Source organism: Manacus candei, unplaced genomic scaffold, assembly GCF_025592945.1.
Source record: "Manacus candei isolate 608988 ecotype Guabito, Panama unplaced genomic scaffold, ASM2559294v1 h1tg000067l, whole genome shotgun sequence".
NCBI lineage: Eukaryota > Metazoa > Chordata > Aves > Passeriformes > Pipridae > Manacus > Manacus candei.
In genome coordinates this window covers 3,423,962-3,568,140 of record NW_026138115.1, presented here as the reverse complement: position 1 = coordinate 3,568,140, position 144,179 = coordinate 3,423,962, and the positions used below count along the sequence as shown (strand labels likewise).

The following is a 144,179-nucleotide window of genomic DNA, read 5'->3' as shown; positions in this document are numbered from 1 at the left end:
CTTCACTTTGTGCAAATATTCCAGTGAACAAAGTTTTCAGGAGGTATGCTGATGGAGGCTGCAGCTTTGCATAACTCCAGCCCGAATTCTCCCTCTGATCCTTTGCATCAGAAACCTGATCCCACCACTTGTGCACACTTACTGAATCATGCCAACTTCCATGTTAAAAATCAAGAGGTTCAGAGGTTGAATCAATGTTTGCACATTGATTCAGAGGACACTGAAAGCTTTCAAACGCGAAAGTGGAAAACATAATTGCATAGTAGTTCTTGCCTGGTTTACGAAGGCTTACATGAAATGAAGCAGTTGGTGATTGCAAACGCCCAGCTCTTCTGAGAATCCTTCAGAGCAAGCAAGCATCTAGCACTACTGCTTATGAAATATTTTAGTTTCAGAAACTAATATCAAGTGATGTACTTATGATGAGAGTTAAAATCCAGTATATATTGCAATAGCCAAGTGATTAGGTCAGCTGTCAGGACCCAAAAGCCAGGGCGTTATCAAGATAAGTCCAGCACACAGCCTACAACGTCTCATAGCCAAACTCCATGTGTAGCTGCTCAATTAAGTTTTCTAAGGCAGAGGCTTTGTGAGAAAAAAAAGGATTTTTCAACTTAGATTTCAGTGAAATAGCAGAGTACTTTTCGGCTGAAGTCTTTAAGCGGTTAATACACCTTCATTACAAACAACTTCTGCAGCCAAAGGATTTTACTACTATTAAAGTTTTTGCAGCAGAAATCTTTATCCCTTGAGGTTTTGCTGGGAGAAACATGAAACTGTTTCCTCATCCTCCCTGTCCTACTCTCAGCTGGAGCCTGTTTTTTTCCATTCCCTTCATAACCTTTGGGTTTAGCTGACACCTTCCCTCCTCTGCCACAGATGCTGGGTGGGGTTCACACACTTCATTACAGAAAGCTGCTATAATTCAGTTCATGACTATTTATTTTTTCCTTTTATCAAATGAATGGTTAACATCACACTGTCTTGACATAATCTATTGTAATTCTGTCCACCATCTGAGACTGCAGCTAGTTGCCTCTTCCCACAGAACTGCAGGAGGACAGCTTTATTGCACAATGTCCAGCACTGTTTGAAAATGTTGCTACAATGCCTAGAAGAGCAATTGTATGGAGATACTTTGCTGTTCAAATTAGACCTTCTCTTTATCTCATTCAGATTTGATGTAGTGTGAATTTGAAAACAGATTTGCTGGCTTGTTATGTCTTGCCATATGCTCTTAAGTAGATTTTCTCTGTACACACACGTTGTTAATACATTCTGATAATAAATCCAAGGAGGGCTCATCCTTCATTCACCAGAACACTTTGGTCCTGTCTCTCCACAACTAGCCCCACATCTGTTTGAGCTGCACAGTTGCTTCTAAGCTACATAGTGGTTTTCAACCTCATAAATGCCTGCCAGCCCAAAACTAACTGAAGACAAGGAGAGGGTCCAGGGTGGCACTGAGGCACAAGGGTGCTGTTCTGGGCAGGCCATCGGCTTCAGCCTGGAGTGACGAACAGGAGGGACTGTGGGTACATATTCTGTTTCATCCTCAGGAGGCATTTCTTGCTGCTGCTAGTGTCTGGGAATCCAATAAATTCAGGAGGAATTATAAACCCTTAGGTACTGTTGACAAAAGGATGAAACAGAGCCAAGGCATGCTGTCCAGTGTTTTCCAATTGCATCCTTTTCTCACCTGGCTTCATTAAGAGCCAGATGCTCTTAATCCGGCACAGGTTTGGGAAGACATTGTCACATCTGCTGGAAAAAGGTAAGGTTAGATGTTATCAACATGTTGACACCTTCAGATATTTTCTAGAGCCCTTATACCTGCAAGATTGTGAGTACCTGGTGCTACCTCAGCTTTAAAATGAGCTTACTCCATGCAAAAGTCAGTTGGCACATCAAATGTGTCATTTGGATCCAAACAATTCCAGTAGTTTCCTCTTTGTTCCAGTGCTGTAAGTGGTATGTATTTAGTGTTTGTCTGGATCCATACAGTCTGCAGTTCGAAAATTGCATTTTCAGGGTAAAGGATAAGAGAAAGGTAAAACTTTATCTGTTGCTGATTTCAAGAAAGATTCGAAAGATGAGTTTTCTTTAGAGTTCCTGTCTACCTTTCAGTGTAATAGTTGGACTCAGTTCAATAACAATGTTTCAAGTTGTTCCCAAACCTTCATTGTTAGGGGAAAAAAACCCACAACAAAACAGGAAAGACCTGTTTCAGGAAAGGCTGTTGCATCACTGAAAAAGGGCCCATGGAGCACCTGACTCTGAAATGTGCTTATTTGTTATAAATAATTTCCATGGCGTCACATTAACAAACATAAAAGGTCACGAACTCCTGTATTTGAAGCAAATGTGTTTGACATCTGGGATCTGGCAAAAGCTCCTCCTGTGGGATAGATTGTTTGCGCAGAGCTTTATTGAAGAATAATATTAAGAAGGAATTACGAAATATTAGTGTAACCCAGTAAGAAATTATTATATTTTACAAGCTAGAGACATAATAGATCTCACAGAATTATTTCAGTTCATCTGATTCAAAAGCACATCAAGGAATGCTGTGACCGGCTACCAATGAAAATCTGTGGGGTTTAAGCACTGCAGCTAGAAATGGGCTGGAAGGAGAGGTCCAAATGCAGGCAATGGCTTAAACATAGGTCTGTATTTTCGCTACGCCCCCGCTCTATGAAGTGAGTGAGGAGGGAATTGGCAGGGAGCATTGGTAGTTGGGAAAGCCGAGAGCTGAGTGGGAAGCCAGGCCACCCCTGTGCACCCCCAGCCAAGGAGCTGGGCCCCAGCCCTGGGCATCAGACACCTTCATGGGGCTGGGAATGGGCTGGGGCCAGGCAGGACACCATGGTTGTGGGGAGCTGGAGACTGACACTCCTACGGTCATCCTTTCTCCTCACTTGTGCAAGTGAAAACCTCATAGGCGCAGCCATTTCCCTACGTGGGGGATTCTCTCTGAGTGGTTTGTGAAGTCCAGTCTCCCCAGGATATGCTCTCCCACCAGACTGGGATGGTGCCACCTCCTGGGGTGCCTGTGGGATGTCTCCTCAAACACCATTACAGTCTCACTTGCCTGTGACACTGCCCAGAAATGCCTCTTTCGGTGTGGAAGAGGGGATGAGAGGAAGCTCTCCATGTCCTCCCAGTCTCCTCAGGGCCTGGGTACTTGCCTGTGCAAGAAAAGGGCAGAGCAGGCAACCAACTCATGGACAGGACATGTCCAAACACCTGCCTGGCCCCTTTCCTCCCCTCTCTTTTTTGGGACCACAGGACCAGGTACTGCTGCCCTGCCCTGGGTTTTCACACCATCTTCTCTCTGGAGTCTGCTCAGGGCCTCAGAGCTGGCCCTGAAAGCAGACACGGGCCTGCTCGAGGATGAGCAGATGTTCCTCTCCCTGGGAAGCAGGGGCCAGCCAGGTGTCACCCGTGCACAGAGCAAGGTCAGCACACAAAAGGTCCTTCCTGAAAGGGACTGAGTCAAGAAACAGGGCCAACTTTTAAAGCAAAAATAATTTATTGTTTCCAGTTGTAAAAATTCTTTCTTCCTGTCTTCTATTTTCAGGTAAAGCAAACTTCATTTACCTTGCTGAAAGGGGGTGATGGCAAAAAGCCATTCCAAAAATCACTGCACTTTAAAGCTGGCTGGACCGATGGAGGTGAAGGAGCTGGGAAGAAGATCCATGGAGGCCAGTGACTGATCACCCAGAGAAGCTGGAATCCTGGGTTCAAAAGGAGAACACACACTGACCTCCAAGCCAGAGCTTTGAGCACATCCCTCAAGGAAAGGCAAGGTACTTAAAGCCGTTTAAGAAATGACATAACTAGAAACAGAGGTTACTAACCCACTCTACTCTAATTTTAACACTTTAACCCAGCTGCAGATTGTTTTGATGTTCCCAGACAAACATGCCAGTATACAGCACTCTTAAGATACACGAAATAAAGGAAAGCCAACCTGCTGCCCACCCTCCCGGCCTTCACTGTGCAGACCTGCCAGCAGCACTGGCTGCTCCTCATCCTTGCACCCAGAATCACTGGGAGGTAAATGTGCTGTAGCCACGACCCTTGCCGATATCACTAGGTATTTTAGGGCAGAAATAAAGATGCAGTCTCACCCCAAAGCAGAGGATTATGCATATTTAACTCATGTTTGGTTATACACAAAAATATTCAGATGGGAGAGAACATAAAGCCCTTCAGACACTGCTCTGCCAAACAGACTGAAGTGGGTTACATCTTGGTACAACTCAATCGTACAACCAAGTTGATGGGTGCAGGTGTCACAAATCAGTGTTCTACCAGGAAGTTTAACAGCTGCAAACTGCAGGTTATTTATTCTCCACAGTAGTTTCTTGAGAGATTATTTTCAAGAATCCTGAGTCAGCACTAATAACTGTAGGTACAAATATTTATTTGCAGGACGCAGTATCTTTGCTGTGTTATTTGCCTGTACTCCCCAAACCAAGAAGTTTATGTATGTATGACTAAGGCTGGCCTTCCATGGTGAGCAAATACCCACTTGCCTCAAGTATTTTCAGTTGTCACTATTGCTTTACCTCTTAGCTCCATAAAAACTAGATCATATGGTAGTAAGGAATTTAAGAGTGAAGGGTTAATCATGTCACTGTCGCTCGGAAATTAACTTCACATTAAACCCACATGCATTTGTATCAAAGTGACATAATGAAAAATGTGGTGGGAGATGGATGATACAGTCATTCAAGCAAGTAAGGATTTATTAAATTAGTTCTTCAAGATCTTAGAAAACCTAACTGAACATTTCTCAGTCAAAGCTGTGGCTCTTCTCTCTCTTAAACTGATGTAGTGATGCCATGATTTTCATTAGGAAGCAGATGGAGAATGTGTTCCAGTACTGGATTTTAGGCAACCTTGATGGTAATTTTGGAATGGTATGGTGACTGAACTAGGCAAGAGCCTAAGAAAGGAAAATAAAAGAGGCTAAAAAGAGAAAAGCTGGGAATGCAGAAGTGCTGTTAAAGATCAGTAATGGGCTGCCATTCAGGGCAGTCCTTACAAACAGTGGCACAGACTATAAACATTGTTGTGAAAGAGCTTAGGTCACATTTGTCGTCCTAATGAGTTACTGGTGTGTGAAAGTGTTCACCTGTATGAAACGGGGAACTGCTGTCTGGCTTCCTGGAACAAACACGTAGGGCTCAGTTTTTCCATCCCTTATTTCTCTGTGTGCAGGCTGACATCAAGGACAGTTTAACAACATTCAGCAGCACCCACAGGCCTGAGAAGGAAGCAGTACCACCAAAAACAGAGAGGGAGGAGAAATCAGGAGTTCTGGTACACAGAATACAGCCCATGGAACTTCTCAAGGAAATATGATTCATAGCTTATCCTTAAGGAAGTGCAGCAGGAGGCTAAATCCCTGCAGGGTATCAGTTTTACAGCCCAGCCAAACCCCATCTCTCCAGCAGCGCAGTGTCCTTTACCAGCTGGCTGGACAGAAGAGAAAGTACAATGTACTTCAGCTTTGTCCAGTCTTGTGAGTCTTCTTCGGAGACACCGTGGCCTTATCCACAGAGCTCTTGAGGAAGGGAGAGTCCCTTGGCTGGGAGGATGCTGTCAGAGCAGATTGGTCCTGCATTGTGAAAAGAGCAGTAAAAGTGGAGGGGGTCACAGTATTCAGTCCTATGTGCAACCCCATCTAAGACTAACATGGCAGCATGAATAATAAACCTAAAAAGCAGACTGTTAGGAGATAAAGAAGGATAAAGTGGCTCAGGTCTGGAATCTCAGATTAGGCTACTTGAGCTGTATGCCAACAGCAAAGTCAGAGCATCTTTGTTTCCTAAAGTGTCCATTCTCTACCACATTGAGTGAAAAGCCCAGCCCTTCAGTACCTTCACTGATCAGGCCACTTCTACGAGGGCTCCTCAGTCTGGACTGTAGAACCAGAAGTCTTTAATCGTGGGTCACAGACCTACTTTCTCATTTTCTTTGAGCAGTTCTAGAGAGTTGTTTTCTTCTCCTGAAATTTTGCAGCTCAGCATTCCTGCACTTGGCCTCTCCTCTTTCAGTTTGCCTGTGTGCCCGTTTCAGTGTCATTTTTTTGAGCATGTGATTCAGAATTAATGTGTTTGCAGTGTAGTGAAGGGAAATGACGTGTCCTCGTGATACTGTAAATGAGCAGCAGCAGTTTCTCTGAGTTCTTATCAGCTTTCTGAGTGGCTTTTAAATCATCACAAGGCCAGTCAATGGCGTATTACCTCCCTCACTTCTGCAGAGAGTTGTTTGAGCGATAGGAATGTGAGAGAGCAACAGTGTGACATAAGTTCATTCACTTTCTTCAATGCAAACCAGAACCAGTATTGGCTGTCCTTGCAATTTGATGAAATAAGAACATGCCATGTGCAAAACACAAACCCAACCAACAAATGCTCAAACCCCATTAAGCGTGGGTCATTAAGTATGGTGTGGGTGGAAAAGTCTTTCTTTTACTAAAGTCACAAGATGTGTAGTACAGGTGGGAGTGAGAACTAGCCACTAGTTAATAATTTATATATGAGGAAAACCAGTTCAGTCTAAATTATCTTATATGGAGACAGATTTATTCTGCCAAATGTAAGCCAAATTCTGGCCATGGCCTCATGATCACCATACCAACTCCTGCTTTTACAGGCTCCAAAGACCCAGGACAACTGGAAAAAGAGAGTGGCACCATGTCAGGCTGGGAGGAGAGCTCATCTCCTGGGATCCTCCAGGAACACTTCCAAGGCTGCAGCATGTAGCCTGTACACCCTCCCATACACCCTTCAAATGTATGCTGGATAAAGCATAGCTGGTGGTTGGGGGAACCTGAGCAAGGTAGCCATCCTCACCATCAGAAGCTGTGACCTGCTCCAACCTTCAGTGCATTGCAGGAGAAAGAATTGCCTCAGCTATGTCAAATTCCTGGTACAGATAAAGTAGTATCACACACAAAATGTTAATTTGAACCTTATCACACATAAACCCACCAGGAAATGAAGGTAAAATACACACACGTACCTCCAAGTATGGGCAACTGTACAACATAAAAACTGTGAAAGAAAATTAGCTTCTTGAGAATTAATTGTATTTTGCTTTGAAATTTTCTCTTCTACAGTCTGTATCTTACTAGAATTTATGACCAATAGATGTACCAGTATCATTGGTCCTCATTCAACTTGCTTTGCAAAGAGGTTACATAATTCTGGCATGAATACTTGCAGTGATCCTATATGAACACCACTAAAACTGGCAATGATAAAAATAAACTAGAATTCAATTATAAATTTTGTTAGCAACATATTTATTTTTAAAAAAGCTTTAAAATAGTCCCTACTGGCATATTCAATGTTCACCAGCTGTAAAACAGTGCAACAATTAAAAGCTCATTTTCTGCTACAAATGAAGTAATGCTTATAGGTTAAAGGGGCAGATGAGGGACATTGAAACCATCCATTTTAAGTTACAGTAAAAACAGTACTCTTCCAAAAAAAACCCCAGAGGATTACAAAATATAACATATTTATTAATCCAGACAGCCTGCAAGTAAGAGTTAGGGAAATGACTGTTTAAGCAGAAACAGAAGTTCTGTGGAGCATCCTTTGAGCTGGGCAGTGAGTCCTCCTCCTTGCACCTGTACTGGCTGCAAGATAAAGTATTGGTATAACAACAATTACACCTGTGATACTAAATGTTCTATACCTAAAATTGTATTTATAGGTTTCTGGGTCCAGTGCATCTCATTAGGTAACGGACTGACCAGGGCATAATTTTTTTGAAAACTAATGCTGCATTCAAACACATGAATGCCCTCCTATTTTTATTGAAGTGACTGTTAGCATTTCCTAAGCAAAGCTGAACTACTTCATACAGCAAGAGAGATTTGTCTCAGAGATCCTGCACATGAGAGCATTCCTTAGTATTTTACATTATCTTGGTGTGTCCTCCCCTTGCCCCTGGCCGTGCCTGCCTCTTTTTTGGCTGGACCATCAAACAGCCATTGTCTCTGTATCATAATAAGGATCAACTCTTGATCCTGCCTTGGGAGACAGTGATGCTGGAGGTCAAGGAGTGAATTTTCCCTTTTCCAGATGTTGTGTGGAATGTCTTAATTTCAGAGCTATTAATAGGCTACATAGACACTTTTCTAAGGAGATTATCTCCTTTTTAATATTTTGTGTTTCTGGTTGATTATTTTTGCCCATGGTAATGATATCATAACCAAAGCATTGAAGGTTAACTAATCAGCAAGCTCTTTTTTATTACCTTTCTGGTTCAATTGTAGTTTTATTGCTCTATAATTCTCTCTTTACATCCATACTTTACACTGCTGTGAACTGAATGCTGTCACACCATCGTCAACTCACACCAAATCAGACTGGGCAATTCTAAGTGAGCACAACCCTGGGGAATGGCAGAGGGATACACTAAAGCTTGCTGCAGGTATTATGTGTGTGGTAAGCAGCAGCTTGGTCCTCTTAATTTTGGTTATTTTAAATGTTCCATAGATGTATAAACAGAGTGAGAAATGTCTCTATGGACTTTGTGCCTTCCTCACTGACCTGGGGTGCAGACTTGGGCTAATAGGTATTTCTGGTCACTGCAGGAGCTCAGAGATCTCTATTGAGCAGCTGCTGTTGTTTTGGAAGAAGTCAATTTTTCTGTCCCTCTGCCCTACTTGAATGGCATCACATGTCAGAATCCAAAGAAGTATTTTTAAATTATGAACTAGATCCAAGTTTTCTTGGGGATACTGATTTGAATAACAAATCTATATAATCTTGGTGGGCCTTCTGCCTCTTTGCATTTCACATAATCTACAAAATAAGTTTACTGACCAAAATGTTTCTTAAAACCAGGAATTTCTCATGAATACTGGAGAACTCTGGTCCTGGGTTTTCAAATTGTGTTTGCATTATATGTAGGCAGCCAAGAAACACCACATTTTGAGAATTTTTGGCAAACCTAACCTTTGTAGCTATGATTTCACATGTTGGTTGCAGAACATTTGCACCAAGTTGTGGATGAACCATCTCCAGACTAAGGTCTCAGTCTTGGCAAACACATGCATGTGCATTATGCAGAATACTGCAGAATTCCAAGGAAGTTGACATAATCCCCGATAGGTTACAGAGAGGAAAAATTTCTATGAATGATGCATGAACTGTGACTATGAGAAGGTTTGGGTGTAGCTTCGTGTTTTAACAGAAAATGAAGTGCCTGCGTTGGCCTTTGAAGAACGGGAGTGAGAAATCATTCATGAAAACACATCAGTGAATGTCTTGAAATACCGGAGGAAATATTGAAGTGTAAAAGGTTCTCTCAGGAAATCTCAAAGTACCCAAAGATAGTGCCCAAAGAGAAAGAGATACTGCAATCATACTACTGTTTATTTACTGGAAACAATCTTTCAGCTCTACTGTAAAAATAATACATATCTGTTTACATTTATACCACTGACACTGAGATTTGAGACTTAAGATAAAGCTGGTCTAAATCCAGACCTGATGTGAGGTGTTTAGCGATCACTGACTTCAGCATAGTGACGATCACATTGAATTCTCTCTAACTGGGGCCAAATACTGTTTTTGGAAATTGGAAAAGCCTCATCCAAGTTGTCTAAAGCCTAAGGATGTATTGCATAAGCATGTCCTTATCAGACTTCTTAAAAAGCCTTGAGACTATCAAGCCAACATGATACAGATGCAATTTTGGGATAAAAGTGATTAATCAGGACCTAAAAGAACATCTCTCACTTTCAAAACTGAGGAGTTGTGGGGTTTTTTAAATCCTTTTCATGAAGCTAGGCTCTGCCAGCAGACTGGGCAATCCCTTCAACCATTCACACCCAATACTTTGCTGTAAGGATGCCTACCAACATGGCAGTGCCTGCATCTCCAGTGAAACACATGAAGAGCTTGTACAGGTGGTGAGTGCAGAAGAACCTGACTGGGAAATAATGGATCTGTCTTGGCTGTGAGAAAAGCAACTGGGGTCAGTAGGACTCTAGAAAAGACAAATAGCCTACAACTCATTTCCAAAAAGCAAACTGAAAAATGTTTAGCAGTGCCAGAGAAGTGAAGCTTACTCAGCATGTGGTTGCAGGGCATGACCATAATAAGCTCATTTGTCCAGGACAAACCCCAGAGGGAAAATGAGTGACTTCTGGGTACAGGGAAGGGAATTGAAAGAGGCTGAATATTTCAGGAGTTCTTGGTTGCTGAAGTGTTTTCTAAAGATCCCTTTATTACTCAGATACATTCCTGAATTCGTACATTGAGGTTATTGCATCATTATTTACTTACTGGTGTAAAAGTGTATCTGCCTTGTACCCAAACTCTCCCTCATGTGCTTCACCAGTATTAGCTGAATTACACAGGAGGATCAGTTTGGCCAATGCAAACCACTAGAGGGATCTCAGAAGACAGAGCTAAGAATGGGAATAGGTGAGATTTCCACATCCAGTGTGCACACTTACAAACATCAGTTGTAGTCTGCACTGAAACAGGTGAGGGAAGAGGCTGGGGCCGTGTCACAGACACCCCCACACAAATAACTCTGGACAATTACACTCCATATGACACTGACCCTTCAGCACGTCGCATTTCTGGAGCTTTCTGCAGAATCTCCAAAAGTCTAGTTATGACCATCAGCCTCAGGCCTCATGCATGGCACTTGCTTTGGGGTTGAGCTATTCAAAATTGGTTCAAAGACTTAAACCAACAAAATGTGATGGGTGTAAATCACTTGTCTGCACTCATGTCAGCTAAGAAACAGAATTTGCTTGTGCCATATTGTCTTACAGCTTCCAAATGCAGAGCCACACTACCACTTCTGCAGCTTCTGTAAATTCTCCTTGTGCAGTGCTTTACACAACACACATTGAAGAGTCTAAGGACCCTTGTTATCTTTGCATTGAAGAGCATCAGTCATGCAAATTAACACCAGCTGAGGGGTTTGTCCATCCAGAATGGAGATTTATTTTAACAACAATTCCTGTCAGGCTTGAATAACATTAAGGCATACTTTTATTCCTTCTCTCTCCTTTTTTTTTTTTTTTAATTAACATCTTTGTGCTACAACATTTCCATTGTGTTCTACTACAGCTACATGCTACAGAAGATTTTCAGTAGCATATTCTGTGAATAAGCCAGACTGGAGAACTTGCATGACCACAAACTGTACTGATTATATTGCTCTGCTGGCTCTAGACAGAGAAAAATTAATGTGTAAGTTTTGCTGATGCTGACACCATGTTTATGAGACAAAAAAAAGTTGACTCTTCTAAAAGCTAAGTCAAAAAAAGGTAAATATGAGTACAGGCCCCCAACTGAAAAGGAGAGAACTCTGTGTGAATGGCCCTGGACACTACACTCAGTGGTGGTGGGTGACCAGTCCTCAAAGAAGCTTAGTTGTTTTCAACAAAGGTGTTGTAGTCAGAGAATCACCAGTTGAAAGTGATTCTGTGGGATCCAGCAAACTCTTAGGTGAAATAATGTTTTGTTGTCTGTGTCAAAAAAGTCAATCCCCTAAAAATATCTCAAAGCTAAATAAGCCAGATGATAGGATCCATTCAGCTCTATAACAATGGATCATTCATCTCTTGCCATTTTTCTCCCTCTGGCACCTAACCCGACTAGCATGAATCACTTGGTTCATTTGTCAGAATAGTTTCTCCTTCGAAATCATGGTGATCTATATCAAAGATTACTGCAATGACTGCTTTCTTTTGCCTTTATTTCTATTATTGCACTGACATTAGGTGCTGTACAAACACACAGTGAGGGGCAGTCTTCCTCATGAGGACCTACATTTAAACAGACATGACAGCTGACAGGCAGGAGAGGCAAAGAGCTGTCCCTTCCCTGCTTGGCCAGGGAGAGCAGAGCCAGAAGGAAGCCACACATACCCAGACCAGGGTCTGTGACCTCATCTGTGTGGCCAGAATACTGTCTTTTAACCATATGGTAAAAATCCTTGTGCTAGAAGACCCTCTGTAGTGGGTTAGAATAAAGAATCATTTTCTGAGCAGACCTGGAATTCTATCTACTTTTAGGGAGTCCTGGCCTCAAAGGACGATGGTCTATTGGAAACAGACCCCTGACTAGGAAATGGAGAGTTTAGATGTTATAAACTGCTACTAATTTATTATTTTGAGATTGGCATATATTTTGGCAAAATTTAAGTTGGCTGGAGTGATAGTGAGTGATGAAAGATGTTATGGCAGTTGAGAAGTGGCTGAATTCCTTTGTTTCCAGACTTTCCACCTTTTTTTTTAAGGCACAGACTGTTTATATAGAAAGTGTAATATTGTTTTATGGGTATATGCTGGATCCTGCTAAAACCAAGGATTCAAGCTTTACTCTTTTAACAAAGTGTTTTGTTATGGAATTCCTCTGGGTTTTGATGTTTCTAAATTAGGGTTAAATCAGGTTGGTATGTGGGGGCCATGGGAGAACAGCCCAGAAGTGAGAAACTGTCTGATGTCTAACAGGCTGTGCTTCCTCTCCAGGAGGTGATGTGATGATAGGAAGAAAAGGCCTTCTCAACTGGACATGAAGAAGCCATAACATAGAGGCACAAAGGGGGGCAAAAAGGGGCTTTTAAGCACTAGGAAAATGTAAGAGTTTGACATCTTCAATGCAAGGTCCTGCCTGCCCCTTGTCTGCTCTCTGGTCCACCAGAGCCCGCATGTTTCCCACGTTTTACTTCCATCACCTGGGACACATGAGCACTTTTAGACCAATGGTTATAAACTAGCATTCCTCCTTCCTGATCGTCTCTATTTTTCTCGCCAAGACTGTAGTATTTGATGAGACATGATACACTCAGGAAACAAATTCTTGTTTGTACTATTTCTCTGCCCATTTCCTTTGCATTCATCTCCTCCAAGTCAGCTACTCACAAAACTCATTGGCTTCCTGCCTTCAGCTTGGCCCACTAAACCCTGGAGTCAGACTCCAGCCTTTTTGTTTTTACAATAAAGGACAGCCTTGTGCAGAGCTCTGAGCTGCAGCATCCTGGGATGTCGTAGCAGCACAGAGAAAACCTTTAAACCATTAAGAATCAGAAGCTGCTCAACTCAGCGTTTTCTTGCTGAGAGCATCAGGGCTTCCTTCAAGCTGAGTACAAGGAAAAAGAGGGGACTCTTTACTATAGCTAGGGAAAAACAATTCCAGACTAACTCACAAAGCTTTCTAGGAACAAAAGGCAATTTTTTGATTATGTCATGCAGTCTGTGTTGTGATAACTTTCCAAGTGTGTATTCTCCCATTTAATACTCCACTTTAATGAAGACATAACATAAAGCTGCTACTCTGCTCCTGCCTCCTTGCATTATAATCTTCATAAACTCCTCCCAAGTAGCACTGAGCACTTCCAGTCCTCGAAAAGACAAAGCAAATGTTATCTTTCCGGCCCTAGCAATGCTGGAGAGCAAATAAGCCAGTAAGAAAAAATGAAGCAAAAGAGCTGTGTTAGACAAATTTAAGAACAAGGCATAGGGATCCTCATCCCGACTAAAATAAAAGACCAAAGTGCCAATGGCTTCAACAAGCATTATACCTTCAAACTATACAATTTTTAATTTTTTTTTTCAAACTACTAAACATATATAGAGATTTGGCTTAGCACTGAGAGGCCTCAGCTGGAATACTTTTAACAGTTTTGGGCACTGTGCTTCAAGAAAGATGTGAACCAACTGGAGAGAATCCAAATGAGAGCAAAAAGAATGATCAAAGGTCCAGAAAATGTGATGTATGAGGACAGACCAAAAGAATTGGGTTTGTTTAGACTAGAGAAGAACAATCTGAGGGGAGACATGACAACAGTCTTCAGACACGTTAAAGACTGCTGCAAAGGGGAAGATAAACTGTTCTCTATTTCTAATGGAAGTAGACTAAAAAGCAACAGATTACAGTACTGGAGATTCAGATTGGACTTTAGGAGAAATTTTATATTGGTTACAGCAGTTATACCTGAGAAAACAATGCCTATGCAAACTGTGGGATCCCATTGTTTGAGATGGGGGTATTGCTGCTTTGTGGTAGAAGCATGAATGATAAAGGTCCTAGTCCTTTTCAGCTTGTTTTCCCCAATGTTAGGAATGTAGGAGAGACAGTGCAGGTGAAAAGAACAATTCATTTTTTCTGAAGGAATTTGGACACGTCTGACCTGAGTACTCTTTGAACAGGAGATTAGTTGCAGCCGTAACTACAGAGATGGCATTACTACCTTGTAACCATTAGAAACTGTTTGCAACTGTCACACTTAGGGAAAAATAAAATTCTGATTCTTATCTGCTCCAAAGTCCCTACTTATTCTGGAAATTATTCTGGCAGTGGAAGTCTGTGTCAAAGATCTTGAGTACAAATAAGTATACAATCCTAAATGTTGTGAAACACACCATCCAGTGATAGATTTCTCTAAACTCTGTTATATAGAAAGATTTAATATAGGAAGAAACCCAAACATGTGACACTTTGTAAGAAAGTAAAAGATTACATAGTACAACATGTATTTTGGAATGAATTTACAATGAATTTTAACTATAAAATAGAATCAAAGAAAAAACAGGTGAAACTAAGACAAATGCAGGGTGAATTGAGACAAAGGGCCTGACTGATAATTCCAGAGATAATTGGGAATGCAAGTTAGGACTTTGGAGATCCCTTGTTTTGATAGGTGGGGATTTTGTTTCTGTTTCTGCTTGTTTGTCTGCTTTTCGTTTATAATGAAAAAAAAATTTAAAAAAATGCAAGATTGCAAAAGCCAGCTTTTTCCTCAGTTTCTTTGGTGCTTTTTGCTAAGCAGCCTTGGAGCTACAGAGGTTCACAGTCTTTCACATAGACTTATGCCCTAGAAGTGTTTACAGTGAAAAGAAGAGTCCTTAAAATACATGACCACATAGAGAATCACATGGGATCTGCTGAAAATACATCTTCAGATGTCTGCATCCTGGTAGGGACTGTGCATGAAGAGGCCTCCCTGCTCAGACAGGCATAGATCACCGGGTCTGTAGAAATAGTGATTTGGTTTGGAGCTGCTATGTGTACTGGCTTTTGAGGAGATAGTTCTGCAGAGGAGGAACTGTCTCTTTTGGTTTAATGTTTCCAGGGCACAAACTCAAGGTTTAGAAGGAGTACTGTGATACGAATATCCTCAGCCGGATGACAGAGCTTCCTCTGAAGTTGATGACAGTGTTAACAGTGATCATTTCCAAGTCCAACTCAACAGTACGGGGCCCCTTCACAGGGCGGGTCATCACCAGAGTAGCACTGATCGGTCCCGTTTGCTGTGCACAAAACAAGAGAAAGCAGGTGAGATTGCCAAAGCCAGCTCTTGAAAACTAGTCTCTCACTATGGTCTTCAAGCAGCCAAAATAGGTGTTTTCTGTTGCATTGTTTGTAACCGCTGCAACTGATAGGACAGAGCTTTATTTCAGCATTTGGCTCCTTTTCAGGGTTTTATATGAACTATCACCTTCTACAGTTTGTAAAGCCTTTAAGAGCCCTGCACATAAAAAGAGCTATTGAACATAGACACTTGCTATTGCCCAAATGGAAAAAGATGAAAACATGGATTTAGGGGATAAACAAGTAGTGTCACCTTTTTGTTTGTTTGTCTGTTTTTGTGAGATAGTCTTTAGTTTGATGTAAAGGACAGTGTTACTGTGAAGCAGCGAACACTGAGAAGGGGTTATGTTAACAGAGCTTGGAGAACATTCCCATGTGAACAGGGTCCAGGCTTGTGGTACATTGTGTATGTTAATGGCACAAACCTCACACTCCAAAGAGAGCTTTGAATATGTGATGGTACTTCAGAAAACCAGTCCTTTATTAAATGGAAGCAGACCTTTGCAATGTCTGGCCAGAAAAGTGGATTACATGCATTTAAAAATCAGAACTGCTGACACTAAAATCAGAAACCTTGAAACTGGGTGTTTGTGTTACCTTTGATAAGAGCAGGCCAACATAGCCATCAGGAGGTGCTGGGTGGGCTGCCCGGTGCTGGGCCTGGTCCTGGTGCCTCAGTGTCCCTCCCACCCAGCTCTGCTTGCCCACCCCCCAGGGAATGGCTGTGGGGTAACTCAGAACCAGCAAGCTTGGGCAATGGTGATGGGCTCTGGGGCCTCAGTGCCTGGTGGATTGGCCAGGATGAGGGGAAAATGTCAGTGGAATCAGTAATGACTTTACAACAGGAAAGCTCTTGTGAGATATAATGATTGTAACAGGACCATTTGTCAATTCGTGGTTTTGAAGCCTTTTCCTTTTCTGACAGTGGGAATCTGAGGCTCTTGTGAGAAATGTGTCCTGGAATCTATCCCACTACCGGTGTCCATGAGAGAGGGGAACTGTCAGTAGCCACTGAATGTGACTTTATGCGAATATCAGAGCCAGGTTTTGCCTACAGCTGAAAATTACCCTCCTCAGTGTCACCACCCCTCATGGAGGTGCCCCATTCTGTGCAGACACTCCCATCACCCCTGCACGTCAGTGGCATGGTAAGGATGACTGGAGAAAAGAGAGGTCTTCTGAGGAAAACTCAAATTAAAAAAAACACAGGTAGTTATGTTTTCTCTAACAGGAAAATGTCCTCAGTGAAAAAAATGGATAGCAAATGAAAGCAAGGAACACAGAAAGTCAATTCCTGGCATAATGGGGTGGGGTTTTTGCTTACTTTTGTGTTTTTCACAACTTTCGATTTCCAATGAATAAAATAGACAAGAAACATTGAATCTTTTGGTGACAATTACTGATTGTCCATCAAATAAAAAACAGTTTGGCACAATAATTTCTCTTGATCATGGGAGACCTGAGCTATTCTTAGGCATGAGTACAGCCCTGGGCTTTCCTAAGCCTATTGTCTCATAGGATAAGTGTGTTTGCTTTGGGTAGGTTACTTTCCTGAGAGATCCAACAATTCCTACAGATCAGCACACTGGTCTGCACGTCTGTATGTAAAAATGCCTCATAGTGAAGGTTTAAATGATATTGATTAAAAGATGACTTCTGCTATCAGGCCATTCAGCTGATGAGAAGATATTTCATATTTTCCCTCAGTGAGTGCTAGACTTACCCGCATGTAGAATTCTCTGCCCTCATTCCCTGATTTGATTTGGAAGATGTAATAGGCTCCAGGATAGCGAGTTGTTGCTTGCATCTGAAAAATGTCCGAAGGCACAGACCTCCCAGACACCATGTCCATCACTCTGTACAGGATGGTGAACGGCTGATCTCTGCAACCAGGGTTTTCAGCTGGACACATGCAGCGGCTAATTGTCAGAGATAGAATTGTCATTAGGGGTTACAAATGTCTGTAATATTTGATTCTTTATATGCAAATACAGATGCATAAACAAAGAATATTGTTGACCAGCTAAAAGAATCAATGAAACTTGTAATAAACTTTCTCACTTTTAATATTCTCTTTGTTGCTATTCTGGCCTACTTATATCACTGCTTCCTTTTTCTTGTCTTCTATGCCAAAATACCTTCACATTCTTTGTCTCCTTAGATCACTCAAAAATGTGTACTTTCTGTGGAGCAGCTCTGCAGGTATAGAATACTCAGTACATGTTTGTTCTGATAGTAATTTAAACTGAACTGTCCCCAAATAATGTTAATTAATGGATCATTTTGCTGATAGTGCTACGTAAATGTAGTGCTGTTTGTTTAGAAATATTTTATATAATACATGAGAACATACAGTGAGACATCTTGGATCCAAACAAAGCTATAACATCAAATGTAGAGCTCTAAGGAAGAAGAGGATAATGAGCCAAGTGTACAACACTTCCACCAACAGCCTAAAATTGGTTGTGACTCAGGGAATTCTTGAAGCAAAAATGTCTTCTTTGTATTCATCAGCTCTTAATACATTTCTTATCTATCAGCTTTTCCAGCTTTCCTTTACACACACATAAATGTCTGGCATCCAAAGCCCCCTGCGGTGAGGAGCTTCCACAGTTCCCTTCATCTTTCTCTGCATGGTGCCTTTTCTGGCTTTATCTTATGCTCCCAGCTCTTCTGTTTGAAAGGAGTGCAGTCAGTCAATCCCCGCTCATCCTTTTCATACAATTCAGGACTTCATATTTGATCCTCTTCATAGCTGAAGTGTCCTAACTTAGTAGTTTCTCAAAAAGAAGCTATTCCATACTTTCGATCATCCTCATTGCTCCTTATGAACCTTTGTCCACTTATATTTCTATTGAGAGGAGGGGAAGGAACTGCACAGTCTTAAAGATGTGGTACATAATAGCATATGCCCCAAGGATATTCTCTACCTACCAACACCTCAAATTCAGGTTGCTTTTCTGACCTCTAGTGAGTACTGCAGACCATGGAACTAGAATAGCCCTCAAATGTCCGTTTGGATGGATTATGATCAGATCAGTGCTCTTTACTGAATTTGTGAATTTGGGGTTGTCTTTTTATTTTACATTCATCTACACTGAATTTCATCTGCCACTTTTATTGTAGTCATTGAGGCTTATTCTGCAATTTTTTTCTACTCACTCTTTTATCTACTGTCCTCAGATACCGTTGCTGACTTTGACCATCTCATGGTTTATTCTTTTTCCCAGGTTGCTTTTGATGGGCCAAGTAGGTCCAGCTTAGATCTCTGAAGCAGAACTTCAATGTGTAATTTGACAATTTAATACTGTCCTCTATTTATTTTTTATCTTTCAGTCTCTTATTCTTCTGTTCCAGGGACTACTCTCTGTTACTTATGGCTGCTTAATTTTCATATTAACTACGTAAGAATCTTTTCAGAAGCCTGTGGAAACCCAAACAGGCTGCATCAGTCCATGTGCCCTAGCCACATGCTGCTGATTTCTTCAGGGAACTTTAATAAAGTTGTGAGGCAGGATGTCCCTTTATAAAAGCTATGTTGGGGAATTTACTGGACAAGGGTCTTTTTGACTGTTTTTTCTATAAACTTCCACTACTGACACCAATTTCAGATAATTTGTCTGGCACGGTCCCCATCAAGAGGCTTCTGGCATTGCAAACACCCAATTCCTTCCATAGAAAACGCAGATGCAAGGAATTCACTTGGCTTTTATCCTGACTACTTCTAGACATGCCACGAATTAAATACAGTCCCATCTAGACATGAGCCAAAGCCACCAAACACAAAGCTCATAGATCAAGAGTTCTGCAAGCTGCTCTGAGAGGACTCTATAGTTGGGCTCTAGGGAATTTAGATACAGAGGCTTCAGATATTTCAAATTCCAGTCTAAGACTCTACCACCTCTGAAGGTGGGTCAACCTGGAACTGGACAAACACTATGTGTCCACTCTTCAGCAGGTCTAGTTCAGAAAGCAATGTAAATACATGAATAAATTATAATGGAAAGAAGCTAATTCTTCCTCTCTTGCCTTTCTGTGAAATACGTTTGACTACCAAGCGATCCCAGGTGACTGGGTTTAGTGCAAACACTATGGATGAAATAATAAGGACTGCAATATAGAGAGATCCATTTGGAACTGAAATATTTTGAACCCCAGGCAAATACATTCAAAAATGTAGAAGAAACAGGCAATTTTTAGAAATGTGGGATTTATTTTTTACTTGCTCAAATAATTCCCAGTTGAGACAGTAACAATGCTAACAGCCCCATCCAGACATATCCAATTTCTAGACGAGGGAGATCAGTCTGTGAACTATTTGGAACTTTTAACCTTTAGCAATAGGAAACTACTTGTATCCTGCTGTAATGATCATCTACTGTTTTAAAGTACTTCCCAGGCATAAGCTAGTTACCATTTACAGGAAATACTCATACTAATAAACAGACTGCATTTGAGCATACGTGAAGTTGGTTAGTAATGTAAGTAAATGTCTCTTATTACATCACAAACCTTGCTGTTTTCTCTACTAACCGATAACTTTTTTTCCAGTTAACTTCCCACACATCTGAGCGTGATATCATATCGTATCCCACCTGGTGACTTGGTAAGGAATTGCAATTTATTATTTTTATAAAGCTTACCGGTGGTGAATGCAGCAACAGCATGTATGTACAGCTCTCTAGACAGACTTCACGGCTGTGTCGTAATATTACATCTCATTTGGTTTATTCTAGATATGATTCTCACAGAGAGAAGTTGCTTTTGTGGCTGTGGGTATGTTACTCACTTCTCACTAATCTGGAGATAAGGCTCCTCGCATCGTACTGGGTCTAAACATTTATATTCTCCTGGGATATTGAAACACGTTTGCTGCGCAGTGCAGGTGAAGTTTCTGTTTTCACATTCATTGATATCTAAAACGCAAGGAGCAAGAGAAAGGCTAAAGCAGGGAAATATGTACAAGACATCACTCCAACAAACCCGTTTCCATCTTAAGGAATTGCCCCAAAATTAATAAAACCCTTGCACCATGAGAAGTGGCCTTTTTATAATTGTCTCCTCTTTAAAGATCAGTTTTTACTCCATTCATTTCTGCTTATTGGAGTGTTTCCATATGCCAAGTGATGCAAAAAAAATGGAAAGAAGTTGGCTGCTCAAGCTTTCTGACCTTAGAGAATGGGAAAAATAGAAACGTGCAGCAGAGGAGAGAGCATTTGAGGTCTTTCCAGTGTAGCTGTTTCCTAGTCAATAAAGTCTTACTTAAAACAACACACCAGTTCACCTCATTCACATGATGACATTCTTGCCAGATTTACATAATTGGCCCTTAGGAGTATTTCTCTGCACAATGCCAAGACCAAGCATCTCAGTTCTTGAAAATCTCTTTCTAGACATGGGATCTATTTTCTGGTCCCCTCAGGTTTTAAACAGTGCAGGAATGTTCTTACCTTGGCAGCTTCTACTATCGTCAAGCAAGTTATAGCCCGAAGGACAGATACAGTAGTAAGAACCAGGTCCGTTCACACATTCATGCTGGCAGAGGAACTCTGAGAAGCTGCATTCGTCCATGTCTGCAGTGGTAAAACAAAATTTAGTGTCTTTGGCTTTACTGTCAAAAGAGAGTCCCACAGGCAGGTGGCCATCTAGTCTACCAGCCCATCACCCCAGCTGGCACCCTCCAGCTCCCTAGAGCTCTGCAATAACCTGACAAAATGCTGTACAACAAGTTCTTGCTTAAACAGTTTTTCCTAGGAAAACCAAAGCTGCTGCTGAACACAATGCATGGCTTTTATTTATTTATTTTTCTTTTCTAATACCTGTCACCAGCTGGCCATGTTTTCAGTTCTGTTTTACGTCAGAGATAGAGATACTCCAACAACAAAGCTGCAACTGCAATTTGAAAGGAAAGACTTGGCAGTAGTTTTCTTCTCTTTTTTTTCCTCTTTTATTGGAGAGCAAGCTTCCCTTTCCCAGGGCCACATGGGTCCCAGCAGAACTCCTGCAGCCAGCCCTGTCTGTTTTATGTTTCTTAGCCTCCAGTCAGTTGCTTCCAAGTCATTCCAGCAAGACTTCAGAGCTCATCCCAGCCTGGGTCAGACCTAATGGAAGGCCCAGCCATCTCCCCGATACCCAGGAAACTAAGCAGTCTTTCAAAACTGATTGAAAGCAGAAATTGTGCTCTTTTCCCCTTGCACTCGTGAATTGACCAGTCATTGTGTTCTGCAGAACTGTGCTCAGGTGAGAAAGACAAACTTCAGAGCCGCACGTGGAGGCACGGCTGACTGAGGAGAAAACACATGCGAGGGTGCTAGACTGAGGGAGGCTGCCATTAATCATTTCCTTATTTCCCTGTTCAGGGGAAGAAAGAAACAAAGGCCAGAGCCCCAGCCAGGAACTCCCAAGTTCTTATTCCCAGCTCTGCTCTGACATGTGGACTCTTCCAGGCGAATCACTTTTACTCTTCAGACTGAATTTCCCTTTCTTCTAAATTGGGCTCAGTCCATTTATCCACTTCTGGTGGGTTGTGCAGAGGGATTGGAAAGTATTTGAAGTTCAAATATGTTAAAGTAGCTTTATGGCTGAAATCACATTATCAAAAGGGAGATAAAAGGAACCCTACACATACACAGTCCTTTTATTGTGCAGGTTTCCCCAGTGAGTTTATTGAAATGAACACCTTCCTGACAAAATATGGACTGAAGGCTGACTTCATAAAGTGACTGAGATATCATTCACTCCCTCAAGGCATCCTAGCCCAGACCTCAAGCACATTGGATTTGTATGACCAGTGCCCAGCTGCTGTCAGGTGCTGAGGGGCTTAGAGCCCCAAGGGTCCTGCATTTCTGCTGCTGAGCCCACAGTGTTCCTAAACAATTTTGGCATTCTGCTGACTACATGGAAACAAAAAGATAGCAGGCATTTCAGAGCACATCTAATGTACTTGGAAGACCTCTGTGATTAGAAAATAATGATGTCAGGAAACTAGGTTGAAATCTCTGCCTCTCTCCTTGAACTGGAGCAGGGATGACTCCCATCTTCAAGGTAGGTTGGCTGCTAGGCCATGGGCTAATCCAGTTCCTCTTGAAGTACATCTGAGCCCAGTCTCATGAGTGTTCTAACCAGGCATTCCCTTTGCAAGCCTCAGAGGTGTCTAACGATTGTTTGTGAAGGAAGCTCATCCAGAGAAATTTGACCTGCTTTGACAAACATTTTCTTGCATAGGATTGGCAGAAAAAGATTTTCTGCTCTAAATCTGGGTGGTGGAGAGTCCCTTTTGCTGACTTAACTCTCAGACATAGATGAGGCTCAAGCACCACTTTACGCGGCGTTGGAATAAACTTATCTGGTTCAGGCCCCCAAGTAGCTCAGGAGATGAGCACATAAAAAGGTGCAGGAGATCAACTTAGAAGAAGAAATTCCTTTAGGAAGCAGAAAACTTAGGTTAGGTCTTGCAGTCTAAATGTTAAATGCATAAGACCCTTTAAAGATTTAACCTTTGCTCTTTCCCTTATAATAAAGAGTTTTGCAAGGACAAACATCTTGGGAAACTCTAACCTATACACACACTGCATCTCACACATCCTCTCTCTCTGAAACATCATGTTACACCTGTTTACTGTAACCTAAAATACAAGTATTTTCCAGTGCACTTTTCCTTCCAAGAAATAAGTTTTGCCTTCAATTAAAATAATAAAATAAAAACAAAAACAAGAGAGGAAAAAGTACAGTGACGTAGGCACAATTCTGCTATGTGCTGAACAGATCAGCAATAGCTGTACTAAGAAACCATCTATTGTTTCTGAAGTGTAGCCAGAGCCATACAGGGGAAACTGGGAAAGGTTTCAGGCAGAAGTGAGCAGCCGTAGGAGTGAGAGGAATACATACATTCAACAGACAAATGGAAAAATGCTTTATATAACGTATTTCATTAATCATGGAAGAATGTTCTAGGACTATATCTACTTTCTCTAATAAAGCTTCCTGTTTAGCATTACAAAGTGCTTTCTTATGTTTTGCTGTTACCTTGGAGCTTTTGAATGTTTAGCTTATTTCTTTAAAACCATTTGCAGCCCTCCTCCACTGAGCTTTTCTGGGTATTTGCTGTGTGCTTTAGCTGGAAAGAAGATCATATGAGTTGTAGCTACCCTGCTGCTAACTATGGACGAAGGTAAAAAACTTTTTAAAAAGTATGTACGAAGTAATACCTTGGAAAAAGTAAACTTAATACAATGAAAGAAACCAAAATGATAAATAAAGACAGTTACCACTGCAGTTAACTCCGTCAGCTTCCAGTTCATAGCCAGGTTCACAGCGGCAGAGGAAAGAGCCATAGGTATTGACACAGGTCTGAGTGCAAGGGTTTTCAGTTGTACATTCGTTCACATCTGTGGGAAACCAATGCCAAATGCATCACTGATTCTCCCCAAACTCTATTTTCAATTTTTTTACTGTAAAGCATCTCAAAGAGATTAGCTGTGCAGTCAGAATGCTTTGTTCTGAAAAAACATAACCAAGTCCGTGTTGTTTATTGGGATTCAGGCTGATGCTTGGGAATAGCATGTTGGAAACACAATGAAGCATTTTGGGAATGTCTTCAACCAAAAAAATAACATGGAAGATGGCGATGAAATATTTATTATAATTGTTTCTGGTTTTATCCTACAATTTTAAAACCATTGAACCCATACTGTCATAACAGACCTGAGAAGAAATGCTCAGTGTTTCCTGAGGAAGATAATGCAATGAGGAAGCACCCTCACGGAAACCTTGGGCTAAGGCAAAAGCAATTTTTTTTCCTTTTAGGACATTAGCAGCTTCTGGCCATCATTAGGACAGACCTTTTCCTGCAGCATATGAGAAGATGCTCCGTCCTTCACTAAGAAGTGGCTCTGTGAAGAGTTTGAGTTGACTTTGATTGAGGTAGCACATCACAGCAAAGGTGGTCTAACGCTCAGGACCCCAGTCTGGAACCTGGGAGACTCCAACCTAATTTACTCATCTGACAAAGTCTTTCTGTCTCAGGTGGGTCACACAGGCTCAGATTTTAATAGTAAATTCAGCGCCTAAACTCTTGGCAATTTCAGTGAATTGAGTGAATTGAGGCTTGGGCCTCTGTGCGTATTTCTCAAGATACACCCGTCGTATTGCACCTGTGCCCCTTCAAGGTACAGTGAAATTACAGAATATCTGTCTGACAAACCTATGAACATTTTCAAAAGCAACACTGGGAACATTACTTGTGTTCTTAAAACGAAGCAAATTTTAAGGATGTTGCTGGGCTGGGACCAGAGCCTTCAGTCATGGTTTAGCATACACATACCTTGGCACGATCGTCCGTCATCATTAAGGGTGAAGCCTGGGTTGCAGGTGCAGGAGTAGGAGCCGGGCACGTTGGCACACAGCTGCTGGCAGTAGCCATAGCGACATTCATCTATATCTATAGAGGGGAAGAACGAGAAGTGGAGTGGTCTGTATTTTCACATGCAGACACAAAGCAGCAAAAACACTGAGTTACCAGTACCAATAACACAGAAACAACCCAGCATACTGGTTATGGATGTAAGAGCCAAACTTCCAGGCGTTCAGATACAGAGTTATATTAAGATACATTTCTAGCCAGTATTTTTATTCACATCTGACATCTATCAGTATGCCTGATGAATTGATAGTCATTGCTGTAATCTTCAGCTTAATGTGAATCAGGAAGCCCAGTCCATTCCTTTAAGCAGCTACCTCAAAGCATACCTGATACGCAGCCCACCAGCACAAGCACAGCCAACATTGCAGAGAAATTTTGCCAGAATCAAGATGAAAACCTTTTTTGCTCCACATATACCAAAGCTACTCACTAGAAAAGCAGTGTTTGTTACTAAAGGCTTCTTTTTTTAGTGAGGATATTCTTTTTTCCCCTAATAGTCACATTCACATTTTATATGAATTTTTAACTGACAAATTATAGACTGTGTAAACAGTTAATTTAATGCCAAAATAGCAGCTTGGGCTGAATTGCAGCATTATCAATGCATGCAACTCACTGTTACAAGCACAGGAAAATGCTGTAAGACATGTAAGATGGTGTTAGAATTTTGCCCCATGACTAAGAACTAAAATGAAACACCTGGAGTAGTTGTCCTTTCCAGGGTTTACATTTCCTTTAGTATCAACTGGTGTTTGATTTATGGAGATTTTTTTCTAATGGCTGCTCTCAAAGCTTGGAAGCCAAGTTTGTGCAGTAGAAACCCCAGTGCATTATCTCCAGTCAGTTAGCAACATAACCTAAAGGCCAGGTGAGTGATGGTGAGTACACCAGCAGTAGGCTTGGCCCAAATCCTGCAAAAAAAAGCATGCCTTTTAAATAAATTAATACCTCATTTCACTGACACAATGCATTACTTTAGGTACATGCTTTGTCTTTTGCAGGACTGTTATCTCAAGAGTCCTATATTTTGGAGATAATGACTTCTACTGGGCTTCGTCTTGTGGATGTATCATGTGGATATGGTTGTACTGGCTCATCTTTGTGAACTTTACAGGGATAATTGCAACAGATAGAAGTGTAGGGTTCTGTAATTGTGGTTTACTAACAGTGCACCAAAAAAATCTGTCTCTAAAACCCAACTCGGCCCTCTGATTGCAGTATATTTTCTTTTACTGCTTTATGCTAGCAAAGCAAAAATCACTTCTCCAAAGCCAGTGGAAAGTATTGAAAACTGAGATTTTTTACACTTAGAAAAAAATATAGCAACTCTAAACACATTTTGCTTTTCACTGTTTGCATTGCCTTGTAATAATCCATCCCATGATTGCTCAATTGGGCAATACTGGGATGTTATTGCCTCTTTTAAATAGCTTAACAGATACCCAAATCAATTCAGCAATGCAGTCATTTCAGTTCTCTGGTATATCCATCAAGCAGTAGCATGTCTTAGATCCATGCCCAAATCCTGAATGCCACACAAAACCTTGTCATTTGGCCTGTAACTGGGAGAAGTAACTGGGTAACAGAACAGGTGATGCAGAGCAGAATCCCCCTCTCTACTCTCCTTCATCCCCTCCCATCACATATGCCTGTACAGCCTCCAGCACAAGCTTTTTTTTTTTTCCCCAAAAGAAGTTGATTTATCAGAGATTAAGGAGCAGGGGCCTTGGAGCCTTCATACTCCAGGGGAACTACAAGACAGCGCCCCCTGAAATGGCTATGGCTGCACAGATCCCAGCTTGGACAGGGCTCAGCTCTGCCCCTGCCAGGTGAATTACATAGCAGCTGTTTGCAGTAGTTAGGAAAGCAGTCATGACTGAGTCCTTCACCGAATTGGTTCTTAGGAGGAGAAAGCCAGAAAATAACTGGAGATGGCCCAGGTATGCATGGGCAGGAAAAGCCCATTCTCCTTCCAGTGGAGGTGGTGTGATGGGACAGTTCAGCTCTGCAGAGCTGGAAGCAAACAGCCTGCCAGCTGAAAAACTAATAATGAGGGAAAAACTAATAATAAGTAAACTTTTCTTAGAAAAAGTTGTATCCTAATTACCAGGTCTTATCTGTTTACCTAAAATTAACATCTACATCATCATCCCCTGAGCATATCAAGTGAGGGGAATGGGCTGGCAGAGAGGGGAGAGGGAAGGTTTTCTCGTGCTGTTCGTTGACCATTGTTTTTTTCAATAGGACTGAGATAAAAGAATGAACAAGACATTGCTGCAAGGAAAATAATAAAACTTAAATAAAACTTCTTGGAAGCTACTGAAACAGCAGCCAGTTCAGAGGTAATTTTTTTCAGACCCCCAAGCAAAAGAATTGGTTGACTCTAGGGATTTACTCTCAGTTCTATTTCTTGGTAGGAAAAATATTTTTGTAAACGTGCTTGTGATTGATCTTACTTGAAAGGGAATCCTTCAGACTGGTAATATGAAAATCCCACCTGTTACATGGATGCTAATCATATGGCATTTACATCTACATTTTTGTTCCGAGAGGTAGTCTCTCTGCCAAGCATACCATTGGCACTTACAAAGACAGTTTCCACATACTGAAGGTTTAACTGTGTACTCGACAAAAATGCTTAGTGACATTATTTCAGAGATTCACAGGTACATATGCACAGATGTTAAAATACCATATCACATAAGGATTTACCTAAACACTGGCCTTCTAACAGCCAGTAGCCTTCAGTGCAGGAACAGGTATAGCCCCCCTCAGTATTTATGCAGATCTGGGTGGGGTTACACTGGTGAGAATCTGAAGCGCATTCATCCACATCTGCAACACAGAAATACAGCAAGAAAATATTAAAAATGGCAACGACAACAGATAATTCACAATGTACAGTGTGTACACTGGCTCCATGCAACGAACCAAAGTGTGAAGGAGTAGAGAGAATGACCATTACCTGAAGGAAAATTCACAATAATACATGTCTGAGGGCAGTGAGAACTGAGGGTGCCCATCAAATCTCTCCTTTTTGCAGGTGACTCAGTGTTTCTCAGAGTTCATCAAGGAAGATCTTGCATTATCTCAAGCTTTTTTTTTTTTTTGTTACTTCCACTTTTGCTTTGTTACTGAGCTGGGATTTCCATGCTGCAGGGCAGTGTTCAGCCCTAGGGAGAGGCTCCTGAAAGGGCTGTACAGCCCCACTGAAGACTAAAAGATGAACGGCAGTTCAAAAAATCTACAAACACAACTCAGACATATAAAAAAAATTACTTCCTACTGCCACCAATGCAGACTATCTCACTAACTTTTCAGACAGAAGGTTCAACCAAAATCAACCTTTACCTGACCAAAAAAATGTATGCATCCCTGGAATCAATTTCCTGACAATAAAATTATTTTCTTTTAATTTTCCCCCCCATCTTTATTGGTTTTAATGTATCTGGGTTTTTATTACAACCCCTTAGGGTGTTTTTGTTGTGGGCTTCTTTTTTTCCCAAAGTTTTTTCTTTTTTTTTCCCCCACAAAGGAGGTGAATAGCATTCCTACATTTATATAACCCAGGACCCTGGAACCTAACTGATTAAAAATGCCTTTCAGAGTCAGGAGTTCAGTTTGAATCCCTCTCCTGATGTTTCAGGCGTCAGGTTTGCCTATAGATATCAGAAATAGAAATATCAAAAGATAAATTGTGTCAGTTTTCCAGCCAATTCAGATTTCTATGTTTTATTTATTGATACTTAAACTATTTTTTATTCCAGCATACTGTTCACTGGCCTTGGTGAAGTACTATGTCATCCGAGCAATGCTACTCCCTTGTTCCCCCCCATGATTCTTATTAACCCAGACTTTGTTGGGTCATGACTGGGCTGGAGCAGGCAGCAGAGGGCAGGAATTACATCTCTGTCTCTGCCCCCAAGGCAGCTAGCACAGCCAGTTGGCTGTACAGTCCTAGCAGTGATGAAATAACGGATCCAGTCTACTACAGCAGCATATCTAACATGTTCGGATATATAAATAAATACATACATATTATATATATGGAGAGAGTCTAGAGTTCTTATCTAGCCAACATCTGTACCGGTTATGGTGAGTCAAAGCTGGTAAGATAACGAGAGGGGCACAATTAGAGGCAATTAACTCTGTCAGTTCCCATGTATTTATTGGCTAGATGAAAGCTGGCAAAACGGTGGGGGAAGTGGGAAAGCAGTAAGATAACCAGTCTAGACTACATAGGTCCATAAATATGTTGTTCAGTTCAGCTATTACTTCTGCTATTGGGCTAAAAAATCTGGATCCTCCCTTCATAGCGTATCACATATAATTGGTTGTATCTGAACAGAGATTTTATCTAACCATAAATTTAATAACAATGACATTAATGTTTTCTAAATGAAAAAGTTTTCTATTTGTCATGCTTGCTTATTGTTTTAGGAGTGGGACCTTGGGATCTTGCCAATTCTGCTGTTTCTGGCCTGCACCAGGCTTAAAAAGGAGATTTTAATTTTCCATGTTCCCTGCTTCCAGTAATATTAATAGATGAAGCAAAGTGAAAACAAGATGAGGGTCACAGTCTCACTGCATATGAGAGCAATGCTGTTTGAAAACTATAGATCCTCCACTCTTTTGTGGTGCATCTCTCTTGCAGGGGTACGATGTGTGTCTTTCACCTAAAGCAATGGGTGGCTACAGGATCGGTTTTGTTCCTGAGTCATCTTCGCAGCAGTTGCATGAGCTCCACTCCAGAGAAGTAAGACATCAATCCTCTTTCCTTTGCTATATACCAAGCAGACTTATTTGCTTACTCCCAGTCTTGACCTTTTGTGGTAGTATTGGAAACATATTTCCATTAGAATGAAAAATTTTTTACAATGGAGGCTTCCCGTGGAGTTTCTGCTAGAAAACCTGAAATTGTCTATGCAGAACACCTGGACTCCCCTCATCTTGCCCTGAATAATACTTCACTGACTTCATTAATGAAGTTTTATGCAATCAACAGATATTGCTTGGGCCTGATAGCACACACCCAGTTCTGTATTACAGGTCTCTGGCTTTCTCTAAGATTGCCCCTTACCACAATGCGCCATTAAACTTTGACAGACCCAGCCAATACAATCAAATCAATTATTTTTGACAAGAAGCCTTCACAGTTGAAACAGGTAGTGTAACTCACTAGGTGAGAGCAGATGTTTGCAGACTGGGAATAGTGTCAGTGCAACAATTAGGTATCCTCTTGAAGAATATCAGAGCTGGGAGACAGAGGGTGCCTTGCCCAACTTATTTGCACAGTGCAGCATACAGTGAGAGCAGGTGTGGTTGATAAAACTAGACATTTAACAGGGATAGGAAAAAAACTAAACCAACCCCAAATTGTTTCCACTGGGGAGAAAACTAGCCATACAAGTTCAAGAGATTGCCTATAATGGATGAGCGTAGAAACTGTATCAAAACACTCCGAGGGCATTTTCGTTAGGCTGGAGATTTGCAAGTGGAATTGCAAGTGGAACCTGACAGCTCATCAATAATGCATCAACAATTTCTTATTCTGGTTGCACAGCTTATTTCTGTCCCATTCAAACATAAATCTTAGGTGTGTTTATGCCCTGGGACTTCAAAGCCGGTTCGTACCACCTCTGCTTTTGTGATGGGTCATACACAATACTAGAGCAAAACCCTGGTGCTAATTGTACACGATACTAGATTGCCAATGGTTTTGTAGGTTCAAAGCAGATGTGACAAATTCAGAGAATAAAAAATTACTGTAAGGCCTATTCAATACAAACATGGCACATGTGGCTAGAAGTCCCTGAGATGCATTTTTCTGAAGCCTGGAAGAGTGTGTCTGACCCAGCATAACTTGTGTCACAGTCTTCACAAAAAAAAAAAAAGAAAGAAATGGAAAGAAACACTGCAACGAGTTGTTGTCTGAGCCTCAGAGTAAAGTCTAATCAGCCATAGAGCAGAAGAGTTACTAAAGCGGAGCATGCTGGCACCTAGAAACCCTACTGCCCTCCGTTCAAGATGTTAACAAATTGTGATATTTGATGATCTCAGCATTAGTGCCAGGAAAGTCTCAGATGCTGTCACCCATCACTGGTGATCCAAGGATGGTTTTCATTATACTGAACCTGCTTTTAGTAACTTTCATCACCAAGATCCTTAGAAAACATAATCTACCTCCAAAGAGCAAGTCTACTTTACTAATAGCTACCATTTTTTGATACCTCTGGCAAGATCACTCACTATGTGGCAACAAAGAACAATTGCCATGAGGTGGACTAGGAAGGAAATACAAATTAGATCTATCCTCAATGAAAACAGATTATAGTACCTAGTAGCTAGTACCAAGTACCTGCTGTGCAGGACAAGGAGCCAGCACAGCAACAATGACCACACTGTAACTCATGTGCTGAGAACTTACCCTGTGGGAGCTCATCCTTGCTTTTCATCTTCCAACCCCCTGCTTCCTATTTGAAAAATAGGAATTACAAAATCTCTGTCATACTCCAGCATCCCTCACTCTTTAGCACCTAAAACTCTTCAGGACAGGGCCTGCCCTCTTATATACAAAACCTGTTCACAGTGAGTCCATTTTTATTTGAAGCCTTCCAATCCTAACACAAATCAAACTGGACTACAAAACCCTGCAATGTCCCACTTGATGATAAATATCAGTGCACCTGGATTTTAACAAGGAAATTGAAGATTAAGGAATTAAAGGACTATCCTGTGACCACTTAACAAAACAGAAGCAAGAGGAGGTCACAGGTGTTTCTGACTTGTAGTCCTTCATGTAGCCCAATACAACCTGCCCTTATTATAAGAACACTTAAAGATGCAACTTTTTCAGAAATTTTGTGCAGACTCTACGTTGGCTAATGAAATCTAAAATAAAAGATTAACCATCATTCTGAAAGCATTATGTTCTCCGAGGTGATCTCAGAGGCATCAAAGGCTCTTTCAGCTAAATTCTATGGTACTCACAATGTTGCTTTTCTTCCCTAATGGTGCATGGAACCTCAAAGCTTCTAGTAGAAGAAACATATAGAGAACTATTGACATGGTCAGTGGCAAATGAAAACTCATCTAGCTAGCACACCTCTTCTTATTCACAGGACTGGGAATGTTTCTGTGAAATTATATATGAAAAAAAGTTTAGGATGTTAAAGATTGTCATACCTAATAATTTTGAACATATCCAAAATTTTCCAAGTGATTAGCAACTCTGGGTGACTCCTTTGAGAGAGCAGTTGTTCAGCACTTTAAAACCACACTAGAGAACAAAGGCTAGTAAGATGGATCACTGTTCAAAACTTCTCTCACCGAAGAGTCCTTGGCCAACACTGGCCCCGGTTGTTTCGGCTCTTGATTATCCTCCTGTGTGCTATGAAACTAGTGGTCATCTGTATTCTCTCACCCATCCTTCCACTTGTTGTATTCACTTCTCTTATCCATCTTTCCATGTTGCTGTATTCACATTACTGCTCCCACAGCTAGTTCCAAAGGCAGAAGTTCAGGCAGAAGTCCAGACAAATTAAAATCTGACCTGAAGTGGGAATGATTGAGTTTGTTACTTCCCAGATGAATTCTGAGAGCAACTACATGGCCCATCCAAACCACTTCTCTCCTCCTAAGAAATACCAGCTAGAACAAACACAGAGCTTCATGGCTTGAAGCCATGAGTTTTAAAGATCTTTGGTTTACTGGCAGAATGGGAGAACAGGTAGATGGTATATCTGCATGTATTTTTCAGGAAACCCTTGCTGCAAGAGCCTAAGCTCCAAAATTAACCACATCCCTCTCTCCTAGCTCAGTATGTCTGCCTTAAAAAATTATGGCTGTGTTGGTTTGGTGTAGAAGCCCTGAGGTGCGATGTTCTGCTTACTTGACCTTTTGACAAGAGGTGAGGTGGCTGGGGCTACGGGATTTTATTTGGGTATTGTGAGAGTGGAGAAAGTGTTTTTTCATATTTCTGGCTGACTGGCTGCCTTTTGTGGGATGTGATGTGCTGATGCTTTGTTTTTATTGGTCCAGATTGTAATTTTAAGGATGGGAGGATGCCTGGCAACTGGATAGATAACGTTTACAATGTCAAAATAAATAAACGAACTAATTGAGTCTAGCATGCAAATTATTGGCTTTGTGTTTTATTATCTGTAAAAGCTAGCAGCAATATTAATGGATTCTTTAGAATTTAGCCACATCATAGAACAATGAATGGAATTTTTAATTCATTGCCCATAAATTAAAGAATTAAGAAATAATTTAAAAGCCATGCATACACACAAAAAAAATGGGGCAGCTTATTGATACAGTCAGAAAGGAAACCTAGATGTCATACTGCAGCACAACACTGCAGTACAACTCACAACACATCTCACCAGGGAAGCTAATTCTTATCAGGAGATCTTCTATACTGACTCATGTCCATAAAGAATGCAGGACTGAGACCACACTCATTTGTATCAATAATATTGCAAGAAATTGAAGTATAAAAAGAAAAACAATAGTCTAATCCATTGAATTAAGACCCAATATATTCAATATTGGTCAAACCAAAAAGGCTAAATCTAGGAGGTGAAAAATCTCAAGAGAGAATCTTAAACATGGAATTCTGAGGATCTTGTTTTGGCCCAATGTTCTCTGTATTTCTGATAAAATGCAGAGGATCACAAGCTGGTAGAGTTAAGAACTAAAATTTCAACAGAAGTCTTATATAAAAGTATTTTGCTAGGTATGGTGGGCACATTTGAAAGTGCTTTTCGAGGCAGACAAATGCAAGGTCATATATCAAGAGTGAAAAAAGTTGGTCAAGAAAATAACTCCGGGGTTGTTACAGATAATCACTTGAACATGAACTTTTCCTGACATCATGTTGCTGAAAAGATAAGCATAAACATGAGAACACTGAGTAGACACAGGAAATTGTTCTTAGCACTGTATATTGCATTAGTACAATAATTACTGAAATAAATTTCTGGTGTCAACACTTCAAAAGATGATATTGCAAAGAGATCATAAAATCTCCAAAGAGTTGTTCCAAGCCACAAAAATTTGTCTTAGAGCAAGATAATGCTCCATTTAACAATCTATTAAAGAAAAGTTTCAAGATATATTTGCCTCTGATCTGTAAACATCTTCATGGAAACTTAAGTTTTTACCTGAAGATGGTCACTAAAGCTAAAGTAAAAAAAATGGGATGAAATTCAGTGTTTAGAAGACAAATTCAAAATAAAAATAAGACACAAACTTTAGTAGTACTACTGATTAACCATCTGAAAAACATAATAAAGCACATGGTAGATGTTCCCTTACATTAGGGGCTTATATCTCAACAGTATTTATTCTTTGAAATATGCTGTATTGAAAAACTCTTTGAAACACTAGTTGCTGGGTAAGGTTATGTGGCCTGTGGTACAAAAAATACAGATTATGTGGTCAAAGTGGTGTCATAAATTCTTCATTGAATGATTAAACACCATTCAATGTTTAGTTATTTTTATCTATATCTATAACCATCACATTTGGGATTTCCTGCTTACCTTACATCTTTTTCCATTTCCTAGGCCATCAGTAGATCTACCTGGGCCAGTTAAAATACTGAAAATGAGGATAGGAATTTATAAAGTTGTTCCAAACCATTTCTCCATTGCAAAGATTTAAATGTACACGTATGCTTTTTTTTGTACTTTTATTAATAAAATTGATGATTTGCACCTGCCACTCCAAGAGCAAGAGATATTTGTCTTGTTCAGTCCATCCACTGGTGTTGGAAGTGGTGGGAGCCGTGACTGTGCTTACCCCTCCAGAGACATGGTCAGATTGCTGTGACCATTCCACTCCCTCCAGGACAGCTCCTTTCCCATCTGGATGGCAAGGTGATAATGGCAGTAGTGGAGAGCTGTCGTGGAAGGATGTGGACTTGTCATCTCTGAGCTAGAACCACATTCTTGGAGACATCGACGACTAGAAGTGAAACTTTGCTTGGCCTCTGATATCAAGAGGAAAGCCAATGTGGACAGCAGATTTCCAAGACAATATGCTTTTGGCAATGTGTGCTGTTTCGCAGATGGACTGTTACATTTTGTTCTCTTTGGAACACATTTAGCATGCATGACTTCCTTTCTTAAGTAATGAATTCTGATAATCATGCCACAAATTTCTGTGGGTCACAGTAGTAGCTATGGCTGTGTTTCCTTCTTTTCATCAGCCATTGAAAAAAGTGGGTATGTTTTTGCCATCAAGATTGTTTGAGAGCCATTAGCACCATGGGGTTCAATGCAGTAAGGCTGAAGATTAATTTGACAGTGGTGAGAGTGCAGGTCTTGCAGATTGTAAAAGGTTTGCCACGGAAAATCTTCTTCCCCCTTTTACAAGGAGGTGTGGGTGATTCTGGGGCCCTACTTCTATATTTTATTCTGTCTGTGCTTTAGTCCCACTGTTTTACTGCCACAACCCCAGGAGCTAACCCTGCTCCAGAGATGCAACGTTCTTGCAGAGAGGCTCAAAGCTGAGAGCTCGTTCCAGAATCTCTGTCTGGTCAAACACTGAAGCTCGTTCAGTCATTTATAACCCCCAGGGCTCCATTTTAAAATAATACAAATATTGGATGTCTGTTTTTTATAGGAATAGTTGCAGGCCAGAACTAAACATCCGAGCTCAGTAACATGGGTATCAGTTCCAAGATTACTTGGAACAGAGCACTTTCCCCAAACTTCTCCCCCACTCCTTATTTGGACACTGAGAAATAATTTCCTCAGTAGTAGATTTTTACTCAGTGAAATCACATGTTTTCTCAAAACTTTTTTTTTCTCAAGATAATTACATTTGATAAGAAAAGGGAAGAAATAACAATGCCACATTCCTAAAGTGCAGACTGAAGCCAAATTCAAGCTGCTGCTGTGTGGGGTCAGTGTTTTTTCCAAGGATGACTGACCCTGCTGAGCTTGGACACAATCCAAGATCAGCTCCCTAAACACCTGTTTAATTGCATATTTCAATGTCTGAGGACTGGCTGTTGATTACTGAATTAATTTTCTATCTGCATCCCATATGGATTAGGTTATTGATATTTAGGTATTGCCTAAATAAGGATTAAAGTTTTTCTTCACATCGATGGTCACACTGGTAGTGGAGGCTAAATGGTGTGTGAGGCATGAATTTGTAATTCTGCTCCCTCTGCCTGGTATGAAAATTGCTCAACATGTGTCACAGGTTCTAGTTTTCCTGCCAGCTATCTGAGCCTTTCCTTAGCCAGCACACTTTTCACATTACTCAAAGATGATAAACAACAGCTAAACTGTGAAGGACTTTGCACTTTGGGCAATGTTCTAGTCCTGCTTTTCTGATTGATATTTACAGGATAGCCATGCAGATAAGTGCATAGCAAGGGGAGTAAAGGGGCAGCAGCCTCTCCCCTCTCTGCTCAGAACAGACCTGTGCATGGCTCATACGCTTGCCATCACCTGCATGGCCACAGCTCCTCACCCCTACAAATTCCCAGAGCTCCCTGTTGGTACAAGATCCCACGCGGCTCTGTGGACTATTCCTGTTATCCCACGAAAGCTTTTGCACAAATTCATAGTCTTCATGTTAATTCTGGGATCAGAAATGAGACAAACTACTGATTTCAATTAAGGGATTTGCTTAAACATGGAAACTCCATGGACTGGAACATAACTCTGCTCTGTTCTCTGGATTCATGATTTCCTGTTGCAGGTTCTGTACAACTTATGAAATCCATGGTCAGTGCATGTGATTTAGGAATCTCAGTTATTTCCCTGCTGCACTTATTCTATTCCAAGTAATTGTGGTACAGCTGAAAAAGAGTGACCCAAGTACCCTGATGGAGTGGGGTAGGCACATGTCAGTATCCCACTGATGACAATGAACCTGCTGAATTAGGAGGTACAAAGCAGCTTTTGCTCAACATGGTTTTATCTTCATCATCAGGAAACATATTTTTGAGCTGAATAAACAAAGTGTTATTGTGATCTCTCAAAATTATCTATTTTGTATGACCATATGCTACACTGAGATCTGCTGAGAAGGTGGCGAGAGGAGCCAGTGAGCTTTTATTGAGAATACTCCCAGCTGCTGGGAGGTTATCTAAGTGACACTTTCTATTGCAATGGAAACAAAAAATATGCACTCAGAGCCAGGAATTGCACACTGAGAAATCGAAACATACTTCTAACAAAAGATCCTTACAATCATCCCTTTGTTGCATGATATGAAACAGTCTCATGAAAAAACCTCTCGAGAAGGCTTATAAAATTTTATAAAGAGGTATAGAACCATTAACACTGAAGAAGTGAATTTTCTATGGCTGAATTGTCTATTTTCCCTGCAATTCTATGGGTTAGTTAAAAATACCCTATAAGATGGAATATGTCAAAAATATAGGAGTTTAAAGCATTACTTATCAAGCATTTAAACATGTCTGTGAAATCCTATTGTCTTCCCCTCCAACAGATTCTTTCAAAGACTTTTCAGTTACGGTACATAACATGAGAGAACTAAAAGCAGAGAACTGCCATTCCCACTTTTGCTCCCCGGGGAGCTTTGAGAAATCTCAAGCACAAATAGTCCAGCCAGCTGGTTTAGCCAATCGGTGGTCAGTTTACATTTCCTCTAATAAGTGAACTTCTTGACCGTACATTTTAACTGAGTCATTAAGAGTTCCTTTTCCAAGTGTTTTGGCAGGCTAGGGAGGTCTGGTACTGTGAATAGACTGCAATAACTAGTAAAGAGGAACAGTCTGACTTTTATACGGCAGAAGAAATCGATCCAAATGGATCCAGAAGTTAAAGCCACAGTGAAAACAAAGGGATTCAAATATCCACCTGCAGGTTATAACAGAAACTTTTATTGGAAAGGCTGCTTCTTCCATTAAAATGCAACCACTTTGGACATGTGACAGGACAAAATCTTAAACAATTGCTCAAGCATGTTGTGCAAACAACTGCGAGAGGAGTATTAAAGACCTGAAAATCCAAGAGAGATTCTAAGTGTGCAATGTGTGCATACCCATAGAGATAATTCAGTATGAATGCTCTAGTCACTCTCACAGGATAACTTGAAATCTTCAATATACATTAGAAAAGAGGACAAGGGTTTTCCATTATGGGAAACTGGAATAGTAATATGAGATTTGTCACTAACTAATATCTCTCAAAGCTTCAGCAATAATCACCAGCATCTCATTCAGGAAAAGGACTGGTTTTAAATCTGCTTGGGTTGAGCATGCAAGAAGGCACCAGCTGGAGGTGGTGTGGCTGTAGATTGTCTCATGTCACTTGAAACTGCATGAATCAAACACACAGGCAATGGGGACTATGGTACTTTCTCCAGGAATCTAATACCTTATTCCCTCAAACCTAGCCGTTAAAACCAGGGAAAAGAGCCTGACTGCACCAAGAGTGCTTGCAGAACATGTGTCTGGAAGCTGATATAGTGCAGTAGAAACAATAATCAGAAATGGAGGATTTCATTTTCAGTTTTTCAGTGAAGTGAATCTTCAGTTTCACTTCAGTCAAGACCACTCATATCAACACTTCTGTTTTATACCAGGATCAATACAGGGGAAGAAGATCTGCCCTTATCTCAACTGATTTATTGATTGACAGGTAGAGGCCAGGACTCCTGCAAATGTTACGTAACTTTTATTAGAAATTTTGTTTTGCTGTAGTTTCAACCTTACATCTGCCTCACTCCTGTCTCAGAGTTTCACAGCCATCCAGAACTCGTCATGGTTCTGCTCAAAACTGGCAGTTCTTGGGGCTAAACAAAACACAACTTTCTGCCTCTAAAAGCTTAGCGCATGTGCCTTGAGGTCTGGCTATATCTGAATTTCACAGATGTTGAAATTTTCTGTCCTAATTTATGCATTAAAGGTAAATGAATGCGGTTTAACAGAGAGGAGAGAGAGAGGGAAAAAGTCCTTTGAGATGAAACACCTTTTTGCAGGGAGCCATGAACTGAGAGTAAGGAGAGCAGGAGAACTGCCAGTAGACATCCACATCACACACTAATTGGAACAAAGTAAACCTCCCATATCCACACAGTTTTCATTTATCCAGGAAGGTTTTCAACCCAGTTGGCTGGCAGCAATTTTTGGAACACTGTAAGAAAATGTGGCTCAAGCATTATAAAACAGTGAATGCCAAATCTGAGTTAAAGCCAGTTATTTGAGCAGGGGTTATAGGCATTTTCCAATGATCACCACCACAGAAATAAATAAATAGATGGTTTGCTATGTATACACTCAAAGGGGAATGTTGCCCAACATTCATAGCTCTTTGCTATTAACAGTAATGAGGACACAGCTGTCTGAGCCTGGAAGCCAGTATTTGCAGAGATTTTTCTTCTCCACTGGCTTTCATACACTACCCATTCTTGCTTATAAAAGAGCCCAAAAGTTCCTAACATTTATACAAAAATTACCTTGGTTTTGCAGTGCTTTTGAGATTGTTATAAAGCATGCTGACACATGGACAGATTTGAAACTCAGATGAAATATGAAAAACAATCTTCTCCCCTGATAAGGTCCCCAATACCCTTAGTGCCAAGCATAACACTGCCTTTGTAGTCAATCATGACAGCTCCTAGAGCAGTCAGCAATAGTTGCTGCCACGGGCAGAGATCTGAAGGTCTCTCTTCCTAAGAAGGACTTCTAACTCGCTGCCTGCAGAACTTTGGGCTGTGATGTGAGCTTTGAGTCACGTATAACTGGTCAGCTCTACAGAGCCTCTAAAGCAAATATGAAACCACCCCCCTCCATTCAAAGATCTTATAGCACTTGAAAATCAGTGCTAAAACTCGTAATTTCATTTTGTGGAAGTCTTAGATATATGAAAGGCTAGAACCAGTATCAGATACAGGCTAGTGCACTTCAGGCACTGCAGTTTCAGAACCATTGCACAAGGCATGTTGAAGTTGACTTCTGGAAGTCATCTGGTCCCAGCCTCCACTCAAAGCAGGGACAATTCTCTCAGGCTGCTCAGGAGCTTTTCCAGTTGAGGTTTGAATTTCTCCAAAGATACAGCCTTTGGCCACAAACTTTATGAACCTCTGTTCAAGTGTTTTACCACCTTCACTGTGATAACATTTCTCCTTATAGCTAATAAGAATTTCCCACGTTACAATTTTTGCCCATTCCTGTCCACATGCACCTGTGTGATGAATCTGGCTTCATCTTCTCTACACACCCACATTATACAGTCAAACTCAGTAAACAGTGCAATTCCCTCATCGGCCTCATGTTTTTAAGACAGGGTAACTCCACTTCTCTCAACTGCACCTTGTACGATGTGTGCTGCCACCCTCCAACCACCACAGTGGCCCTTTCCTGGATATCCTTCAATATACCCATGTTTTTTTATGCCAGGAAACCAGAATGACTGGGAGAACCAAGTGCTTGTGAAGACAAAAGAAATCAACAGCACCCTGAATTCTCCCCTGCAGATAGTTAAGAGAAAATATTTACAAAGTGAATCTCTGCTTAATTTAGTAGAAACTGTTGAGCTGGGAGAACTATTTCACTGGATGCTGTACAAACACAGAACCAGGACTGCACTACTCACATATACAGACCTGTACATTTTTGTCCCCAAAGCTTCAAGGTAAGTCTGCCTTTCTTGTACCAAAATTCAGAAATTGCTGACTAGTGCTAAAAGCTGAACACCGGGCTGATCCCATGACCAATGTCACAGGCAGTCCCACCAGCTCTCACAGTATCCATGAAAGCTCAGAAAGACACATGTTCACATTCCCAAACCAAATGGTTCATTTCCAAGTAGCCTGGCCTAAAAAAACCCAAACAAAAACAAAACCAAACCAAATCATAAAAACCCCATGTTCTTTTTAGGTAATTAAAAACCCCAAAAGTAAATAAATAAACAGAAGAGACAATGTTCCCAACCAGCAGGAACATTTAATCTCTGTGGTTATTCCTGGAGCAAACTCCTGCTTTTACTCTCCAGAATGCACATCCCAATGAATTTTCCGTCATGTGGGCCTGCTGTAGTGGAAAGTTAATTTACATTTTTTCCTTTATCATAGTACTTTCCTTTATTAGTCCCTTATTGCCACAAGGTCTCTGGTCATACTCAGTCATGCAAGGGAGCAGGTCCACTTTAGAAGGCACAATCTCCAGCACAGAAGCATGCCTAGCAAATTGGATGGATATACTGCAAATTGTCAGCTGCTGATTACCTTGAGAGGTATTCTCCAGTCTGTGTAGGATACATCTATGCCATAGTTCTCTGGGCTCAAAGCTATATTTGGGGTTATTGCCTGGGGAACATGGAGGTAAAATTTTCACTTTTTTAAATTAAATTCATGGGCAGTGTTGGAAGTCTTATGTATAATGCTGAGAAATGTCTCATTCTCTTATACCATTTTCATCTATGACTACTTAGACCCCTTGAAAATGTCAATGAGAAAAAATTTTGTCCCAAAACGCAATGTACTACCTGAAAAACATAATACAGGTTTTACAGGGCCGTATCTTTAAGTAGCACTGATTTAGTGGGGAAGAACATCTCCCTCCTAAAGCTGCCATGCTACAGTCTTGTGGGCATGAAATCAACCGACAGCTGTCAATGCACAGCTCTGGGCTATTCCATCACAAAGTCAGTTCTGTTTTCAATTAAAATAATTTCAATCTGCTTCTGAAATAAAGCTCCAGATGCAGTGCTTAGTGATTTGCTGGCAATGAGTGTTGTATATATTACTGTAGTATACCTTTAAAAAACATGAGTATGATCCAAGGCTGCTCCAGCCATGCAGGGTTTGGGATTCCCCACAGGGGTTGCAATGGCAGGAAATTAGCAGCATGCTATAGTTTTCGGATCACATCTCCTCTCCTTGGCCTGGTTCCTGCTCCAGGATTAAGGAGTGGCAGTCTGGCAAATGGACTCTGCACTGCTCCAAGATTCCTCCCTCAGAAAGGGGATGTCAGGCTACCCATTTAAGCTATCTCAGCTTTGCGTTGCTCAGCCATAGTGACAATAACTGTTATTTAATGGGTGGAGGCTTTTACCCATGCTATGAACTTTCCTCTGCAGTGTTAGATAAAGCAAACAGTTTTCTTCTGTGCCTCTGTGCACACTGGAAGCTGGAAATACATCAAAGGACTCAAAAGTACAGCAACCTACACCTGACAACATCTATTCCACCCCCAGCTTGTCTGAGACTCTTGCAAAAAATCATACTGCTAGTACATTTTGTTCTATTCCTCTGCTACCTAGTGTATTCCTGTATAACTTGATACACTGTGCTGTCATAAAGGGCTTTACTATGTTCAGTCTAAAAGTAATTTTCCTTCATTTCAGCAAATTATACCCTATTCAGCAATAATCATTCTTTTGTACCACCCACCATATGAACTGCTTCTCTGTCATTTACAGTTCCAATAGCTGACATTTTACCCTAGGCTTTATAATATACTTCACTCTTTTAATCAAAGTCAGCCTCAATAATGCTCCCAATTTACTGCTGCTCTATACTGAGATTTCCATAAACTTACCTACATTTATCTGGTAGTAAAGAACTTACACAATGTCAGTAGGTTGGATCCATCCCCAGCAGAACACTTACAAGTACTATTCTCACTCTGTTCTGGGAAGAGAAGCCTTAGTAACACTGCCAGAAACTCCCTTACGCTACACAGCTCTTGACATCACTGTCTTCTGCTGATCATCCTCCACCAGCTGGCCACGTGTCAGATTATCTTTTCATCTACTGCTGGGTTCCAGTCCCTTGATTTCCTGACTGCAGCTGTAGCTTTCCTACACCTCTGTGTATTATTGTTCATAAAAACTTCCCATTTAGTGTTACCTACAGATATGCTGGGGTTGTACCACAAAAGCAGTTAATGCCTTTGATCCAACCAGCAATTTACCGGCTCACAAGCTAATGCTTCATTTACTCAAGGGGCTGGATGGAAAACAAGAATTTTACTTTACAAGAAAAAAAAAATTAGAAAATAGAAACAAGCTCAAAATATTATAACAAAGAAGACATTAAAATTATTTTTGTGAAAAAAAAAAAAAAAAAAAAAAAGAAAACCCAAAACAAACAGCACAGTCTCAGACCAAGCAGTAGATTGTGGATTCTTTCAGGTCCTGCAAGTTTATGATGCACTCCTCTCCCCCTTCTCCTAGGGTCTCCCTGTTTAGCTGAAGCACTCCTTTTATTCTCAGTATCTGAATGCTTCATGAACACAAACAGATTTATTCTCACTGTAGTGGCATGTTATTGATGTAGAGCTGATCCACAGAAAAAACAAGAAATTTTTCCAGGACTTATGAGTTTGTATGTTCAAACTTGCAGATGCCCAAACGAGGATACCATTCACACCTTGACTATCAGTACATAATGAAGTCCTCTGCCTGAAAACCCAGCTCCCTCAAGGGTTTCCAGCTGATTGCTGGGATACTGAGATTCCTTGGAGAAGTAGTCAATTCTGAAAACCATACAGAGCAAGGAGGTCTGAGGCTGTATTTTCATCCTGTGGCAAAGACTGCAGACCAAATAAATGGGCATTTACCCATGAAACTCCCACTGAGAATGTAGGTCAGTGTGTGCAAGGGACTTAACCAACCTATGGAGACCTGGGTCTTAATTTCAGCTGTCCTGACACCTATACTACTGCCCTGTCATTAGGACCATCCTCCTCACACTGCAGTGCAGCCTTATACCACAGGGCACTATGGTGGTATAACCAACTATGACTTATGGTTGAAAAGAACTACAGGTAGAGAGGGTTTTGCTGGTGTTAAAACTGATGATGGACTTCAGCAGATCTTTTTGCCCCCAACAGGCCTCACGTCCCAGCCAAGAGGCAGAATGCTGAAACGATTCCCCTGAAGTGGGCTGGTGATGTGTAACTCCCATTCATCTTCTGGTAGCTTTATTTCCTTTGAAAAATTCTCTCATTTCATTGAAGTAGGAAAATGAGAAGGCAGTCGATCAGCAGATGAAGGGGTCAGAGCATGTTAAACTTCACACAACATCAGGCAACTCTTCTATTTCTGCGTGGCAACTCTGTCATGGGTCTGGTGCTTTAGGGACAAGACAAAGGAGCAGTGCCAGCACATTACCACTGCCTATAGAGTCTGGCAAGATATATGGTCCATTTGGCTGATTTATCCTGGCAAATGAGAGAATTCATATTTTCTATATATTTTGGCTTAACATCTTGATTGTGACATATAACCACGGCCAATTTCAGGCTGGAACCAAGCAAAAAGAAATAGACTGACCCAAAAAATATAAGTGAAAGGCCAAGAAAAACAGTGACTTTTAAGTCACTGAGAATACTGCCATCCCTAGGCACTGTGGGTGCTGCAAATATATGCAAAAATTAACATAGACCTGAGCAGAGTGGCTATGGAAAGCACTGAAAATAAATAAGCCTTCCAGGTAAGGAGAGACACTCTATCATGTACTGAACTCTGCACGTCACGCCACAGGGAGGTAGAGAAGGCATCAATCATGCAACCAAAGAGTCCCCAAGGGTCCCCCCAAGCAGAAAGCTGGACATGGACTGTCACTCACAGCCAAAACAGACACCCATAGGAAAATGAGAGAAGGACAAGCCACAGAACTGATGGATTGAAGAAGGGTACTCATAAAACCTGTCAATCTTCCAGCACTGTTAAGTGACTTAATTTTGTTTTAAGCCCTGGAATTTTCTAGTTGGCGGGACTGTCTTGCATGACAGCTATTCCATAAAGGAAAGCTCACGAAATCTGCTCCAGAGCACACAGAGCTAATGAGTACATAGTGGCTTTAACTGATCTGGCACTGTTGAAATCCCTGGAAGTAAGACATAATAAAGGCAAGGCAGCAACAAAGCCCCATGTATCAAACCACTGTTAGCAGTGAGTCTAAGGAATCATTCAGAGATTACTGGCGGGGGTGCAAGCCCTGCCCTGGCCAGCACATGCTGGAGGATATGGCAGGCTGGGCACAATTACTGCTCCTCTGAATTGAGTCAGATAGAACCTGCCAACTACTCTTGGTGACAGCTGAAGTCTATGTATTACCTGGCTCAGAGCCCAGTGACCAATAACCCCCAATTCAGAGACCAAGCATAACAGAGGACATTAAACCAGAGTATCAGTTAAACCTCTTTTCCTTGCATGCCCTTTCCCTCTGTAGTCTACAAAGCTCAAGGGAGATGGGATTCCTGGGTTCTTGCCACCTTGTATACCAAAGTATCATACAATTCCAAGAAAGAGGGAAAACTGAAACACGTCATGAAGTAGAGAGGTCACAGTCTAGAGAGATTTTAACTTTCCTGTGTCTGGACTGTAGTCTGCACATCTAACAAGACATGGGCACTGTCCCTTCTGTGCTTATGCCCCTTCTCTGCATGCAAACCCATTATGTTTTGTAACATGACCCATTCTCACTCAGCTGTCCCCCTCCATATGGCACTGTGCTTCCCTTGTGGATCACAACTCAATACAGAATAAACTAGAAAACTTTTAATCATCTCTAAACAGCAGATGCATACTTCCTCAGACAGAATCAGTTTAGCTGAACCTAAGGCTGAAAGCAAATTCAAACACTCCTAGTGGCCATAGTTTTTACTCATAAGATGATGATCTGACCACTTCTCTATTCTGACCTCTCAATGCCAAGGAATCTCACAAAACCTAGGAAATCCTTATCGTGGTGTCCGTATTCTGGCAGGAGGAAAATATGGTACCAGACTCCTTGACCATAAGATACTTATGATCAGTGGCTTAGGTTCAAGACAGATTAACTTAAACCTAAAAAATTCACTGCAAAAACTTCTGCTCCAAGATCCTCCAAAATCTTCACCAAAGTCAGTGGGGACTGTAATCACAGGTCTAAGCATTTTGGTCTCCAGTTGACTACCCAGCTATTTACACAGAATGACTGTAGTTCATTCAAGTTCAGTTGTGGCTATACTGTAGTTGTACTTATTTTATTTTCACTTCTCACATCATCACACATACATACAGTCAGTCAGTGGTGCTTGAAAGGCACTGACATGCAGAATGATGGATTTGCACTTTCTGTTACACTTTGCCATCCTCAGAACCCTGCTATTTTTCATTCCAGTGCACAGAGATGCCAGTTTTCTTAATAACACACCAGCCTTCTTGGCTTGCATATTGTATTTGTTGGTTCAATTTTATCAATTTCTTTGTTAGTAGTAGAAGCTTCACAAGTAAATGAAGTATTCACCTGTGCTTTAACCACCAGACTCTGTTCCTCCCACACTGCACTTCGGGGAAGAATGAAAGCAGGAACAAGCCAAGCCACAGAAGGCTCAGTTTACTCTGCTACAGACTGATACATACAGCAACTTTCTCTATCAAGCCAACTCCTACACCACAAATGGATTAACTTCAGTGAAAAACAGCATTTCTGCCCTCATTCTGGGAGAGGATACCTTTACTGATGGTCAAATTTCTGTAATGACTATACTGATGAACCCTACTGTAGCAGCTAGATGAATTTTGCCTTTCCTCAGCCCCAGCCCATCCTCTGTACTGATGCAATGATTTCCCTGAGGGACGAAGGTGCTCTGAGTGTTTCCAGATGTACCTTTTTACCCATGATTATTTTATAGTCAATTTGTGATTACCTTTATGAAGATTGTTGGGACTGTGAATAGATCAGGCCATCAGATCAGAAGCACTGAGGCTGGATCTAGAAAAACTATATTTGCCTGGAGCTGTGCAATGTGGGGTTATCCAATGGGACAGGGCTACGTTAAATATGTCTGTATTCCAGGATTTTAATGATCCTTCTTCCATTAGTCCCCTGGCGTACGGTCTTCTGCCTTAATGTACATAGTTTGTGTTTTCCACATGTTTATTTTACCTAGCTTGTCTAGTTTCATTACATTAGATAATAAAGGTTCAACCATCATGAATTGTGCTAAAACATGAAATGAGTAGATGATGATTGAAAAGCTCCAGGATAAAATAGTTGCTAAAAGCTTTTGTAGCATGGATATTCCAGAAGTAAATGGAGATACTGGTAAAAGTCCTGGACTTCCCCTCTCCTCTGATCTATGCAGAAACATAGACAAAAACGGCCACGGATTTCCAACCAGTTTAGTGAACTGGGGAAGTAACTAAGTTCCACGTATCTCACCTTGAGCTTCATTATTGTAGGATTATTAAACTGGACTTTTTCTCCTGTTTACATATCTTTACATGACACTTGTCAGGAAGTTACCTCAGCACCTATCGTCTCCATGTGAAATCATCCTTGGTACAATCCTGAAAAAGAATTATTATTTCAGTTTAGCCCCAAAATACCCACCATGAAATCACAGAATCATTTGGGTTGTGAAGGACCTCTGAAATCATTGAGTCCAACCTTTGTCTGACCACCACCTTGTCACCTAGACTATGGCACTAAGTGCCAGGTGTTTCTTAAATGCCTCCAGTGATGGTGACTCCAGAAATGAACACCTCCAGGGATGACAGGCTTATCTATGGCAAAATCAGGAACTGAATATAAAGTCCTCCAGCCCCAAGCCTTAGCCACCAACTATAACTTCTTCTTGAGAAGTTTCAGAGGCAACTTTTCTGTTGCTATGACTGCACGAGGTCTGCATTTATATTTCCTTATACAAAAGCCATCAGGAAAAACATAGTACGAGTAAAGGCTACACATCATGGCCCTTAATTTAATCAGAAGCTGTCAACAATTAAATATCTTTTCAGAAGTCTAAGCTCAATCTCTTGCAGAACCTGTTCTCATGCAGTCTTTCCCACTTTTCTGGTTAATTTGGACATGACGGTAGTTCTTCCATAACAGGGATCATGCACAGCCTTCAGAAACTGGCCCTCTGGAACAGCAAAAGAGATTGTCTCACAGACCAAGAGGAAAAGGAAAGACACAAAGCTGAACAAAATAGGGTTCAAAAAGGCAATGGCAAGAGTGAATTACATTTGTTTTTCCTTTACACAACCCCTTCCAGGGTATAATCTCCTTGCTGCATTTCCCTCCTTTTCTTGCTCTGTTTCTATATGCCCAGAGAGCTCACTAGAAAAGTCACTTTGAGGAGGCAGCCTGGCTTGGTGGCTAAGGCATTGGATGAGGAACTTGGCTTTATCCCCAGCATAGCCATGAGCCTGATGCAGGACCTGGGCACTTTCTTTCAGTTCTCTATCTCTTCATTTCCCTTCCCTCTCCCCCACACATGCACATCTGGTTCCTTCATTTTGCTTGGAAACTCATCTTGGTATAGGCTGTTCCTAATGAGGTTGCGCACAAGGCAGGGCGGTTCAGTTGCAGGCTTGGATGTGGCTTTTAGGTATGCTTGTAATATAAACGATAATGATCTAAAACCCATCTGTGCAAAAGTAACGTTTTGAAGGAAGGAGGTTCACTCCAAGAATGTAGGACTGGGGACCCATAGGTGGGTTTGAGAAATGAGGAAAGATGAAGCAAGGAATACTGCACAGATGGGCATGAAGAACAATTCTCTCTTATGCTAGGAGACAGCATCTTTACATTTTTCCATTCCCCTCTTAATTTAGCTTTTGTTTTAAAAATAACAATTAGGGTTTTTTTTTTAATTTATTTTTTTTTATTACCTCCTCTGCCCTCCTCCCTTCTCTGTCTCTAGGTCATACTCATCTTGCCTTATACTTTTCCTAACATCTACTTCTGTCTTTGTAGTTTGCTTTCTCTGATCCCTCTGTTTAACCCTCTTTAGATGCCTCTCCACCCCCATCATCTCCTCATATTGTGAGTTTGCATTAATCAGAGAGAAAGCAAAAATAAGAGCCCACCCACTACAGTTCTTTCCACAATGCCCAGAAGGATCTGTGTTTGAGGCATATTTTGAAGATCATTGTAAATCAGGAAACAGCAAGGTGGAGTGAAGGGAAACTGGAAAGAGCTTTCAGCTTACAAATGTATAATGCAAGAACATGGGCCCTCGCTCCAGTAAACTGGAGCCAACAGTTACTAGACCAAGTTCCTTGAGCAAAAAGTCATTATTATGACTAAACCATTCTGTATTTATAGAAAAGTAGTGTTAGAATACAAACAGTTCAAGCAGCACTCTTGCACTCAATGTTCTTTGCTTTTTCCTGCATGTGGTCTTTTATTCCAGCATTAATTGTGATCATAAATCATTCCCAACCTGCTTTGGAATGAGTTTACACAGACTTCATGCTGTTGAAAACACAGAACACTTATACATACAAAATATAAAGCACTCATCAACTCCAGGGGTAAAAATACCATGTATCAGGAATCAAACCACAGAAGATTTAAGAAGTAAATATCACTAAAACATTTCTCTATCTGCTGCCACAAATGCCTACAGCTACTTCTGCAGCACACAGAGAACACTGGAGTGGGCAAAGCACTGACAGGTGTCTTTGAGAGGCATCTGGGCCAGAAAAGGATGAGATCTAATGAAAGAGTTTTGGTAAAACTGAGTGGTGACCAGGATAGGGAAGGATCATGGACACCTAACCCCTGCCTATGACCATCCAAGCCAGAAAAGATGAGGCCAAAAAAAGCTTGAAAGGGAGAATAATGGATTATATTTCTTTTTTTTCTGAGTTGAAACATATCATCCCCACAAGGAGAACGTTATGTGAACAACCAGGAGCGCACATTCCCCTGAGAGCCATGGAATGTGAGGTCTTGGCAGGCAGGCCACGTGCCAGACTGGGACAAAGCAATCCTGTCGCAGCTTCCCTACATTTCGTGGGGAGGTAGGAAAAAAAAAAAAGGCACTTGTTAAATCTCACACGGCTTTCAGATCAAATTTTTGTCCTGTTTCGCTTTGGAAGTCTCTTGAACAAGCTCAGTGCTGCAAATCTCCTCATCTCCCAGAGAAGTTTCCTGTGTTTAATAAGCTGTTTTTACCGAAGTTTAAAGGGAAAGTAAAGATTTCTGTTGGCCTAGCAATAGAAAATGTGGCCCAGACCTGTAATCCCATATCTGACCAGACAGAAATGTGTACTCTGTTAAAAACTGGAGATTGCTCAGAAACATTGGCATGAGAATAACTCTGGTTCCCCTGCAGTCAGTAGCAGGAAGCCTAATAATCTCTAATGGAAATACCTACGACTAATTTTGTTTGGAAAGAAGGTGCTGGAAGGTGGTGCCTGAACACAACACAACGAACCTGTAAGCTACATAGTGGATCAGATACTAGGCAAAATAACTTAGAGTTCTCTCTTTTCAACCATTCCCCCACAAAATTAGCCCTTGAAGTGCTTTGTGTCCTAAGAGCATGCCGAATGCTGACAAGCAGGTAAGCACAGAGCAACTGAAATACCATTAACATGAGCAATGCTTGTAATGAGCTTATAATAGAATGGAGCCATGATTCCCTTGATTCAGACTTTCTTGAATGACCCGGGTAAAATTCTGGTTGCTCCTGAGGACCCTGTCAAGGTTCCCTGGTGTCTTGTCTCCAAGGCCTTCAAGCATGAAACTGCACATGACCCTGTTAACTGCACCACGAGTCCTGGAAACAGAGGATAAGGCCTTCCTATCACGATCACCAGAGTGAGACATGGACTTGAATCAATTTTTTGGTGACCACACTTTCCATCCCAAGACGCACAGACAAAAAAGGCACACAGATACAAAAATAAATACTGCATCAAGACAGTGAATGTCTCCAGAGAATTTCACTAAATGAAGAATGAAATCTAACCCCAGAAAAGACCCCTGACAGGTCTTGTTTTCTTTATGTTTTGTTTTTCTTCCCTCAACACAAACATGATACATCATCTGCCGAAATTCAAAACTGATGTAGACTTTCAAACTCTTCTCCCAGCTTGCTGTGGTACTCAAATGGCAGCCTGTCCTTTCCCATCCATTTGTGTTAATGTTTATCATCACCAAGCTTTTCTCACAATTAAATCCCAAATATTTGAAAGTTAAAGGGACAGAAGTGAACAGCCCTGACTGAAGAAAGTAATTAGTCCTCACATTTCTGCCAGCATGGATAGGGTCATGTGTACCCTTTTCAGGCTGGGATACTCACTGAAAAATTTCCTAAATCCACCTGTCTTGATTAGTATAGTTTGCATGGAGCAGGCCAGACACAGTATAATTCAGGGGTTTTATTTCCACTTTCATTTCAGCACTTCTTTTCCACTACCAGCCCCATTTTCTGATTGATCTACAGCAAAGTGAGCAAAACACTTTGAAAACACTCCTGGAAATCCACAAATCAGTGGATAAAATAAGTGAGGTTGATCAATTTGCTAAGATGAAAAGGACTAGAGACAATTTTCAAAGGACCAGATGGTAAAAATGCTTATTTTTACAGCAAAGTCTTCAGTTATCCCAGGATTTAAAAATTCCTCATTAAAAAAACAGGGGGTTGTTTGTTTGTTTGGTTTTGGTTTTATTTTTTAATTTTTCAGCCAGTATCACTATGAATGCTGGTTAGAAAATACGGTTTTCCCACCTGGGAACTTAATGAGGACAATGATTCAAATAGAGAAAAATGTGTCCCAAAGCAGTTGAATTTACATCTAGATTCTCTAAGCTCCTGTGAAGCTCTTGTGGTCTCCTCATTAAGGAAACAAAGAAAGTATAGAATCTGCAACCAAGTCCTGCCAGAAAATTCAGACAATAGGGCAGAATAAGCCCAAAAGACAAGTCAGTTTTAGCTTTTGTGTTTTTCTGCAGCAGTTCTGAATTAAATGCAGTTCCTTAGTCTAAAGACAGGAAAAATCCTTTATTGAAAGCTCATAACTTCTGTATTTTGGGCTTTTTTCTTGTCAAAGACAGGCTCACATCAAGAGCTGAATCAAGATTTCCTCAGGCTTCGCCTAACCCTTCAAATGGAGAGCCATCTTCTCTCTCACGGACAGACTGCAAGAATGATCAACTTCCAGTTGACCCTGAAATTGTGCAGGATCTGCTGCTCAAGATGGATCCCTACAGATCTATGGGGCCTGATGGGATTCATCCAAGAATTCTCAAAGAGCTGGCTGATGTCATCACAAACCCTCTCTCGAATTCAGAGAGGTCTCAGCTGACTGGAAGCTGGCAAATGTTGTCCTGGTTTTCAAGAAGGGCAAGAAGGTTGGACCCTGGAAACTACAGAGTTGTCAGTCTCACTTCAGTGCCTGGTAAAGTTATGGAGAAGATTATTACAGGAGGCATTGAAAAACACCTGAAAGACAATGCTGTCATTGGTTACAGCCAGCAGGGCTTCATGAGGGGAAAGTCCTGCTTATCAAAACTGATTTCCTTCTATGACAAGGTAATCTACCTAGTTGATCGGGGGAAGCTAGCTGATGTAATCTTTTTGGAATTCAGTAAACCTTTTGATACGTATCTCACAGTATCCTTCTGGACAAAATGTATGGCCCACAGCTGAATAACCACACCACGTGGTTGGTGAGCAATTGGCTCATGGATCAAGCACAGAGGGTAATGGTGAATGGGGGAACATCAGACTGGTGATCTGTCACTAGTGGGGCTCTTCAGGGCTCCATCTTGGGCCCTGTGCTCTTCAACATCTTCATAAATGACTTGGATGCAGGACTGGAAGGGACACTCAGTGAGTTTGCAGATGACTCAAAACTTGGAGAACCTGTTGACTCCCTCAAAGGCAGGAAGGCCCTGGAGAGAGACCTCGACAAATTACAGGACTTGGCAATCACCAAATATTTGAAGTTCAACAAGGGGAACTGCCAGATTCTGCACCTGGAATTGGGCAACCCTGGGTGTCTGTACAGACTGGGGAAGGAGATGCTGGAAAGCAGTGCCACAGAAAGGGACCTGGGGGTCCTGGTTGATGGCAAGTTGAATATGAGTCAGCAGTGCCCTGGCAGCCAGAAGGGCCAACCATGTCCGGGGGGGCATCAGGCAAAGCATCGCCAGCCGGTCGAGGGAGGGGATTGTCCCACTCTGCTCTGCACTGGGGCAGCCTCACCTTGAACATTGGGGCAGTTTTGGGTGCCACAATATAAGAGCTATTGGAGAGTGTCCAAAGCAGGGCAACAAAGATGGTGAAGGGCCTTGAGGGGAAGGCATATGAGGAGTGGCTAAGGGCACTTGATGTGTTCAGCCTGCAGGAGACTGAGGGGAGACCTCATTGCAGTTACAACTTCCTTGTGAGGGGAAGAGGAGGAGCAGACACTGATCTCTTCTCTGTGGTGACCAGTGACAGGACTGAGGGAATGGCCTGAAGTTGTGCCAGGGGAGATTTAGGTTGGATATTAGAAAGAGGTTCTTCGCATAGAGGATGGTTGGGCACTGGAACAGGCTCCCCAGGGAAGTGGTCACAGCACCAAGGCTGACAGAGTTCAAGAAGCGTTTGGATGATACTCTCAGGCACATGGTGTGACTCTTGGGGATGGTCCTGTGCAGGGCTAAGGGTTGGACTCAATGATCCTTGTGGGTCCTTTCCAACTCAGCATATTCTGTGATGCCTTTGATGCACTGACAAATCACCTGCCACTGGATGGTTGTTTACCTCATAAAAACGTTACTTCTCTCATGAAAGTGGCTTTCCTGATTAAATAATGGGACTAAATAATATTTTAACTTACATTGAATGATGACCATATGAAACATCCAGCTCATATCCTTTAAAAAAAATTTAGCTGTACTTCAAAATACTGGGCTTGACTGCTGCAATAACTAAAGGATAACTGCAGGACAATTGCTTCTGCAATGTCAGACAAACTTTAATATAAATGAAAATATGGAATAAAGATTTCTGCTGCTTACCAGCACACTGGTTGTTTTCATCCAACTGGAAGCCAAATCGACAAATCAGAGGTCTTGTAACAGTGGGGTAGTTAGGAACAGGGCCTGGTGCTGGGGGCGGTGGATAAATATTTGAATAAGGATTCAGATATGGTGATCGATACACTGGGTTTGTTCGGGGTACGCATAAATAGCCACCGTTCTGGTTGACACACACCATATCTCCTCTGCAGGCCTCGGGAATAGTCCGACATTCATCAACATCTGGAATTAAATTGCAAAAGTTAAAAGAGTTAAAATTGCTCTTTAATGGAACCTATAAAAAAGTAAACATATTTTTCTCAAAACCTTGTGAAAAAAAATTTATATTCTCTATCAAAAAAGCTAATCCTTTCTTGTGGAGTCTCACTTTGAAGTTACATTCTACTAAAACAGGAAACATCCCATATATTCAATATATCCTGTGATCTACTGATTTTACTTCACTATTAGAGGATAGAGGAAGAGGAGAAAGCCTGCTTTGCTATTCCATAGAAGTTTGGTTTAAATATTGATTTACATGTGGCTGCAGCGTGCTACTGCTTGTTCCTGCTAGAGGGTCTGTCCAAACCACAACATGCAGATCAGGATTTCAAACACTGGTGGTTTGGTTTGCCCAGCTGTGAAACTTGGATCCTGATTTGGAACTTTAAAGCTCCTTCCCACAGAAAAAGTTAGGGATGTTCAGATCTGGGGATGCAGTTCAGGCCTCTTTCTTGCTTTGATTGAGATTGTTGCTGAATCAAATTTAGAAAGATACAACTGGTTTAGCCAAACTGAGCATCCACCTGGTTCTCTGGGCACAGAAGCAATAGGCTATGACAGGGCAAGCAGTCTGCTGTGGGATTTCCCCTTTGTGTTTGAGTGACTTTAGTGCATGTAGAAGAAGCTGCCCTAGAGACTGAATGCCATTGATAAAAAGATGCTATTGGACAATGTGTGGGTTTGGTTTCCCTATGCTGCCTCAACTCAATTTACTTGGAATGTCAATGCTAAGCAGTGGAAGACTTTATCCAAGCCTGCAGGTGGAAACTGCCAACAAAGACAGTAAGTCCTGAGTTTGAAAGAGAAAGAGAAGGAGGGTGAACAATCCTTGTCCTTTGGTAACTAGACTGAGCTCCTATCAAAATGCATCATTGCTATTTGAGTAGCACTGACAGCCTGTTAGTATCTCAACAATGTCAAAGGTCAGTATATACTTGTGCTATGTAAAGATACTCACATATTTATATATACACATATTTTTTATATATACATATATACAAACACACAGAGCAAGAACTTTTTAACAAAACATACTAAGAGCACCACAATTTTAACTCAATAAATTCAGGACTTCTGAACCCAGATTTAAATGTATTGATTTAATTAAAGTCCTACCTATGCATTGCCCAGAGGCACGGTCCAGGTCAAACCCATTACTGCATTGTTGCTAAAATGAGAGAAAGAAGGACACTCAGTGACTGTGAAATGAGAGGGTTGCAGAGTCAAATGCTCATCTGGATTATTATGATTAGTACAATTGTTCAGCACTATACAGTACATCAAAAGTCACTTTCCCAAAGGACAGTCAGCAAGGCATGAACCTGAGGCCTCAGCACGTGTGCCAGCCCCTCAGCTCAGGAGGGGGTTCCCTCAGGTGGTGACAGTGTCAGGCTATTCCTCTTCCCAAGGGTCCCCAATGTGCAAGGTGTTATGGGCTCCATACCAGCTGTTAACATAGAAGTTACAGTCTTCTAGTTTGGGCTCTTGTTTCTGCCAGAACAGGGGGGTTCAGCTAAAAGGTACTTGCTACCTCTCTAACAGGTTCTAAAACTCCCCAGACAGCCCATTCAGCACACAGCACATTAGCCATTGACTCATCTGGAACCACAGTTAAAACATAACAAGTTTAATAAAAATAAGTCTTTTCCTTTACACCAAACCTTGTAATTTTTAGAGTATAAATCTTTAGACGACACATGTTCCAGGTATGCAAGGTTACTGAAGGCCTTGTTCCTTTCTATTCTGTGGTGCTGGTCTTTATCAGGGCTGCAGCCTTGAGCCTTCAGCATCTCCTCTGTGACCCTCAGCATTTCTAAATCAATGAGAGTCCTGGTGATGATTGACTCAAACCCCATTAAAATGATTCCCTGCTCTCCCTAAATTTTGAATGGGCCTCCAGATATTTAGCAAGAGGTCAAGCACAGGATCCTGCCAGTAAATAGGTTGCACTAAGGAATGTAAGCAAGAGATATCCAAAAAACAGGAACCACTGAAGTAACCAGGGGGCAGAGGGATGGAGTGTGTTCAAGATTCTTTTGTTTCTTAATGATAAAGACACTTAGTTTTGGACTTTATGGAAGAAATCAGTGGAAGAGTAAAGTACCCAGTTCATGAAAGGAAAAGTAGTAAGTTCTAGATGGGAGACAAGGGGTTAGAGCTGTGAGTCAGTGGAAGTGAATCATTAGGGACAGGACATGACGTGAAACACATGGCACTGTTTGGACTGCACCTACCACTTGCATATATGAATACTCAAAGCCACTGCTGTAAGTGTCAAACAAGTATGGAGGAATTCTGCCTTCACTTATTTTGGCATTCCAAGATGTTTTGGTATCGTGTTGTGGAAAGCCAAGATACTCTCATGGGAAAATGTATAATCATCCATTTTAAAGAATGTACCTACTCTTTTGTTCTCCTTTTTGTGCTATGGCACATACACTACATCTAGGTTAGCTGGAAAAGTTGAGACAGTTTTTAACAAAATTATTTTCTTTTGGAAAATAAATGATGATTCAGAAGCACCAAAACTACTGCAGAACTGGTTTCAACAGATTTGTAGAACTTCATTCTAGAAGAGATTCCAATATTGTTGAAATTACCAGTTTCAATATCTTCAGAAAGAATGCATTGCTGTCATTTCAGTTTCAAGTTGCTTTTTGCTTGGACTTCGAAAATCAATTTACATTACAAGATGTTTTTATAAAAATTGCAATGAAAACAATATTTTTTAAATTATAAAAACAAACCCTTAAAGACATCTCAAAAATTCCCCAGGGGTATGAAAAGCATTTCCCATACAGATTCAATGTTCACAAAAATATCAATAAGCATGCCATGTGCAGGAAATTTTCAATGTAATAGAACAAAAACAACTACATTTCAGAGACTTTTGGCAAAGGTATTTAGAAACACAGCTCTGGACACTGAGTATATCTGGATTATCAACTAGAAATCCAAACTTAATGTGCCTTTGGGAACTGTTTTTCCTAATTTAAAGTCCACACAGAGCCCAAGCCCACAAAGAACTAATGCTTCTGTTATTTCAAGAACTGGACTGCTTTACTTCCATCCACCCTCAAAAGTCCTGCCTCTTGAACAGAAATGGTTTAAGACATAAAGGAAAACAAAAAATAGGATACAGTCATTCAAGACCACAGCCTAAAATTAAACAGTATTAAGATAAGATCCCACTATACACAGAAATTCCTATTTATATGAATGAATTTTCCAAGTGTGGATGTTTCCCACAACAGAACTGAGTGGTCCCTGCTCTCGTGGGATAGCTTTCCTTATTTCCTGTTGCTGTTCTGTCTAGAGGCAGAATCAGGTTTTCAGTGAGGTCCAGGTTTCTACAGGGATATTTTGCTGAGCTGGCAAGGATGAGTCAATAAGCTCAATCCATGTTCAACTCCAGAATCCCGCTGGCTCCAAGTTCTCCCCTCTAAACCCTTAGACCACACAACTTCCTTTTCATGTAAACCCCAGACCACAGAGCTTCCTATCCACCTGCTAGCCAGTGAACTTTCATGCCATACAGTGCTTCAGTACAAAACAGTACATACATCTCTGAGTGCACCTCTCACCTGTGCTTTTCCAGGGCTTGAAAGGCAGACAGCCAGTGTGAAAGCAGTCAGTATCCTGTAATGTGCATAGAAAATAAACTGAAAACCTTCCGATATCCAGGCTTATTACATAGAATTAAATACACATGGACAAATTCATTTCTAGTGATACTTCAGTGTATTCCACAGCCTGCTAACATGAATTTGGCCTCTGGAGAAGGAGTAGTACAATTATGGGCCAGATTCAGATCTCAGAGTTACTAATTTTACTACAGTTTAATGCAACTGGGATTGGAATCTGACTATATATGTCTATGGACTAATCTAATTTTTATGACACCCCATGCAGCAGCTGTTAAATGGATGAAGTGTGCAATATTGAATAAAGCATTTTTGCCCCTCTCTGACACCTTTCTTTTGGGAATATGGAAGTTTTTCCTGCACACTGTGCACATTTTACAGATGGGTAAGCCAGAGCACAGGCCCTGCCTAAGCTCCCAGCGCGGTGTGTTGGCAGGGCTGCAGACATGTCGTGCAGGAGGTCCTGAATCCAAGCCAGTTGCTGTAACCGCTAAACCGCATTTCGTCCCAGGAGGCTGCATCTGAGATCAACCCATTTTCGTGGGGCCAGATCCTGTCCCTTTACTCCTTCTTGAGAATACATTGCTCTGGAAGTAGACACACTGTGCCAGGTCACCAGCTACTAGAAGCTGTTCTCTTCAATGGACCCTTCCCCAGCTATATCATCTGCACATCCAGTGGGACCTACTAGGTCTCTCCACCACAACTAAAAGAAGAGGATCCCTTGCCAACAGAGCTCTACAGTTATTTTTGGAGCTCCTTACCTGGAGTTCCTTACCTGGAGCATAAAAATTCTGGTCAAGTAACCTTCCACTTCCAAGTATTTATTAACAGATAGAAAAACATGCAGTGACAGTCAGAAGTTATTTTTTTCTAAGTACTATGGATTTCAGTGTTTTCCTGCTGCCTTATATAAAACTTCTCAATAATATTAGACCCACACCTTGCTTATCTTGGATTGTAGTTCTGAGTGGCAATTGTATACAATATATTCCCACAAAACCAGTACAGGAAGCAGGGGATATTTTAGGTGGCTTTAGTTCTACTACCTAAGTAAGCTGCCAACTTTCTCTCTTAGAGCTGTCTCTGATTTCCAATGCAAACTGAGCTGTTGAGCAAGACCTACAAATGCATCAGAAACCACACACAAACAATGACTGACACATTAGAACAAATTTGTTTTAAATGAGAAGACAGGGACAAGCTCTGAAAAGTAAACATAAACCCTAAAATGGTTTTTCATAGTGCTGTGAAGACAAATTGTGCTTGTTGGCAGCTTTGAGTGACAAGGAAAGGCAAATTCTGCAGCGTTTCCCTTAGAGTCCGATGCAAAGCATTCAAACTACAATGTCATCCATTCAGGCTTGCACTTTATTGATTCCTCAAATTTTTTGAAGAGATCTTACAGTGTGCAGTGCTATAAGGAATGTATACTCACTTTGCATATAGCAAGAACAGCACTGGGTGGGAGTACAACAGGTTGCAGCTGAAGGCTGACACACCTAGCAACTGAGCTATGCTGCACGTTGCTGCAGGACAGTGCACACTAAAAAAATCCCCTTTAAGACTCAGCAGACAAAACTCAAATGTTTTTAGATAGTCTTTAGTTTCTGTTATTACAAGGTGACACATAGTTTCCTCTTGGTGTGGGGGGGATGACCTTACTGCCTCTTGTTCTGTCTGCAATCATCATCTCAATTTGCTTGTTACTTTAGATCTCAAATCCCCTCAAGAATTATTAGCAGACATGCAGCACGACCTCTCAACACTATATGCAGCTGGTCACAGTAGCTTGCCCAGCAGGCAAAATATTTTAAACTATTTTAAACTTCTACAATAGTAGCTAATTAGCTTCAATCAATCACTGTAGCCAGTGGGATCGTTTGCTGTCGCAGTTCAGCGCTCCCGCGGATGCGCAGTGTAAGCACAGATTAAGAAGGAACTCATCAGAGACAGCACAGCTTTAGTAACAGGCAGATTGTCTTTCCCCACCTCTGACCACTGAGATCCCTTCCCCTTGCAAATGGCTTTAGCAAGTGGATTGGCATACCGAATCCCTACCACAGCTATTTTCCACAAGTAGGTTTCCCGTCAGTAAGCAAAGAAGTTTCATGCATACCACTTACCTTCTTAATCCTTGCATGTCCAAAACCGTTGGGGAAAGGTGGAAAAAAACCAGAGTCTGTGCTGATGAACAACTAGAAAGTTTTTCCAAACATTACCCTCTGCTAGCACTTCAGTTCCTCTGTCATTTATAGTCCAAAGAATGAAATGGCAAGTAATGGAGAGGATCGGGAGCCGTCTGTACCTCCTCAGACACTGGAGAGAATACAGAGAAAGCACCTGGTTTTGCTTAGTTCTCTTCTGTAATTCAGCATTAAACCAATTGGAGGAGGAATGTTAAAAATGAACACTTCATTTTCTAAGTATGTTAAACAATGCAAATGGGGGCCTCAGCCTGGGACAGCTGGTTTAGATTACAAAGCTCACCAACTGGCTAGACTCCTCACAACAACCTCGAGGAGCCTGCCAGGATAAAACACTAACAGCTTGAAGGAAAGCCTCTCCCACTGCAAACTTCACAGTTAAATGTGCCTCAGAGCAGAGAGCACCGTTATTGGACAGAAACCCTTATCAAGGGACTGGAGAAGGGAAGGGATTGTTTTCCTTGCTCTGAGAACAAAAAAAAAAGTCAGGCTTTTTGGAGGCCCTCTAGCCGGTGTTCTGGACAATGAATATGCAACACTCACTGCTCTGTGCCAATGCATACTGATGAAAGGTCTGACCCTCTGGGAGGTGAATAACTCGAATTCATGATGATCGTGGCTACAGGAACTATATTGCTTGGGGATTATTTGAAAACAGGAATAAACAAATTAAATGTTCAAAGGAAAACAAATGGCTTGTCTGCAAACACTGGCCCTTTTTAAACTGACCCCATGCTTAAGGGAGCAGTTTATGATATGAAATATTTCTTAGGAAAAGCATAACTTGCAGATCTCCAGTTATGATTGAAGAGGAAGGAAATAAAGTACTTTTTCAGGTGTTTTGCAACTTTGCCACAGGCAGAGCTTTAGTAGGTCAAGCAGAACATTTATGGGATGTGAGAGGTAAGCAATCAGATGCTGCAAAGATTATGCTAGATCCAAAGATGAACACTGAAATTAAATACAGACATGGAAATTAAACAACTACTTTGACTTTCTGTTGAGTCTGCCATTTGAGAAAACCCTTTATTTCTAAGAAACCTGAAACTATTATCATACATCTCTCTGTAACAGATTAAGAAACAGAGAAGTATAGTTGATCTAACAGATATTAATAAAACTAGCCTCCAAACATGGACATCCAGCCTGAGATATAAAAACTGAGCTGCTTCAGGGTTGCTGAGGTCCCACAAGTTGTATTAGAGCCAATGGGAAGTCCAAGAGCTCTGTACCATGTTAAATGGCTGTAATTGTACAAATTACCTTTCAAAAATGACAGCACCAGAGGCTCAGTGCCATTTCTGACCATTTCTTTCTCAGTGACTTGTTTGCATCACTTGCATTGCATTAAAAGTTAAAACTCTTACCAGAATTATTCAGTGTTAATTCATTGGCAGATAAACAAGAATGAATTTACTTATAAATAAACTTCCCAAAAGCAAAAACTCACACAAGGGACTTCTGAAGAAGCTGCTGGGCACGTCGTGAGAGGAATTTTGTCATGAGTCAGAAAGCAGGCAAGAGATGATAGCAAGAAAAGACAGGGTAGATTTTCATTGCGCCAAAGTGTTGACAGTGAGTGTTCTTATTGCCCCACAAGACCAGTGTTTCTCAACACACTCAGTAATCTGGAGAGCTAACAGGTCTGAGAGCAGCAGTGCTTACTCTATTCTAAGTGTGTGAAGACGTACTGAAACCATGAGAAACAGCTTTACAGCAAAGCAGATGCTCTGAGCATCCAGCCATGTGGATGAAAAGCTTCATATCATGATGCTTCATTTGCTAATCCACTGAATTTTTCTACCATCACGTGGTAAAATCATTGCACACATGCCAGAATCACTGCATGAGTGCAGCACCAGTCTGCTCACAAATTGTTGCCTCAGAGTTCTGATTCATCAGCCAACTGGCAGAGGTAATCCAGACCTGGAGACAGGGGGTGAATCCAGATCTGACCACCTAAGGGGCTCCCTTAAGAAGAAATACTGTACAAATGTTTTGATTTTTCCTGTCTCCATCTGACAGCTGGAGTGGATAAAAACCAGAGTATAAAAAGTGTACCAAACCACAACTTGGGCTGGTTTACAGCATGGTGACTGTTTTTTTTCCAAAATAAAAGGACTTGAAGTTATGGCTAAGCGGAGTTTCTGCAGTACCTCTCTGTAACTACCATCAGACACAGAACAATGAGATGCAGCCATAGCCTTCTGACAACTCCCTTTGCTATTGAGTTGGATAAAGGATGAATTTGTGGCACATAAACCTCCTTTGTTCATCCTATAAAAATGGATAATTCAATGTGCTGACACCTTCACCATTTATGCTTAAGATAGTAGCTAAATTTCAGGTGTAGTGGTACTCTCACTTTAATGTTCTCAACTATCCTTCATTATAAAATCCATTATTTTATTTAGATTAGCTTGATATTTTCTTTGTCTTCATGAAGAGGTGCAGAACTGTCCCCAGTATAAAATGGGGTTCTGTTAAATAACTACGTTCTTAAAAGTTTGCTTTGTGCATAGTTAAGACTGAAGCTATATCTCCAATTATTTTTAAGACTTGAGTTTTGAAAATTGTGTAATATATAATCATAAGGGGCACATAAACTGTGTTGTATAGCTTTAACACCACCCTCCTTGGATGAGATGACTGAATGTATGAATAGAGCCATGCTCCTGCAGATAATACACAGCACCTGATGAACGGGAACCCTCAGCACTGGAGAACATAATCTGATGGATTCTGAATGCTAAGACAAAAGCTGTAAATAGGTCAGAGAACTTAAGAAGACTTAATTACACTCAGCACTCCTCAACAGAAAATCTGCCTCACAAAAACAAGTCATCACTTTCCAACTTTTATGACACGTTATCTCCTTTTCAAATTCTGATATTGTTCTTACATTTCTCCAGAACTACACCTATCGAACACCCTTCTTGGATGTTCTTGTCATTTTTCAAAGTCCACCCTCTCTGAACATTCTCAAGAACACTGTCAAACCATGGCAAGAGTCAAATATGCAAATCTGTGTGGTGGCAGGTCTGTGAGCCCAAAGTCATCCTAAGTGCCAAGTCACAGACATCTTTTACCCAGCCATACAGACCTAAATTTATTAAAGGAATTTGCCAATAACTGACACTTTAAGACCCTGCATGTCCAAGACTTAGATGCTAAAAACATTAACTTTGCTCCTACCAAATCTTATGGAATCAAATGTTTTTAGCAGTGAAAATGGTAAAACACTCAGAGCACAACTTCTGGGCACTTGCAGGAACAATTGCAGTTTGATAGCATCTAAGGTCCAGGGGATTCACAAGTTGGGCTTTTGCCTGGCTGAGAGATTGATCTAAGTGTTCTTGGAGACTGTCAAATAAGCAAGTTTTTTATATCATCACATATTGATATAACACATGACAGGCAGAGGTTTGAAATCCACACATCTCACCCTACTGCCACATGAATTGCACCAAGCCTATGGGAAACTTGGCCTCAAACCCTAATTCTGCCTGAGAAAGAGAAGGGCTCATTTCTTCCACCTCCAAGGGAAGAACCTCAGTTGCAAAATCCTGGTGTTTGGGGTGGGTTCCCTATAATTTTTCAAAGACAGACTACCTTAGATTATCAGTTGAGGTCTGTATCATTCAGTGTATGCATTGTAATTGCTATCTCATAACAGAATGATTCGATAACCTGTTCCAGATGGCTCAGGCCAGAAGCTCAAAAGCACAGTCCCACACATGTTTTCCTTTCCTAGCCAAACATAACACAAGCAAGAATTAACAGTGAAAATTAACATAGTATGTAATTGTAAAAACTTCACTAGTGCTAATTAAAATGTACTGGGAATGTGCAGTCCCTGAGATGCTGTGGTGTGTTGATCTGCAACTCACAATATTGTTTTTAGGAAGGAGAAAGTGTAACAGTTCCTGTTGTGCTGCCGTTTCTTGGGGCTCAGTTACCACCTTTGTGAGATACCCATGGAAAAAAGAGCCAACATGGCATCCCTTCCTTCCCTCCTGCTCAGACACCTGTGTATCTGAGGTGTATGTTCCTTTGGGATGATGATACCACTGATAGCACTGCTCCCAAAGAGCAGCGAGCTGAGCATCATTGCAGTGTTGTAGCAGATGGAATCACATAGTGCCCAACTACAACACTTTAAGTCTTTGTTCTACTTATGTAACTCTACATCTTTGTCCTGATTTCAGTTGGTGTTAAACCCCAACAATCTTACACCTGTTGCTCTCTTTACAGGTCTGTGGTCACTATGATAATGGTTAACAGCACAATTTCCTTTAGGATAAAAGTTATCAGTGGAAAACCCAGGCACCACTGGATCCATTATGAAATGTAACAATGCTAGGACTAGGATCCGACTTTATTGATTTGAAAACATATTAATCGTTTCATTAGATGAGGAATAGTAGGATCTAGCAGGTGCATACCAAAACCCAAACAGTTAAAACTATGTCCACTGAACTGCATCTGCTGTAGGACAAAACTATTTCAGGTATACTACCTTTAGTGAGATCAGGTTTGATGTTCGTGATCACTGGTTTAGCTGTAGTGCTTTCTAGGACAGTCTAGGAAGATGCTTGAGGCAAAAAAAAAAGAGCAATATACTTGAAAGAATGCTTTAGTATTGTCTAGTGTTTTTTTAACCCAATAAAAGTAAGATAAGCAAGTAAACTAAAAGCTTTTTATAACTTTCTCAGGAAAAATACAGAGTCTTTCTCAGCATTTTTGGTGCATGCGACAACTTTCAGCAGGTCCCTTCCTATTATTAGTAATTTGCAACAGCCTGTAACGTTCTTCTTGAGCTTTCAATCCTTAAATGACCAATATTTATGCTTTTAAAACTATTTTCCTGTAAAGAGTATATGGAACATCATCCTCTACCTAAAGACAAAAAACATACTTGAGAACTTATATCTTCCCCTTGGTTCCTCTGTCTGAGAACATAGTGTCCTGGCCACTGTTCATACTTTTACTCGCTTTACTGTTGAATCTCATCCTTGAGCATAGCTCTGGTTATTGCAGTTCACATTTTACCTGAAACTAGACAGATATTTTAGTTTGGTTTTGTTTGTTTTATAAGATTGACATGTACATAAACAGGGCTGTGGCCTTTTCTCCTCCGCATTTTTGTCAAATGGTCTAGACAATGTGGCTGAAAACAATGATCTTTAATCTTGTGACAAAATGTTTACCAGCCCCTTTTAATAGCAAGCATAAATTCCTTATGGCCAGTTTCAGCTAATAATGACCTTCCATAAATAAAGACCTAAAACTCCTAGTACTCCTGGACCAAGACTAAAGTCTGTTTCACTGTTGGACCAAGCCAACATTTAGTCTTTGCGAGTGCCGGGGATACATAAACCACTGGTCTACAATTATGACCAGACAGTTCGAAGTATGTACTAAAACCTCCCTTAGGAATATTCAGGACTGATTGATTTTATGCTTAAATGCCTTGAGACTTCCGTGTCTTTTGCAGTTTCCCAAGGCCTTTACCCACCCAAGCACAGCACTGTGCACACTGGGCACATCTGGCACAGCAGCATCAGGTGGTACCTCGGAGCAGTTGCCTGGAGACAGTGGTTCACCTTTCCTGGTTAACCTGGCAGTGTACCCAGGTATGGCATGAATGCCAGTAAAACACCAGCTTCACCTGTGCTCCTGCATCTCATCTCCCAGCTACTTTAATTCCATCACACAGAATTTATATTTTGGATAGCTTTTGTATTTGGGTTAGTTTTGGTTTGGTTGTTTGTTTGGAGTTTTTTTCCAGATTCAGTTGAGCATCCTTTCTCCATTTTAGTCTCCTTTGGCCAATCACTCTGTTTTTATCCAGAGCAAAACATCACCCTCTGTAGCATCAAGCATATTCTGTGTTTTTCATTAAAACACTTCAGGTTCTGAACAAACCCAAACAAGCTGTGTAAATGCCATCTCTCAACAGGGATGTCTGAATGTTCACAAGTATGTGTACTATTTTTGTAAGGGCATCTGCCAGAACCCTGCTGATGAATCCAGAGCAGAAAAAATTTGACATCAGCCCTCTCTTCCAGAGCTTCTCTCTTTTCAAGTGGTGCAAACCATTCCCTTTCTAAACATGTTTCACTCCTATAGTGCACACGTAAGCAAAGACTTGTGGTCTCTTTTTCCAATAAGACACTTGGCGAAGATGTTTGCATTTTTTAGTCCCTTCCTTATCTTAAGATTTCCAGGGTTATATGTTAGACAAATATAGGAGTATCAAAAAGTTTCCCTATGAGGAAAGGGATAATTCTGACTGCTTTGTGCTTACTCAACTGCTTTCCTAACTCCAGGAGACATTTATAAACTTTTCTTCAATTTAAAGACTACTACACTTAATTTACTTATTCCCACAGCAGGTGTTACACCAGTTCACAAACTACCTGTTTACTTTTGTAAGCTAACCATGTTGTTTGGAAATAAACTGGCTATGAAACTGGGTGGTAAACATGACGTGTGTAGTCTGTTTTCAGACTCATTATTCACTCTGCAGCAACAAGGGCTGCTGTAAGGCAGTGATTTAGAGTACTAAAGGTAGCAATTCCAACGAGAGGGATGTACTCCTGTTTGCTGGTTCTGCTGTGTGTGCGCTGCAGCGCTTAAAAAGTCTTGCAAAAGGATGCAGTTTACAACACAGAGTGTTTCTTTTGTTTTTTCTTTAAATCTGCTGGCCTGTGCTCTGAGTTGCACTGGTTGCCACAGCAGGAGTTCCAGGAGTTCCCCCTGTAGAGCCTGGCTGTTCCCAGGGCTCCCTCTGTTCGGCTGCCATGGGGTACCAGAACCTGAAGCAGCCATGTGAAAAGTCAGTGGAACTGAACCCTTCTTCCAACAGAGGTACTTGTACTGTTAACAGAGCCCAAAGCCAGAGCCTGATAAATCAATCAGTCCCCATTTTGCCCACTGTTTCAGAGCAAAATTCAAGAAGTTGAAGTTGTGCCAGATAAAGAAAACAGAAAGGAACAAAAACTCTGACAGGTTAAATGTGAAAAACAGAAATTCAGGCCAAGAAAGTTTGAGAAACAAATCATAAGAAGCATAAAAGCTAATAATAAATTCTTTTTCAGACACACCAAGAGCAGGAAAACTGCCAAGCAGTCTGCAAAGTCAACAGATGAACAAGGTATAAAAATAGTGCTTAAAAAAGATAAAATCACTGTAGAAGGTTAAGTGATTGTTCTTTATCTGCATTTGCTAGAGAAACTTCAAGAGATTTTCATAGTGGAATTAAAAAAAAAGAAAAAGAATGAAGAAAAAAACAGCAAAAAACCCTACTTGGGAGGAGATGTCTAAATTGAAGTGCCAGCAGGAGAGGCTGTAGAACAAATTAAGAAAACGAAGAATAACAATTTGTCAGAACTCACTTGACATTTAGAAATTGTTGTTAACTGAATTAAATATGACAGTATGTAACAGCTGAATTATTTATCTGAAGTGCAATATCTCGCAAAATTGCCTCAGTGTTAGAAGAACAGAAGGTACCAAATACAGTACTGTATTTTATAGTTTTCCATATAATGGTTAATAAAAGACAGAATGCTAAATCCAATATATTAGGAAATCAGTAGCCCTGCACAGGAGACTTAGTGTTGATCTTTTAGGCATAGATTTTCTATGAGATTATCCTTAAGAACTACGTATCTCAGAAAACTAGCTCTGCTTCATGGTACACAGATTTAGTTTTACCTTTACTCACTCCATGCAACTGAAAGTGGCTCCAGCCAACTCCTAACTGGCACATGTAAATAGCAAACATGATTTTTTTTCAGCAAAACTTGGGAATTTGTGTACAATAGTTGCCATTTCTTTCTAAGTTTATAATTTCAGCTACAGCCTTTGTAGCCACCCTTGGTAACCCCAGAAAGGGACCATGGAATGGGCACTGAAGCTGAGTTAGGTGTGGCTGAGACTCCAAGGGGTCTTCGCACTGGAACATGGAGGGAACCATTAGGAGTTCTGCTGAGATACCTTTAGAAGACTAAGGAGGGGGAAAGAAAGAAGGAATTACCCAAGAAGGTAAGTCAAACTCCTTTTTTCTCAGCGTTAAGCCCATTGCCTCTCCTCTGCACTCCATTTTTGGCAGCAGACAGATGCATCAGTACCCTGGGTAACCGGGGACTTGGTGCTAAGCACAAAGACCGCGTCACTGAGGTAGAGTACGTAACCTTCTCCCTGTGAGTCACAGGCTCAGTTATGTCTCACTTTGGCCTCTCACCAGTTTCCTTCATAGCTCCACAACTGGAGGGTTGGCCCTTCCGGTTTTGATCAGTTGCAATGATTTCTGATGTTTCCCTATTCCATTTTAGTTTCAAATGAAAATCTTTTCTTTCACGAACTAGACTGCCTAGTCACATTTGGCCAGCAGGGCAGTGCAGACTTCAGGTTGCCTGCAAAGCATCTGACTATTAAAGTACCAGTACCATCACATCCAGAACGCAGTAGGCTCACTGAATCCCCAGCCCTGCCTACTTGGCAGGTTCTGGGAAGCACACCACAGTCACTGTTCTGTCCAGAGCCCAGGAGGGACAGAGGTACCACCTGCAAGACCTTTGCCTGCAGTGGCACTCCGCAGGTCCTTCCTCCTGAGCACTCTGCAGACAATGTGCTATTCAGTCTGCATTTGGGTCCAGACAGATCTGGCAAGCCTAGTTATGACTCATTCATTTTCTTTAGAATCCCGTACTCCTCAAATTTTTGTAGTTTCATAATAAGCCTCCTCTAAGTTAGCTGAAAACTGTTAAACACATCTGTTCCTGCTCCTATTGTCAAAAATAAGGCAGTCCTCTGTTTGCCTTCATTTTTATTGGCACCCACTACTTGAGCACAGAGCAATGTGCAGTCTAAATATTTTCCAATTCTACTTCCAGAAAAAGTTTCAGTTTTGATGACTATTTTTCAGTGCTCCAGTCTGCCATTCAAGCCACTTTCTTTACTATATTTTTCCTCCTGCTACAATTTAGTGTTGGAGCCATGGCACAGCCTGTAAACCAAAACCTATAGATGAACCAGAAATCAACTTGGTGATTTGCTTGTAATTCTGAAAACACCCTTTTACTACAAACAAAAGCATTGCTCAAGTATTTTAATACTTTATAGCAATAGAGAAAACTGCTGCAGGAGATGGGAAAACACTTTAAGAAAGATTAATTGTGCAACCAACATTTTATGTGGTTGGCTTTCCCCATGACAAGCTGAAATTTGAATCCCTTTTTTCCCTTCCTCTGCAGTTTCCTGGACACCTGCACCCAACACTGTTTGGGATCACTCTCATGGTCTTTACTTATTCTGAGAAAGTGACCTCATCACTCTACAACTGCCTGAAAGGAGGTTGTAGGCAAGTGGGTGTTGGCCTCTTCTCCCAGGCAACTAGGAACAGGACAACAGGAAATGGCCTCAGTCTGTGCCAGAGGAGGTTTAGGTTGGACATCAGGAGGAATTTCTTCACATAATGGGTTGTTAAACATTGGAATGGACTGATCAGGGAGGTGGTAGAGTCACCATCCCTGGAGTTGTTCAAGAAATGACTGGATGTGGCACTTAGTGCCATGGTCAAGTTGGACTTGATGATCTCAGAGGTCTTTTCCAACCTAACTGACTCTGCGAAATAACATTTGCATTATACATGCTCCCACTTAGGAGCTAATTCTTATCCAACTCCTCTGATTTGCTCAAAACTGCTACTACCTCTTACTATTGCTCTATTTACATCCAGTTGGCACTTTGTTGCTTAGGTTAAATATATTTTTACTGATAACACTACACTTAACGTTTAGGAATCTCATGGATTCAAGGTATATAAGTTGTGTAAATCAGGGTACCTTTATGTAGTTCTATAAATCCAGTTGCCTCTGATGAAGTTAAAATGGGCTTCTGACTCTCTAGGCAGCCTCTAAAGGTCAAATTTTTTAAAACTTAGCATGTCCTTAGTTCCCTGCTCCCTCATTTACAACAATTTGGATTTGAAGAATTATAACTCTTCACTTTCTGTTCTCAGAGGGTTGTGTTTAACAGCATTTCCCATTGTAGGGAGTCAGGAGCTACCACTGGTCTGCTTTTACTAGCTCAAAATCAACTATCTGACTTTGCCCGCCTGATAGAGCAGCCTTCATAGAAAGCTGCCACAGGACAAAATATGCACCACCTGGAGTGTGTTACATGCTTCCTTTTTCTAATCCCTTGGACCATTCCAGGAACAAACATTAGATATTAAGTAGCTGTACTACAGTGCTGGGTACTAGTTACTATTCCATAAATTATATGAAATTAAAGTTCCTAGATGCCTCAAATCTGTAACCTGGTCATGTTGCAGTTCAATCCACCTTGCATGACCACCTGGAAATTCACTGGGGGGCAATGCAGGCAGCATCTAATGTTGAAAATGAAAACCTTAGGTTAACCACACAGTACTGCCAGGATTACCTTTACCTTCATGATACCGGCTGGTATTTGAACAGTATCCAGGCAGCTCTCTGAGAAGTTTGGCTTCCTCTACACTAAGGGAGACAGAACAGCATTCTAGGCTGTTGGTCAGACTCACTCACTTTGTTAACAAACACAAAAAATAGGTATAAGTAGTTTGTTTCCTTGATACCATTGATCTGTCAGCTGCAATGCCACATGTGACAGGGCTTCTGAATTCTGTCAGTCATTGCCAAAAACCTCTAATATAGTTCACCATAACTCATATATTTTTCTACTTTTCCCACAGATTGTTATTTTTTAGATGGTTCCCTCATTAAAACAAATAGTTAATTTCAAGTATTAAAAACTTGAAATTGAGCTATTGTAAAATATGATTTCTGGTGCGTTCCCTGTCAAACACTGCATACAATTTCTTTCAGTCATTCTTTAATACAATTCCCACCTGGAACACATGCGAAACTCTCTACTGCTGACAATATCAGCAGCCATATGAAGCACCAAGACTAAACTGCAGCACTGCCTCCTCAGTAACAAGAATGGTCTTCTCAGAGCCTGAGGCATAGTCAGGGCTGTTAAAAAGTGAATATTGAGTATGTAGATGTATTTCTCTGGGGATAAGCAGAAGACCACAGCCTGTCTCACGCACTTCAGCAGGGGCAAACGTACTGACAAAAGCAAAGCTGAGGAGCTTTTGGTGCAAGACACACAGTATTTTATTTATTTACTTTTATTACTGCTGTTATAGGAAGACAATCCTGACTTTGCACATACTAAATAATTTTAGGAATTTTTTATTTTGTCAGGATTCTCACAAATGGCAAAGTACATTTAGAAAGACATTTTCTAGACTTGGTGGCAAAGAACATCCTTTTTTTTTGGGACAAAAAACCCTTCAAATTTTCTGCTGTCAGATGCACGTTTTAGTTAGAGTTCAGTAAAGGAGTGTGAATGCTGGCAAATACATTTCATCTTCTCCCTCACTTGCAGGAAGTGAGCACCATCTCTCTGTTTCAGCAGATTAGGTTGAAGTTTAACTTACACAATAACCATACAGTCTCTAAAATACACACGTGATTGATCTACTCAAATACATGCCCTGTATGAACACTATAGCCGGGTTTCACTCCTGTGTGCTGTCCCACTTGACAGTTTGAGTCGTTTTCATGTCTTAGTGAAACATGTCAATTCCTCTGTATTCACTGACTCTGCATGTACTTACCAATGAACCACAAAAACACCCAAGACAATTTGGGAATATATTCCACATATGTTCCTTCAGAGCAGAGACTGTAAGCCCCAAGATCAGCTGGGTCTTGCCAAAGCAAAACTGGATGTCACAGTGATAGGACAAGGGGTAATGGCTCTAAACTAAAACAGGGTAGGGTTAGGTTAGATATTAGAAAGAAATTCTTGACTGTGAGGGTAGTGAGACATTGGAACAGACTGCCCAGAGAAACTGGGGCTGCCCCATCCCTGGAAGTATTCAAGGCTGGGTTGGATAGGACTTTGAGCACCCTGGTCTTGTAGAAGCTTTCCCTGCCCATGGCAGGGGTGTTGGAACAAAATGATCTTTAAGGTCTCTTCCAACTTAAACCATTCTGAGTCCATGAAAATACACTGAACTAGAAGCTGAACACAGAAGACTGAGGACTTCCGTGTACACACAAGCTTCCTTCCTGGATATATTCCAGCTGCCTGGGCATTAGAACCACAATCCAAGATTGTACAGGTTTCAGGATCATAGGAAAAAAAAAAAAGAGAGATTAATACCCTCATTTCTACATAATTCTAACGGTAAGATGTTCATAGTTCTAATTTGATAGCAGATTGATGGTTTGAGGAAGACTAGCTCTGTGCAGTAAGATCCAAAGTCTGTCAGTCACTTCAGAAAATGGCCAACTTGTGTCTCCCAGTAGAAATCAAAACGCAAGGATGTGAAGGATTCTTTCTCCATGATCTTAGATAAGGATAAGCTCAAGCCACGGCTTCTATTTTTGAAGCTGCAGCTGCAGCCTTGTGTTTTGAGTTGAGAAAATTATTCTTGAACTTTCATATGATAATGTGGCAATAAAACCATCAAAACCACAAATAAGAAGATATTAATGAACTGAAAAGCTTTCATGACGTACGTGTTACTGTGAAATACTTACAAGGCAAGTATCTTCCATTCTGTCTCTTCCACTTAGCCATCAGTCACTCCTATGCATAGTCCAAGTCACCTGCCTTACTATTAACTATTTATGGAAAATGGGTCAAGAATAAAAATAAGAAACAATAATAAAATGCAGGTTGGAGAGTGACATTAGGTAAAAAAAGCGTTATTTGTCCACTGCTCACTATAATGTATCACATTGTATCACTGTGACTAACTGGTTTAATGCAGCAGAGTTTAATTAAAAACAAAATAAAAAACCATAAACCCCCAAACCACACACTGTGCATTCTTCTACAGTAACAATTAGATCAACCAGTTACTTCCTTCTCTTTGCACAGAACGCAGGATAAGCAAAGAACAGCAAAAAATAAGGAAGTCTAAAGAGAAGAACAGAAAATCCTAACCCTCATTTTCCTCCCTTATATAAAGTTTGCAAAATGAATCCCTGTACTAGAATTCTGTTACCTTACCACTAAAGATAACTGACAGCTTGTTAGACCAAAACTAGGAGGACCAGACACTTTTTTCCCCTTGCGAAAGCAACAGGAAAGAGAACAACAAAAATCTTCAATTACTGCACCTTTCTCATAAATTCCAGATAATGTTTTCCTTGTGCTGCTGTGTGAAAGGCCCACACAATTAACAGGACAGACTATATGAGTCACATATGTACATGTGGGAAACTGGTAAAGCAAATATATACGGAACAGTTATCAAGCACAAAGTAAGCACAAAAGAAAAATTAGAGGAAAAAATATATCCACTAATCTTTCAATAAAAACAAAGCTTGAAGGTTTATAATGGTCTGTGAAACATTCTAAGAAAGAATTACTGCCTAGAACACAGAGTCCAGCTGATTTCTAACAAAGCAACAAACTCCACCAATGTAACTGCAGAATAAGCCCTAGAACAGAAACCTCTAAGCCCTGGGGATTTCCTCCACAGTTCAACAGACCTCACCTCCTAGGACTTAAGGACTGAAGCCTCTTGTGTATCTCCTGTTGAGGATTTTCTTCTCCCTGAAGAAGCTTATGAGGAATTCTGAAGTTCTTCTGTACTTTGCTTGGCATTAGATTTCCCTCTCCAAACTCACAGCTTATTGTATAAATGGAAGGGATTTACAGCATGCAGAAACAAATGGTATTACTATGTTTTCTTTATTGGCATTTATAAAGTTTCCTGAAAGAGAAATGTGTACACATTACGCTCTCTGCAGTTAAAAGAAAAAAAATTGAGCAAAAAAAGAACTGCTTAGATAGTATATTCAGAGAATAGTGAGCAGCATGACTCCACTTCTAATTTATAACATGTAAGTCATATAATTTTTAAAAACTAAACATTTCCTTCTGCTTTGGCTCACCAAAAGGCAATTTTATTGTGAAGCAGCTATATATTATTAAACAGACATGACTACAAGAACAAGAGAGATTGCACAGAAGCCATCTGATTTCACTTTTAAAATTGCTACAGGAAAAAAGGTACCTAAGCCAGCCCAGTTCAAACGAAGATGTACATTTCAAGTACCCAATTGAAATGCTCTCAGCCGAGGTAATTTTAAATTCTCATTACATTTATTACATAATGCAGAATTTACTTTGGTAAATGTGTGGCTGCTACCCTTTTGGAAATCAAACTGCCAAACTGTCCATAATGGAGTAAAAAATTTAAAAATCAAAATCCAATATGGTCAATCCACTTAAAAATCTGCATAAGTCTTCCATGAAACATTACTCTACCAGAGAAAAGGACTCAAACAGCTCTTAAATACAATAATTAAAAAAAAACTTTGCTAGGTTTCAAGGCAACAAAAGGAATTCACTATTTGACCTCTATATAAATAAATCCAAAGATTTTTTGCATTTTGTTGATTCTGTACAAGTTTCAGTAATTAGTTTTATTTAAATATAACTTTTACAACAATTTAACCCAAGATCTTAATGAAAATGAAGAAGGTTGACAGTTCTAATATAGAACTTCCACAACGGTTATCTTAACACTGACTAACAAGGAATGGCATATAAAAGATTTAGAAATTACACATTTTAAACTGAAGATGTTTTATCTCAGATTCACTAGGAAGGTGACTTTTATCTGTTAGTATGTAACTTCACTCTTCACCTACCAAACAAAGTGTACAAGTTATCACAGCAAAATTTACAGAATAATTGCCTTTGGCCTTGGTCTTACAAAGACCTATTTACACATTTGAGATAAGCAAGCGTCTTCTTCCCTTTCAATTCTATACATGTGTTCAAGCTTTAAGCCTATACTGGGATCTACAAAGTCTTGTGACATAAAAAGTCTCTTATATTTACACTTTGGACCATTGGAGTACAGTCACTTTATATATATGTGAACTATCTTTTGCTAAATCACCCACTCCTCATCGCATGCGTATCTCGTGAAGCCCTCACTTCCACAGTTAACTCCTTGGTGCTGATGGGTTTGACTGCTGAAAACAGCTATTAGTCTGGGGGGATATATCAAATCATTGTGCAAAGACGCTGATGTGCCTTGAATTGCCCCCAAATGCAATCAGACCTGTAAATAAGAGATACGTGTCCTAATGTACATTAAGTAAATACCATAAATCATGTGTGGGAAGACTGCAGCTGCTCAGTGATCAACCCCCACATGTTCACCATCTTATTCTTTGAAGTTTGTGTCATTAATTGAGCACCTCAGATCAATTTTTGCTGGAGGAGGTGTTTTACACATTTTTTTGTTTTCAATTCTGGTTCTTGAACGCCCACTGCCAATGGCAGATTGTTTCAATGGTAAAACAGATCTCAACAGCAAAGGGTTAATGTTGTCTATGCATAACTGAAACAACTCGATACAACAAAGGTTTAAAAACCCTTCTCTCTTGTGACAATCTAGCAACAAGACAGATTTTTCTCAGTTAAATATTTAACCCATGCCCAAAACGAATGCCTACTATACAGAAGGCAGTTATTCATACCACCATTAGAATTTCCAAGCACTGACAAATATGCAATTAAAAGAAAAGCAAGGTACAATTGCAGTCAAGTACATGACTTTTTACAGAAGGCCTCATTGTGATAAATTATATACAGCATAGTGTTCTCGTTTCCCTTAAAGTGCTACTATCATCATACTGATACAAGATCATCTATTGTTTTAGAAGGTCCTTTAATACAGCACCAGCACTGGCATCAGGGGACACTGGCAGTGGTGTAAAAGTAGGCAATGCATCAGAAATAGGTTTCATAAGCAGATGTCCAGAACTACTAGCTGGTGTTATGAGAGGCACGGCTGCAGATCGAGGTGCTAAAAATGGATTTGCATCTGGTCTTCTGCCCACTGCCGAGACTGCAGAATCTGGAATGTAAAAAACAACAAAAAACCTAAACTAACAATGAAAGTGCTTTGTTAGAATCTACCCAATTTTACAGCATTTGTTCACAGAAAGTTCTAAAACTGCCTATCACTTAACAGTCCTTGAAAATCTCCTTGCTGTGGACTGCAGACACTCTCAAAGACTTTCAATCTCCTTGTCTTCTCTCACAGAACCATAGAATTGTTTAGGTTGGACAAGACCCTTAAGATCAAGTCCAGCTGTTAACCCAGCACTGCCGAGCCCACCACTGAAATTCCAAAACAGCTCAGGCTACCCAAAAAAAAATAAAAATCTACATGTCTCTGACAGGCAACATGAACACCCTTTGCAGTTCATTTCTCACACGCAATGTCAGACACGAAGTATCTGTCACACTGGCTCCAGCACTATGTAAAGGCACAGGGCCCCTCCACATGCACTGCAATACAGTGCACAGGTAGGTTTCCCACCACATGGTGCACTGGCACAGCTTACCCAGGGTCAGCCCCAAGAAAACCCCTATCCACAAACATCATAGACAGTGAGTCACAATTTGGTGGTTCTACACAAGGAAATTTTTGGTTTGCCACATAAAACAGATACTTCACCTATTATATTACTGCTATGCTACAATAAAAAAAGAATAAAAAAAAATCAAACTTAACTTAGGTTTATTTGAATAAATTACTACAGCTTTCAAAGATAAACTGGTATTTTGGAGTAGACATTTACACTTCGTAACATCCAACTACTTTAGGTGACTTGAAAGAGGATTTTTTAGCATCTCTATCTGTAGATATATATATGTAGGGTTTTGGTGTTTGTTTTTTTTTTCATTTGAGTTTACAGTAGAAAGTTTCAAACAAAACAAGCTTCTGCAAGTCAGCAGGTCTATATTAAGGTGAAGTCTTAAATGCATGTAAAACAATTAACTACAAACTGGACTAGTTAAACTGAAGATGGGGATCTTAAACTACTGACACAGAAGTGCATTAGCATGCATAATATAAGCCTAAGTGTTCTCTGCCTTAGGAAACTCAAAGTCAACACTCTTGCACAGCTTACAGAGATTTCATACCAGGCCATACACTCAACTGATTTTATTTCAGTCCTCTCTCAGCAACCAGGTTCTACATAAAAGAGACACTACAAGGTTGTATTACTTGCATTCTTCACTCGCTTCGACACAAAGCTGATCAAACAGGGATGCTGGAAATCAGGAGTGGGTTCACTGACACACCATATGAAGTTGTCTGCACAGCATCTGTTTGGCTCTGACAGGTGCTGTTAAAGCCTTTTCATATCAAAGACAATTTGGTCCCTCTAATTTTCTGTATTGAGATTTTAGAAAGCGGGGTGTAGAAGCAGTGGGAAGGAGAGATGGGAAAAGAATTGGAAGAAAAAAAAAAAGAAGGTACTAAATGGTTGTGGGAGTAAATTCATATTTCACAAGGGAGGAAGCACGGAATCATTAAAATCCCCTTAAAAATTCTACCTTTAGTTATTTAAATTCTGTGAAAAGATTCCAATGTTACCTTGCATTTGACTCTTGGATGGAGTACTGCTAGTTTTACCAGTTCCTGCTGCTCCTAAAGGTTTCATATCATGAACAGAGAGCTTGGGTGGGGGAAGGCCTGGGCGAGATTCAGTTTCAAGGAATTTCACGAACAATTCTGAAAAAGACTTCAAGAAGCTACTGGTTACTATATGTCACTGATGCTCTGGTGAAAAGCACTAAGTCAAAAATACATACATTCATAAACTAAAAAGCTGTCAACAACCTCCAAATAATTTTGTACTGGTACTTAGTACTAAGCAATCCTTAGTGAGTGACAATGAAATTTATTTTCAAAATACACAGTTTGTTGATGTTTAAGTGGCATTTATGTAAAACTGATAAACTCTAAAGGTTTCCACCATGGTTCCATTATTGATTTAAGCCAATTGTTTCAAGAAATCCACACTGTTACTGACCTCACAGTATTTCCATTTTCTTTGCTCAACCAGTCACTTATTCAGAAACACATTATGTCCAAACATTTCTCTTAAAGCCCACTGCATGCTTTATTTCACAGAGACTCTTGAATAAAGGAAGCATGGAATGATTAAGGTGTCAGTAGCATCACAAGATAAAATTTTGCTTAGTAAAGCCTGTACTATATGTACAAAAGCACTAATTTTCCTCTTTTATATCTATAGTTAATCAGACCACAGTCCTCTGGCAGCTTACATGCCTGCATTATTTTAGAGGGAAAAAACCAATCCCTACACTTCAAGATGATTTATAGGAATCAATTCTGAACATTCCTAGCTCGATTGAGCAAAAAACCAAAGTTAATCCAAAAACCCTAATCCCACAGTGCTCAATCTTTGAGTGCATTATTTATTGGTCTGCAAAATGGAAAGTTTCATAAAATGCTCCCATGGATTATGCTATGAGATCTGTTGCTTTACTGTATTTGAAAACTTAAATTATCAACTTTATATGCTGTAAGTAAGAGGCACTAGCTGCAGCAGCTGAAAAAGCTTTTCAAATTAAATTTAAAGGACATATGGGAACACAGTCATCAAAATACAATGTCATGGTCTTCTATACTGTTGAGTATTGCAGAATTCCAGACTCAACACGTATTTAGCTTCCAGCACTGTTGAGTTTCCAAGATAAAGTCCATACTGTAAGAAGTCAGTGATCCCAGGAACCAGTGGAAGAGTAATTGTTTTCTCCATTAGCCAAAGACTTAGTATTGCAAAGATTTCCAATGTCTACATATTTACTTGGTTCAGGAAAAAACCTTTTGCCAAAGCAGTTGCACAAAACAAACAAATAATGCAAGATACAGTAGCATCAGTAAATTAAGCTCAATACACTGATGAACCAAACATCATCATTAATATGCAACTGCCCCATTTTTCCAATCAAAAAGAATGCACAATTAATTCTTACACTATTAAAAATGTTCTGCTGAGTTGGCCTCAAAGGTGTACTGGGAACACTCTTTGACCCAGCTCCTCCACCAAGCCAGCCAGTCACCCATCTCGTAACTCCTCTTTGCTCTTCAGATAACAACTAGAAAAGTATTTTAAAAAAACAAAGTTAGGAAACAAAAAAAATAAACCAGTAGGTAAAAGAAGTGCAGCTTGTTATATTTATTCAATAACACTACGCGAGAATCCTACAGATACACAAAAAACTAAAATTACTATAAAAACTATGTTCTCTGCCTCCCAAAGACTGGCAGTATAAAAACCTGGATCTTTATTTAAAATTATAAGCCCCACATTCTTCACAATAACTACTGGTACATATACAACTGGCTTAATTTTCTGTAACTGATACATTACAGCTATTGTACATACCAGCACAAAGTTAAACCCCTTCCTTTCTGCATTAGCATTCCTCATCAAAATGAGATCTACTCTATTAAAATGATGTTATCAAAAGATTCCATTAATATCAGCATGTCCCATGTAAAAAGTATGAGATAAGAAAACAAAAAAAAATACTTTCCCCCCCCCAAGAAGTGCAGGGACAGTCACATTTAGTTTAGCAGCAAGTAATTCTATTTTCAGGTAAGGATACTGCAAAGAAATAAGGAAGCCTGGTTTTCTGCAAAGCATTACCTGATCGAGTTCTTCCTTTTTTATTCCCAAGATACTTCCCATTAACCTTAACACTTCAAGACGTTTATTTTTTGGAGTATGAAAGTGTCCAATAAAGAGGTTTCTCATCAGGAGCCTGCAGAACAAAGGAAGCCTGCTATACAATCTCCTGTCATGTAACAGCTGATACCATTATATTGATGCATTTATTCTCCATACTCTTGCTTAATTTGCAATAATCCAAATAAACAAATCAAATACAAAGAACTAAAAAGGTACCTCACCCACTTCCTCCTCCCACAAGTTATCACATTTCTTGTACAGTACGTGTCAACTTGGACAGTATTCAGCAATACTGTAGGCAGTGAGGTGAGACCAAACGGTACATGAACAAGCTTTGATGTACTACTGTACCAGGGAAAATGCTTATTCTAAGATCTTGATTCAGGAGAGCAAATGACTATTTACAACCACCAAGCAATTAAAAAATGTCAAAATAATGACAGTATAATTGTAAGATCACATACAGAAGTCCAGTTCTGCACTACTCTTGCAACTGTATTAGTAACATGTCTGTACATTGAGAGGAATAAAACCCAAAAACTTATAGCGAATCTTTCATTAAAGACTTACTTGTCCACTTTTCCTTCTGTGCTGTTCATAAGGTTCATTAGTTTATTTTGTACATCTTCTAGCATTTCTTTTCTGATCTCACCTGTTATGTCACAGCAAATAAACAAAAATTCAAACTTTGACACACTGTTGTGAAATTTACCAATAACACTACACTTCTGTAATAAAATTGTTATGGTGCATTTATGCTAATATTGTTATGGTGCTTTTAAATAAAAAACAAACCCATAAAACCTATTTGATTTTTTTTAAATAAGAAGTGTCAACTTAGTAAGTCATTATTATTTGAAACCATAAGCTAAAATTTTGGGAATGATAATGCTAAAGTACAGCAACACACAGAAACTAGATCCATTGCAGAAGATCTGATGAACTGCTCTGTTCTATGTAAAAAATATGCAACTGGAAAGAAACTCTAGGGCAACTGGCTAGCAGAGCAACATCAGCAACTTGTGGGTCTCTTCTGTTAGGACCTTTCCCACTCCTGTTACTGATGCAAGCTCTGAAAACAGCACGCTGGGACACACTAATGCACCCTAGAACCAGCACTGTCCTTCACCATTCAGTATGCTGGCAAGCAAGGCAGATATATGCAAGATTACCCATACTTTTGGGAACAAAGACACTTGGTTAAAAATGGGAGAGATGAAATGCCAAGTTACCATCAACCAAAGACAAAACTGAGAGGAAAATGGCAAACACTTTAGTCAGGCATCACAGCCTGCAAACAGAGTGAATAGGCCAGTACTAAATGTTAATGAATGTGAACTTGTCTAGGAGCGTGCTCAGAGTCACTGCACACATTTTCGGTCTCCTTTTCAATGCTGAATCTAAGTTCTGATGCTGTTCTGTAGTGGCTGCAATGAAATCTGTTCATTTAGATATCACAACACTGATAATGTCCTTCCTGGCCTAGACAAACACTCTGTTTTTCCTCATCAGAAACATGAAACAGGAACTATTAGCAGAGTAAGAGAGGAGTTTAGATTCTGCATTTATCAGTGCTATAGTTTTTCAGCTTTCTGAAACTCCTAACCTCTATTCAGGACCTGTCTACTGTCTACACACTTGAGCCTCATGCATCAGAGTCTTTAATAAGGGAGATACAAATGTAATAACCCATTTCTTTAAAAGGAGCCATGGCATGATATCGTTATATTCACTGTTGCCCAACAATTTCACAGCACCAACTTCTCTACAATTCTAAAACTCCACTAACATAAATTACTTGTTAACTCAAATACACCCAATTACCCCAATCATACTGTGTCAGTAACTCTTCTGGACTTCCCATGAAGCTCATAAAACTAAAGCTTATAACAAAGAAAAAAATTCTCCTAAAAGTTTTATTTGCCATAAATATTTTACAGCATTCCGACTGTAAGGAAACAAGACAAAAATTTTCTCTTTATAAAAATGCAGATATATTAGAAACTGGGTAGAAGTATCTGTTGTTCAAGTTTGCACAGCTTGTACAAAACCCAGAGTAATTTGCTAGAAAAACTTATCTCCCTTAAATCCTCAAATGAAGGATTTAAGAACACTGGCAGTTAACAAGTTCTCAGACAAGAAAGCAAATAATTACATACAAGGTACAAAGAATTCTTAGAAGATAAACTCCAAATGGCTTCACTTCAAGACAGCAAAAATGTAATTTCTCACCAAACTAGGGTTCAGCAAGATACTACCTCTGAAGACACTTTTTTCCTAATAAAAGTACAAGTAAGCCTTATTCACACACACAAGCTTGACAAATATAATATGGACTGTCCATGTGAAGACCAACTCTATCCTACATTTGTATAAGCTGACATGATCAACTTTTTTTCCAATAAGACTGAATGCTTATATCCAAATCCAAATGGGAAAATTGCTGATCAATTTAATTTTCCTATTATTTTAATGCTTCTTGGGCTCATGTTAATTAAAATTACTTAATTAAAAACAACAACAAAAGATACTTTTATCTATCTTGTAGTTAATTTCTAAAAAGCCCCCACATCTTTGTAGGAAGAGTGACTTTTATGAATTTTTACACCCTTCAAATCATCTGGGATGCATGAAAAACATTCCACTCCCGTTTCCACAACTTTCAATCCTTAGTAAATGCATGGCACAACTACGTTGACAAAACATGGTTCTCAATTAACACCAATAATTCCATGAGAATCCACACTGAGATTTTGTATTTATACACATCAAAGAGCCAGGCTGTGAAATGGATACAACCTAATATGCCCTATTTAAATACTCCATGTCTTTACACAAACATCTGACTTCACAAATATGAATTTTGTACAGTATAGAATAGAATGAACTAACCCGTGTTGTGCTGGGAACACACAGAGTAAGCTCCTTATTCAAAGCAAATTAAAAACCAAAGAAAAATATATATTTTATAACAATATTATCTTGTAACAACCACATCCATATGCATTGAAATCTACTCCAATAGTGTGACTGCTCTTCAGCACTCCTTTCTCAAAATACCAGGGTGAGGCACAGGAGAGTTAATCCGTGGTTTCAAGGTTTAAATTTACTTAAAATTATGCTACTTTGTAAATATGCTTAAATAGGACCCAAATAATTGAAGGAAAACATTGGTAATATAATTATAGAATGATAAGAGTTGCAGGAGCATACATAAAAGCTGAGTTATTTCGATCTCCATAGAGTAAAAGGGAATAAAAAAAGTTAAACTACTAATGCCACAAATAGATAAACAAAGAGTATTTGAAAACAAATTTTAATTAAATCTTACACTGTTGCTATTTTTCTACAAAACAAGACAGTTGTGTGTTGTTTTTTCAAGTTTTATTCATGTGATGAATTTTAAAATGAAACTATTAATAGTTCAAATACAATGTTACCGCTGTTTTTTATTTTTTCCTGTCAAAAAGATTTATATGAAAGAAGGTCAACTTTTAAGGACCACTACATAGCTATATTCCATCCACAGTGACTATGCAACTCTATCATTAAATGTATTTTTTAAATGAAACATTTCCTTCTAAAATAGAATCTTACAGCTAAAAAGGACTTAAACACGTATTTCGGGTATATGAAAAGACTAAATAACAAAAAAGACCTGAGCCAAAATTCAGTATGGACTGCTCTAAACCAGACATTTACAACAGTCTCCAATAATTTGTTAACCATTTATGGCAATCCAGAAAACTGCATCTGGTACATCTTATACTTTTCCATTAAAATCACTTCTCCTGCCAAAAGAATCCATAAAGAAATCCTTCAAAAGATTTGGCCAACAAAACTGTGTCTGGGAATGTATTTGGCCAATTTTCAATAAGACATTATATGTTTTCTTGTGTAAATAGAGAAAATGAAGTGGTGTCTTTTTTTTCCCATAAAAATTATGATTTATTCTACAACAACATTAAACTGCTGTTTCCTTTATGCAACAATCTCATTTTAAATTTTTTTATCAAGAAAACTGCTTGCCAATACAACACAGTTTGATAAAATACTGAGGTTTAGTTTTCTCTCCGAGTTCAAACCTCTCCTGCTTTTATGTGCAAGGGTTTGCAATCAAAATTAAACAGTAATGGAGAGCTTCCCATTTAAGCTTGCCATATTTGCCTATTCCAAAGCTAATTTCAATCCAGAGTGCCTATGAATTTTTGCTGTAAATGTCTGCAGTGAGACAGATAGACAGATCCATTAAAAAATAATCAGTAGTTGTACATTCATGTAGTAGCTTGAAATTTAATTTGAATTCAGGGAGCACTCCTGTGATGTCCACTTGGATGCCAGATTGCACTTAGGCACTAAATTAAATTTAAGTAAGTACACATTCAAATATGTAGTGAAAAAGTCATATGTTTTTGTAGGGTTCTTGGTGGAGAAGACTTCCAAGTGATATTTCACACCAACCATCTGATTATAAGCTTCAAGAAAACATCACTTATTTCAAGAGTAAGACTAATTATAATTTACAAATGAATAGCAATAATTAGTTGTATATGCTCAGAGCAAGAGTCACCACTGCATCCAGCTGAGATGACAGTCACATCTGTGCAAGAGCTGCTCCCTCTCTTACCAATTGCACACCCTTTCTCTTTATCTCACTGTATTCCTGTGTCTATGTCAAATATGATAGCTAACTACTTTGGAAGATCTGACAACATTTGGTATTCCACAGACTTGTAAAAAACACACTAACAGAGCTAAATCAAGGGCTCTGGTATTTACAGGTTTTCTTTTGAGAAAGATCCCTAACAGAAGGTAAACATACCTTTTCATATCTGCTTTATAAACAACGAAGTCCTCAAAACGTGGCAAAGAATTACTCTTTTCCGCATAGTATATGAATTTTGGTAAGTTTCTAGGAATACTATATTGTCTCCTCAGCTGAAATGTTTTAAGTAGAAATAAATAAATGTAGTTACCTTCTTTCTTAAGCTCTTCAATCTGCTCCTCTTTGATGTCAAGCTGCTCAGTAAGCCTGGATGCTGCATCCAGGGCAGTATTTGCCTCTTCTAAACTTTCCTAAATAGAGGGTAAGAAAGGGACAAAAAGAGAAGCAAGAGAGATCACCATCACAACGACGTTAATACAACACACATCAAACATAACACATGCAGAGACTTCAATCACTTGTTCTTTTGAATAACTGGATTGTAAACATCTTCAGAAAATGGATGGTCAGCAGAGGAATGGTACTTTGCTTGTTCAGTCAAGAACTAGCATTCAGTTTCCTAGGGTTCAATTTCATTATTCGACCCACCTGCAGTGATATAACTTTTTCTTCTAGGTTTTCTGCTTTTTTCTTCCATTCTGCACTCTGTTTTTGGTGTCTCTCCAGCTCTGCTGAATACAGAGCTTTTTCTTCTAGAGGGTTAAAAATACAAAATGAAACAAAAAAACCCTTAATTAAGAACATTTAACTCTTTTTGGGATATGCAATTTGCAAAACCTCAGCATTATCCTATCTGGTGTTCATAAGGTAGAGGTGGAATTAGCATTTTATAAATGGGATACTGATCACCAGCTTTCACAGGGCCAGAATTGTTTTTATAAGAATTTTAAATGTCAACAGATTCTGAAATTCAGGCTACCAAGAGGAAACCAGGGAACTACTGTTTCAAAAGAGCAAAATATGTTAACTATCCCAGATGGAAAGTGCTTGTTGCAATCTTTGCTATTTCTTGACAAACCTTACCCTGTTGAAACTGCTCTAGTACCATCTGCAGGTTGGCCAGTGACAGTGCATACTGCTTCACTTGGTCCTGGGAGATGGTCAGCTGCATCACAGTTTCATCTCTCTGCTTGGTAACCAGGTTTAACTGCTCTTGCAAAGATTCAACTTGCAGGCTAGCCTGATGACTTAATGAAAATAAAATACATTATTTAGGAAGGCAACAATAGAAGTTATCACAGAGAAAATTAAATCCCAGCAGAAACAGTTCCGCACGAATTTTTCAGCTCAACTTCTAAAATTGAAGGCATTTTTTCCCTGATCCCTCTTTAAAAACAAATGAACAAAAAACTCACCAAAAAAACCCCAATCCAACAACAGATTTTAAGTAAGTCTGGCAATAAGATTTTGACAATCAAAAAAACCCCACACCCAAACAACTGCTTTTGTTTGAAATGCATTAGGAAAAGAAAAAAAGTATCTGTAGATGTTGCTCCATACTAACAACTGAACACCTCATTTAACTTCCCATCATGCAGAAATATTATGAACCTGATCCCCTCCTATGCCAGTCTTTTTAGAGAGTGGCATATCAGGTGGGAAATAGGCAGTATTTCTTAAAAGGTATTTGAAAAATTTATGAAGAATTAAGTAATATTGATTTCACACAACCATCTCCAACACTTCCACCTTCTCCACAATTTTTCACAATGAATTCTGCTCAACTCAGAAATCTCTTTACTGAGAAAGTTAAGAGCAGAATCCATCTTTGACACTTAAAGAAAAAAAAAGACTGCAGCTACATATATATTTTTTAATTAAAAAAACTTTTTCATTTCGACAACTGTAATAACATGAAAAAAGAATTCTTTTGCCTAAAGTAGCCAACATTTGTTTAAATAAAATAATAAAGCAGTAAAGATAAGCCTTGAGTAATTTAAATATTTGGCGTTTCATTCTCCTGGCTGAAAATCATGTTTATGGCAAATAAATAAGAACACATGATTGGCTCTAGCCTCCCAGATTCTGCTACCCATGAGAGTTTTATTTTCTCAAGTGCTTAGAATGTTGTGGAATGGCAACTCAGCAAAACAGAGCTGCCAGTCTACTTAACTAGGATATTTAAAAGGCTACCTGGCATTTTCCACTGCAGTAGATGAGGACACGAGTTTTTCCTCCAAAACCAAAACCTTCTTTCTTAGCTTGACCTCTCTGTCTTCTGCAGCCAAAGCTTCTCTCGTGTAGGAATCTTCCATTTCTAAAAGGTGATTCCGTAACCTCTCCAGCTCCTGATTCAGGCGCTGCTCTTTCTCGTGCAGATGCTGCACCTGTGTACAACACACCTTAAGTTGCTTGTACTATCACTTTCCATAAAAACAATGTAAGCAAACAGAACACATGTCCATTGAAGCACATTGCATGTGTATCGATTTTAAAACCTTTTAACTAGTGACTGCTATTAAAAACAGTGCAGAAAATACCACAGATGGAATTTCTTACTCTTTATTTCTTGCAACTGTAAATTATTTAGTGGCATACCTCACTCTGCAGGGCACTGCTCTCCATTTGCTTCTGTTTGAGTGCTACCATGACTTGGTCTCTCTCTTGCTGAAAAGTAACAGCCTTTTCCTGCATTGACTTAACTTCATTTAACAGCTGATTCAATTCTCCTGTCTTGCCCTGTTGAAGACACAAACAAACATTTCAAACACGGCCAACAGTTTTACCAAAAGAGATACCATCTTTTCTCTAAAGAGTGTAAAGATGCTACTGATCTAACAAGGAAAAGGGCAGGACATCTATGGCCTTACAACACAGAAAAACATTCAGGAAAAATATTATTTTGAGGTTATTTCATTCACATGTTACATGACAAAGTAAAACTTGTTGCAAGAAGACACTATACAGGGCATTGCCTTAACTGACTGCTGTGAACAGATACCAGCTCTCTTAAACAAGGGACATATATTATGTACAAAGTGTCTCAGACATCTGATACTTGAAAATTTCACTCTTCCCCCAGTGTTTGGAATCTGTTCTCTGTAACACCCATTTCTCAGGCCATGCCCAAGTAAAGCATCAGCCTGGGTAAGTCAGCTTGTCTGAACTTAAAAACACTAAACACACAAAGAAATCTTTAAAAACAAACCATAAGGTGACCTCACTTCAAAGATTAGCCTTCAATGAATCACAGTAATGTCCATCACATTTTCAGGTGTCAACTTTCCATGAATAAAAAAAATTTCCTACAACTTTACACTAGCATATAAAGAAGTGTGACTGTGTCAGTTACAAAATTCACACGTACATGTGAATGAATTTCAGTTATTTGAAACCTTCCAGCCTGCTCCTTCATTTGGTTTCATATGTTGCTTTGAAAGAAGTTATTTTTATCGAGTATGTTGGACAGAAGTAAACCAATCTTTGGTTTTATCACTAACACTTAAGCGCTTCAATTATTAGCTTTTATTAATCAAGTTAAATATAGTAAAATTCTTCTTGCAGTAGAACCATAAACCTTCAGGCAAATCTTCTTTTTATGTCATGCTATCTTTTGACACATGCAGACACACAAAATTGCTTGACTATTACTTTTCCTGGTTCTGCATGGCAAACACAAAGTGTGTAACAGGAACTTCTCCGATTTGTGCAATAAAAATGTGTAGACAAATGTTCCATGCTTGTGAAACCAGAAGCCTTTTCACCAGAGATTGGAAGGGTGCAGGCAATGACAGGCAACACAAAGAACCCAGCCAGACACTGCACATTTTCATGAGTTAGAATAAAAAACCCCAAAATAGTAACACTGTCAATTTGTAAAATATTAGTGTATTTTATACGGGCAAGACTGTTGAACATAAGAAGTCTCAAAGCTATTTTTCACAATTTAACTGCACTTTTGAGACAATAAACCTTTTCATCACAATTTTACAGTATTTCCTTAGAAGCCTCTGCTATGAGCAAATGGAGCTAAACATCTGTCCTAAGTCAAACTTCTTCAAAAAAAAAAATCCTAGTTTTTCACATGTATTATGGCAAAGTTGAGACTTTCAAATTATAAATTTAAAAAAGACACACACTGTTAAATGTAATTAATATTTTGGTTTTCCAAATACTTTACACTGCAGATATAGCATAGCTATAGCTATGTTTGAAAATGCTTCAGAGATAGATGTGAGGGTGGTGAGACACCACAATAGCCCCACAACAGGGACTTTGAGCAACCTGGTCTAGTGGGAGGTGTCCCTGTCCATGGCAGGGGGATTGGAACAAGATTATCTTTAAACTCCCTTCCAACTCAACACATTCTATGACTCTATGCGTTTTTTCTTATACTTACAGTGCAGGAGAAAACTTAATGCCAAGTTACTTAGAAAGAGTTTGTATAAATACCACTCTCTGGCAGTGGGTAATGCTCATAACCTTGTAAAATGAAATGGGGTTGCCAAGGACAAGAGGGAGAATAAGCACAGTATGCATCAAGTCATAGAACTGTAGGACAAATGGCAACCAGATCCAAAGAGACCTGGGCAGTACAGAGGAAAGAAAAAATTATCTGTTTAGGATTAATTACCAGAAAAAACTGCCCACTAGGCCACACTCACTTTCAGTGCCTAAGAGCAAACCAAAAATATCTGCACCCTGGAGTTCTGCTGTCAAGTGTTTGTCAAAAATACAGGAAAACTGTATTTGCACTGTACTTAACACCTATTTCTCAAAGAGAAGTGCCAATTCATACATGACTTCATTAACTCCAGCAGCAGTTCATACAACACGGTGTAGCAATGATGTCATTTAATTTCTTGCTCTTTTTAAAAAGATTCTTCTTCAAATTACAGACATGGTAATTAATAAGCCACTGCAACTTTTCTCTGAATACAAACTTTTTTCAAAGTATCAATTTTTCCATATGTCAAATTGTTGAGAAGAAACCACTAAATCACTGTGTCCAATTTTTTTTTTTTTTTAAATGGAGTCTCCCCATTCATCTCACTGAGATGTTGTAAAGCAATCCCACCGGAATAACAAACACTTGAGGAAAGTACATTGGGAAATTAGTTGTGCTGGCTAGCTCTGCAGAAGTTTGAGCATCATAAATTCAGTAAAAATCACACTTCATGAACGGGGCCAAAGTAAAATATTAAACAGCTGTTCAGTAAATAAGCAATTTCCAAATAAATGAAAAACATAGTTTATGGTTGCACAATTAACAGATAACATTGTAAACCACTCACCTGCTGACTTTTATATTTTTTAATTTTGCAGAGGGAGGATTTTTGATGAATGTAATGCAGTAAGGACTCACAAACATATTTCAGGCAAACACTTGAGGGTTACGTGTACACAAAAACACATTACCATATGACTAATTTTAAAAGATAGTCATAAATATGAATGGACATACCTGTTCCTTCTCTTTCAACAGCTTCTCAAAAGCAAGAGCTTTTTCCTTCATTGAGTGAGACTCAAACTCTTTCTCTTTCAGCATCATTGAAAATTGCATATTAGTTTCCTGAAGTGCACGGAATTCTGTTTCTTTTTCCCTACACCTTGCAACTATGTTTTCATTTTCTTCTTTCAGTTTTCGAATATCCATTTCTAAAATTAAATTTCTTTCTTTTAGATTAGTCACGGCTTGCTTCAAAAGCTCATTTTCATTTTCTTTGTTACTAAGATTTTCACTCACAGAAAGCAACTGATCACTTTTAGATTTAATTAATATGTCTTTTTCCCTAAGTGATTTCTGTAAGACATCATGTTTTTCTTTGATCTGCCTCATCTCTGACTCAGTCCCTTCTTGACTCTTTCTTTCAATCTCTGATGCTGTAGCAACAGAATCAGATAATCGCTGATTGTTTTCCTGGAGAGTCCTAATAGTTGACTCTTTTTCTTGCAACTTTTTCTTCAGTTGTTCCAACTCATTTTGAAGGAGTTTACACTCATCACTGAGTACTTCAGGAGGACTGTGTTGAACACTTGAAAGCTGTGAAATGGTGGAAGCTGCTGCCAGAGATGGTGTTACCAAATCAAGTTTACTCAGGAGAAGATCCTTGGTGTTATAAAGCTGTCCTATGCTGTGCTGAACTTGTGCTAATTCCTGACTAAAACTTTTCAGCTTTTTCTCATTCTGTTCATAACTCTGAATCAAGCCATTATAATCTACCTGCAGCTTTGAAGTACTATCACTTTCAACTGAAATTTGTGCTTGAAGCTTGTGTAACTCTTCTTGGAGATGAGCTGACTCATGTTGCATGTTCTGAACTGTGGTTATTACTTGTTGTTTCCACTCTTCCATTTTCTTTACTTGCTGTTTTAGTTTATCACGTTCTTGTAGAAGTTCCTCAAACTGGTTACTGTTGACACCTCCTGACCCGTTATCAGCACCTGTGCTGGATGTCTGCAAGACAGTCAATAAGGTTTGACATTTTTGACTTAGAGCATCTATTTCGATATCTTTTTCTCGAATGATACGGGATAAATTCTGAATAGTTTCTCTAGACATGTCTTGACTGCTGTTTTCAGATCTGTTAGATAACTTTTGATTCTCCTCTTGCAACCTCACCAAAGCTGCTTCTTTAGCAGCAACCATGTCCATGATGTTACGATACTCTGTTTTTAACTGACTGTTTTCTCTTGTCTTTTCACTTAGAACTGCTAATACTTGTTCTCTTTCCCTAACATAAGCTTGGAGCTGCTGCTGAAGACCAAGAACATCCTGCCTATAGGAAGCTGAGGAAACTCTAGCATTGAGAGCCTGTATTTCTAAATCCTTCTCTTGAATGATCCGAGTAAGTTTCCCAACTTCATCCTTAGACAACTGATCAATCTGCTGACTTAGAGAAACATTCTTTTCATTTAGAAGCTTAATCTCCATCTCCCTTTCTTTGATACCTTTCACCAATCTTTCAATTTCAGCTTTAGATAAGTCATGTTTTTCATTTCCATTTTCTCCATTAAGAGTCTGAACTTTGGTTTCCTGAAAAAGATCAGAAGAATCAGTCTGAATAATCTGTCTCTCTTTGTGCAACTGAGTTTTAATTTGTTCAATTGTTTTCTGCAAATTTTTAATTTCCTCATCTTTCTCTAAAAAGAGTCTTTCATGTGTGACATTCATTTGCTCACACTGAAATCTGGACTCATCTATTTCTTTTCGCTGCTCCTGCAATGACTGCTGAAGTTTCACTGTTGCTTGATTCTGATCTTCTATCGTTTTTTTGTGAACTTCTATTTCTTCTTCAAGATTATTCCTTATCATTTTTAACTGTGTTACCTCACTTTCCAGTTCAATAATAATATCTAAAGTTTTAGGCTCAACCACAGGCGTGGATCTACTTTGTTGGTCCTTGAGGCGTTCAATTTCTTCTTTCAAATGATTATTTTCTTCCTTCATGACTGCAAGACTTCTGTCTTTTTCCTCCAAGTTCTGTTTGAAGACATCCTGCTTTTTTGAAACTTTCATATACTCCTCAAGTTCCTGCTTCACCTGTAAGGCTTCATTTTTGTATTTTTCAATAAATACCTCTTTCTCTTTTAAGAGATCTGTCAACTGCTTTTGTCCTCCTAAGCTAGTAGTCAACATCTCTTTTGTTTCCTGATGGTCAGCTTCCATCTGCTCAATGCTACTCTGAAGTTCAGCAATCTTGAAGTCTTTCTCTTGATGGAGCTTAACCAGGCGCTCGTGTTCCAGCTGCAGTGCAGTGGTATCCATACTGCGGGCGTTTGATAACTCCTCAATAGTTTGCTTATACTTATGTGCTTGTTCCAAAAGCCTCTTCTCTGCCTGGTTTAATTCGCTCTCTAACTGTCTTTTTTCCATTTTCAAAGCCTCCACAACAGTGTCTTTTTCCAAGTAAACTTTATTTTTCTCAGAAATGGTATCACTTAACTCCTGTTTTAGTTCTTCAATGGCTGCTATGAGCTTTCCATTTTCTGTTCTGAGATCAGACAGAGACTTCTCTAAGTGTTCATTTGCTTGTTTATTTTCTGAAATGTCATTCTGTAATTTTGCAATTTCTACTTCTTTTTCTTTCAGAATCAGACCTTGACAAGCATAGTTAGATTCCTCATTACTTTTTTCTGTTAACTTGCTCAAGGATACATGAAGTTCCTCCTCTCTTTCTTTTAGTCTCTGCTGCAACTCTCCAATTTCTTTTTTACTATGTGAATTATAGTCTTGGGCTTTCCTTAGTTGTTCCTGAAGATTTTTAATATTATCTTGTAGCTGCTGCTTAGTTATATGCAAATCATTAAGCGCATACGAACATTGGCTTAGTTTTTCTTTCTGACTATCTAACTCTTTAATAATTTTCATCTTCTCAATTTCTAATTCTGATACTTTCTTTCTTTCAGAATCAACATCAAATTTCAGCTGTTTGATGATACTATCAGTTTCTGTGTGTTGTTTTGAGAGCTGCTCTTTCAGTGTAATCATATGCTGAAATGAACATAAAGAAAAGAATTAATTAGAACAGGAGAACTAGATGAACTATGCATTTCATTTTCATCCTCTAAACAATAAAAAAAAAATCGAGAAGAAACAAAAATGTTTCTTAGTTGCCAACATAAGTCAGCAAGTAGTATCAACTAGTCAATGCTCAGTTAATTAAAACCAAGTATCAAATACAGATAGATTACACTTCACAAAAAAAAAATCTCCCCTAAAAGAACTCTAACTACTTGATCAAAGAAAATAAAAAAAAGACTACCTGAACTGCCAGAATTTGTCAAGACAGTTCAAATGCAGCAAACACTCAGTGCTTAAAAAAAGGGCGGCACTACATTTAAAATAGCTGTATATTCAATTTTCAACTTCTTGTTTGAGCTTATTTTTAAACAAGACTTGCTTGGATTCATTTCACAGGAAGAACTTTAAGTGTTCAATTCCATGTAGTAAACCAATCTTGAAAACAGATGGCTTGCAACTCTTAAGTTTACAGGTCAAATATATCGGAACCGTAACAAGAAAGTATAATTTAATTCTGATTTCATACAATTGGTGACCTTTTTAACTCCACAAATGCTTGTATTATAAAGAACTTGCAATTAAGTAACTTAAATATTCAACATAATTAAAAATTATGAAAGGAAGAACGTTTAAAAAAAAATCATTCATGTAATTCAGACAGATCAGAATATTAGCAGGTTAAATTCCATCAGAAATCTTGCAATGAAAAATCAGGTACTATTTAACTGGACTTTGTAAAGTAACATCTGTTATAGATAGCTGACATGCTGTATTATTTCTTTGTCCATAACAAGGGGGTTCCTTGCACTTCAGAATTTCACACTGAGATGACAGATATGGAGAAACACTGATCCCAATATTTTTTTAAGCCTCAGAGGATAACTTTTATTTCCCTGCTATCTATGTTCAAAGATCAACTTAAAAGATAAACTCACATAAATAAATGTTAAACATTTATTTAGCAGTTTAATAATTAGTTGCATTATTTATTACCTGAGTAGCTTCTTGATTCTGCTTATCTAGTTCTTCCAACTCCGCTATTAATGTTTCTCTTTCAGCAATGCTTTCATCTAATTCATGTTCTTTCCTTTCCAAATCTTGTCTTAACTGATTTAATTCTGAATTCTGATCCTCTGTATTCGGAGAAAGAATATTCTCATGTTTATGTTGTGCACTCGTCAGTTCCTTCTCAAGTCCCTCAAGACAAAAAAAAATTATAAATATTAGACTTTATCTTCGTGAAATTTATGAACTGTTTTGATTTGAGATTGTTTCCTTTCCCCTCCTCAACTAAAAGCAAAGCATGCATTTTCATGTCAGAATTTGTAAGCCTATATGAATACTACCCCAGTTAAAAATTCTTCATTGTGAATTATTTGTCTCTACCATTCACACATACACACTTATTTCCTCATCACTTCGTTTAGGAGTGCAGTTTATAAACTTCTGCACAAAAAGCCATGGTACAGTAAGAAATTATATCCACCTCTGAGAAATGGACTGACAGCTGGGATAAACTACCATATCTGCATGAGACACTCTAAATGTGGAATGATGCATGGGGAGACAGGAAGTTTTAATCAAGGGCACCTGAATAACATCATTATGAAAAATGCTATGGGAACCCTTGAATGCATGCAAAAAAACCACAGAAGACCTCAGTTGAAAGATACTTTGGATACAAAGCAAACTAAACCAAATCTCTCAAGTCTGAGAGTTTATAAAGGACCAAGTCACCCATGACAAAAACTAAAAGTGTGTTCCAGAGAAACTGCGTGTTCCACTGCTATACTTCATCAGCAAGATGGAATGTAGTATTATTACACTACTACATAGAAGAAGAGAGATATTTTACAACTGATGTGTCAAAACTGAAACATCCTAAAGCAGAAGTAGAAAATGACACATTTTACAGAATGTACTATTAATACTTTAAAAATATATATTACAGTTGTCTAAATAACAACGAGATACGTGGAACTCCACTAGTTTTCTTTAACAGAATACACTGTGGAGTTTCATAAATCAAAATGTATTGTTTCCATCAATTCCATGTGCAATTATAGGATTAAACAAGAATTATTTCCTTTTACATTACAATGTTATTTATGTAGAAGTGTGAATGCTCAAAAAACTATATACTATATATAGTTTATATATACTATATAGTGTATATATATACTATATATATACACTATATAGTATATAGTATATATATATACACTATATAGTATATAGTATATACATATGTACTACTATAGTGCCAAAATACGTGTTTTCCATCAGTTACTACTGTTAGGAACTTTTCTGTTGGTTTAATTTAGAAATTGCTTTACCTGATTTAAACTGGAAAGTCTTGCTATTTCGTTTTCTGCTTCTATAAAAGAAAATGAAATAAAATACATAATTTTACTACTTTTCAAACTATGATAAAACCAAATCATTCTCCCACCTTGCCCCTACAGAACTCTGCTGCTCAGAAGAGAATACTTTCACAGCATTTTGTGACAACAAGCACAAGTGCTGTCAAGTGTACCATCAGTCACCACTGCAAAGCAGCATGTTACTTTTACAACTGATTCCCCATTAGGAGGACTTTGGTACTGCAGCTTATCAGTTATGCAATATTAAAGTATTTTCTACCTACATATATATTTATTGAACTGGCACGTGACAGTGTTTCCTTAAGGAGAAGATATTAGCAACCGAGTGCCTTTATACACACAAAAGAAGTACTTTCAGAATTTAAATGAACAACTGCTATTGAGGCTTACTTACCTTTAAAGAAAAAAACCCCTACCAAACCATTGGCAGACATGATTACTTACCCTATCAGAAACCCCTGTGATAATCATGCTAGCCCTAATTACATCTCCTGCTTAGCCTTACTTTAATGGATAATGCTTTTCTAAAGCAGCAACATTTAAAAGGTACATATTCTCATATTCTATTCCAAATTTATAAAATATTGAGTTTTAAAAGTGAAAGCCTGTGAAAATATACGAAAAATAAAAAATCTTAATAAAAAATCATAATATTAGTACCTGATAATGCTTGCTGTAGTCTGACAACATCTTGTGGTAATGATGTCTTTGACTGGAGCTTCTCCTGTTTGTTCAGGAGAGCATCTTGCTCTGCCACAGATCTTTGAAGCACACTAAACTCATATTTAAGCTTTTCATAATCTTGTGCTAGTTGAATTTTTTCTAGCTTCGCCAATTCTTGCTCTTTCAGAAGATTTTTGTTTTCTGCTTTGGCAGAAGACAATTTGTGATTTAACTCTCTTATTTCATCCTCAACCTGCAACTCTGCCGCTTTTCCTCCTTGTAGACTCTGAGTATTTTTTTTCTGTTCAGTAATTTTAGAGTCATCCATGGCATCAGTGCTCACACCATCTAAAAGGCAAAAGATATTGTTTGCAATATTAACCAAAACCATCACTCTAGATCTTCTACTTAAGTCTCTTCTTCCACCTTTTCTCCTGACAGAGGGAAATAGCCTAAAACGAAGACACGATCATCATCAACAGAAAGCTTACTTAAATAGGTTTAGCATTTGGGGCTGTGCTATACATGTTACAGGTTTGTTAAGTAGCTTCTTGAATACTTAGATATACCTGGCTAAAAATAATTTTAAAAGGTAAGGGTTGCAAGACATATTTTGTTTGCAATTTAACTAGAATATACTTGATCCCCACCTCTCTTGGTGAGGAGATGATAGAAGGTAATTTATCAGGGCTTGGAATCCCTCAATTTTCTAAGAACAATTTATCAAATGCCACCTAATTCAAATTGATGCAAAATCTATTTATAATTTAATTAATTAAATTTCAAAGGTTTGCCAAATGATTGCTATAGAGAAAAATTCGCTACAAATAATTTGCTAAATGATGCACAAAATTTTTCCACCTGAAGAAAAACATTTTTCAGAAATAAGGTTTTTACAGATACATCATACTATCATGACATCCATATTTTTGTACAATCCTCTGTAATTTCCAAGTCAGAACATACAAAAAGGCATCATCAAGAGTGAACAGAAAAAAAATTAAATGAAAGCACACTGCTTGTGAATTCACTTCACTTGCCCCTGCCCCAGTCCCTATTATGTTGTCAGACAGAATAAACTAAACAAAAATATAAAATATTGTACTTCTTCAAAAGCGAGCAGTATTTATTTTGCAGATAACTGGTAATGCAATAAAAAAAGGATTTCTGCCTTTGACTTCATTAAATTAGGCCTGCTGGTGTATGTACGTGGAGTAAAAACAATTACATCTTAATAGGCATCTGATTTTAAGAAAAAATTCCTTATCAGTACTACCTTAGAAGTAAAGGGGCTGTGAGAATACTTCTCTTCGTACCAAGAAGGGAATGGATCTCTCATTCCAGGAGAGTACATACTCTTTAAGAAGTCCAAGTTTTAACAGATAACAAAGTAGAGGTTTACAAGCAAATCTTATATATTTGTGCAAAGAAGTCCCTAGAGGAAACCTACCTGACAAGGGTATTTTTAGGGAATGTGAAATACCTACAAGACAACAAAAAGTTCTCTGTGGGAACTAATGAGCTTCTCCTACGTTGTAGTCCCACCACAGACTGGTCCTTACAGCAATCACAGTTTGGTTTGCGCTGGAAGGGACTTTAAAGATCATCCAGTTTCAACACCTGTGTCATGGGCAGGGTTGCACCCACTAGATCAGGTTGCTCAGGGCCCTATTCAACCTGGCCTTGAGCACTTCCAGAGATGAGGCATCCTCAACTTCTCTGGGCAACCTGTTCCAGTGCCTCACTACCCAATCCTTGAGCTTTCCGAAGTAACCCAATTGGCACAGAGTACTTCTCACAAAAGTTATGTGCTGATATTTTCTTATCTTCAATTCTATATGTCTCATCCACACCTATATTCAGTGTAAGTTGAAAAAAAACCTAGAAAGTGTATAATTTAGAGCACAATGACTGATATGTATATCAGATTGATATATGCCAGAGATGAAACGCTATCATTTCAATGTTCAAGCCAACCAGAGTGAATATAAGACACAGGACAGGACACAAATATCTTAAACAGAAAGCTGAAATGAAATTGAAATTTGAATTCCTACACATCATGTATTTGGTATCTACTACACTGCTACGTGCATATTCAATGCATAACCACAATTCACTCTACATGAAATGAAGAAGAAAGCATGTGGTAACAAAGACCTTGCTGCAATCGGTTCTCAAGCTCTTCAATTCGCTCTTCATATTCACTCAGTTCTTCTCTGTGTCGACGACTTATCTCTACTAACTTCTGTCTGTGTGCATCCTGCAATACTGACAGTTCATGCTGATGTTCATCTATTTCTTGACTTAAATTCTGTTTGAGCTCCTAAAAAATATCATTAGAGAAACAAAATGGCAAAATATAGGACAGCATCTTATGAAAAAACAATGTAATAAAAAGTAAGATGTTTTCCCCAGTCAAATTAAAGGATTTATTAAAAGAACCTCTCACAGGACACATCAAGTTTCTTGATTTTTGTTGATCAGGATTTTTTAAACGTTTAATGAAATTCCTTTAAAAATTATGTTTTTACAAATAGTATGCTCTACACAACAGCAAATATTAAACCAATGTAGAGAGATCACAGGTGTTACAAAGGAAGTGGATACACTAGGACATATTTCCAGTAACTTTCAGGGATGACAGCAAATTCGTATTTTGCATCTTCAATGAAAAAAAGGCAAGATGTTTCTAAGAAAGGAGAAATTATTTTCTGTTTCAGTTTCATAACTCACCAACAGCTTCACAAAGTGATTTGCCCTCATAAATACTAATGTAATTTTGTAAAGCTTACATACTGTATTAAATCATACAAATACCCTTTCTCAGAGTAACTGTTTTTAAATATTGTACTGCTGACTGAAATACTGCTGTGCTATTACATGCCCACATGCATTTTTAATCATGTAAGTGCTAGTGGTAGTTAAAATATTTACAAGTCATGTGACCATATGCAAAACCACGAAGAATAAAGGCTTAAGAAAAGATGAGTTTGTCATCTTACCTTAACAATATTCTGCAGTTTGCATATTTCACTTTGTTCAGCATCATCTGTGCCTTGCACTTTTGAGGACTGAAAAAAGAAAAACAACATATCCATATGAAAATTATGATAAATATGTGTATTTTTCATGTAAGTGCTTCCTCTATTGATACTCAAAAGTAGAAAACAATCAAGCTAACATGAAGCAAAACCAAAATCCACAGTAATTTTGATTTTTAAAAAAAACCGTTATAATGGAAACATTTTAATTTTTCATGGATTTTTATTATTACATGCATATGTGTAAAAGTTTGGAGTGTGAGGTATTATTGCATGTAATAAGGCAACAGGGTTGCTTAATTTTGAGTATTTCCACATGGGAAAAGCATACCTCTGAAATCAGGCTATACCTTGAAAAATGGTGATCCACATCACCAACAGCTTGAAAGATTATACTCTTTCTTGTCTCAACAGACCATAAATTATAACTGACATATCAAGGACTGAGAGAAGAGCAAGTAAAACCAGTATGCAAGTATCCAACTATTACTTTGAACAGTACTGTGCTATCAATATAACATCAATACTAGAGCCAGGAAGAAGGAAAATATTTTTTTGAAAGGATGCACAAAAATGAAACCCTGAAGCAGCATTCTAACCAAATGGTCATAAAACCCTTTACCTAACTTGACAAATTATGCATAAAAGCACCACAAAAAAGCATATGGAAGTCAGTCACTGGATGTGTCCCCAGTCATGTGTCAGCAAGAGGTTTCAGCTTTTCCATTGAAATGTATTCCTTCTAGAAATTTTTCAGTATGAACTCTTAAAACATCCACTCCAAAACCACCAAATGCAATGGAAATGATAATTTGGAAGGGAGAGGGAAAGGCAAAGTAGAGGAAAAACCACTCACCACTGCAATCTGCTTCCAGTGGTCAACCTCAGATTCGAGCCTCAAAACTTCATTGGACAATCTGTTTATCTCTTGTTGTGACCAGATTATATCTCCAAAATCCATGTCATCTCCTTCAAAACCTGAGGAATGTCTGACCCCTGGAACATAGGAAGCTGAGGCAGTGGCTGGTGGCAGAACACCAGCTCCTAACTGTGCAGTCTGAGCAGCTGTCTGTACTTTCTGCAGTTGTTCCTGTAGCGCATTCTGTCTGGCTTTTAGATGGCTGATTTCCACCTGAATATACAAAATAAAATGCATTGTTTGAATAAGAAGAATATCAAAATACAGTTTACTTTTCTCTTTGTGGCGTTATGAAATATGAACAAACAACTCCCCCCCAGCAACAAATTACTGATCACTTTCACCAATAAAAAAAAAAAAGGAAAAAAAAAGAAAAAAGGAACAAAAAGCCCAAACACTCTCATAGCAGAGAAATGCAGTCTTAGCTCATGTGTTATAAAGGACACGTATTTTTTTTTTAGCAGTCAAGGTACACAAGTACTATAACAAGATTCAGGCTAACAGGTTATAAAAAAATTTAAATACATAAAGAGGGTATTCAGACATGAAAGTCAGGCAATACATGATGCCTCTCCAGTTGTTTTTATTACATTTTACTTCTTTTAACAACTCAGTGTATTGAAAATCTACATATTTGCAAGAGAGTGAAATTAGCTGCACGCAATTTTCTCATAAAAACTCTGTTATTGTATTTAAGAAGCAGAATTTTATACATCTCATTCTGCTTCCTCGAGCTCTCACATGCATTTATGAATAAAGCAGAAATAAAACTACATTTGTGTAACTCTAGGCACACTGGCAACTTTCTTCATTTAAAAGGCTATGAAATCTCATGTTACACAGTAGGTTATAAAGCTGGTGTTTCCATCATAGAGGGGCATTTTACAAATTTTGAAAGTTAGCTCTGTTCCCTTTAATTGTGTACGTTAAGATAAATAATGATATCTACAGACAAAATAACTGCTTCAAATAAGAATTTGCTCCTGTTGTCTTCCTTAAAGGTAACTGAATCAGAAATACAAAGCAGTTGAGTGTCATTTCTCACAGCGATCCCAGAAACAACAGAAATTCTGACAGCTGCACGACATTCCCAGAGAGTTTTCCCATCTCAGCTATCTCCCGACAGCTCTGCTTACATTACATGGCACAATGAAATATATGTCTTAGTTGACATTAACAAAACAAGAAACTATAGGTGTGACCAGTATTTCTACTGGAAGAGAACAGATACTATAACAAAGAACTTAAACACCACAACAGATAAATATTGGACATACATGAGATATTTTACTCTGTATCCTACCTCTTTCTGCTGAAGCTGATTGCGGTACTCTATAGATAACTGCTTTATTTGCAACTCTGCTGCTTCGTGCTTTTCTTCTAAGTCACTACAGACTTTTTTCAGCCTATCATTCTAGCAAAAATAAGAAATTAACCTTGGTTAACTCGGCACAGTTCTTAAAGAATCAGAAAAGCACAAGGGTAATGAACAGTAAAGAAGTAAATTAAATTGTACAGATTTCTCGTGTTATTTCATTCAAAAAACAAAGTAACAACAATGTCCAAGTGTGGGCCCAAAAATCAGGTTCACGTCCAAGCTTTCTGTTTTTATATGGCATGGACTCTGGCTCACTTTCAGATAAAAGTTTTGTGATGACCAGAGATAAATGTCAAGAATAAAAAAAAAAATAAAAGAAAATCAGGCCTGAATTACATCTTAGGAAGATTCGCAGGTGGAATTTAAGAACAGCCATAACGCACAAATTGGAGTTAATATCCAGTGTTATCTCTCCAACAGCAGCTGGCAAGAAACTAGAAAGAGCAGGAACAGTTATGTCCCCAAAATACTACATTAACTTCACAGTGCTCTTGAGGACTGAAGACATAAAAGAAAGTTATTGGTTTAGAGTCATAAATAAAGCCACAAGGCCAAGTCCTGTAAGTGCAGAAAGCCACCTTCCACAAGGGCACATGGGATTTGTAAACAGTTTTGGAAGCCCAGGAGCAGCCATAGCTACGTCAGAATGACCACAGGGTAGGGCAACACAGAGAGAGAACATCACCAGGGAACACACCCACCCTGTGCCTGAAGCTGCTGGTACAGTCAGGGATGCAGCAAAAGGCAAAAACTTGCACCACATGCATAATCCAATAACACAATGTATCTCCCTGACTGATGGCAGTTTGTCACAAAAAGTCACATTCTAATATCACAATCACCCTTGTTTCTAGATTTACCCAGGGACAAGCAATTTCAGTGCAATATTTCACCTTTATACAAAATAAATGTTATGTACTGCTTTTAATTACAATAGTGTTCCAAAGTTTCTTACTTCAAACTTTTGTGCTGCATTAATACTTTCTATTTCTCTGAGTCTAGAATTGGACACGTGGAGTTCCGTTGCTGCATCTGAAAGAAAGTGAAAATTTTCATTTTTATTAAAATCCTTTTAATCTGTTAAGTAGACAGCAGTTAAGAACAGCTATTAATACATATCTTACTTTACACTGCTTTAGGAAATTAGGAAATTAAAAAAAGGAAAGTAAGGAACTATTTAAAAAATGTTCTTTGGGCCACAAAGTACTTTAAAGTCTCTACAGATGAGTACTTGGATGCCACCAGATTTTTTACACCCTCAAGTCTAGCAATCAATCTATTACTCCGAAATTTTTAGGACACCAAAGTTGTTCTCAGCAGTATTTAGCAGTGAAGTACACCTGGAAGTAACTACTGAGCATCAGTACATCTCTTTGCACAAACTCATGCACAAATATGTGAACTGAAATCACAATTTATTTTTTATGAAAGCAAAACAAACACACCAGGTGACTGCATAGTTCAGGAGCCTAAGTTTCCAAACTAAACTAATATGGACTTTGAAATTTAAAACAATTCTAAGCAAGTCTTTCAGAAAAGAGAAAAAAAAAAGATAATTTCACACTTATAAGAACAAATTTCTCTCTTCTGAGCGTTTTACCTGTATTACCAAAAAACCCATCCATATGAGACATGTAGCATCAGCTTGCCAACGAGATTTATACAATACACACTTTCACAGTATACTTTCATAATGCTTCATGAGAGGTTGCAAATGAAGTAGAATTGCTTAATCACATATTTAAGAGGACTATTCAGCTGTTCTTTGTGGTTGCTGTTCTTACCATCAATTTGAGAAAGCTAGTTTTTAAAATAATTTATAGTTACAAGAAGGTAAACAATACTAGGGGAATTAACCTACTGATATTTATTACATTATAGAACTGCTTAAGAGAAAAAAAGTATTAAAAATTTGTGACAAAACACGTTATTAAAAATATAAAGAAAATAAGATATTCTAGGCTAGATTTACTATTGCTTTACTGAATATCTTACACTGATGTCTCGGTTTTTTTGTTCTTTCTGTTTTAAACATAAATCGTTCTAGTCTCTAATCCCTATAAAACAAGGGTCGTGTTCTCCTATTTGGTTGTAGGAGAGTTGTAGAACCTGACAGGTTTGTCTGGGCCCAACTGAAATATAAACAAAACCACCAGAAACACTGGACCTTTGCCTGAGTGACACGTCAGACTTAGATCACACCAGTGGCAAAACAACCTCTGTACTGCTACAACTCGGCAGTTTCATGAAACCAGTCAAAAAGCAGCTAATCAGCGGGTAGGGGTGGTGGGGGGGGGTTAGATAAACTAAGCAAGCAGAATGGAAGAAGAGTGTTTGTTTGTGTGCTTTCATTACGGATCAACACAACACTTCACGCAATTAGAAACTTCCGAATAATAAGCCTAGAACAGGCTCACTTAGGCTATTACAGCCAGGGAATATGTTTGTTTATTCTCCATATCCTGAGGTCACAGGCGCAGAATAAAAACGGAAACAAAAGCAGCAAAGCCGGCAGCCCTCCTGAAAGGCACCAAGCAGGGACCAGCTCCTCCCGGCCGGAGGGTCCCAGAGGAGCCCGGCAGCCGGAGGAAAGGCTCCCTGGCGGAACCAGGCCCGCCCCGCAGCTCCAAGCCCCCCTTACCGCCCACTTCCTCGGCGCCCTCCAGCAGGATGTCCTTGGTGAAGCTGGAGATCTGCCCGGTGAGCGAGGACAGGCTGTCGCCCACCTGCCCCAGGGACTGGCCCAGCCCCGAGCCCAGGCCGCCCAGCCACGACGCCATCGCTGCTCCGAGCGCTCCGGGCCTCGGTTGGCCCCGCCGGCCGGGCCCTGCGGCCGCTTCCCGCGGGCCGAGGGGCCGCCTCCGCCTCCCTTCTCCTCGCTGGGGAGAGTCGCGGCTCTTGTTGCGGGCTCAGCACACCGAGATCGGCGACTCCTCCGCCGGCGCCGCGCGCATCCTCCCGGCTCCTCTCGCCTCAGCGGCTCCTCCCGGCACAGCTCCGCTTGTCCCGGCTCGGCTTGTCTCGGCTCGGCTTGTCTCGTCTCGGCTCGGCTCGTCCCGTCCCGTCCCGTCCCGTCCCGTCCCGTCCCGTCGCGGCTCAGCGGCTCCTGCCGGCGGCTCCGGCCGCTGCCACCTCAACGGCCGCCATGACACCCCTCCTAAACACCATAGAGAGCGACGGCTCGGGCTAGAGCGCCGCCGCGGGGGCGGATATGGCGTAAGCGGCGGCGGAGGATGCCGGGACAGTGGCGGAGAGGCGGGAGGGGCCGGGAGGCGGTGGCTGGCGGCCTGTCGCGATTAACGAGATTAGTGACAGCCCGTAATAACGCGAACCTGCCCCTCGGGACAGACTTGGGCCCTATGCCAATAACAAATCACTGTCCGAGTCTGAAGGATGTCCTTCGGACTTTTAAAATACTTAAGGATGATAAAAATATCTTTTACTGTGGTTAATTTTACAATTAAGTACCAAGTACGGTAAGTAGACAATAAAGTAGCACACAGGGCTTTTTGTCCCACTCTTTTTAATTACTGCTCTTGAAAAATTAGAAATGGACTATTTAGCATCACAACTAATTTTTTTAGCCGACTTCATCCACTTTTGATATGGGTGCACAGAAACAATCCAGTGTACGCTGTGGATTAACTAAGCTACAAAAACAGGGCATTTGTGTCACAAAAAGAACGTGTATTCTGGCATCAAACTAGGAAACAGTAGCTTTCTTTAAAATCAGAAAGCATATAATTTTTAAAGATGTAACGTAACTATAACGGGCACCAACTTTCTTCCCTAACAGGAGTGTCTTTATGTAAATTCGAGAGTATCAACAGATGCAAAGACATCAGAGATGATGAAATGTCAGTTATGGGCAACAGAAAACTACCTCACTGCTGATGTGCATCCACACATCTGGTGCAAAGCCCACTGATACCTGAGATGAAATTTCAATGTTTGATGATCCTGCGCCCAATCAGCGTATAAGGGAAAGCAAGTATTCAAATACATCGGTCAAGTGAGGAACATTAGAAGCTATAATCATATTTATTTAAAAAAGTGATATCAAATACAACCATATATATTCATGCCTATTTGGAGAGCATTTTCAAAATATCGAACAGCGCTGCCATTTTCCAGTCAAAACAATGACTAAGCATTTCCACTTTCCCTTTTTAATCTTTTCAGTATTCTATGCTTTATATACACAAAATAGACAAAAATTATACAGGAATCCAGAGCCAAGGGCATGATACTGAAAACAGAGTCTTGACCAAAAAAAACCCAAAACTATTACTGAAATAAAATTTCTAAAATACACAACTATTAGGCAAGAGATGAAAAAAAAAAATCCCTTACAAAATCCTCTACACTGATTTGTACACAGGGGGTTTCATGTAGCAAAAAATAAAATTTTATCAATGCTTGCATGCTTTAAAGACAGTATCAAGGTTTTTCTCTCTTTTTTTTTTTTTTTGCACAGTGGCATTTAAACATTACATCCCTTTCTGTTCAAACTCTTTTAAAAAGTCCCCTCCTGAATTCCCACAGTGGCTATACTGAGGATGGGGGGGATTAAAAGCAATGTGTAGTTACAATTATTTCCTTTTCTTAACAAAGAAAATAGAGTGAAAGTATTTTGATTTGGTAAAAGCAGTTGAAAAGTCATATGTACTAACTTTCTGAAGAACAGTGATTGGGGAAGATGACTATGGCAGGTTAAATACTACAGCATTCCCTCCATGTCTGAAATGCAAATAAGGCAAAATGTGTGTATACAGGTTAAAAAGGTTTATTGCAAAACAGCTCATGCTTTTAAGATGAAAACCTGGATATAACACAAAGCTACAACCACCTCGAAACTCAAGAACTAAATATTTGGATCTAGCAACTTTGAATGTATTGAGTATTATTCTCACTTACTGATTCTGTGTGGGAAGGGAAGAGGTATATATGTATTACTGGTTAGACTTTGTTTCCTCTTTTTTTTTGGGTAATGATTTGTGAGTAACTATCAAGATTTACCAGGAGTTAAATTTGTTTTATGCAAGACAGTAATGGCTTACTAAGTGCACAACATAATTTTCTGTCTAAGCTCTTGAAGAAAGTTTCTACATCAATTTTTCTTTTCCTTGGATTCTTACTTTGATTCCTTTAAAAGTGACGTGCTGGTAACATGAATTGCACAATACTATTTCTGTATAAGTCTGAGTTCTAGAGTTCTCCTATCCCATCCCCCTGTACTGGGTTTTTCAGTACAAAGCACACCATTTGTATGTTTTCATCATTATTTGAAAGAGTAATTAATTTAAAAAAATTCACAGACTTTTAAAACTGTATCATGTTCTTATTCATTTTTAAAAGCCTGTCAGTTTTGTAATAAAACAAAGCAGCTTGCAAATGATAGTATTTGTCTGAGATACAGAAACAGAATTGTTTACTAGGCACCTGCAGAAGCCATTTTAGCCCCCTACCACTTTGTAAGTCTGTAACAGAAACAATAGCCCAACATTAAAACACATCATAGATTTAAATTTGTATTGGTTATTTTTAAGCTGTCTGCAAAGTAATAAAGTATGAAAAGTAAGAAGTGTACCTTGGCTGAAAATTAAATTTAAACTTGCTGAAGTTCTTTGAAGGGCACCAGGAGCCCAAATGTTGGAGTAAGCCAGTCAGATATTAGATTAGTTTTAAGTCTACAAAAATGTAAGCATTTAAGCAGCTCATATTCATACCTGCTGTGCCTAACAAGAATTGCATGCAGGCATGACTGCATTACAACTCTTTTTCCTCCTGCCCTCATAAGACCGCGAAAGCAGTTTATAGAATTACACTTACAGAACTAATTCTGGAACATATTTAATGTAAGTATCTCTCATTCCCCCTGCCCCTTCGATTTCTACTGTCAGCAAACCATAAATTATGTCACATGGACCCTTTACTGCAAAACAGTAAAACTGTTGGATGAATGAAGTCTGAAATTCCCTCAAACATCATATCATAATTAAAAATAATAAAATAAAAATCTGTCTGCTCCCTTAGAATGGACTTTGGCCTAAAGCTATAACATGGGAAAAAAACCCCAACCCTTCAGCATGACAGATAAAACTGGAAGTAGGCTCTAAATTAGTAAACATATTATAAGCATAGTTAAGCCACACTGAGAACTGTTTATCATCGAAAGAATGCACACAAAAAAATGACATCACTGTTTTACTGACTGCTTCTTGGCAGGTGAAGTTGAGGCCTGAGTTATAAAATATGTACTGTCAGTAATTACTACTATTCTTTACCTTGGGTGCAATGGAGAGGCACAGAGGAGATTCTGTCACAATCTACAACTCCTGGAAGGAGGCTGTAGTGAGATGGGTGTCAATCTCCCAGGTAACAAGAGGAAATAGCCTCAAGTTGCACCAGTGGAGGTTTAGTTCAGGTATCAGGAAATATTTCTTCACTGAAAGGGTTGTCCAGCATTGGAACAGGCTGCACAATAAGTGGTTCAGCCCCCATTCCTGGAGCTTTTTAGAAGAGGTGTGGATGTGGTGCTTAGGGACATTAAGTTTAGTGGTGGACTTGGCAGTGCTGGGTTAATGGTTGGTCTCTTGCAGGTCCTTTCCAGCGACAGGGCTCAGAATTAACAGATGAGCTTAAACTGCTCTCCCAACTGCTTGACTAGACAGATATGCCCTCATCATTAAACTTGACATTCCACTGAAAATCAAACTGTTTTTTGTTGAATGACAATGTTTCTACACAGAAAGGAATGTCATTAGCCCTGTAATGACTCTCTCAGTTGCACTTTTCAGGCACCGTTACTTTATATTCCTTCCATATTAAAAGATTTGGGTGATGAAGTGACTTACAAAGTGACATTAAAGTTCAAAGGTAAACCTCCCTGTTACAGTGATTATAAAAACATGTATTTGGCCTGGGTTACAGTTAATGCCATTCAAGGGCTTAGATTTTGATCCAGGGCTGCTAGAGTTATAGAAATGTTACATTTTTATTATATTCTTATAATAGAGGATAAAATGTCCAAGGTCCAAGTATTGGCATCAGATTGCCAGTCTATACCTATTTATAAAAATTAGTCTTTTTTCAGAATCAGTTTATGGCACAACAAAAAAACGGAAATTAAAGCTGCAATTAATTTACAGATAAGCAAAGAAATAATTCAGTGCTGTAGAGATACCTTTCCTGCTTTCCGTTTAATAGAAATTTTAAACTGAAAGCAGAAAAGTATATCCTGAAGAATACAGCATTTCAAAATGGCATATGCATACATGGACTTTTAAAGCCATTGTTTAACTATATTAATTTGAGACATTACAAATAATTATAATGCGTACGACAGAATTATTTAAAAAAAGACAAAACTCAGTTTTTTAAAAGTCTCATGTCAAAATCCATATTGTCTTACACATACCTGATTCTGGTGACATTGGTGAAAATTCAGCACATATGTAAGGAAAACAGAATTTAGCCCAGTTATGTATAATATAATAATATCCTAAGCTATCAGGAAACCATTGCTGTAAACAAATCTTTACTGAGAGGTAAGAGCCCTTTCATGTACAGTACCACTTGATGCTGAATGTGTATTTCCATCTAGCTACTATTCATTTCATACTAATTTTAATTAAATGTTACTTTTGTAACATTTAATGCAATGATGTAACTTAAGAATATTTTGATAAAGAAATTTGGGGTTATCTTTGAAAGATTCTTAGAATGCCTGTGCTAACTGTTAATGCTTTAATTGGACTACAGCTTATATATTCTATCTACAACATATTTCCATATAATTTATATGTAAACAGAATTTGTATTTCAAGCACCATTTAGGAAAATGAAACATATCTCTTTCGTTGCACTGAAGTTCCAAGCCAGGTTTGGTCACCCTTTTACACATTCATCCTGGATATCAAAACAAATGTCTTACAACCAATAGCATAAGCTATCTCACATACTTTGCTCCCCAATTTTTCTCAGGATCAGAAACAGCATGATAAAAATTTGTAAGGTGCGTGAATAAAGGCCATTCCTGAAAAAACTGCAACATTCTGACAGACACTCATAAAAAGCATTTCAGAAAGAACATCCACACAGGCATAAATATTCATTCTTAAAAGAGCTACTTGCACAGGGGTCATTTCAGATTGCAGGAATGCACCTTGTGTGTGGCACTGACTTTATGGCACCTATATCCCCTCCTCCTTTCTCCTAGATTCAGTTACAGTTCTCTCATACTGAAAGGCCAAAATGAAGGTTTGAGCTTGAAAAGGGGAAAAAAAAGACTTTGGAAGAGGTAGAAAAGAAAACCTGTTCAACCCAATGGATTGTATCCTACTTTAGTAGTAAAGACAGTGGCTTAACAAGAAAGAACATAACAAACAAAAATTTATAAAAAACCTCATCAAACCAAATAAGGCAAGTTATATGCCAAAAACCAAAATGTTAAACATGGATTTAAAATTTTACAGTTGGAATTAAAAGTAAAACCACAAAGTGCTAGGAAGTCAGAAATCACTGAAAGGTTCATGAGTAACATTATACTCAAGAATCCACTAAAGATTTTATCTTGAATTGTAAGTATGAAATCTATGGATTCTTGTTTCTCCTGCAGAATGGGTCATTTCAAAAGTGGACAGCAGGATCAAAACGTTGATGTTAAGTCACCCAGAATCACAGAATATTCTGAGTTGGAAGGGACCCACAAGGATCCTCAAATCCACCTCCTAAAGTGAATGGCCCATAGAGGGATCGAACCCATCACCTTGGCCTTATTAGCACTCTGCTCTAATCAACTCAGAGCTCACAAAATAAATTTAAGATTAACAAACTTAATTATTTTCCCCATTTTAGAGCGATTTATTAAAAGGAACATAATAATTTATCAGCACAACTTATTACTTGTGTCTCTTTTCCCATTAGTACTGAAGGAAATCAGTAGATGCTGGTTTTGGCACCATTTATATCTTATACAGAATTCTTCAAAACAATTTAAACTTGCTTTTTATATGTAAGTTACAGGTGCTACACTCATCTGACTTTGTTCATGTGAATAGTTCAGTAATTTTAACACTACTACTTTTTTGAGCAGATGTTTTGTAGTAGGAGTGCTACAGTTTTCTAAATTAGTGTGATCTTTTTCATATTTGCAGATTCCCTCTAAACTGTGACCTCCAGCAGCCCCCCTGTCATTCCTGCTTCCAGAACTCTGAAATGAACCCTGCTTGTGCAACATTCACACGGTAGAATTTTAATGAAGACTTAGCGTTTTGACAATAAGAGCGGAAAAAAATTATGTCATTTCTTCTCTTCTGAATTCAAGTGGTTTTTAACAGATTCCAGAGACATATTCATGGCTGCTTGAAGCATGTCTTCTTCACTCATATCACCTCCTAAAGACAATAAATGTGTATAAGCTGTAATAAATTCACAGAGCTAGTTCTTAACTGTAGTTAAATACTTTTGTTGTTCCTTTTGTCCACATCCACCTTTTTCCACCCCACCCACAAAATTGGTTTTGTTTTTAAAATCACTGAACATTGTGAACTTAGTTTTCCACCAACAACAGTCTGTTTGTAACACATAATACACATCAATTTTGGATCACCAATACCTAATACTGGTAAGGTCTACATTTATGTTCTACTGAAAACTGGTTCCAGTAATTTTGTCAGATATTAACCCAAGTGGTCATACAACTTTAAAAGTAATTTAGGAAACAAATAACTGGCACAAATCCTGTCAAAGATTCCAATTTGTAATGCTGAAGACAAACAAAACAACAAATAGCAAAGCGAGAACTCAAGTGATCGAATAGCAATGCTCTTCATTTTGAAACAGGATATTGAGATTCAAAGAGGAACAGGCTTTTCAGGAAAGCGATCCTTTCCTTCACTGCCAAAAAAGCAATGGCTGTGACAGTCTGAATGGCTGCTGGAGTGAGGAAGTTGGCAGACAAGGAAGGTTAGGAAACAGCACAACACAAAGGGGAAAAAGACAAATATTTCAGTGTTGGATGTAACTGTAAAAAACAATACCTGGGTCAGCTTCTTGAGTGCTTGAGCTAAGAGTTGCCTTATCATGTAGGTTTGGCGTCTGATCTTGCTGCTGTAGCTGTTGTTGCTGTCTGAAAGTGTCATAAATTTGTAAGAGACTAAGATTAACACCAGTATGACACCTGAGTCAAGTTCATTTCATTGTAAGGAAGACCAAGAAACAGAAGTAGAAGCTGTTTGGTACAATAAAATCTCAGTACTTAAAATCTCTCCCATCATTTCACCCTGCTAACCTTCAGACACCTATCTTCACAATATTATAGCCCAAGCCACATTACTATTTTCCCACCATTGGGAAGTTCTGCATTCTTATCCTACCACGTGAGGTCTAACTCCTCCCATCCACAGTATTTCTCCCTGGTCTTTATTTCTTCCATCACTAGAAGACAGAGATAAGGAAAAGCTACAACAATAACATAACTATGTATTAAGAGAGTACACCAAAACAGCAACATAAAATATCTACAATGCTTTCACATGATGCACATGAGAAGCATCACTACTAGAAGCAAAGTCTTAAAGAAGTAGTATTTTTTGTCAGGAGGATAATTACAGAAATTTATAGGATTTCATTTAAAATACTTCTATAGCATGTGTATTTTCTTTCTTCACAAGACTGCTGTTGCATTAGGAACAAACCCCCTCTTATTTACAGGTTTCTTCATTGGAACCACCTGAGAACAGTAAAATTTAGGTACTGTTAAGAAATCATGTTAAGAGAGAAAAGTCAAGCTGGACCTCGGTAAGAAATCCGTCCACACCCCAAAAGCACTGAAAAATACAACATGTACTTTCACATGCAGTTTTCTAACAACTACTTTACTTTTCAAAATAGGCTTGTCTTCTCCTTCGCAGTTCTTCTGAAGAAAGGGATTCTGTCTGACTGCTGTGAGACGACTGAGGAACATTCTGCGGTAACGAGCCTGAGAGCTCACTTCGACGACTGCCTAAAACCAGAACATGCCACATCCTACTCATTACAGTAAAATGAAGTTAGCAAATGACATACAGCTTAAGAATATGTCTTCAAACTTGAGAGGAAGAAAGAAACTTGTTGGAGAAATAAGCACCTAGACTAACTTCCCTTGATACTATCTCTCCTCCTCACCTCAGGACTGTTTGTTTCCCTTCCCTCCTGCCACCCTTAGCCAATTTGTTCTTCCTTCCTAACGATCAATGGAACGTGAAAGTTATAACTTTTCAAAAAGCAGAACAAAGAGAGCTACAGGAAATTCTGGATCATCCTTCCATGCCTCAAAGCCAATCTTTCCAGAGAGCTTTATGCATGCTGGAAAGTGCCTGACAAACTGATTCCAGTAGCTGCCTAAAGCATAAGCAACACAAACACTAGCAGAGAAATTTAGATGGACACTGCACCTTGCATGCTGAGCTGAATGGCTCTGCGAAGATCAGCTTCTTCATCCTCCATATCAATTTCCTGCCTACTTAGAGCCAGGGCTCTCTGAAAATTCTCTTCATCTTCATCTAACATGCCTGTTCCATCAAAAGGATGGTTAACTTCTATTGCTTGGTCCACATCACTTCTGGGTAGCCTGTGAAATTCACATGTTTATAGCAAAATTCAGACAGAAGTTATATTATATTTTAGAGTGAGTTTTAAAATTACTGTTTTCTGCTGATTTAACTCTAGGGTTTTTTAACTTCAGGAAAAACGTTTCTATTGTGAAAGTCTGTTACATAAACAAGTATTTTACTTTCTACATAAAAAAGCACAAAAGAGCTGCAAGCAGCTGTAAAGTAACCTTAAACACTCATTTGCAGCACACTGCACCTCTAAAGCCATGCATATGTTGACAAGAAGCTGTTAGACAGGAAAATCTTCAGAAATCATAATCCTACAAAAAGCTATAATACATGCTGTTCAAACCTACTGCTATTTAAACAGTTACACCAGCAGAAAATAGAGTATGTGGTCTCCTCAGGAAGCTTTGAAGCCCACACTAAAGCAAAAGATCCTCTGTAAACTGTACACACTTTCCACATTGCTGCCAATTATTCCATCAATTTACAACATCAGTTTAACTTTACAAAGGGGAAGAAATAATAATGAATTCTTCTGAAAAGCCTTAACCCTTTTTATCAGTTTGCAATTTATTCACCATGAAAATTGAATAAAATTATTGCAGAAGTAGTACTTTATACATTTTCAAGGATGTTTTATATTAGCAAAATGCATCAAAACTGAGCAGCACCACAACACTGGAATGAAATTACTCCAAAAGAAAATGGTGTATGATTTATATGATGTGAAATTCACATTTGGGTTTCTTGTTGTTTTCTACTTATGACAGAATGCACAAGCTAGTCTTAATTACAGGTTAATTACTATTCACCATAGTTTGGTAGGATTTGCTAACCCATTTTAATCACAAAGTTAAAAATCTGCACTATAATATGCTTATGCACGTGGAAAAACTCAAGCCTTATTAAGGCAGTTTTTACCCACTTAAAAATACACCATTTAAAAATAAACCATTTGTTGTCTACCAACTTGCTTTTACTGTGTGCAAAAGCAGTAAACGTTGCACTAAAGGTACTTCTAATTACTCAAGGGGGTTGTCTCCATGTGGCATTAATCATGGAAACCAATCATACTGAACATTATTAAAATGAAATCTCTATTTACCTTACCTCTGATCTCTTGACTGTGCTGCCTCTTCCCCAATTAGTTTTGGTCTCTGCATTTGCTGTACCCGAATCATCTGCAGTAGCTGATCAGCCTCACAGTCTGGCAGGTCTCCTTTTACTACAAATATGGAATAACCTGAGAAAAAGAAATCATAAGTCCATGGCATTAAGGTGCAGATATAAACACTCTAAAATGCACACTCCATGGAACACAATGATGTGCCATTTATTACAACGTAAGACTCTACCTTTCATTATAAAGACTTGGGTTATTTCACTATTTCAATCATAAAACTAAGGGTAGTTGAAGTTCTAAGAAATAATAATTATTACCTACTTTTAATTAATGACATTTAACATCTGCAAGTTACTATTTAACATCTGCAAGTTTCTATTACCTTCCTGTTGTAATTGAGCCAAGAAAAGTGCAAGATATGTGTCTGATATTAGTTCTGGACCCATCAAGAGAGAGTTCAAGTTAAACCACTGTAATTAAAGAAAAAAGAGGTTGAGAAAACAAACTAGCATAAAGATTACTCAATAATTCATTTCTGTACATTGTGGTAATTTTCTATGATGGAATATCCAAATAAATCTAGTAACATAAATTATCAAATAAAATTCTTTTGAAGCACAATACCTATACTGCTAAAGGTTATCTTCAAATACTCTTCAGCTAACAGGAGATCTGAAGAGTGGAAATTACTGCATGCTCTCTCCCATTACTGAATACTGGTACCAGGTAAACAGATTAAAACAGATAATTCTTCTACCACTGTATTTTGATTTATTTTGGACATCACTGTAAAACTGTGCTTAATCCTACTTTTAAAGCTGAGACTAATGAAGTAAGAAACCCTTCATAAGTTAATGCTGTGTGTTAGGAAATTAGTAGTTACAGTAAATATATGTTAAATTATTTCCATTAAATACTTTCATTACACATTCCGCCTTTAATAGCTGGTGATGCTGGAAACTATTGTTTACCCCTGAGATTATTTTTAAATTTAAAAATTAAGAATAATTAACTCATATTTAATATGCTGACAGTATAGCACTGTATTACAACAGGGGACACTTGATATAAATATATACAGACCATTTCTAGTTTCCTGAAGAAGATAACTAGTAATTTATAATACTTCAAGAGAGAAACAATATTATATAAAACTTCTAGACAGAAAATATATTCAACATGGGCCATAAAATATTCTACCCTTAAACCCCCACATATATTGCAATGAAACCAAAGAATCTTTTTTAATACCTTACTCATTCGATATTATCTAATTTTAACCAGGAAGCACCATTTCAGATAGTAGAAAGAGAATTCCATCTTCATTCTCACAAAAAATGCATTGATCTAACCAAACTTCCACATATGCAGTCACACACCTGCAGCCAGACTCATACTATAAGTGACTATCTACCACTCTGTCTGGCAATACTTAATTAGCCAAAACCACTCTGCCACTAGGAAAGAGTAAGAAGACCACCAGTGTAGGAGCACTGGGGAATAAAATGTTATGTAAAAAATACAATGCACAGACTACAGAAACTTTTAAAAGGGAATATGGAGGAGAAAGTTTTGGTAAACTAATTTTGCTTTAACTGTAACAGAAGAGAAGCAGGTTAAATAAATCCAAGTCAACAAATTTTCTCTATCTTTTCTCATTATCCAGTGTTGTCTTCATGTGGTTACAAGCAAAACACATTCCCCCTCCAACTTAGGATGTTTCAGGTTAGAATGCTCTCTCACAAAATTCCACCCAATATGGTTGTATATATAATAAGGAGCATTCCCATAATTTTAAGAGACCATCCTTTTTGATATCAAATAAACCAAAATTGCCTGTAAGCATTAGCCATACTTTTAAACTGAAGCAGAACAGTAGAGTTCAGTTTGCTTACTCAGAGGTAATTTTTCTCTTTTTTTTTTTTAATCTGGATGACAACATAGGTAGCCAGCACTTGCAAAAATGATCCAAATGGGCAAAGAGACTCTTGCCTCACTATTACAGAATCTAAAGGCTGTTTTCCATTAACATTTTCTAAGAAAAAAGCCACCTGAAAAAAACAAACATCAAACCAGCTCATGTTGCATAAAAGCTTATGAAGTATGATCCAGAAGGATGACTGGCCACTGAAATAAGACACTGCATTGATGTTGCAAGGGACATGGATATGAATTATTATATATGTACCAGATAATATTTGTATGGCCATCCCTTACCTTCAATAACTATCTCCTGATTAGAATACAATTACTTCATAAAGTTTTCCAAAATAGTACAAAGTTGTGATTCTACTTTCCCCAACCTCATTCTAATGGATACTCTTAAATGCTAGCAATTATAAATATTAAATCATTTGAACTTTGAATTTTTTTTATACCTCTTGTCAATAATGTAGTTCATTAAAATAAGTTTGTATTCTATAGGGATCCTAATCCTTGTCTAGACTCCCTGCTCCTCCCCCATACAATTTTTTCTGCTATTTTTCACACAGAAAAAACCCAACAGCCTAGCTTAAATATCACAGAGACTCTTCCAGAGCTGCATCTCCCTAAAGGACAGGTTCACTCAGGAATTGCTGGTCTTTCCCCAGGCTAACAATTATAATGAGTTGCCTGGCATTTTTTGTGATAAAACAAACATTATTTTTTTTTAATATGGCATACTATTAAAGTAAACTGCAGCTGAAGCTTGCAAAAGGCCAACATGTGATCTACTCGCAACCACTTTTCCACACCCATTCTTAAGTTAATATTTAAATAAAAAAAGACAATGTCACCTGTTTTCCTAACTTTCGAACTGTAAACCAGTGTTCCTTATAATTACAAATAAATGATTTTTCATTTCTGTAAAAAGAAAAACAAAAGGTATAAATAAAATTAAATACTCTAAAATCAGAATACAGGTTAATGCTTAAGTTCTTTGCAACCACTGATTCAAATTTATATAATAAAATTTCAGGAATACAACTGTTGATGCTACATTACAGAATACTTATACTGCTTTTATAACATTTAGGAAGTTGTCAGTATCACTGAAATTTCCATATACCTGTGATATCAGAGATACTAAGACATCATGAAGGCACAGAGGACAGATACTCATATGTACCCCCCAAAAAAATAAAACAAAACCCCAAGGTATAATACAAACATCAGAATGCAACAGAGTTTGAAATAGTAATTTTAAAGAAGGATTTAAATCATAAATTAAGAGTATTTTTTCAGTAAAATGAAAGCAGGGTGCTAAAGAAGTCTTACATAGGGTCGATCCCAAGTCTCTGATACTCTGGGCTGTTGAAGAGGATTAGTTCTAAACCCCACACTTTCAAGGCATTGCTTATAACCTGTCAAAAAATAGGACTTTTCATGAGTCAAACCATCAAAATTTGAGCAATGTAACCACCTTAGCTACTATAAACAACTACACTGTTCTTGTAAAACTTAGATTTCAAAACATAGCAAGGAAACCTAGGAATCACATTATGCAAAATGCAGCTGTCATGAACTTGCATGCAAACATAACACTTATACCTTATCTAAGGGGAAGTAACAAAACTAGGATTTAACTGAGATGTGTTAAATCAAAAACAAAGCTGTAACTTCACCTCCCACACACATTTGAGTAGTTGTCACCTCTGCTCTCAATGCACTGCTCTGCCCTCCCTCCCCAGTAGAAACTCAATCTTTCTCCACAGTAACTATTGGAAATTCTGTACTGCTGGATTGTCATGGGATCAATCAGACACTGAACTGAGCACAAACTCTTTTACAGTAACTCTTTAAGGCTACATGAAATAATGCTTTAAGAAATTTAAATTAACAATTCAATTTGCTTTCAGGAAGCCAACTGTGCAGCAAGTGAGAAAATCCATGACAGGACAAAAAAGTAGAATGGGGAAGCATAGTTTTTTCAGCTTCTATACTGAAGCAACACAATCAAGAATACAAGGAAAGCCAAACTAAATGGTTTTTCACTGAACATAAAAACAGCCCTGTCTTACCATAGGGAAGAGGGATTCTGGAACATGGAAAAGCACCTCTGAAAGCTTGGGAGAAAGCCAAAGGTGCAAAGCATTGCCTACAGCTCTAGTCTAGACACAAGACCCAGTTTGGTGTTCAAAACCCTTTTTGTTGTTTTTCTGGTTAAAGTATTTATTATTGATTACTTTTCCACTATGGCCCTTAAAAAAACCCAACCGAACAAGAAAAATAATAAAACCAGCTCTGAAGCATCTGGAGTGAGTTATAAAAACTGGAATGCAGATGCTTTCTGCAGATCACTGTGATAACCCTGTAATCGCTGTCAAGAGCTTTAGAGTCTATGATTTGAGAAAGCAATCTCAATTCTGCTTTTTCACCTGGTGTCCATGGGAGCCAATGTTTACACCTAAAGTGTCTATAAGAAGCAGCTTAGAAATGAAGCTTATTGCCAGCAGGTGTCATTTCACAGTTCTATGCTTCTATGTGTTTAAGGGCCCATGAACTGAAGAACTGCAAGTCACTGCTCTTAATGGAAAACACTCTGAAGATTTGGAAGTCCAGCACTTAATCCCATTAAGCCCATAAATTGGCAACTAGATGAAAAAGCTCATTGTCATTTAAATTATATGAGAGAACATATACTGCATAAACAGAAAATTGTGTAAGAAGAGAGTTGTGCTTACTTGAATTGAGAAGAATCCACTATCATCCATATTTACAGAAGGCTGCTGCTCAGTGTGAGATTGGGAGGGAGAAAAGAGAAAAATGGTGTAAGCATAAAAGGTCAAAAATAATTGAGTTTTGAAAATAAATGTAATTGCATATTCTTAAAGCAACAACTTGTTATGTCCCTGTCTGTAAGGCTGATTACAACGCTCCAAACAGGCATATTAATTTAAAACTCAAACCTTTAAATTAGAAATGCTCAGTGCTTAAAGGGCAGACAGGCATGGGCACTTCTGTTCCTATCTGACACTGGATTACAAAAACAAAAGGCTAATCACCGATCCTCCTTGCCATCTTTGACCTTTCTACTTGTCAGATGAATATAGCTTTCTGTAGAATTATTGTGCTAATAACATTTGAAAATGCCAAATCTAAGATGCATGAATGAAAAGGACTACAAATTTAAGAGCTTTCAGCACCAGAAAATTAACCTTGTCTAGCTTAGCAAGAACAGCAGGTCTGTGCTAAACAATGTTACATTTCAGGTAAATATGAAGCAACCCCAAATTAAGATGATTTTACCTGTAAAAATGTTCTATATTCTTCACTAGATACTCCTCCCTCTGCCATTCTCATCCTTTCTTCCTCATCCAACTGCTGTGCAATAGAGGATAACTCTACAGGGCTAAAGTATTCCCCTTGCAGCAAATTATTCAGGCAGTGTTGAGCACACAATGAGCCTTCTTGCTAATATTGGAAGAGAAAAAAATACCAAAGACAACAAGAAAATCAGGTTTACATAAACTCTGTAAAATGACTCAACGTTTTTCATTCTGGCAAACTTCCTGCCCTCCCCACTCACCCAGAATACCATGTATTCTTTGAATGTATACACTGCAAGCTATAGAATACAACCCTCCCATTAACTTTATGGGAAAAAACAAACAAACAAAAAACAAACAGGCACACTTTCCTCAAAGGAAATTAATTTCATGTAAAAAATGTTTTTGAAAACACCGTCAAAATTGCCAATGACCCAACTGAATCACACAGGGACTCTGCAACCAATGGATTCTGTCCTCTTCCAAATCACCATCATGTGAAAACAAAACAGTTTAGAGTTCTACTTCTCAGTAACTAATGTTTTCTGTTAACAGACTCTCATTCTTCTTCAACTTTTCTTCCCTGACAGGTGTGGCTGTTGAAATCTGCTCTCTGCATTACTGCTGAGGAAGTGATTTGGAGCTGGAGGAGCAGTAAAGCTCATTTTCTATATGAAATTTACATATAAGAAGTAGGTAAAAGAAGCTCCACTAGTCCTAGAACCCTGATGACAATGATGAGGGGACAAGAAAAAACTTCTTAAATTCAGCATATTAAACACTGAAAATATATTTTGTTGATAAACCATTTAAATAAAAAGTGTTTTAGATACTTTGTTACATATCCAGTGCATTGCAGATAACAGAAATGTAATGTAACATTTTTAGAATGTCAATGCAAATTTAAAGTAAGTCAATTAGAAGTGTCAGTCATGATTTTGTAGGACAAAATAAATATCTAATCTGAATGAATGCATGTCAAGCTCCATTATTTTCCTACGGGCAGATAAATTACTGTCATGTTAAAAAAAACCAAAACAACACAAACTAACCAAATTAGAGTTTCCCATGCAAAAGCAACCTTTCTCTTTTTACAAATAACTAAACTCCAAGTGAAAGACAAGTAGCATCAGTTTTAAAATCCTGCTTTTCTCTTTAATCAGTCTTCACTTTTATTTACATGAAGAACTCTAATGTCCATGCCCTCTATTAAAAACAAAACCAGAACCCCTTAACAAAAATACAGAACACCCCTCCCTCATGCCAGACACACAGAAACTAAGAATACAAGAGTATGCCTCTGAGGAATATTCTTTAAACTTCCATGAAAGCTTCACACAAATCCCACGTAGAACACTCTCATGATCTCCCTTGAAGCAGAATCCTTGAAAGTTCCCTTTACTCCAGATTACAGAATCTTCCAAGGGCTTCATCAGTTAATTGAGCAATGAGTTATTAAAACCAGACTGGCTGTACAGCCAGGCTTCAATGGAATCCAGAAACCTCCTCTTGGCTCACACTCCTCCTGTAACAAGAAACTCAAGACTGAACACCAGCTCCTGTCCCTCGGGACCACATCCCTACCATTGGTCTTATGACAAACTGTAACAGCAGAACCTGCTCAACAGTCACAGGTTTCTCCATGAGACATAATAAAATACCTCTAAAAATTAGTTGTACTACAGGCTTACATCTTAATTTCACTAAAAGGACTTTTCTGTATTTGTACAGTTTTATCTTAAAAATAATAAACCTTAATTTCATATGGAAATGTTACACATATCAAGTGCAAAATGCAGAAAAATGATCATACGATTTTTACAGACATTAATTTCTGTTCTTTTGTGCAGAGAACATTACACTTCCCCTAACCTGAAATCCTCTCATTGAAACCTCTCCTGATACAAACTGCTGCCCTGCCTTCAGTCTTTTCAATCACTTGTATCTTATTAAGGAAAGGACAAACTTCTAAGATGGGGGCTCCTGAAGCACCATCCTTAAATCCTACTTTCTGCAATTGTCATTTCAGTCTTAAAAGTGACACATTGCTTACTTCCTGATTTTGTTAAATTTCCTTTATAAATACCATGTTTCTCATGCCTTTTGATGGAAACACCTGAGGTGTGCAGATTCAAACGTGCCTGTATATGCAGCACTTCAAAGTATATTGACAGCAGTTAACAGGGGGGAAAAATACCCCTTAAGAAAAAAAAGACAGAGATTCAATTACATTTTCCATAGAATAACAGGATAAAAACATTAGGTATTCCAATTTAAAACAGGCATTCAGGTGGAACTTTTTAACTGGGTAACTAACCAGGGAGCAGCTACGTTTCACATGTGGGAGACCAAAGATTGTACACTTCCCCTTCCCCAAAACCTGTAGCAACTAAAAAATACCATCACCTTGTAACTTTGAATGTATTACGCTTTGTCACTTCAGTTTCAGCAGAGTTTTGTTATTAAACTAGAAGACAATTTAGTCGTTAATAAAAGTTATCATTTCATTATGCGATAGGCAAGGACAGATAAGAGAAGGGTAAACTTCCCTTAAACTGTTTTCAAATCTAGACTGAAACTCAAGGTCATTGTAGCAGAGGCCATAATGGATGAAATCCAACACTTATTCTCTGAACAGCAGCTGCTTAACACCACAGCACTTGCCAAATTTTGCAACCCAAACCAAGTTTGAAAGAACACTCCTCAGTTTCTATGTACTTCAGAACAGCAATTTTATTTTTTTAAGGAAGTTATACTGCTATCTTGCTTAATTTCCTAAGTAAACCAACCATTACACATGAGAACAGTGTAACAGAACTAGTGTTAAGATTAACACAATAAAGCTGAAGAGACATTAGCAAAGTACATGAAAAAAGACAATTATATTTGAACAGCATTTAAACAGAAGAAGTTTATATTTGGGAACTTGGAAAAATCACAGCAGTTCATAGAAGCATTTCTTCGCCACAACAGGAAGTACTGTTCATCAGCGCACAGAACCACAGTATATGAATCAGGATTTCTTTAACAGCTCTCCCTCTTCCTGCTTGTTACACAACCTCAGACAAGCCAGGCTCGGTGAAGAGATGAGTCTGAGGGCACAGAGACAACCCTGCTCACCTTCAGACTCATTTTTCAGCCATGTGAGCTCTCCCTCAAGAAACACGAGCAAGTGCAGCCCGCACCTTCCCGCACCTGAGGTTCATTTCTACAGCCCCCAGAAGGGCGGTCCCCGCGCCAAAGAGGCCGACGGGGCTCAGCCCTGACTCATTCTGATCTGTGGTAACGACATTCCCTTTACCGCAGAGCCGGCAGGGTCCAGCCGGAACGGGCCCAGGCACCGGCAGCGCCGCGCGGGAGGGCCGCGGGTCCCCACGGAGCGGAGGGGACGAGCCGCTGCCGCCGGAAGGTGCAGGGCAGGGGGCACAGGGGGCTGCCCAGCGCGGCAGCTCCTCACTCACACACAGCCGCGGGCGGTGTGTCCAGCCCGGCCGTGCGGGGGCAGCGGGTCCCGCCCGGCCCCCGCTCCGTCCCGCACTCACCCGCTCGTGGAAGATCGACTCCATGTTTACTGAGCCGGCCCGCAGCCCCCGCCCCACGTGACCCGACCGCCCAATCACGGCGCCTCGCGCCACCGCCCATCCGCGCACGGCCCGCAGCGCCCCCCCCGCCGCCGCGGGGGCGCCCCCTGCCGGGCGGGAGGCCGGCGGGCGGGTCACGGGCCACGAGCGCCCCCGCGCGGCGGGAGGCCCACACGCACCGCCCGTCCCCCATCCATCGGCGCGTCCTGCTCTTCCATTGCCGTGTCCTGCTCTTCCATTGGCGTGTCCTGCTCTTCCATTGCCGTGTCCTACACCGCCCCGGGCCCCCGGGAACCCCGATCCCCTGCTGCTCCGGGAACGCCTGCTCCCCCTATGTCCCAGGGCTCAGCGCCGCCGGTTCCTTGTGCTCACCAGCCGCCCGTCGCTCACACCTTCCCATTCCTGTCTCAAAGCCGCAGTACCCACTTGCCACTGTTCCAAACAAGCCTACAGAGGAAATCAGAAAAGAAACTTGTCCATTAAAAACCTGTCAGTTAAAAAACCAAGCAACTGCCAACCACATTCTGGGTCTATGTGAAGTATTCCTTTGAAGGAATACTTCAAATAGTTCATAAATTAGGGAACGAACCGCTGCTGACGGAAGGTGCCAGGCACGGGCAGCACAGCAGCTGGCCATATAAAATCCATTTCAATACACAGATTCCATACCATACAGATAAATAACAGCATAAATTATTTTTGCATAGTTTTTCTTTATTACATAATTCTTCCTTCTCACTTCCAGAGTACAGGACAAAATGTTCTCAACACTTATGGACTAATGGAATTCCCGGACACCTATTAGTCATGTAATCAAATCAACTTCAAAAAGTAACATTGGAAATTGAACTAGCACTGAGGAAATGCAGGTGTCCTTTTCTGTGGTATGCTCTCAGGGTAAAAATCATAATCCTGTTCTTTCAACATGTGAGATAAGATGATGAATCAAACAAAAATGTCTTCATTTTCATCGGCAGCTCTTATCTCCATGTCACTTCTTCACCAGGCTTCAACTCCCTGTGTAGAAATAAGAAAAACAGAGGGAAGAGACTAAAATTAGGATTTTTTTTGATAGAATAGTTACTAATAAATGTGATTAATTTTTCTACAATAGCTTAATTTTGAGATTTATGTATAAATTTAACTTTCCTTGCAACAGTTGTCAGTTAAAAATCTTTCAATACTGATAAACTTCCTCGTTTCTTTCCAAAGCTTGAACAGACTGAGTCCTCTTATTTCCATTCATTTAAATGGTAGCACAGAACACCTGACCTCTAAGGAGTTAACACACTTTTAATCGGATCCATAATGAAAAATTCTATTTCTTTTAAATACAATAATTCATTACTTTAGTGGAAAGAGAGGTAGGTGTGTAATCAGAGAGTATTTTTGCAAGATGCTTAAACAGCATCCCAAGTTCACAGCAACTGCCGTTAAGAAAAGTGCTAAGGCACCTGTGGGGTGGATTATATCATAAGTTTGCTTTCTTACTCAAAAATTTAGGTGAGACCAGAGCTGAAAAAAAAAAAATCACCTGCAAACTGATAACACTGCTATTTTTAATCCATACTATGCAACATGATTTTTTTTTCTCGTTTTGTTAACCCTATAATCTAATACAGAATTAGAACTGACATAGATGAAGCAATGCCTGAAGTTCTCTAACCTAAATTCTCCCTGAGAAGTCACAGTCAGTAAACCCAAACTCGTCAGTGTATATAATCACAATGTGACTAACACGTCTGTTCTAGAGCAGGCAGCAGTTACAAGCATTGAGGCCACGTTACTGAGAACACAGCTGCGCTGGGCAGGGCACGTCTCCAGGATGAAGGACCACCGCCTCCCTAAGATCCTGCTTTATGGTGAACTTGCCACCGGCTGCCGCATGAGAGGAGCCCCAAAGAGAAGATACAAGGACTCCCTGAAACAACATCTCAGCCTCGGCCATATTGATCAACATAACTGGTCTACCCTGGCCTCCAATCGGGAGGTCTGGAGACACACCATCTATAACGCTGCTGATGCCTTTGAGAAAGCACACAGGATCACTCCTGAGGAGAAAAGACAGCACAGAAAGGATCGTGTCTTGCAGAATATACCTCCTAAGGAGTCTTTCTGTTGTGCCTTTTGCAACCGGACATGTCTATCTTGGCCTTTTTAGCCACCAGCGTGCTTGTAGCAAATGTGGGTAGAGCCCTTCCCAAATCTTCGTTCGTGAAGCCCAGCCATGATGATGGTGATATAATCACATCATTCAGTAAAGATATAGCAGTTGCCAAAAGAAGTTAATTTTTAAAACCTTGGTTATTATTTTTAAATAACATACATTTATACAAGTGTTTAGTTAAAAAGTGATGTGATAATTTAAGACAGAAAACTAAAATTCAAGCACTGTGTTTCCCGCTGAACTTTTAGAGAGAGACAAAATAGTGTTCTACACATTTCATGACTAGGAACTTCATAGCAGTTAATAATCCTTTCTTTCCTAAACAAGTTGGCTCCTAAAGACCCAATTTAGTGACCTAAAACACTTCATGAATGCTTGATGAAATTTTTAGGGACTTCTTTCCTTTAATATTTTGACTGTTGGGGTTTTTAGTCATATTTAAAACTCTCAAAAAGAAGCACTTTGCAAAATAACTATATATATATATTTAAGAAGCATCATAAAGCAGACCTTCTATATAATAAGCTCTTGTTTCTGAAAGCTGACAGTTTTTCATCATTCCATCTGTCCAAATAGCATCCAATCACAAATCCCAAGGGAACAAAGATGTGGACCCAGTGATCACGCACAACTTGTGGTAAATTCACCATGACTGCTAGAAAGGAAAGCATAACAGGTAAGAATTACTAACAAATCTGCACATGGAAACTGTTGCATACTTGGCACCTTTACTCTCACTTACAAGGATTCTACAACCACATAATAAACATGAAGGCCATCACACACTTCCCAAGAGACATGTGCTGTTCTCAAACCCATACCTATGTTTCCTAGAAATAATCCTAATTAACTCTTCACCCTGGGAAAGAGGATTTCATCCTAAAACAGAGAGAGAAATAGAACATCTCTTTTAAGATATCCCTGATGAAATAGTTCCATTTTAAAGAGCTATCTACCCATTAAAGCATCTCTACACAAGTTTGCTGTTCTGTAAAACAGAACACATCCACGTAAAACAAACACATCTATAATTTAAACTCCTGTAGATGGATGCTTTATTACCTGTATCAAGACTGAAAGACAAGCTGCACATTCAGCAGGGAGCTGACAGATAAGAAAGAACATTTCTAAAATCACAGAATCGTTAGGGTTGGAAGGGACCTCTGGAGATCATCCAGTCCAAATCCGCCTGCCAAGGCAGGGTCACCCAGAGCAGGTGACACAGGAACATGTCCAGGTGGGTATGGAATGCCTCCAAAGAGGGAGACTCCATGACCTTCCCGGGCTGCCTGTTGCAATGTTCTGCCAAACTTAACATAAAGTTCTTCCTCATGTTGAGGTGGAACTTCTTGTGTTTCAGTTTATGGCCATTGCTCCTGGTCCTATCGCTGGGCACCACTGAAAAGAGTCTGTCACCATGCATCTGGCACCCGCGTTTGTGATATTTATATGCACTAATGGGATCCCCTCTCAGTCTTCCCTTCTCCAGAATAAACAGGTACAGCAAACCTTTCCAACCCAACCAATCCCTTCCAGGTTAGGGAGTTAAGCTCGACACCACGGCAGTGTCCCCCAGAGCCAGGCCCCGCGCTCGGGCACCGGCGCCGCCGCTCCCGCCGCGGCCGCTGTGGGGCGGCCGCGCACCCACCCTCTGCGGAGCGGGCGGGAGGCACTGCCCCCGCACCGGCCCCGGCCCTGGGAGCGGCCCGGGCCGCGCTCCCCCGCGACAGGGCCCTGCCACAGCCTGCCTCCGTTGCCCCCGCCCGCCTGGGACCCCGACCGCTCCCGCACGACCCTGGCCGCAGGGGCAAGAGCGTCAGAAAGCTCCGAGGCTGAGGCGCCGTGTCCCGGCCGAAGGGGTTGTGGAGGGAGCGAGGGACTCCCGCAGAAGTGTGACATCGGTCCCACAGAACCACCCGCAGAAGTGTGACATCGGTCCCACAGAACCACCCGCGGAACTGTGACATCTGTCCCACAGAAGCACCCCCAGCGCTCCCGCCCTCCGCGCGGCCCCACCATTACCGCCGCTCGCGCCGCCGGGCCCCGCTGCGGCCGCACCAAGGGCACTGGGAACGGGCGGGCTGGGAGCGACCATGGGCCACGCAGGAGCGGGGGGGGCACGTTTCCCCCCCCCAGGCGGGCTCGCGGTGGTGTCGCCCGCCACCCTTCCGCTTGCGCATCCCCTCCTCCCCGCCTCCCGCAAGATGGCGGCGGGTACGGCGCGCGCCGGGCCGGGCTGAGCGCCTCAGGTAGCGGCTGTTCCTTCTCCTCCTCCGCTTCCTCCTCGTCCTCTTCTTCACCGACTGCAGTGGGCGCAGGGCTCGTACCCGAAACGCCGTTCCCACCCGGCGAGACTCGCCCCGTCAGGCCGGACCTGGACGGCGGGGCCCGGCGGGCGCTGGAGCCCCGGACCCCCGTGCGGAGCGCGGGCTCTGTGCCCCTGCTCGGGGCGTTGGAGGGGTCGCGGCCCTGGGTGCGCCATCTCCGAGTGCCCCCGTCCGGCCCCGGGAAGCTGCTCTTAACTGCGCTGCTTCTAGCGATTTTTTATTTTTTTTTTTTTAAGCTTTATACAGTTATATATTGTTAAAAAAACCCAAACAACAAACCCCCTCTTTCTATAACAGAAGACCTATAACGGTAGAACGTTACTATTTGAGACTTAGTTGGTATCCAGCAGCTGTATTGAACATTGTTAACACCGTTACCCTGCATATTTTCAGGAATGTATGAAGCTAGATCTAAATAAATAGACTTTTTTCTTTGTGTTAGTAAATGAGACATTTTCTTCTGCCCCCTTCAGATTAGTTCTTTTGGAGATTAAACACTTGGAGAGGAAAATGACATCGATTATCAAGTTAACTACGCTTTCAGGGGTGCAGGAGGAATCTGCCCTTTGTTATCTGTTGCAAGTAGATGAATTTCGTTTTCTTTTGGACTGTGGCTGGGATGAAAACTTTTCTATGGATATTATTGATTCTCTGAGGAAGTAAGTAGTTCAGTTCATACACCTTTTTTTTTTTTAATAGGCCTTGTCCTGTCTTGAAAGTTTCCAAAATTCCATGCAATAATATGTGTATGTGGTGTTAAATCCAAAATTGTTCTTTTATTTTTTGTTTGGCATGTGTTTTATGTGAAAGGAATCACACTGCTGAAGTCTTTCCAGTAAAAACTTGGGATTTTTTCTTGTCTGTCCAATTAGTTACATCTATTAACTGTAATTCTTAAGCTGTCCTGTGCTTGTTTTGGCTTGGATGTTTTGGTTTTTTTCATAAATGTGACACAGCAGAGTTTATGGGAGACTGACCTTGTCTCTAAACTGATTTAGAATGCTTAACTAAGTTTTAAATGGAAGAAGCCGAAACATGTGTCGACTGAATACACAGTGGTTCTACTCTTGCCTTTTGTTTCAAGTTGAACAGACTGTCAGTCAGGAAAACAGCTTCTGTCAGTTCTCCAGCCCTGCAAAGGGAATAAAACAACCGACAAACGAAAACCTATCTAGACTTTAGTACTGAACTTCTGCAGATGTACAGCAAGGAGCTTTGCTGATTACCAAGTTAGAATTGAAACTAAAAACTAAACTTTATGATGCTAGTTTTATAGATTCACTTTTCTAGCGTTCACAGTCTTGCAGTGCTTGAAGTCTATTAATGGAGGATTATTAGGTGCTAAGGATAATTTATAAAATTTTTTGATTATCTGAGAAGCAATTAGATAAAATTCACTTTTTCATAACAGCCATCAAGAAGAATGTATGTGCCCGAGTTCCTATACAAGGAAACAAAAAACTTTCAACCCAAGTTGTATTTTCATTTGTTACATGTTTTATGCCCTCAAGTTTTTCAATTATGAAATGCAGAAAGTTATTAATCTGAGTTCTTATTTTATGCAACACTTTGCAAGAAAAAAAGAATCTGTTTTTAAAATTAATAAAATCTCCCCAAATGATGTGCCACTTTTCTTAAATGATATATTTGACCTTTTCTTTTTTTTAAAGAAATAGATTTTGGTTCGATCCTTATCAATTTAAGAATTGTTGTGTCTTTGGTCCTTTTAGTTGGTCTTTCTTATCAGAAGATAAGTTGTGGTCTGTTTTTAGATGTATAAACCATTTGTAGCACATCTGCGCTGATAATATTTTTGGTCTCTCAGTAAATTTACTTTCTAGTGTCCACATATATGTTATGGTCTTTTTAATCAGGAATTTGATGTGAAACTTAGATCTTTCAGACTTCAAAGTTATGTTTTCAAAAGTCACTTGCATTTTTAAGTACTCGAACGTTAGGAAATAACTGTTACTTTTAATTATGATTTTTAAAGCTTTTTCAAGCCTTGAAGGGTTTCAGTTTTGTTGTTTGGCATTCAGACTGTGTATGTATTCTCTAAATAGCTCTAATAGGAGGTATATAACACCATATGGAAATCTTTTCAATGGCTTTTGTTGTCCCTTTCTTTATAGGCATGTACACCAGGTTGATGCTGTTCTTCTTTCTCATCCCGACCCTCTACACCTTGGTGCACTTCCATATGCAGTTGGAAAAATGGGGTTGAATTGTGCCATTTATGCAACTATTCCTGTATATAAAATGGGACAGATGTTTATGTATGATCTCTACCAGGTACATTTAAGTTGATACTTTCATACACAACACCTTTGATACAGTGGAGTGTTTGAATGCTCTGTACCTCTTTTTTTATTTTAGTCCCGCCATAATACTGAAGATTTCACACTCTTTACATTGGATGATGTAGATGCAGCCTTTGATAAGATACAACAGCTGAAGTTTTCTCAGATTGTGAATTTGAAAGGTAAAGTTGTCACCAAAGCCTCAAGAAATTACTTTTATTTAAAGGCAACAGAGTCGTTAAGAGTTAAAGTAACATTTTTAGAGGCAGTAAATTCTGCATTATGTGTCTTGCAGTGCTGATTGAATTAGCCCTGTGTCGGGGCAGCAGAATGTTTGCCTCAGTAATTATATGTAGAAATGGGTAGGATTTTCACTTAATGTGGAGGAGGTCCTGTCAAAGAGTGTTGGGAGACATTTGTTTCTCTTTTGTGTTTTTGTAACTTTTCTTGGAATTTGCTCCTGTCTGTTAAAAGCATTTACTTATGTCTAGTGGTAGATACCTCAGAACTTTTCATAATCAGTAACACAAAGGAAAGCTTTCTGGAGCAGGGATATGTTGCAGAGATGAAGTTACAGCATGTGGTTGATTTAATGAGGAGTCTTCACTGACTCAACTGTACTCAGTGTAGTTGATTCCTAGGAACTGTGGCAGCTGGAGACTCAGCAGCTTTTCACTCTTATTGAATGTAAAGGTCAGAATGAAATGGAAACCCTCTTCTTGAACAGGGACACATACAGGCTGACCACCAGCACTTTGTCTCTGAAATGCAGTATCTCACAGTTCATGGAATGGTGCTTGCCAAAATACTTACGTTGTTCTTTGAAAAATAGAAATAAGATATTATCCTTGAAACAGTACTGGCCTCTTTTCAAGATATTTGTAGGAAAGCTTTGTCTATGCTGCCAGTTTTTACATCTAAAGAGTAATTTTAGTGTCTAACTTTTTTTTAAACAATTAACTTTTTTCATGTTTAATGGAGATGATTTGAAAAGACTCAGTGGAGGTATTTGAGAAGATTATGTTTAATTATTAACTATTACTGTGCACTTCATGCAGCAGTCAGTGAGTAATGATCATGGGTGGTCTAGTTTTAATCTGACAAAGATGCAGGCTAGTATCAGTGACAAGGAGCAACACCACATTAAAAAAATGCATTGGATGCTGAAAAATTCTGTCATCCCTGCCTACAGCGCCTGAACACCTTTCCTGCTATGATTTGACTTGTGTGTTTGTCATTCTGGAAAACTTCTAGTTTGTGTAATTTATATAAGTTTCTCTAAGTACCTCAACATTGAATGATACAGTAAACATTCGGTGTTGCCCCAGAGAGGGATCTGAGTTTCACCAGGGCACTTGCTTTCATGTGATATGTTTGCTGTATAATTTACTGTTATTTAGGTCTATAGTCACAGCAGCTCTGCAGTGCCTCTGAGTATTGGTGGGAGGTGGAGGGAGGAAGTGATCTTCACTTTAGTTTCTTTATTCTGGAGGAAACAGAGAAGTGAATTGCAACAAATTTTGAAGTTACTGGTTAGATGGCAAGGACAGATATTACTGCTTTTTCATACTTAAGTTAACTTTTTGTCTGACTAATAATTTAGGTATTCAGTTGTTTAAAGTTACTATCTCTTGTTCAGAGTAATGGGTTTTAATACATGTAATGTATCTAAAATACTGAAAACTTTTGTAGGCAAAGGACATGGTTTGTCAATCACACCATTGCCAGCTGGTCACATGATAGGAGGCACAATTTGGAAGATTGTCAAGGATGGAGAGGAAGAAATTGTTTATGCAGTTGATTTCAACCACAAGAGGGAGATGTAAGTTCAAGATAGCAATGTTTCTTATATATTATGTTAGACATGCATCATTTAGTGTGTGATAAAGAGGTATGGAAGCAGAAGTGCATTTCCAGTTCTAGTAAGACCACTAATTTTGCTTGCATCCAGATTAATTGGTTTGAAGCAAGCATTAGCTCCGGGTTTCTTTATTCTATTAATTTTTTTTTTTTGTAAGTTTGAAGCAGGAAGCATTCAGCAGCTGAGGAGTTTGATTTCTGTACATGCAAATATCTGGAAGATAGCTTTCTTATTTTTTCTCATAAAGTAGAAATGCAAAAAGTGAGATTATTGCCTTTTTTCCGCAGCCATCTGAACGGATGTTCCTTGGAAATGTTGAGCAGACCTTCGTTGCTTATTACAGATTCATTTAATGCTACTTATGTGCAACCCAGGAGGAAGCAAAGGGATGAACAGCTGCTGAGTATGTATTGTTTGGGCTTGAAACATAGCACTAATGTGGTTTATTAGCCACTGCAATTTATTTTTCTGTGTGAAATTCATCAGCATCTAAACTAAGAACCCTTATCAAAACTTAACAAATTTGGAATTACTCTTTTCTGGTGGTACTGATCCTGTGAGTTAAATGTTTTCCTAAAAACAACGAACTGTATTTGAAAGCAGTGCATTTTACCCAGTATTGATAAATCACTTCAGGGATTTTTAAATTACCTTCCTCATCACATTCTTTTTTTTAAACTCCATTTTACTGACATTTTTTAATTAAAAAAACAAAGTAAAGAAAAAGTATCAAGGCAATGAGATCTTCAGATAGAGAAAGCTCCAGCTCCCTTTAATTTTGGTGGAAATGTGGCTTTGGATGTCTTTTGAAGTTCAATTTATTTCTGTGTGCAGTATGCTTTTGATTATGATTGCTAGAGTGGTATAACAAACAAAAAAACCCCAAGCTACACCACACACATTCTAACTTTGGTTCAAAGTATAAGTAGGCTTTTATTTTGTTTTTAATTCTTCTCAGCTAATGTTTTGGAGACATTACGAGGTGATGGAAATGTATTGATAGCCGTGGATACAGCAGGCAGAGTTCTGGAACTTGCTCAGCTTCTTGATCAGATCTGGAGAACAAAAGATGCAGGGTTGGGAGTCTACTCTCTAGCACTTCTGAATAATGTCAGCTACAATGTAGTGGAATTCTCTAAATCACAGGTTTGTTTTGGTTTTGAAATGCAACTATGAAGAGGAATGGAATGTGTATGCAGAAGCTTTTCTTTTTCACAGTAAAAAATGGAAAATACTGGGGGAGTGTCTTTATTCTGTAGTGCATATTTGTGTCTCAATTCTTTTGATCAAGTAACAGTCCAGTCATGGCTATGGGCGTGTTTGTTGATACTCGTTTCTCTTTTTATCACAAGACTTGTTAGCAAGTTTATAGCTGTTGAAAAGGAGGACTTAAAGTATTTGTTTGCTGTAGCGTATTTGTAGGTGTTGTTTATGCTCAGCATTATTTCTGTTCTTACAATGAGAAGCATTGGTGTAATGATGAGCATATTGCATCCTGTACTTCACATCGTGTTTGCACATTAATTGTAGAACTTGTATTCTTACAGATAACTTTCTCTCACTACGTATTTTAGGTTGAGTGGATGAGTGACAAGTTGATGAGGTGCTTTGAAGACAAGAGAAACAACCCTTTTCAGTTCCGCCATCTCTCCTTATGTCACAGTCTGTCTGATCTGGCTCGAGTGCCTAGTCCAAAAGTTGTTCTTGCCAGTCAGCCTGACTTGGAGTGTGGGTTTTCTAGAGATCTTTTCATTCAGTGGTGCCAGGATTCCAAAAACTCTATAATTTTAACTTACCGCACTACACCTGGAACATTAGCACGATTCCTGATTGACAATCCCTCTGAAAAAGTTATAGATATTGAGGTAAGAATTGTCTCAAAGTTTTTTATTGTTGACCATCTGGGGGAATATGGGCAAAGCTGAACTTAAGTTTCCTTTTTGATCTGAGAACACTTCTAGTGATGGAGAGAAATCTGAAACCAGTCTTGGTGCATATTTAATCAGTTGTGGATAAACATACATAAAAATATGTCTCATATTGGGAACTTTTTGCTGGTGTGGCAAAATTAATACTCCATTGAACTGAGCATGAAGTTCTTTCTACATATTTATCTTTAGGCAATGCTTCCCTTCTTGTTTTTGTTATAATAGAAAATATCTGCTTGCAGTTGATGTACAGATCACCATATACGATGGATTAGTCTTGCTGGAAAATAGTCCTGGTTTGGATGAGGGGAGAACCAAGTCAAATTAGTATAATATATCCCACCAGGATTAGAAAAATAAGCAAACTGTAGAAATTATAACACAATTTTTGTTCTTGTTTTCAATAATCTATATACCTGTGTCTACTTCTCTCTGGTAAATGTTGTTGATTTGTGGGAGTCCCCTGTGATTGCAGTGATATTTTCAATCCTGATGAAGCAACTTTATTTTAGATTTAGTTTGACTGGAAGCACTGAATTACAGTGTTAGATTATTACTAGAATTGAGTTTAATTCAAAGTGACCTATATTATAATTTGATTTTCAGAAAACAAGAAAAAAAACTTACCATTGTTTTGCCAGCTAGTATGACTTTGCCAGGTTCTTCTGGTTTGATGTTACTGATAGAAAACTTAAAAACCACTGGTCATCTCAGAGTACTTGCCTTCATTTGTTGGAGAGAGATTTCCTGAAGGTGTTTCAAGAGCTTTTTGTAACGCTTAATTGATTTTAATAGTTTTAAAAATGCTTTTCTGTTAACGTAGACTCTGTTGATGGATAATATCACAATGTTCCCTTGCTGATGTGCTGCACATTTGCATAATCGTGTCTTGTATGTGACATACAAGTTGTACTTGCCCTTGGTACCTAAGTACAAATATTCTTAGTAGCAGTATGTAGGAGAAGTATTAAAATCATGTCAACTACTCACAATAACATTAATTTTAATTCTATCTGCAGTTGAGAAAACGTGTCAAGTTGGAAGGAAAAGAACTTGAAGATTACCTAGAAAAGGAGAAGCTAAAGAAAGAAGCAGCTAAGAAGTTAGAGCAGTCTAAAGAGTAAGTGTATTTGGTGTTCTTGCATTCTGCTGGCACGATTCGAGTTGGGATTTCTGTGTGATCATTCTGCTCCTTATACTGTTTACAGGGATAAATGAAAATTATAGCTTTGGTAGACTTGTCTGAGGGCACTGAGGGTTGTGGTTGTCTTCAATCTGTTGTTCTGATAGGCCTGTTTCATCTGCCATTTGACTGTGAGCTCTCTCTCCGACACATAAACTGCCCTTGCTCTGGGTTAGTGTTATGTCAGCTGTTATTTTCCAGTCAGTGTGTTTACGTAATATGAAACCCGAATGAAAAAAGAAGTGCTAGGTTGGTTTTTTTTTTGGAATGTCATTTCAGGGCAGATATCGATTCCAGTGATGAGAGTGATGCTGAAGAGGATATTGATCAGCCAACTGTACATAAAACCAAACATGATTTGATGATGAAAGGCGAAGGTAGCCGAAAAGGAAGCTTCTTCAAACAGGCAAAGAAATCTTATCCAATGTTTCCAGCCCCTGAAGAAAGAATTAAATGGGATGAATACGGCGAGATTATCAAGTGTGTGGTGACAATGTATACTAACATGTAGTAGCTATGAAGTAATTAAAAAATAGAAGTAATTAAAAAAATAATCATCATTTTGTCTCTTTTGCACCACTGTTATATACTCTTTCCAACTGCTAAGTCTCACATGAAGCTTATGATAGGATTGAAGCTGCAAAGTGCTGATCCTTGATCTGTGTTCACACCTCTTAGGATGTATTTTCACTCCAGGCCTTTTTTTTAATCTTATAAGATAGAAGATTTAAAATTTTTTTAACATGACTTTTTTCTGCTTTAAATTACACACATGTTGATAAATGTATGAGGGGAAAAAACACTGTTCATCCTTGAAAAATCTAGTGATATTTGTCCTCTCTGCATAAGGAATACTTGCTAGAAATTCTTGACTTGCTAGTATTTCCCAAGTTATTTAAGTTCTTTTTTAAGATAGGAAGGTGATATTTCCCAAATGAACTCTGTTCAAGTATGGAAATAGTGAAGGCAAACATAATAAAATTGTTGGCAATAACAGTTGTAAAAAATCTCAGTAGGAGTAGTTAGCATTGTTTGGTTTTATATTATATAGTGCTTTGGTTTTACTCTAAGACTATTAAAAGCAAAATGCCTTTCATTCTTTAGACCTGAGGATTTTCTAGTTCCAGAACTTCAAGCAACAGAAGAAGAAAAAAGCAAATTAGAGTCTGGTTTGACGAATGGAGAGGAGCCTATGGACCAGGATTTATCAGATGTTCCTACCAAATGTATTTCTGCAACAGAATCCATGGAAATTAAGTGAGTGACTTTGTTCCCGTCAGTTCTGCTAGAATCGTGGCATGAGTACAGTGTGAACTGGGTAAAAGGATAGCTTGGATTTAAGAAACTGGGAAAGGACTTGGGTTTTGTTTGTTTTTTCCCTGAGCCAAGTTTTTTACTAGTCTTTCTGGGAGCACAGGATGGAGTCTTACAGTTTCCCACTCTTAAGAAATTTGGTTTGTCCGATGGAGACAATTGGAAGAGGTAGAACAAATGATACAGTAGTATGTTAGCATAGATACTAAAACATGTTTTGTTAAAAGGGTAACATATTCAAATTTGCTTATCTCATGTTCTGGATAACTCTGTAATTGAATTTTTTGAATTTATAGTGTTAAATACACAATACATCCTGATATTTCACAACTCTGTGTTTTACTCATCCATAATATACCTTGTGCTGATAGCTTTTGCTGATGTAGAATAGTTTAAAAATATCTTCTGTCTTTAGACTAAGTATTTTGGAGCACTCAAAGGTTTATCTTATAAACTAAAAAATAACAATTTTTAATTCACACTAGAGCCAGAGTTACATACATTGACTATGAAGGACGCTCAGATGGGGACTCAATTAAAAAAATTATTAACCAAATGAAACCAAGACAACTGGTCATTGTCCATGGACCACCTGAGGCCAGTCAGGACCTTGCAGAATGTTGCAGAGCTTTTGGTGGAAAAGATATTAAAGTTTACATGCCCAAACTTCATGAAACTGTAGATGCAACCAGCGAAACTCACATTTACCAGGTAAGGTGCTGGAATTTGTTAGCTGTGTCACTGCTGTGGGTTGTAGTAGAGCTGTATTGGCAGACTCAGATTTGGCCCTCACTTCCTTGGGAGAGGAGAGGAGGAACTACCTGTGTGTACAATTGGTTTTGTGTGATTGAGGCATTAGTGTTTTTCTGTGTTCTAGGTAAACATTCTTCTGATGCTTATTATTCATTAGTGTTTGAAAGCTTAAACATGGGATCAGTGTGTTTTTACGAGTAGTGCAAAAGGCAAGGCTGGTGTCCATGGGAACATCAGTTTACTTTTTTGAAGTATTAAGAAATTTATAATGCCTTTATTTAGAGTACCATTGTATACTAGTTGCAATCCAGGATTCTCTTTGAAATCTGAAAGGGAGCCTTAGAGAGCAAAGAGAAAAAAAATTCTTCATACTTAAACAGTACCTAAGAATAAATATGTAAAGTTAGGAGCAAGTTAACAATAAAAATAAATAAGACACCCATACCCTCAAAAAACAGCTTATATGATGAAACTTGAAAAGTGAGGTTGTGATAATGTATTGCTCTGTGCTAGCCATGAAAATTAAATGCAATATATTAAGTCCTAAATAAGGAAACTTGGATAACTTGTGTGAATTTTGTAAAAATTGTGTATGGTCCCAGTTCAGTTTTTGAAATTGTTTAGAGGGAAGTGTCTCCAGAGGAACTTTTTGCATTAGTCCTTTATTCCTTTATCCTTTTTAAGTTAATAGAAAAACACTGGTGGAATTGTTGAAAAAGGTACTTCTGCTTCTTTCCAGAGAAAAATGTCTTACCCTGTAGGAAGCAGAAAATTCAGACTTGAAACGGCTTGTTTTCTGCATTTTGTCTGTTAGCTGTTGATGGGGTTTTTTGGGTTTTTTTTAAAGCTGTGGGAATTACTAGTGTGTTAGAAATGACACAGGAGAAGTACAGTGGAGACGTTGAATTTGAAAATAATAGATATGAGTGAAGCATGAGAACTGCAGTGTCTTTTGAGTGGACCGTGCTGCAGATGGGTAGATGGTTGCTGTATCCTTCAAACAGTTGCAGCCTTGATTCCACTATGGGAATCGTGTGCCATCTTATGTGGAGAACAGTCTCTAAGAGTAGAGCTTAAAGTCCTAGAGTGCACCAGAGGAATCAGAGTAAGGTCACTCTGATATTTACAAAATCCTTTCTTACAATAAAATATTAATTATAATTTTTTGGAGGGTTGAAATTTGGAACTGCTCTTCAATAACCTAAATGTATCTATAGAAACTTTTCACGGATTTGCTAAGACCAACTAAGGAACTCCATGGCTGCAAAAAAAGGTTTCTGTTTTTTTAAAAGGGAATTATTGCTCTTGCTGTAAATTTAGCTCAGGCTTGCAGTCATATATATTCTTTTTTATTTTAACAAAGACAAGAAAGGTATTGATCTCTGCTGCTTTTATTTTTGTGCAACCCAGGTCAGGTTAAAAGACTCTCTTGTCAGCTCCCTTCAATTCTGTAAAGCCAAGGATGCTGAGTTAGCTTGGATTGATGGTGTTCTGGATATGCGGGTTTCAAAAGTGGATACTGGAGTTATTTTGGAAGAGGGAGAGTTGAGGGAAGACGAAGACTTAGAGATGCAAGTGGACGTGCCTTCTTCAGACTCGAGTGTGATTGCGCAGCAGAAGGCCATGAAAAGCCTCTTTGGTGACGATGACAAGGAGATGTGTGAGGAGAGTGAAATCATCCCTACTTTGGAACCTCTGCCACCTCATGAGGTACAGAAATGATGCTGATCTGAATTTCTTTTATGAAGAGCTCTGCATTCATTTGTGTTTTTCTAGTGCTTAGAAGTGGATACTGATCTTAACTCAACTGGATGCCTAACTGAAACTGGGTTTTCGTGTTTGGTTTTCTCTTTGTTAAACCTGGTGCTGTTCTTTGTTCAGATTTTAATGCTTATCAGTGAGGATGGTCTTTCACATCCACTAACAGTGCCTAGCATACAGAGCCATCTATTTATGAAGGAAAGATTTTAATTAGCGTATTTATGGTGTTTAGTCACTTTGGGATTTTATTATGTTTTGTCGATGCTGTGGAAAATACTTTATATCCTTGAAATACAGATCTTTGACATTCATACATCTTCTTCTACAGTAGTGATTTGAGAGTTCATTGAATTTAGCTTTTCTGTAAATTTGTCTTTGCTCTTAAAATACTTGGCATATGAGGAGATATCATTTTATCTTTTCGTTGAATGATTCCAATGCTTTTTAATCCTAGAGTTGCTTTTTAAGATACTATTTCGCAGTCCTAAGTGTAGTCTTTTCTAGGAGCTAGATGACTATGGAGACAACTCTAAAGTCTGTTCAAATTCATGACAACCATCACAGAAGTATGCACTGATCAGCAGTACAGCTTGCTGCAGCTCTGTTCCTGGCATGGCATGGCTTGGAAGAGGGATCTTCATTGTCAGCTTTCCATTTGTCTTCAGTAATTTATAGTTGTATAGTCTAGGCCACACTGCTGCCTACGCAATAATGAGATCTTTGTAAAAATGGAAGGTCTTAAATAGAAGTATTAAAATTGTGTGTGTTGTTTTCAAGGTTCTTGGACATCAGTCTGTGTTTATGAATGAGCCAAGACTGTCTGACTTCAAGCAGGTTCTCTTGCGAGAAGGTATACAAGCTGAATTCGTGGGAGGAGTGCTTGTGTGCAACAATCTGGTGGCTGTTCGCAGGGTAGGTGTTCTGTGTCTTAAACTCTTTGGTAAATAATATTCTAAATGAAAATTAAGTTTCTCGGTGTAAAGATAATAAATCAAAACATGTCTTTTGTTGCAGACTGAAACAGGGCGCATTGGACTGGAAGGCTGTCTCTGTCAGGACTTCTATAGGATAAGAGACCTTCTATACGAACAGTACGCAATTGTCTAAGGAAAGTGCTGCAAAGGTGTTTTCACTTGAACTTTTACAGAAAATGGAGATTTCTCCCAGTTCTGACATTTTGTAGTTTTCTAATTTATACAGGGAAACCTAATCCATAAAGAGCAGTTAGCTACCCTGAACGTGTAAGTAACTGCTACTGTTTTCCTTCATAAATCTGTTGGTACATTCCATGTTGTTGACTTTCAAATTGTTGCGACTTGGCATCTCCCACATAACACATTATAAATGAGTTTACGACTATGAACACTTCTCAGCAAAGGTTCAGCTTGTCAGAACGTGTTCTGGTTTCATAGATTCCCTGCCAAAGAATACAAAATATGTAAAAGTCATTCTTTTGTTCTAAAATAAGATAAGATAGGCAAGTATGGGTTTTGTTCATTTTGTTTTCTATGTGGTTGTTTTTGGTTTGGGTTGTTCGGGTTTTTTTAACAAGTTTGATTTAGAGAACAGTCTTGAATATTTTTTTTTTAAATGGAGTTTAGTTGAAGTACGTTATTAGCAGCCCACTTAAAGCTAGACTACCTAAACTTTCCCCTCGTGTTAATCTGGCTCCATCTTACTGATTTGTTCTCAAAGTGCATTTTGTATTCTATGTAAAGTATTAATCTGCAGGATGAAAAAATTACTTAGGAGAGTAATCTCTAAGAAGATTGGATAATATTTTCAGTCAGTTTAAAATCCAGTAATTGTACTTCAGAATAACTTCTGTAACTCCTAGCTTTTGCAACATTATGCAACTATAAAATAGTTTCTGAGTTCTGATTTTAATACTTTTCAAAGTCTAGAGCCTTTATCCATGCACTGCTGTTTGTTCAGAGTGCCATGAGTTGAGTTCAGGAAGATCCTTTTTCTTGAAATCTTGAGTTCATGTGATGTATTTAATGGTTTTGTGCCATGTTCCATTCTAATTGACAGTGAGACTTACTGGATCTGCTGATGCTGGGAATTGACCTTACTTTTTAGGTGAAGATGAGCACAGTTTTGAGTGTATTAATTTCTCAGATATTAACTTATGCAAACAAATGACCTCTCAAGAGTTTATTTACTTCTTTTTTCCCCTGTCCATGTGTGAAACACTGGCTTTGGCAGTGGAGAGTTGCTTGCTTTTCACATAAAACAGCAATGTGTTCTCGTTGTGTGTGTTTAAATAAAACCTTTGGAAAAAGTGGCAAAAATAGCCGTGTGGGCTCAGTGGAAGGATAATTTACTTTACAATTCATTCTTGATAAAAGTTTTCTATCTGATCTACAACTACTTATTCTGTTTGAAATAGTAACTTAAAAATGAAGACCATGTTAAATAAAAAACCCCATCTGCTAGAACAATATATTAAAACTGTAAAAAACTTGTAATGCTGAGTGAGAATGTATTTTGTTACACAAAGAAAATCTTGGCTAGGAATGACTAAATGGCTCAATGGTGCATTTTTTTCCTTAACAGTCTAGAAAAATGGTTATTTCCCTTATATTGACAGCCAGAAGTTTGTAGAAATGCTTTGGTTTTGTAGCAAAGCTATGTAAATCTACATGATGTTGGACACTTGTTGGTGAATACTATTGTATTACTATTGTTACTGATGCTAATGAACTTTTATAAAGTGAGTTCCTTTGTACATAATCATGTTGGCCTTAGGACTTTTAACTTGAGGGCTTAGGATGGGAAGAGATAACACATGCCTGCACGGAATATGCTAATAAAGAAAAAAACCCTTAGAAAATCAAACTAAAAATAATGCTGTTTTTAAGAAAAGGATAAAGACAGTGCAGTGTGATCATAAACCTTTCTATCAGTTTTGTTTTGTTTTCTAACCTATTGATACAAGTTTTAGTGTTATCAGTTGCTAAATGGTGTGTGCTGACAGAGAACCCAAATTAGTGCCATCACTGAGGAAAAGGCTCAAGTATGAGCAAAACACCTAACTGAGGATCTGAATGCTGTATGATACTCTGTTTCATGGCTTTTACAGATGTTTTCATGGTTTTAAAAAGAGGGTGTTGGGGAAGGTGTTCTAGCAGTCAAATCTGGTAAAGAAATGTATCCAGTAAACAGAATCTTAGGTCAGAAAACTCTGTAAGAAAGCAGTGGTAGTTCAGAATGGGATAATGAAACTAGATGAAAGAATCTATAAAATTGCTTGTTGAAATATATTTTTAAAAATACTTCAAACAGTCCTAAGTCCTCCCTGCACGCTAAGCAGTACGTGGTGAACTGTTAGTGTACATCACACTGCTTGACCAGTATTAACCAAGGCATGAAAGAGCATGTAGTTTCAGATCAACTACACTAATTAACTACGTTAGTAAAATTCTTAATTCTGTGTCGTTAAGGCTGTCTTAATGTTTTCTGGCAGAGGAGTTCTGAGCAATGGTTGCAGTTCCTTTTAGCTCAGTAAAAATTCCTCACCTTGGTAAAAGAGGAGCATAGATATAAAGATATGGAAGAACTAGATTGTTTCAGTCTTTACTGTCTGTGATAGGTTATGTATGACCACTGTGATAGGAAGTAAAAAAAACCTAACCTCACTCCTGCATTTTTTAGTAGAACTTCCAATAAACCCTGTAACTGTTTTCCTGGAAGAGAAGGATCCACAGAAACTCTGAACATTAGGATGAAACAAGTTTGCTGTATGAGCTTTAAGCAGTAATAACCTGCCTGTTGTTGCATAATCCTCTTAGGTGATACAAGCTGGATCTGTGGTTCAGCAACTGAATGATAATGAGCTAAGCATCTGCCAAAAAGTATAGTTTGTAAGTGCAATCTGGCAGTCACCAATTTTCATAATGAGCAAATACATTATTTCAGTTGTGTAGGCTTTTCTTAAGGAGTTTTCATTTTCAGTGATAAAAACTTCCCTAAAAGCTACTTTTGACAAACACTTTTAAAGAAATTTGCAATGGTGGTCAAACCACAAGCTTTCTGTCAAACTTGATTCAAAGGCTAATACCAGTTTTTGTAGAGTCGACTTTGGAAAATTACATGGGGAAACCAATGAAAAGAATCCATTGTGTTGTTTAGTAGTGGCTATCATGCCCTTCCTGGTATTTAAAAAGTAGAAAATAAAGCATAATATTTAATGTCAATAACAATATCAGAACTTCTGCAAGTAAATAACAACTCCATCTCCAAAATGTTGAAGGTTTTTATTTTTAGATACAACCAAAATTATTTTTTCCTTTGTGGCTAATTAGTTTATAGGAATATTTAAGTGTCAGTTATGAAGAGTGAACTCTTAGCAACACCATTGTTGAGCAACAACTCTTGGAGTTGCTGTTTCTCAAGCTGGTGGTTTCATCAATACCTTCTTAAAGTTCTCACTTAACTCGGTTGCCTTGTCTGGGAGAAATCTTGTTTGGTTGTCTCACCAGTTCTGGACTGTAACGTTGTGACACACAGCACAGTCATTTGCTTGACTGGTTTACAGCTCTGTAAATCAGAACAAGAACTGTTATTTGGAGTGAGGCAGTTTAAATCACCCAGAACAAGTGCTAGCAAAGAAAAAATTATTAATAGCTCAGAGGTTGGTATCTAGCCTTTTATTGGGGTTTAAGGTTGTAGTTTTAAGTAAAGCCATTGCAGTTAACCTAATCTGGAGAAACTACTGCTTCCTCTCCACATGTTTATATTTTTGTAGAAAGCAAAAAAATGTGACTGGCCAGGTATCAGTGATAATACTTGCCTTAAGGTATATTTTACAGTAGTTTCTTCAAAGTGTGGGGTTTTTTCTCTTTTAAGTCCATCTGGATAAGTTTTAGAGTATGCTTATCTCTCCTGTTACTACCAATGTTTCTTAGAAATAATTCTGAAGTGGGTAGCTAATATGTCCTTATCAGTGATAGTGCTCAAATTGTACAGAAAACTTCTACAAGATGATTTTGAAAGATCCTTGAAAGGAAAAAGTGGAATGTAGATAGAACTTAGTCATCACTAAAACTTGGTAGGACTGTCAGACTGTTCAGTTTCTGTACCTGCTTAGTACACCATGATAGGAACAGGCTTCTAGGGAATGCTTTCTGATCACGCTGCTATGAACTGGTCAAATAAAAAGAACTAGTCAGCAAAAAAAAATGATTACCCACATTTAGCTAACTAGCCTGTTGCATGTGCTTCAGTATGCGAACCTGAAAATGTTTACATATAAAAAAGTGTGAGATGGGATGTGTGATAACATTGCCACCTATTTTGTAATTTTACCACATGCCTGGGGCAACAGGTATAGCTTATCCAAGTAATTACTTGTATTAGAACAATACTGTGGTGTTTCCTATTGTTTTCAGAGAACTTGTTTAGCTTCCATGGAGAAAAAGGTCCGAGCATGATGTAATCATTACTTCATAAATTATTGGCAGGTGCTCTCCAAGACATAACAGTGAACTGTCCTTAAAATCATCAGGGAATTATTTTTTTCTGCTGTTTTGCAGCTCCTGAAGGAGTTGCACAGCTGGCAGAGCATATTGCCCGTCATCGTGCCAGACTTGGCATTTGAAAGCCTGCCAGATTGCTTTGTGCTGTTGTGCTAGCTATGGATCAGCAGTTTGCAACAGTATGAAGATAGTAAGAGTTTTATTCCTTGCCCTTCGTAGGATCACACGAGTTAATACTGCATTTGTGAAGAGTCCAACCTATTTTCAGAACCTATGAGGTATTTGAGTTGCATTACCTGGTTAGATTAGCATCCATGCTGCAGGAGACTAAAGAGAAGTTATGTTTATGGTGTATTCTGGTAAAATTTCTATCAGAACCAATGTTTGGAGTCACTCTATATAGCCTGCTTTTCAAAATGTTTTACGTAATTTTATTATGCTTCAGTATTTCTTTCATAATCTCCCTGATTTTACTAATGCACAATATTGCAAAAGCACTATAAAACTAGTCAACAGACCTGAAATCATTTGTGTATCTCTAAACCTCTTATGCTGATTAAAAGTGTTAAGGCTATTAGTATTTTTTATGTAACTGGGTCTAAATTTAGTTTCTGTTGCAGTCAAAAAACAGTCTGGTATTTCAAACCATGATCCTAATCTGCTTCCTCTTGGAGTCGATGGTAACAGTTCTTC

At 39.1% G+C, this 144,179-nt stretch overlaps 5 protein-coding genes across 13 annotated transcripts; 1 reads left to right on the top strand and 4 right to left on the bottom strand.

Moving 5' to 3' along the window:
- Positions 1 to 7,095: 7,095 nt before the first annotated feature.
- On the bottom strand, positions 7,096 to 60,127 carry FBLN5 (fibulin 5). Of its 2 annotated transcripts, XM_051806677.1 has the most exons (12): positions 59,582 to 59,597; positions 57,396 to 57,450; positions 54,928 to 54,979; positions 53,726 to 53,772; positions 53,530 to 53,619; positions 27,505 to 27,627; positions 24,694 to 24,810; positions 23,639 to 23,758; positions 20,822 to 20,944; positions 20,161 to 20,287; positions 17,095 to 17,290; positions 7,096 to 15,310 (listed from the first exon to the last, which is right to left on the bottom strand). In XM_051806677.1, exons 4-12 carry the CDS (start codon positions 53,760 to 53,762, stop codon positions 15,149 to 15,151), a joined length of 1,095 nt encoding a protein of 364 aa, XP_051662637.1. In that variant the 5' UTR covers positions 53,763 to 53,772; positions 54,928 to 54,979; positions 57,396 to 57,450; positions 59,582 to 59,597; the 3' UTR covers positions 7,096 to 15,148. The 2 variants fall into 2 exon arrangements, with proteins under 2 accessions (XP_051662637.1, XP_051662636.1); XM_051806676.1 differs by having other exon boundaries at positions 7,097 to 15,310; positions 53,530 to 53,772; positions 59,582 to 60,127.
- A 13,697-nt stretch (positions 60,128 to 73,824) lies between these two features.
- On the bottom strand, positions 73,825 to 104,037 carry TRIP11 (thyroid hormone receptor interactor 11). Its single transcript, XM_051806588.1, has 20 exons — positions 103,498 to 104,037; positions 101,812 to 101,888; positions 100,782 to 100,892; positions 99,416 to 99,691; positions 98,521 to 98,589; positions 97,676 to 97,841; positions 95,513 to 95,863; positions 94,805 to 94,845; positions 93,462 to 93,665; positions 89,409 to 92,438; positions 86,543 to 86,683; positions 86,138 to 86,331; positions 85,028 to 85,191; positions 84,593 to 84,696; positions 84,255 to 84,354; positions 79,849 to 79,930; positions 79,237 to 79,351; positions 78,560 to 78,682; positions 77,151 to 77,298; positions 73,825 to 75,617 (listed from the first exon to the last, which is right to left on the bottom strand). The coding sequence occupies exons 1-20, from the start codon at positions 103,634 to 103,636 to the stop codon at positions 75,409 to 75,411; spliced, it is 5,844 nt and encodes a 1,947-aa protein (XP_051662548.1). The 5' UTR covers positions 103,637 to 104,037; the 3' UTR covers positions 73,825 to 75,408.
- An 841-nt stretch (positions 104,038 to 104,878) lies between these two features.
- On the bottom strand, positions 104,879 to 122,488 carry ATXN3 (ataxin 3). 4 transcript variants are annotated; one of them, XM_051806703.1, is made up of 11 exons: positions 122,374 to 122,488; positions 118,812 to 118,976; positions 118,247 to 118,291; positions 116,841 to 116,926; positions 116,360 to 116,426; positions 113,965 to 114,052; positions 113,570 to 113,702; positions 112,295 to 112,470; positions 111,741 to 111,864; positions 110,900 to 110,988; positions 104,879 to 110,254 (listed from the first exon to the last, which is right to left on the bottom strand). In XM_051806703.1, exons 1-11 carry the CDS (start codon positions 122,395 to 122,397, stop codon positions 110,160 to 110,162), a joined length of 1,092 nt encoding a protein of 363 aa, XP_051662663.1. In that variant the 5' UTR covers positions 122,398 to 122,488; the 3' UTR covers positions 104,879 to 110,159. The 4 variants fall into 4 exon arrangements, with proteins under 4 accessions (XP_051662663.1, XP_051662664.1, XP_051662665.1 ...); XM_051806704.1 differs by lacking the exon at positions 122,374 to 122,488 and adding an exon at positions 121,952 to 122,324; XM_051806705.1 differs by lacking the exon at positions 122,374 to 122,488 and adding an exon at positions 122,027 to 122,322.
- A 617-nt stretch (positions 122,489 to 123,105) lies between these two features.
- NDUFB1 (NADH:ubiquinone oxidoreductase subunit B1) lies at positions 123,106 to 126,720 on the bottom strand. 5 transcript variants are annotated; one of them, XM_051806717.1, is made up of 3 exons: positions 126,602 to 126,720; positions 125,090 to 125,234; positions 123,106 to 123,429 (listed from the first exon to the last, which is right to left on the bottom strand). In XM_051806717.1, exons 1-3 carry the CDS (start codon positions 126,672 to 126,674, stop codon positions 123,393 to 123,395), a joined length of 255 nt encoding a protein of 84 aa, XP_051662677.1. In that variant the 5' UTR covers positions 126,675 to 126,720; the 3' UTR covers positions 123,106 to 123,392. The 5 variants fall into 5 exon arrangements, with proteins under 5 accessions (XP_051662677.1, XP_051662676.1, XP_051662678.1 ...); XM_051806716.1 differs by having other exon boundaries at positions 125,090 to 125,231; positions 126,596 to 126,713; XM_051806718.1 differs by having other exon boundaries at positions 125,090 to 125,231; positions 126,602 to 126,689.
- Positions 126,721 to 126,736: 16 nt separating this feature from the next.
- On the top strand, positions 126,737 to 140,477 carry CPSF2 (cleavage and polyadenylation specific factor 2). Its single transcript, XM_051806622.1, has 15 exons — positions 126,737 to 126,828; positions 127,380 to 127,565; positions 129,039 to 129,198; positions 129,283 to 129,388; positions 130,899 to 131,028; positions 131,355 to 131,470; positions 132,026 to 132,213; positions 132,642 to 132,932; positions 134,015 to 134,115; positions 134,458 to 134,658; positions 135,283 to 135,435; positions 135,978 to 136,203; positions 137,656 to 137,955; positions 138,784 to 138,918; positions 139,021 to 140,477. The coding sequence occupies exons 2-15, from the start codon at positions 127,417 to 127,419 to the stop codon at positions 139,111 to 139,113; spliced, it is 2,349 nt and encodes a 782-aa protein (XP_051662582.1). The 5' UTR covers positions 126,737 to 126,828; positions 127,380 to 127,416; the 3' UTR covers positions 139,114 to 140,477.
- Positions 140,478 to 144,179: the final 3,702 nt, after the last annotated feature.

Excerpts from the sequence above, each read along its gene's own strand:
- FBLN5 (XM_051806676.1), bottom strand. Across the intron at positions 23,759-24,693 it reads TGACGGACGATCGTGCCAAG|ATGTGAACGAATGTACAACT; the intron begins GTATGTGTATGC and ends GGTTTCCCACAG. Across the intron at positions 15,311-17,094 it reads GCAGAGAATTCTACATGCGG|CAAACGGGACCGATCAGTGC; the intron begins GTAAGTCTAGCA and ends TTTTGTGCACAG.
- TRIP11 (XM_051806588.1), bottom strand. The coding sequence starts at position 103,636 with ATGGCGTCGTGGCTGGGCGGCCTGGGCTCGGGGCTGGGCCAGTCCCTG. Across the intron at positions 85,192-86,137 it reads ACTGCAGTGGAAAATGCCAG|TCATCAGGCTAGCCTGCAAG; the intron begins GTAGCCTTTTAA and ends ATTTTCATTAAG. Across the intron at positions 79,352-79,848 it reads ACAGAAGGAAAAGTGGACAA|GCTCCTGATGAGAAACCTCT; the intron begins GTAAGTCTTTAA and ends TTTGTTCTGCAG.
- ATXN3 (XM_051806702.1), bottom strand. The coding sequence starts at position 120,264 with ATGAAGCCCTTGGAAGATTCTGTAATCTGGAGTAAAGGGAACTTTCAA. Across the intron at positions 112,471-113,569 it reads GCACAGTCAAGAGATCAGAG|GCTACCCAGAAGTGATGTGG; the intron begins GTAAGGTAAATA and ends TGAATTTCACAG. Across the intron at positions 110,989-111,740 it reads AGACAAGCCTATTTTGAAAA|ACAGCAACAACAGCTACAGC; the intron begins GTAAAGTAGTTG and ends TGACACTTTCAG.
- NDUFB1 (XM_051806716.1), bottom strand. The coding sequence starts at position 126,674 with ATGGTCGCTCCCAGCCCGCCCGTTCCCAGTGCCCTTGGTGCGGCCGCA. Across the intron at positions 125,232-126,595 it reads CGGCGCGAGCGGCGGTAATG|TCATGGTGAATTTACCACAA; the intron begins GTGGGGCCGCGC and ends CCTTTCTAGCAG. Across the intron at positions 123,430-125,089 it reads AAGAGCTTATTATATAGAAG|GGAGTTGAAGCCTGGTGAAG; the intron begins GTCTGCTTTATG and ends ATTTCTACACAG.
- CPSF2 (XM_051806622.1), top strand. The coding sequence starts at position 127,417 with ATGACATCGATTATCAAGTTAACTACGCTTTCAGGGGTGCAGGAGGAA. Across the intron at positions 127,566-129,038 it reads ATTATTGATTCTCTGAGGAA|GCATGTACACCAGGTTGATG; the intron begins GTAAGTAGTTCA and ends CTTTCTTTATAG. Across the intron at positions 134,659-135,282 it reads GAATACGGCGAGATTATCAA|ACCTGAGGATTTTCTAGTTC; the intron begins GTGTGTGGTGAC and ends TTCATTCTTTAG.